At 45.2% G+C, this 144179-nt stretch overlaps 1 protein-coding gene and 1 long non-coding RNA gene across 6 annotated transcripts; both read right to left on the bottom strand.

The window, feature by feature from the left end:
• Nucleotides 1–4601: 4601 nt before the first annotated feature.
• LOC119802658 lies at nucleotides 4602–13889 on the bottom strand. 2 transcript variants are annotated; one of them, XR_005283617.1, is made up of 3 exons: nucleotides 13665–13889; nucleotides 11205–11271; nucleotides 4602–4885 (listed from the first exon to the last, which is right to left on the bottom strand). It is a non-coding gene; the product is annotated as an uncharacterized LOC119802658 (long non-coding RNA). The 2 variants fall into 2 exon arrangements; XR_005283514.1 differs by having other exon boundaries at nucleotides 13711–13889.
• Nucleotides 13890–49076: 35187 nt separating this feature from the next.
• Nucleotides 49077–102140, bottom strand: Wdr11 (WD repeat domain 11). 4 transcript variants are annotated; one of them, XM_038328999.1, is made up of 30 exons: nucleotides 101995–102140; nucleotides 100955–101066; nucleotides 98863–99016; nucleotides 96327–96500; nucleotides 92816–93002; nucleotides 90945–91110; nucleotides 90289–90403; nucleotides 89363–89558; nucleotides 88973–89076; nucleotides 85419–85595; nucleotides 84442–84526; nucleotides 78202–78308; nucleotides 75672–75747; nucleotides 74847–74955; nucleotides 73416–73540; nucleotides 72884–73031; nucleotides 68949–69055; nucleotides 68510–68624; nucleotides 68002–68173; nucleotides 64142–64250; nucleotides 62827–62889; nucleotides 61936–62001; nucleotides 61083–61260; nucleotides 60477–60572; nucleotides 59825–59990; nucleotides 59257–59354; nucleotides 58355–58500; nucleotides 57561–57679; nucleotides 49602–49813; nucleotides 49077–49097 (listed from the first exon to the last, which is right to left on the bottom strand). In XM_038328999.1, exons 1-30 carry the CDS (start codon nucleotides 102078–102080, stop codon nucleotides 49092–49094), a joined length of 3774 nt encoding a protein of 1257 aa, XP_038184927.1. In that variant the 5' UTR covers nucleotides 102081–102140; the 3' UTR covers nucleotides 49077–49091. The 4 variants fall into 4 exon arrangements, with proteins under 4 accessions (XP_038184927.1, XP_038184935.1, XP_038184942.1 ...); XM_038329007.1 differs by having other exon boundaries at nucleotides 88973–89073; XM_038329014.1 differs by lacking the exons at nucleotides 49077–49097; nucleotides 49602–49813 and adding an exon at nucleotides 55586–56478 and having other exon boundaries at nucleotides 57600–57679.
• Nucleotides 102141–144179: the final 42039 nt, after the last annotated feature.

Here is a 144179-nt window from a genome sequence, read left to right as displayed (position 1 = left end):
CCCTCTATCCACGGGAAACTCCCAGATAGGTTCTCTCTGTGGAGCACTCTGAGGCTAGTCCAAGATGCCAAGCATCTCCGTCCTCCAGGCCCTCCTTCAAACCCCCATTCGCATCTCCCTGTCTTCCAGAAGGTCCAGACAGCCTCTCCTCTGGTTTGTTTCACATCTCCTGCTTTCCTGTGTCTCCAAACCAAGTGGTCAGGATGGCCCATTGTCTTGATGCAGAGAATGGCTCATCAGGCAACTCTTTGCCTCTGACACTTGGTAAGTGGCTTTACATGTCTCTTTGAAGTACATTCGCTGTAGTTTGACACAAACCAGACACGGGGCTGAGGGCGAACTCCGCATCATTCTCTCACTGACCCTGGGCGATGAACTCTATTATTTCCCCAGCTTTACAGTTGGGAAATAGAAACTCTGGAAGGGTCCAGAACTTGCCTGAAGTCTTCTGGCTGATAAGGGCAGTGCTGGGATCAGGTTAGAGGTGCGCCTGGGTTCCAGGTCTGCTACCAACAACCAGTTTCAGTGCCACCTGCTGCAGCATCTTCTGGGGACTGGCTCGGGGCCTATGCAGTTTAAGGGAGGCACTCAACAGGGTGGGTGGTGGCTGAGAAGTCCTCAGGGAGCAGTGTTAGCCAGCAGCATGGCCAGGCTTATTCCTGGCTTCGAGGCAGAAGCTGAAGCAGAATTGCAGTGTGAATCTTGAAGCTACTACCACCACGTTGGGGGACTGTATGGACAGAGACTGGGAGGTTGCCAGGCCCCACAGGCAAGGACTCTATATAGAATCTGATGAGCAAGAGAAATAAGGAAGCATAGTTAGTCCCTCTGCCTCTGCTTGGCTGAGTTTCCAACCTGTTCAGGTATCTCCTCCTTCAGGAAGCCTCTCTTGATTGCTTCTCTGTCTCCTCAATGGCGTTAGGTGCTACCCTCTCATTTACCTACACATTATCTTCTTGGTACTTAACACAATGCATCTGATGGTCTGTACGTCCCTGCCTGCTCATGCTGCCCAACTTCCAACTAGGAAAGCTAGACACAGGAGATTTGTTGAACTACATGGGGTAGGGGGATGGTGAGCAGAGACATGGAGGGAAGAGAAGGGCAGAGTTGGGAGTGATGGCAGATTTACTTAGAGATTGAGACACCCCCACAGGTGGAAGGTAGCATGTGTCTCTGGAAAGGTGGCTTGTCCCCAGGAAAGTCCTCACAGATGAGAGCACTGTTTGTAGGAACTCTTGCTTTTCCCGCATTTCTCAAATAGGATTCAGACCTATTCTCAGAGAGGCTCTGGGAAACTCTGCTGTGCCAACGCAGAAGCCTTCAGAGTATTTGCTTCGCTACTTAGAGCTGACCCGAGAAAGAACCCTAATCCTGTGGGGCACAGCAAAGGAATCCTGTGTGCACAGAATGGGGTAAGCACACCCCAATATGGCAGTCAAGGCTGAGCTGTGGGCTCTAGCTCCTCGTTCCTTGCTCCCAAGGCTTTGAGATGTCAAGCGTGTACTGATTGGACTTGCTCAGAGGGGAAGCAGGAGCCTGCCCTCACTGTGGAAAGGGTTACGAATGCCAGTGAAGACTGAGGCTGAGTCCTCCAAGCCTGGGAGGTGGCAGCCATTGTGTGGAGTGGGAGAATGGATGATAAGTCTCTGCAATGCCAAGAAGAGATGGCTTTACCCAGGCCAGAGCATGAGATACTGGCCTGGAAATGGTCACCGTTGGAGAAGGCTATGTCCTTATCTGAAGGGAGGATCAGAAAATCAGTTACCCAAGGAGTAGCCAAAGGCAGAGGACATGGGGCCAGCCTGGAGGCAGCAGTTTCTCCACAACTAGTGTACCTGTGAGCACTTTGAACTTGTGGCTATTTGAGTTTGGTAGGCGGAAGAATGGCCACCAAAGATACCCACATTCCCACCTTGGAACCTATGGTGATGTTACCTTAGGCTACAAGGGATACTCTACAGACAGGATTCAGTGAAGTCCCTGGGATGGGGAGGTGACCAGATTGTCCAGGCTGGCTACCAGAATCTCATATGCCACTAAAATCAGAGACCCTTTCCCACTGGCTGTCTGAAGAACATGTGACAACTGAAGCTTGGGTTTGGCCAGCTACACCTCCAGGGCAGGTTCCGGTTTCCCACTGTGTTTGCCTTGCACTCAGGCCTCAGCTTCCTCCAGGATCGCCCGCACTTCTTCCTCTCCTGCTGCTGTGCAGCAGGAAAAGCTGCCTGCACCCAGGGCTCCATCCATGCTCTTCTCTGCCTGCGGTTTGCTTTCTTCATTCAGCTGGCCTCCATGGCCTGAAATGCTCTCTCCAGTCTATAAATTCTCAAGCTGGGCCTCTGTGTACCAGTCATTGCCACCTGATCCCAGACTAAAACCTTCTCCACGGGGTCTCGCTGTCTGATAGTTTCCTGGAATGTGAAGACCCGACTTGATCCTGCCATCTGCTCAGTGCTCCGTCTGTTCTAGCTTCCTCTGGTTCATGTGAACTCCTTCCAGGAGTGAAGTTGTCTAGTGTATCGTTCGTAAACATGCTGCATATTTCCTGGAGAAAGGGATTGGTGGCTTAGTCTGTGCAGGCCACTGTAACAATTTTCCTGAGACTCTGTGACTGCAACAAGCCGTACTTAGTTCTCCTGAGAGTTAGAAAGACCGTAAGCTGAATACCGAGACGGTGTAATGGCTGGGTGCTGGCGAGGACTGCCTCTTGCCTTGCAATGGTGGTTCTCAAGCAGAGAGAGCAAGCTTCCCTCTGTCTAAGGAGGGCATCTGTCCCACTCACGACTACCTTCTAAAAGTCCTTCCTCTTAAAACCTACACACTGGGGGGGGGGGGGTTGTTAGAATTCCAACATCTGAGCTTGAAGGGCAGACATCACAAGGCCTCAATAGCAGAGGGCAAGCTTAGGTGGCACATGGAAAGAGGCAGGGTGATGGGGGTGTCTGAGACCTTCACGTTTTATCCCAGTGTCTGCTTTCTACAATGCTTAAACATTTTCCGATCACGTACGAATCTCTGTGCATACTTGAGACTGTAGTAGCCGTGTTTAGCCAGAATCTTTAAATCCAACTGCTGACATTTACTAAGTAAGCACTTGGACCTTAACAATAACCCCAGGAGGCAAGAAGAATGCCAGAAGCTTCTATACAGCTCAGCTATTGCAGCAAGAAATGAATCCGAAAGCAACGCAGGAAGCGGCGGACCTCACACATGTCAGCTGGTGAAATGGCTGCACGTGAATGCTCCTTCCTGTCACCTGGCCCTGAAGATAGTATCATTAATTCTCACTCTCCTGTTACAGACCACAGAAGTGTGGCTTCCAGAAAAGGTGACCTTAAGCTGTTGTAGCTAGGGAACCACGGTGTCAGCTTCTCCTGTGCGCCCCTCACTCCCAGTAGAAGGAAGTGTCCCACGTCACCAGAGGTGATGGAGCTCATCCTAGGCCACAGGAACTATGGTGCTGTTTCCAATTTCCCCCACGTAAAAGCCTCCTATTCTGTATGGTTGGTCTAGAATGCATTCACTTTGCTCATTATGGCCTGAATTGTGCCCCCATCCTCTTGGAATTTGTGTGTTAAATCCCTCAGACCTCAGGAGGGGGCTGCATTTGCAGATAAAGTCTGAAAAGAGCCCATGAAGCTCACAGTTCTTTAAGGTGGTTCTTAGTCCAGCAAAACCTACATCCATAAATAAAAGAGAGAACCCGGACACATGGAGGAATGACCGAATCACACAGAGACACCCAAGTGAAGTCAGCCATTTTCACGGCAAGAGAAGAAACCTCAGAAGAGAAGGCTGCTAACACCGTGAGCTTGGACTTCAGAACTCCGAGACAGCAACCCTCTGAAGTGCAAGCCTCTTGATCCATGGCATATTATTATACAATCTTGCAAAACTGAGATTTTACCTTACTTTTCCCTCATCTTTAAGACAAGGCCTCACTAAGGAGTCTAAGTTGTCCTCAAACTGATAATCCTCCTGCCTCAGCCTCAGGAGTGCCAGTGTTGTAGCTATAGACAACCATGCCTAGCTTACATTGCCCTGGTCTTTTTTTATTTTTTTTCTGATCATGTTTTATTTCTGTCTGTTTGCTTGTTGTTTTGGAGACAGGGTCTTATTCCATAGCCCTGGTTGGTCTGGATTTGATTGCTCCAAAGGCAATCAATAGCTACGTGGACCAGTCAGGCCTCAAACTTGTGGCCCTCCTCCTACTTCATGTTTCCAGGTTCTGGGATTACAGGCATGTGCCATCATTCCATGCAGCTTATTCTTATGAAGAAACCCATATGCTTCTGCTGGAGTCTTAACAAGAAGAGTTGAAAAAGGACAAAGGACAATGCTAAGTGCTGGGACGGTACGGAACTTCTGGAACCCGTCCACCTTCCCAGTGGGAAGGCACACCATGACAGTCACTCCAGAAAAACACATTTGGAAGTTTGTTGGGTAGTGATATGTAGCTGATTGAAGCCTCCTCAACCGTACTGAGATGTTTAAATGAAACACGTCCACTCAAAGACAGTCACAACTTTATTCAAAAGACCTGAAAGTAATCAAGATCTCCTTCAGCCAGCGAGAATCTGGGTACTAAAATGGCGACAACAGCAATTTTGACAACTCAGAAATAAAGTGGAACCATTCCTGACTCATGCAGCAACCTGGGTGGATCTCAGACGTGTGGCACTAAGCAGAAGAAATCGGTCTTAGTGGGTCATCACCTGCATCCGTCCACTTACTGGGCACGCTGGAAAAGGTGAAATCCTCAGACTAGATCGGTGTTTGCAGAGGCAAGCTTGGCATCAGGTGGAAGCTTGGGGGAAAAGAACAGGCAGAGCTGCATGGCTGCTCTGGGTTTTGAGGGCACTCTGGTCATACCAATGATTGCCTAGAACCAGACCACAAAGAGTGGATTTAACTCTGTGGGAAATAAGACAACAATTTCAAAAACAAACCACAAGCCAGTTGTGACCTGCTGAGCTGCGGAAAGGCCCTCCCAGGCCCTCCTTCTAACAGTCTGCCCGGCTGTCCTCTGCATTATCCGCCATCGTTCCGTCAGGAGGACGCTGACTGGAGCCCTGTTTTCCTTTGTGTGTGTGTGTGTCTGTGTGTGTGTGTGTGTGTGTGTGTGTGTCTATGTCTGTGCCTGTATATATGTGCGCCTGTGCATGCCTGTATGTGCACATGTATATATAGGCCTATGTGTATAGACCTATGTGCACACAGGTGGCTTTAGGGCACTTTAGACTTAGGCAGAAACTAGTCACCAGCTCCTCTCAAATGGCTGGTGTGGCATCAGGGAACATTGTCACCAGTCACCAGCTTCAGCCCACCTACTCAGCCTGTCTGTGCCACAGAGGTTGCTGCTGAGACCATCATGGTGACAGAGCAGAGCTGGATTTGTTCTGGCCCTTCGGTTTCACTAGCTAGGATGGACAGCCATCACTGAGGAGCAAGAGTCTGTGCTGTGGTTTCTAAGGGGGCCAGCAGGCCTGCTGGGCTAAGCTGCGGCAAGATGGCCAAGTGGGAATTGCTTTCCTGGCTCTGGCTATATGTTTTGCCTAGCTGTCCAGTTCCATGGCTCTGAAGTGAGAGGGGCAAGGGAACAATGGCCTGAAGTCAGAAGAGGGGCTTTGAACTGGTGGCTCGGTTATGAAAGACCGCAGGCACACTGGGTACTTTTGTTCTCTGGGACTTGGTCCCTCTGGCATCAGCAAGTCCCCAAAGTGTGAAAAGTGCAGAATGAAAGGATATGTGAAATATGACAAGCACTGAACCGCCCCCCACCCCTCGGGGTTCTGGAGATTGAAGCCAGACCTGCACACAGCCTTGTTTATAGACTACTGGGGATTGAACCCAGGGCTCCACATATGCCAGGCAAGCGTTCCTCTTACTCACTGAGCTACACCCCCAGATGGAGTGAGGTTTTTAACCTCCTGCTTTTTCACTAACTAGCCACTTCACATTCTGTAAGTTACTTAATGTCCCTAACCTCCAGTACCCTCATTTCCAAAACAAGGATTATTGTTGAGATTAAATGAAGCCTGGAAGTGTACTCAGTGTTAGAGTTCTTGCCTGGCACTCATGAGACTTTGGGTTCCATTCCCAGCACCGTAAGAGCAGAAAGAGCAAAAAGACTAAATAAAATAACTGTATGTCATATTGAACACCATACTCTGGATGTAGCAAGAAGAATGGTAAACACTCAACTGCTCATCAAAACAAACAAATACTTGTCTCTGTGAGTTCCAGATAACTGCTCATTGAAATTGGGGAAAGATGTCAGCTGTCAACATCTCAAGAAGAACCCCTGCAAAGTTTATTAGACTTGTGGGAATGGGTAGGCCTGACCCTTGCAGCCTTGGCAACCAACAAGGTTTGAGCCATATGGTTTTATGGCAGACCTTGAAAACTATTCAAGCTGGGCACAACCTACAGCGTGAGTCCTCTCATTTAGGGAGCATAGTGAGGCCAAGGAATTAGCGTGCATGATGATGAGGCTTTGATCTGGTGGAGAGAGGCCTTAGCAGCCTTGTGTTCCAAGCAGCAAGAATTCCCAAGACTAAGCTGTCACATTCAATTTGCAGAGTCCCAAGTCTATGTTGGACTCAGACAAAAGGAAATGCTTTGTCTCAGTGCTGTGTAAGGCAGGTGTGTTGGTTTCGATGTTATTGTAAATACTATTAAAAGGATTATTAGTAAAGTTAAGTTATGAATTCAGTATCTAATAGATGTCTCACTAATTAGAGTGTGACAGAAAATAACGAGAGCAGAATAGGATTCAACAATGTAAGTGGGGTGACCAACTGGCTGATTTTGAGACAAGGGATATCATATAACAAGTAGAATATCTTTTTTGACCATTGACCAGTCTGGATTCGAGATAAGAAACTCTTTGCCTATTGTATGTAGTGTGTAAAGCCTTTGTTTTACACACACACACACACACACACATACACACACACACACGAAGAGAGAGAGACAGACAGAGAGAGAGAGAGAGAGAGAGAGAGAGAAGGAGAGGGGGGTAAGAAACCCACATGTCTCCTAAAGGTTGTTTGGAATTCAATAAGACCATGTTTTGAATAACATGAATGTCAAATTATGTTTGTAAGTTAGAGAACAGAATAGCCTTCTGTGAGCTGTGAGTCAGGCTTCTTGGGGGGCAGAAATGTCACCCCTCACTGTCATTTGTTAGACCCTTGATTTGGGCCTTTGCTGAGGATGCTGGGAAGGGCCTCTGGAAGGGTCTCGCAGACTGCATCGGAAATAAGGCCTTAGATGGGGCCTCATACTTGGTGGTGCCTGACACCCCAAAGAAGCCAGACTTATCCTGTTTGTTTTTGTTGTTGTGTCTGTTGGTGTTTGTCTTGTGCCCAAAGAGAAGCTGAAGTAGAACAGAGCAAGCAACTGAGCTCCAAGGCAAACGTCCCCTGGCCTGCCTTTTCGTATTGTAAGGCTCTCTTCACTACCCTGAGAGAGCAGTGCACCACCGGGGTCACTCTGCAGAGATGGGGAATGAAGAGGGCAATAAGGACCATAAAATAAAGATCCGAGCTGTGAAGGGACAGGCAGTGTGGCTGTCAAGAGAGAACATGGCTCTCTTTCCTCCCTCCCAAAGAGGGGGCCGTCCCATGAAGGGTGGTCGGATCTTTGAAAGTCATTCAGTAGCTGGACACTGGAAATATTCTGAAGACAAACGTGTACTATCTATAGCTGCTGGGGTCTGTCCCAGGAAAAAGGGGGGAAATGGATGCTTCTTGAGCCCAAGGAAGGAGCTCAAGTTTCTTCCAGACATCCTCCTGCCCTCTGGATCCCAGATGGGTGCTAGCACCAGGAGGATCTCAGCAGGCTTTGCATAAATTCCAGAGTGACCCCTGACTAGGCCGCCAGGGTTTCCTCTACCCTTCTCCCAGCTCCCCTGCAAGACCCTAACTTCCTGATCTTCTCTCCTGCTGTGGATTTCTCCCACAGGGAGGCAGAAAAGCTCAGCTGTGTGCGCTGGGCACCTTGGGACAGGCCCACTCCCTTCTGCTACAGAGTGTCTTTGTGGAGGTCACACCTGCTCATCCCCTACTTTCTGAACATACCAGGAACTCTAAGTGACAGATGCCACCATGGCCCGGCCTGCAAGATTACTGAAAATCAGGTGTACTTGAAGGTTTGTCTAGGCTTCTGCTTGAGCAGCTCCTCGGAGCCAGAGATGCATGCAGAATTGGATACCCTGTCACCTTGACCTAGGGGATTGGTTTGAGATACCACATCTTTATGATTTGTGTGAACCATCTTCAAGACAACTGTGATCTACCAGGACAGTTGTATGATGTTTCAAGCCATTTGTTTTGTTTTCTTTAATAATTTGAAAGAGGTATTGATGGAGATGGATGGGAAAATCTGTATCTGGATATTTTACATAAACACAGAGCACAATGTGTATTCTACAATAGGAACAAGTAATGAACCACACAGAGTCATGTGGGGGATTCACACAAGGCCAGCTTGAGTGGGAAGCTGGCATCGCCTAATTCTACTGTAATTGGCAAGGCATTAATAAGGTAAAACCAGTCTCTTTGGCTCAGAGTCGGGAGGGAGTCCTGGGTGGGGGGGGGGGGGCAGAGTAGGAGAGTAGTATGGGACAAAAGATACTGTTGTTTTGTTTTTAATTGAAAATGGCCTTTGGATTGGGTGCAGGCTTCCCAGGTTTCTCAGCCTGTAATAAACTCAGTTTAATGTCCAGTTAACAGTAGCTATGGTGATAAGCTACAATAACACACCCGCACGCGCACACACAAGCAGAAACACAGCAAACATTATTGCACTGTTCACTTCCACCTAGAACCCCTGGTTGGGACCTAAGCCTGTAGCCCTGATAAGACCAGGCTGCACCCAGGGCTTGATGCCTGCTGGCCCAGCTCTCAGCTCCTCCAGGTCTAATGGCCTGGAGGGCTGGAGAGGAAGTGGAGTTCTGCCCCGGCACTGCTGTTGTCTGTGGCTTGACTCTGGGAAAGCACAGCAGAAGACACCTCTCGGGGCTCAGGCGGAGAGCTGGGACTGCTATTCTTGGGATAACCGTGGTGCACGGGAACCACAGAGGGGAGCATCTCCCTGCCGGGGATTAGTCTGCTCCCATGCCCCGCCACAGTAGCTGTGGCACAGGTGAGGAACTGATTTTGAGGACTTTGCCAGGGTCTTCCTGTCACACCATCAAGTGTGCACTAGGCTTTGGGCTATCTGCTCTTCATGTCTAGCCTAGGAAGTGAACAGGTACTGTCACCATCGCGGGACAAAGGGAGCTGATGGGGAAGGCTAAGTAACACAGCTTGGTGTTACTTGGATGAAACCCACCACAGACACCTCCCATCTCCTCAGGCTTCAGCGGAAAGCCTTCTGTGTGACTTGATCCCACCCGACCCCCAGGGCATCCTCAGTACCAAAGGGCTGAGCAAGGAGCCCACAGCTGCCTTTTAAACTCTTTAACATTAAGCGTTAATGATTAAATGGGGTTCTTCCATTAACCCGGAGCACGGGCCTTTGTCTCCTGGCCAAGGAGGAGTCTCTTGCTTTGAAATGCCACATAAAAATGATAAATGTTCTTTTCCTCCCTCCCAGGGTCGCCAGGTCCCAGTATTCCTTTAAAGTTTGAGAGGGCAACACAGGGTGCGCCTTGTTTAAACACAAAAGCACTAGGCCAGTCCAGGCTGGGCGGTCAGGCCAGGGTTGCACCCCAGGGGGAGACAGGCATGGCAGCTACAGGGACTCGGGGACAATCAAGGAAAGAAAACCCGGCAGCCACTGCAGCGTGGGGGCTCAGAGTACTTGAATATCCACGGGCACGGATCTTTCAGAGGAATGAGTGAAGCCTGAAGCCGCCAAACTCCGCTGAGAAAAGACAGAAGAAAAGCTGAGGGTACCATTTGCGGGTTCCGGCAGGCAGCGAGCTCTGCACCTGTGCCACCAGTGTTGGATGGTCCCAGCACCCCAGCGTCACGTGAGAGACAGTGACGTCACGTGTCTCCTGGACTCTTTAGAAATGCAGAGCCCACTGCCTGGTGACATAGGCCTGGAATCCCAATTGCTAGGGAACTTGAGGCAGGAGGATTACACGTTAAGGGCCCACCTGAGCTACAGAGTGGGTTCAAGCCTTGGGCAACTTAATGAAACCTGTCTCAAAATAGAACTGATTGAGGGCAGGGAGTGACGTTAAGTATGTATCGCGGTGGCACACCAGGTTCCTGGCATGCTTGAGGTGTAGGGTCAGTCCCCAGGGAAGGAAAAGAAGGAAGGAGGGGGAAGGAAAGAGAATGAAAAGAAAGTAAAAGAGAAAGGAAGAAAAGGAAAATGATTGGGGGCAACAGGCAGATACAGGTGAGGGAAGGGGGGGAGAGAGAAAGAGGGAGAGAGAGAGGGAGAGAGAGGAAAGAAAGAGAGAAAGAAAGGAAGAAAGAAAGAAAGAAAGAAAGAAAATAGAAAAACTAGTGTGTAATGTAATTAATTCTTTTTTGTTTGTTTGGCTGTTTTTTTTTTTTTTTCAAGACAAAGTATCTCTGTAGCTCTGGAGCCTGCCCTGGAACTGCTGTCTGTAGACCAGGCTGGTCTCGAACTCATAGAGATCCGCCTGTCTTTGCCTCCCTAGTATGGGGATTAAAGGCGTGTGCCACCACCGTCCAGCATAATTTAATTCTTACAGCGTGCCATTTTGCAGATGAGAGGGTTCAGGCCCAGGAAAGCCTAGTGACTTTTCAGGGGATTTTAGAAACCCAGGATACAAGGGACACCCACACAAGTAGCCACAAAGAATCCTTTCTAGCACAGAGCCTTGGAATAACCAGAGCCAGGATCCTGAGGGCTGTACTACACCTGTTGAGATGGACCAGTAGGAAGCACCCTTGTCAGAGAAAATCATCTGCCACCACTGCCTCCCATTCCAGTCTCCTCCCTACTCCAGCCCCAGAAAGAGGAGGAGCTGAAGGTCCCCCAGCCCCCTCCACACCTACAGGCCTCAAGTCCTCTATGGCACCAGGAAAGGGTTAACAGTGGGCTTTGTCACTGCATAAATCTGTATTTATCTGCTGCAAAGTAAGCTATTTAGGTTCCTGATTTACAGTCCTCGGTTTTCATAAAAGTCAGTCATTCCCAGTAAAAGAATGTGGGTTAGATTTATAGGATCTGCGTTAGTCTTTAAAGCCCAAAGCTGCTCTATGACTCACCCTCCATAATGTTTTTGCTCTAGTCCAGAGATATTCGTGTGCAAAGAGAAAGATTCAGATCTCTGCCCTGAAAAATAAGACGTTGGGGGGGGGGAGGCTAATTATAATGGCGTCAATTGTACTACGCTTGTAAACTCGCCGTCAGCAGGCCCCCATGGAGCCTGTTTACCAAGGGTTTTATTCCACAATAAAATGTGCTCTGGTTTGCAGCTCGGCATATAAGACCTCCACTGGTATGAGCGAATGTTTTTTTCCTACCAAATTATTAGAAATAAACAGCCCAACAGTGGAAAGGCAGAAAAAAAATTATAAGCAAGGAAAATAAATCTTGGAATGTTTGCATTTAGTGATGTTAATAGAGTCTGTGACTTAGCTGCCCAGCCCAACTAGCTACATGGAGCCAGCCTGGTATTTTTATTTTAATTTCAGTTTGTATTTTGCCAGTGTGAAATGGGGTCAAGGAAAGACGGCATGGAAAAAGACTTTGATGTCCCTTTGAAAAAATATTTTGTACTGTGACTTCATGGTATTTAGTGTCCTTCTCCCCCTCCTGTCCCCAGCCTCTTGCTTGATGAACTGCCTGTCAGACCCATGACCATCACACATAATAAAATAGAGCCATCATCAACAAACCTCTTTCCAACGTCCCCCTCCCCCACCGACTACGTCAGAATTGGAGGCAGAATGGCTCACAACGAGAAGTGAAAATGCCGATTGAGATAATCAAACAAGATAAAGGAAAGCAGCTTTGTAAACTTTCTCCACAGCAAGGCAAAAAAAAAAAAAAAAAAAAAAAAAAAAAAAAAAAAGACCCAAGTGCAAGAGGAGGGGTGGGGTGGAGGTCCTATGGTTTGGGCTGTCGGCCAGGCCAAATAGCCTGGGTTATGAGGTGAAGGCTGCCAAGGGGTTGCGAAATAGAACAATGGAAGGGCCAGGTCAAGAAGAGTGGTCAAGAGAGTGTTGGTCCGAGAATAAATTTAGACTTCCCTTGCCAGTGCTCCCAAGCGTTTTCATTCTGACTTCCTGTGGGGAGGGGATGGATGCAGGTGGGCAGAGCCAGAAGGGTTGACTGCAGACCTACAGTGAGTGGGTCAGGAGAATGTGACCTGGCCAGGAAAGGTTGGAAAGCAGGTGAGATGACCGGATACAGAACAATCCAAGTTGGCTACATCTGGCCTGTTTGTAGTTTGCTCTGACTGGGACAGAAGATCACATTGGGCCTCTTCCTCGGTTTACCTCACTCCCACCTTCATGGGAGGCCTTGTGGTAGGTCCTTTTCAGTGATGGACAAAACACTGTGTCCATATCAGTGGGACAAAGAACACGGACACAGTCTACTCCAGTGCATCATCTAGAAACTGAGTAGAGCAACAGAGAGGGGTTATGTCTGAATCTGGAAGTCTCCAGGGAGGAGGTGGGATTCCCACAGGTCCTGAAGACACTGTAGGGTTTTGACAGGCAGAGGAAAGGAGCAAGGATTGGCCAAGGGAGAAGGAAGAATGAATGGAAATGTCTAGAAGCAGGCTGTCGGCCTGTTCTGGAAGAGGCCAGGACACTGTGGATTCTTTCTGGGAAGTGTGAGGAATGAACAGACCCGGCTGGGACTATGCTTGAGGGTGGATAAGACTACAAAATAACTGAGGATTCTAGACTTAATTCTGCCACTATGGGGGCCTTCCTTGACCCTCAGAACAGAATGGCAACCCCTGCCGAGGTTCTAGGCTGTGCCCCCTTTGTCTCCCATTTGTAGCCCTTCTTTTTCTAGAGTACAACGTCATACAGGCTTCCCTATGGGACACTAGTACCCGAGAGTTTCTGACACTAACAGTCTAAATCCAGAGCACAGTAGGTCTTCAAGGAAGAGTATGGGGAGGACAAATGGGGTTGTCAACATTTTTGTGGCAGCACGCTAAAGATCGAGAGCAGGTTCCAAAAGGCTCGGAGCCAGAGCTTGGCCTTCAGGTCTGAGGGTAGAGTGGGGAGGGCAATGTCAGACAGTGAGGGCTGGGTTTTGTTGGATGTGAATACCAAAACATGACAGGGAGGCTTCAGAGGCTGGGAGAGGGGCTGGAGGGGAAGATCGGTGACAGTGCCCTAGATAGGGATGCCAGGGACCCAAATAGTTCCCAGACGATGGTGACAAGATGCTCACAGAGAAGGGGTGAGGGGATTTGACTTGAGTTTGCTCCATTCAAGTGTGCTGTGCCTGTCTCAGTAGATCTGTAGTAGAAATCTAGCCCAGAATCACACTCATTGAGCAGAGAGTATGCACAGAAAATCAAGGTTAGAGCTGGGAAGTGGCCTGTTTGGGAAAGAGGAAACATCAGATGCTAAATCTAAACCCTTTTGTGTGATCTCCATCTTGACTACCTAGCTCAACAGAAATGTTTTAGGACTCACAGAGGGGCAGCCAATGCTCCCCTGACCTTGTTTCTAAAGCACCATAAATCGGGGACTCACTGGGGATGTCAAAGGTACATTGGGAAATAGCTCCATCATTAGAAACCTTGAGCTTTGTGTCCCTTGGTGACAAATGCCCATCCTTCCATGGCTCCATGAGTTAGCTCTCTTTTGCGGTGACACCCACCGTCCAGTTCAAGAGCATCGCATCAATCAAGGGTTTTCTGCTTGTAGGTTTTCTTGCTTGAGAGGATCCATGGGAGATGGAGCAGAGGAGCCGATCCTTATAGCTTCACAGAGGGCAAGGACACAGAAGATGACGGTCAGATGAGACAGGGAGCGGGGCTGGGATAGAGAGACAGGCAGAAGGCAGAAACTGTACAGGGAGAAGTTAGTCTCAACTTGAGTCTGAGAGGGGAGTGAGGCTAAGTGTGGGCATCATAAAGTAGGGTCAAAGCCCTGCTTAGGGTGCATCAGGCAGTTGCCAGGCCTTCCACCTCAAGATCTAGCCAAGAAGAACCTGATCTTCTCGATGGGCAGGTGGGGAGGGAGTGAAGGTCTTGGGTAAGATGCCCCAAATAACTTGGAAGGCAAGATAGAACTTCCTGTTCCACTGGGCTCTGGGATACCAGCTGTCTTCCAAACCTCCTGCCCAAGCACATCTCCAGAAAATGGCCTTTCCCTTGGGGAGAGTGTCTGAGTGATTTCGAGACCTGCGAGACCCATTTGGACTTGTGACATAAAGAACTAGAAGGTAATACATGGCTCAGGGACTTTGAGGGGCAGTCACAGCACACTTACGCAAGAAGAGAAAATGGGGGTTTCCTGGGACAGGGACTGGGGTTACCAGTATGGGAAGAACCCCAAGTCACCACGTTTAGCTTCTGTGGGGAGCCCAAGTGTCCAGGGTTCTTGGTTTGGTTTTTTGAGAAGGAAGGTACTATGACTGTTCTTCCTGACGGCATCTCTCAGGCTCAAGCCAAGAAGCGGACTCCATCTGAGTGGGGGCAAGCACAATAACTCTTTAGAAAGCAGGTCATATACCGTACCAGAAGGATGTCAAAAATGCCTTGCGAGCAGGCTGCCTCTATTCTTGAGCCTGGAGTTAATTTAGTTTGGCCAGAGAGGCAGGGAGGTGGGGGTTGGGATGGCAGCTGAATGAGAACGGAGAGCTAAGATGAACTGGCATGCACACGGACTGATGGGTGCCACAGCTGAAATCGCATCCAACACCGACAGCGTGAGCAGCATGCGGAAGGAGCTGTGCTCTCTGCCACAGAAACGTGAATTGTTGACCAGGAGAAGCTGAAGACCACACGCGGGGTGGGGTTGACACGGCTCTAAGTGTACCTCACATCCTAGCCTGCCGAGGTGGGACAGGGGAGCACAGACCACACCTGTGCGCTGCTAGGGCACCTTGCCAGCTGTGAGTGCACAAAACAGTTGTCAAGCTACTCCTGCCACATGCCACATGCCCTGCAGATACTTCCTGGTGTGAATCTCAACCAGGACCATACAGAAAAGGAAATTCTGGGCATCACAGTTGCGCCTAGGATTTCGGGTTCAGTGGTGTGTGTGCATGGGTGACCTTTGTTAATGCCTACTATGTACCAGTGACTCTGGCCTCATTGCTGCAGTCACTTGAATTGCCTTGTCAGTTACCTACATTTTACCCACAAGGACACTGAAGTTCCCATGGGGTTAAATGCTTTCTTAAACCATGTAGATACGCAGAGAAAGACACACAGGTGGCCAATGACTGCAGGACACTTGGTGTCAGCATCCATTAAAAAAGGTACATCAATCAAAACTGCAGAAAAAAATAGCTTTTCTCATCCACTCTGTGAGGAGAAGAAGAGGAAGAAGAAGAGAAAGAAGAAGAAGAAGAAGAAGAAGAAGAAGAAGAGGAAGAGGAAGAAGAGGAAGAGGAAGAGGAAGAGGAAGAGGAAGCGGAAGAGGAAGAGGAAGAGGAAGAGGAAAGGGAAGGGAAGAGGAAGAGGAAGAGGAAGAGGAAGAGGAAGAAGAGAAAGAAAAAGAAGCAGGTATTGTTAAGGATGCAAGGAAGTTCTCATCTCTACACACTGCTGGAGGCAATAGGAAGTAGTACCCTCCCTCCAAAAAACAACCCGTAGATTTCTCAGAATGCATCGGTAGGTCTATCGCAGAACCTAGCAGCTCTGTGTACAGGCACATACCCAAGAGAAATGTAAGCAAGAGTCCGCACAAAACACCATGCACAGATGCTCAGAGTGGCCTTATTCATAGTAATCCCATTATAGAAACAACCCAAATGTCCAATCAGCTAATGGGTTGCTTAAAAAGTGGTCCGTCCATCCAGCGTCATGTGATTCGACCGCTAGAATAAATGAAGCACTGATACATGTCAACACATAAGCATTGAGGACACTGTGTCATGTGTAAGAAGCCAGCCACAGATGACCACGTACTGCATGATTCAATTGATATGGAAATGTCCAGAAGAGGTAAATCCATGGAGACAGAAGGGTCGGCGGTTGCTTAGAGCTGGGAAGCAGCATAATGAGTGAATGAGGGAGTATGGTGGTTAATACAGATCGTCACTGATAGGATCTAAACTCACCAAGGGAGAAAGCTCTGAGCATGTCTGTCAGTTTCTAGTGGGTAACTGCGGTGGGAAGACCTCAAGATGGGCAGCGCGTTTCACCGCCCAGGGTCCCAGAGTGCATAAAAGGGGGAATGAGAGCCGAGCACAGCCCCCTCTGTTCCCTGAGTGTGGATGCAATGTGACCATCTGTCTTCTTTGTACTCCTGGCTACCACATGGATGGTACCCTCAAGCTGAGCCAAAATAACCACCCTTTTAAGTTGTTCCTTGCTAGATATCTCATCATACCAAGAAGGGAAGCTGATACAGCACTTCTTTGCGGTGGCAAAAAAAAAAAAAATGTTTACTACACTAACTGTAGAGATGGTTGCACAGTCCTATGAATGAACTGGAAACCTGGCACCTGTGCACAGAGCAAGAACAAATTTAACACTGTGTCTTGGCTTTCAAGAAAGCTGTGTTTAAAAGCATAATAACCCAGAGACCAAAAATCATAATTCAGCAAGATTTTTCCAACTCCAAATACATGCCACCCCCTCTGCCATACCGGACCCACAATGTCGAAAGACAGGAGACCCACCTGGGAGTGCGCAAGGCTTAGAGATTGAGTGGAGATAGGTGGGGTTCAAGGTTTACAGGCTTATCCAGCTCCCCAAGTGAGTAGGAAAGAGGTAGACTGAGGCATGGGTAGGAAAACATGGCTGCTCTGTACAGCTCTTGAACATCTAGAGTCCCAAACTGGGCATTCATGAGATCAGCGGAAGTAGCAGCTTTGGAGCCCTAGTGGTCTCTTTAGGGCATCTTACACTCCATGGTCCTCAACCTTCCTAACGCTGCCACCTTTTAACACAGTTCTTCATGTTATGATGACCCACGACCTTACAATTATTTTCGTTGCTACTTCATAACTGTAATTTTGCTCCTGTTATGAATTGCAATGTAAATATGTGTGTCAGATGGTCTTCCGCGACCCCGTGGAAGCATCATCCAACCTCCAAAGGGGCCGAGACCCACAAGTTGAGAAGGGCTTAAGAATGAGATGGTGGGGGTCGATTGCATCAGAGGGTGCTGTGGCGGAAAGCGGGCTGGAGACCATCCGGGGGAGAGCGTGGCAGGTGAGGAGATGCTGACTTCTCAGAAGAGAGTACACTAGCCCCGTCCACCTGCCCAGGGCTTCCGGAGCACCTTGCTTCATTGTCGAGTGTTAATCCTTGAGAGAAGGAGTACACCAGTGAACCCGAGGTCACGCCGGCTCTCTAGGCCTTCTTTAATCTCAACAAGCCTGGAATTTGCCCCGCACTGGAGATTAAGGTTCAATCTTTTTGTGCTGTTACATCTTTGTTCCCTTTACCTTCTCCTTGAAGTGGGAATGATTGATGCTTAAGTAACTTCGGCTGTTGAGTAATATTTATTCAGACTGCAGGAGAACAAGATAGGGCTTAAAACTGAGGTGGGAATTTTCCCTTTGAATGGCACGGGTTGAGCCTTTGAAAGTCAAGTGTAGTCCCAGTTGCGCAGTATAATAAAGATGGAGGAGCCAGCAGGCGAAAGGGCTCCCGCAGATGATCAATGTACACGAGTTAAGTGGGGGCTCAAACAGTCTCATGAAGCCACCTGAGCGGAAGCCCCCGGCTATAAATATTGACAGAGTGCTGGATTGTTCTGAGAATATCTCGTGTCTTTTGCTGAGCCTTTCAAGCCAGGAACTGGAGGGCTTGGTAAACAAGCTTCTAAAGCCCAGCATAAAGGTGCTCGGATTCTAAATTCTCTTCAGGCGACGCCAGACCTCCTCCCTCAGAGGGAAGTGAAAACCATCCAGGAAAATGAAGTATCCTCGACACCAGCGATGAAGTGACTGTCCCCTCACGCGGGTGTGGGATTGCCAGTTCAAGTTGCCTATGTGCTAGTGGCATAGGCCCAAACCACAAATTTAGCATGGGACAGCATCATTGCCTCTCAGAGTCTGTGTGTTTGCACAAGCACACACGTGTTTGGGTGCGGGGGAGGTAAGGGACAACTTGGATACCCGTCTGTCATCATCTACCCTTTATCCACCCCCCGCCCTCTTTTTTAGATTTCTCATTAATCCAGAGTTCACCAGTTAAACTGAACTGGCCAACTAGTGAGCCCCTGAGATCCACCTATATCTACAGTCCCCACCCTAGGATTATGTGTGTCACCATGCCCAGCTGTTTTAAGTGGATTCTGGAATCACATTCAGATCCTCATGCTTGCAAGGGAAGCACGATTCTGAGCCATCTCCCCCCATCTGATCTTAAGAGCTACAGTCTCCTGCCCAAGGCCACATTGGAGTAGTTCTTATCCCCTGCACTGTGCCAAGACACCCCAACAGTTGCTTGGGCGGTCGGTGAAGCTGAAAGCTGGAGATGAGGTGCAGGAAGGATGCAGGGAGAGTTGGGGTTTCCTAATGTCTTGGCTGCTGTGCTGTCACCAAGCATTTGTCTTGGGGAGAGGTGGTCCGCTCCTCTGATGGAGCGTGCAGTGTGGAAGGAAGACATGGAATCTTCATGTGTGCCCCAACTGTTCCTTCAACTGTGCCTTTTTTTCCTGGCCCACAGGGGAGGACAAGGCCACCCACCCCCTGCCATTTATTCTTACTGGGCTCTGGCCAGCTGTGGCTCAGGCCTGATGCAGAAGAGAGGGGGAAGGGAAGGTGGAAAAACTTGTTCAGCGCTTCCAAATGAAGAGTTGAGCACTTAGTGCTCTAGGCAGCGCTGAGTGCAGGACTTGGGGCCCACGATCATGAGATGCACTTTGCAGAACAACTTCAATCATGCACAGTTCCCCCCACTATACCCCTCTTCCTTTCTATGTCCTTAATAAAATGATCCTTGAAAAAAAAATCCCAACCATTTCCTTGGAGCTAAGCAACAAGGCATTTCTCTTTCCTTGGGCAGGCAGCATCAGCAGAAGAGACAGGACATTTGTTAGAAGATCAAAGCAAGATAAGAGGTAATCATGTTTTTCCACAAACCATCAGCTCCTGGTTGCTCATCCCGCAACAGCCCTTAGCCAGGTTTTCTCAATAGAGAGGCATAGCTCACATAGTCTGCAATCTACGCCAACTTGCGGACCTTTCATAAGGTAGTCAGCTGAGCCCATCGACGGCTTTTAGTAGACAGAAACAGCCGTGCAACCATTTCTGCTATCTAACTTCAAACATGTTCATCGCCCTCAGAGGAAGTCTGTGCCCACGAGACCTTGCTCCACAGTCTCATTTCAACCTCCATTTATCTACTCCCTGTCTCTCTGGACTAACATATTTGAGGCATTCAATACAACTGGAACCGTGCAGTATGAGCCGTTTTTGACTACATTTTTGCACTCATATTTTCAAGGTTCCTTCATGGTGTAACAGTATCAACATATCACTTATAGTATTTAATGTTGGATTGTTAATTCATTCATCAGTTAATCGACACACACGCCTTTTCTACTTTAGGGATGATTATAAATGTTACTATCGTTAATACCTGTGTACAGCTTTCTGAGGGTTTTTTTTTTTTTCTAGAATTTTCACTCTTCTCCTTACAGCATACAAGTTCAGAGCATACAAGATGTAAAAATGTGGGGCGGTGGTGGTGCACGCCTTTAATCCCAGCATTCAGGAGGCAGAGGCAGGTGAATCCCTGTGAGTTCAAGGCCAGCCTGCTCTACAAGAGCTAGTTCCAGGACAGCTAGAACTGTTACGCAGGGAAACCCTGCCTCAAAAAAGAGGGGGGGGGGACTAGAGAGATGGCTCAGAGGTTAAGAGCACTGGCTGCTCTTCCAGAGGTCCGCTCTTCCAGAGGTCCTGAGTTCAATTCTCAGCAACCACAAGGTGGCTCACAACCATCTGAAATGAAGTCTGGTGCCCTCTTCTGGCATGGAGGTGTACATGCAGTAGGAAAAGTATATACATAATAAATCTAGAAGACAAAGAAGAAGAAGAAGAAGAAGAAGAAGAAGAAGAAGAAGAAGAAGAAGAAGAAGAAGAAGAAGAAGAAGAAGAAGAAGAAGAGTACACCTCAAAGTTTCATCTGATGGAAACGTCTGACAAGAGCTGCAGAGATACGGCCCGTCAGGAAGACGATTGCTGTGTGAGCATGAGGACCTGAGTTTGATTCCCAGCACCCACACAGGAAGAAGGGTGAGGCGGCATACACTGGTAATCCTCGAGCTGGGGCAGCAGAGGCAGGCCGATCCCTGGGGCTCACTAGCCAACCTGCCCAGTTAATCCACAAGCCACAGATCCCAGTGAAAGACTGACTCTGTTTTAAGGGTGTGGCCAGCGAGATGGCTCAGCAGGTGAAGATGTTTTCTGCTAAGCCTGAGAACCTGAGTCCAACCCACCCCACCCCCAGGATTCTCATGGTATAAGGAGAAAACCAGTTTCTGCAAGCTGCCCTCCAAGCTCCACGTACACACCATGGCAGGCATACACTCACACATATGCCCCTCTAACTACAAATAAATATGATAAAATAAAGAAGGCATCCCTTCTAAGAAGTTACTGTTTTCTTTAAAAGGAAAAGGGAGAGTGAGCCATTGGAGAGAAGACTCAATTGTTAAGAGTGTGCTGTTCTTGTAGAGGACTCAAGTTTAGTTCCTAACACCCAAATCAGGAAGCTCACAATTGCCCATATCTCCAGCCCCAGGGTGATCCAATGCCTCCTGACCCTGTGGGTACCTGCATTCAAGTACACATAACCCCATACAGACACATAAACAAGCATATTGAAAATAAAATAATAATTTGAAAAAGATCCCACATCTTGCAGGGTCCTATCTGGAACCCTGTCTCCGTCAGGGAGGAAAGAAACTGAATGTGCCCTGAGATGCCTGGCAGTGATTTCTGTACTGGTCAGAACTTGCAAAGTTGAGGTGCAGTAACAAAAATCCCCAGTCTTATTTTCCTGTAACAACAGTTTCAATTTTGTTCACATTCAAAAGTGACTACATCCCTTTGTCCTTTCACTCTGAGACACATGTCAAAGAATCACCTTGTGCTTTCCTCAGGGTGATGGGGGGAGGTAGAAAACAAGAAGAGGAGCCCGATAGAGCTACTCTCAGAACTGTCCAGACACAGCTCCTGCTATATCCATTCTCATTCCATTGGCCTAAGCAAGTCACGTGGCCAAATACAAACAGGACAAAGAAATATGCTTGTCATCCCGTCTCCGTGAATGGGGACGTGTGGAAGGAAATCGAGGACAGCAGTAAGGCGTTCAGCTACAGCTTTGAGAATCTTGAGCCTTGAGTACGGTGGGGCTTCTTCTGTTTCATAATCCTCCAGACACTACTACAGCCACTCTGCAAGGCCCTGGTGAGGAGAAATGAGCACACTTCAGGCCTCATGGAGTTGAGAAGGAAAGACCGAGATTATTGACCAAAGAACATTAATGATGATAGCATTAAGACAATTACACAGAGGAGAAAAAGCTGCTCCTTATTTGTATGTGAGGGAAAAGATCTATTCAAGGACACTGGAGAAGCCAAGCATCGTGAGCACCAAAGTAGAGAGAGCTGAATGTGCCTGCCTTCCTTCCTGGAGCCGCTACAATGGCTGACTGATTCTATGTGAGTTCTTATGCAGTTGTCCAACGTAAGTGTATGGAATAACCACCTTTGTAGGGGCAGGAATCAGTCGTCTGCAGCTTCGTGGAGGGAGGGGAGAAGTCAGTGACTGCAAGAGACGGTGTCAGGTGCAGGGTGGCAAGGAGGCACAGGATTACACCTCTGCTGTCCAGGACCTGCCAGTCTCCAGCTAGGTCACCATGTTCTCACCTGTCAAGTGGATTCAGCGCTGCTCAATGGCTCTCATGACTCTTGTTAGGGTGTGGTGGATGAGGAAACGCCTTCCAAGGATGTCTACATGGAATTCTCACAAGCTATGACCTGCCATAGCACGAGGGACTCAGCAGATGGGATTAAGGGTCTTATTCTGGAAGGATATGCTGATGGGCACCATGTAATCACAGTTACTTCAGAAGAAGACATGGGATGCAGGAGTCAGAGTGAGAGGAAGGGACTGTGAGCCAAGGGAGGAGGCAGTCTCTCAATACTGGAGAAGAAAGGGGGATAGACACCCCCAGAACAGAAACGTGCTAACTCCCCTGCCCTCTCTCCCACCCAGAAGTAATACAGACCTGGCTACGATTTGACGTCAACACTTGTGACCCCCAGAACCACCAGACAGTAAACTATTGCTATCTTGGACACATGACACTTGCTGGGATTTGTATTACATCAGCACCAGAAACCTAATATCAGCTTGACATGAAGGTCAGGTCAGCACAGGACGCTAGAGAAAGGCAGTGTGCTGCTGGTAGAAATGAAACATGGACCACGTTCGGAGGCCAGTGGGGCAGTGGGTGTGTCTGAGCACAGCCCATGAAGTCCATGGATGCACCTCCCTGGATCCACCCCGGGCCATCAAAGGTCAGTGAAATCCATAGTTGGTTGCTGAGAGTCACTGCTCTAACCTGCAGTCAGTACTGGTCCTCAACACAGGATAAAAGCTACACTCTTCCCGCCTCCTCCATCTCTAAGCCTTTGGCTGTGCCTGGCTTTTCTTGAGCCTGGGGTCACACAAAACTCACCTAGCAAGCCTTTAACAATGTTTTCCCATGAGTGGCCCCATCCCTAAAGAGCCAGCTTGGACTGCAGCATAACCTGGGTTCTAGACTCTTTCAGCACCTGCCAGAAGCTTTCAAGTATCCCAGTAGCTTTTGGGGGTTGGGTACAGTGGCATGAGAGTCCCAGGGCCACACTGGTCTGTGGAGAGGTCTCTCCTCACCAACAGCTCTGCCGGTGTCTCCTTTCTTCCTGCCTCAGAGCCTGCCTGGCGTCAGCCTTGCCCACTAAGCCAGGTCCTCCCAGACAGGCAGCCTCAGACATCAATTTTGATTCAAATTCTTCTTTTTTTCTTTTTATTATTTTCAAATGTTCAAGGCCATGAATGTGAGGCAAAGATATTCTTATGCTGTGACATGCACATGACTAAGAGAGGAGAGCTCTTCTCTGTATCCTCATTCTGGAGACACTGTACCCACAGCAGCAGACTGGAACTGCCCCTTCCCTACACATGCAGATGCTGGCACACCCACCACGGCAGCATTCGGTATTCTTTGCCTATGTGGTTACTCTTCTAACCAAATCCAAGGCCAGTGACTTTGCTCTGCCGAACTCTTTGTGGGACCGCTCCTTCCTGGGACCAAGTGAAAAGCAAATCCAGATAATCTCAGGTAATGTAGGTGTGGGCAGGTACAGGCGTGTGACTCTCCAGTGTGGGCCACTTCCTCGGGGGCACCCACACAGCTTGCCACAGCATGACTTGCTCACCTACACTCTGGACTGTCCCGTTTCTCATCTGCTGCCGTGTGCCCGAGAGCCAAGAACCGCTGAGGCTGGCTGGCCTTCTGCCAGGAGGAATGTTAAGACGGCCCAAGCCGAAGGCTTGCTCAGAACCTAGAGTGGATTGGTTTGACTCCTCTAGGATCCTCCCAGGCCTGAGCCTGAGAACAATAGGGTGCCCCCTCAGGCAATGATACCCTGGCAGTGGTCCCTCAGTCCAGGGAACCTCATGACTTGACATCCTCCATGGCTCCTGCTCCAGTGGCCTGGGCACAGGGCCTGTGACCACATTTGTACTAAGTAGCTTTGTGCTGATAGTGTCGCCAGGCCCTGAACTGTGTCCTGAAGAACAAGGCCTGTGGGTTTCCAGCTGGCCCCAGGTCTTTATGAGAATAGGCCTGGCTTCTGGACAGAACAACCACAGAGGCTCTCTGGGCCAAGGTCACACCCCCCCGGCTGTGACTGGGAAGTGGGGATGACATTGCAGAAAAGCCATCATCAGAGAAGGCTCCCTTCTGGCCATTTCCCACGCTAGCCAGAAACCGCAAACTCCACTCACAGGCTTGCCCTGTGGCTCCCAGGTTTAACGAGGCAGTCTCCCCTCTTCTCAGGGTGGCCTTCAGGGCTACAATCCAGCTCTGAGCGTCTGTCCCCATCTCAGTCCCTGCCTCCTCTTCCAGGCAGGCCCTGGGGAGCACTGCATCTTTACAGAGACCCAGCAGGGCAATGAGCCCCTATTCCATCCGCCATCTTTAGCTAGAATCAATGGCAGTGTTTCTTGGGGGAGGGGTAGGTCTATGTTAAATGCTTTGTTGGCCTTGGATACCTATTTTCTTGGCAAGCCCAGCCTTGTTCTATCAAATGGGTTAAAACGCATTTCAGGATTAATAAGGAGGCTCAGCAGGTAAAGGCATCTGCTGCCAAGTCAGATACCCCAAGTTCAACCCCTGGGACCCACAGGGTGGAAGGAAAGAACTGAATCCCACAAACTGTCCTCTGACCTTCAACATGCAGGATATGGCACATTCATAATACACGATATAAATTACTAAATAAGTAATTAAAAAATTTAAATGCGGGGGCTGGAGAGATGGCTCAGAGGTTAAGAGCACTAGCTGCTCTTCCAGAGGTCCTGAGTTCAATTCCCAGCAACCACATGGTGGCTCACGACCATCTGTAAAGGGGTCTGCTGCCCTCTTCTGGTGTATATATGTTAACAGAACATTGTATACATAATAAATAAATAGATCTTTAAAAAAATTAAATGCAAGCCGGGCGGTGGTGGCGCACGCCTTTAATCCCAGCACTCGGGAGGCAGAGGCAGGCGGATCTCTGTGAGTTCGAGGCCAGCCTGGTCTACTAGAGCTAGTTCCAGGATAGGCTTCAAAGCTACAGAGAAACCCTGTTTCGAAAAACAAAACAAAAAAAAAAATTAAATGCATTCCAGCTAATATGGAAACACTCACTTTCCTTAGCTGACCTCAAACTTCCCCTGTAGCCAAAGATGACCTTGAGCTCCTGCTCATCTTGCCTATACCCTCCCGCCCCCCCCCCCACCCCTGCAAATGCTGGGATCACAGTCATACAGCACCACACCTGACTCTGTACTTCAATAACATGGATGAAGAAGTATGTGGATTGACCCTGGGGCAGAATACTGTGGTTTTAAAGACACTGAATTCAACATGAATTCCTGTCGTTAGGGGTTCTCACTACTTGTCTCCAAGCTGGCTGTGAAGGAGTGGGGTCCTCACAGGAAGGAAGCTCTTATACTTGCTCCTAGCATGGCCTTGGTTAAGTCAGGGGTGTGACCAGCTTATGGCCTCTCTTTTCAGCTTCCTCTCATTTTCCTCTTTTTCGGGTGAGAAGGGAGCAGGTTCACTTGTGGGTAGGGCAATAGACTTTAAGCCAGACATTCTCTGACCAGCCCACCTTTTAAGCCACCAGGAAGTCACGAGGTCCCAGAAGTCAACCCAGGAATTTGTTCCTTTCCTAGAGAGGGGCCCTGGGTGCAATTGTGTAATGTTGCCTCTAAGATTGCACAAGTCTAAAGCCCTTTCTAGGGCCCCATAGGCGCCCTTATCTCTCTGGATAATCCTCCTGTCTACTGCTACTGGCTATGGATGAGACGGCTCCGGTCCAGGTGCTTTCCACGCTGCCCCTCCCCCATCCTGCTGAGCACCCCTGGAAGTGCACCTGCAGCCCGCAGCCTTCTGGTGGGGGCTGTGCAGCAGGTGCTGCAGCCTCCAGCACCTACCAGGGATCCCCAGCATTCCTGGGCACCTCATCTCCCTGCTAGCCCAGACAGGCAGCACCCTGAGTGGGCTCCGAGTGAGCAGAAGCAAGGAGAGCAAGCCCAAGCCTCTCCTCCTGGGCTGGGCTTATGTGCATCCTCGTGTGACAGCCAGGAAAAAAAATGCGCATCATGTTGACAAGTACAACTGGCTGCAGCTCTGGATTCTTTGGCTGCCGGGCCCCTCGTACCCAGTGAGCATGAGGCAGCGGAGGCACTGAGACAGGGCTAGGAGACCATCTGATTAAGCTGTAAGAGTCCCAGAGCCCCAGCTGGGTTCTAAGAGTGTTCTCTGATCCCAGCATCGCCTTCAGCGCTGAGAGGAAGGAGGGGCAAGGGGAGGAGAACTGAGAACTTGATCACGGCTTCCTCAGTGAATCTTCACAGAACTCACATGTGCACCGTTTTTGGAGCATCAGCCTCCTTGAACTATGCTAAATTCTGCCCTGTGATTCTAGGAGCTCCAATGTCCTCCAGCCCAAAGGAAGCTAATCTTCTCTTAGTGCCTGAAGGGACACCCTGCCAAGTGTGATCTGGGGAGGCCAATCTTCCTATGTCCAAAGAGATGCTTTCCACTCTAGTCAAACTCATTGACTATTGCGATGCAGTGGTACTCCGGTCCTCTTTCTCTTCTTGAGTGTCGAAACATCCCAAGCATGGGCTTTGCCGTCAAAGGCTGTGGAAAGGGCTATGCTTTGATGTCCAACCTGGGACCTAAATGCTATGTCCTCACCTGCATTTGTGGTGTGTGTGTGTGTGTGTGTGTGTGTGTGTGTGTGTGTGTGTAGGTGCATGACTTTGTACAGGTGTGTGTATGTAGTGCGTGTGTCTTTGGAGGCCAGAGGACAACCTCAGCTGTGGCTTGACAGAAACCATCCTGTTTTGTGAGGTAGGCTCTCTCATTTTTCCCTGGAACCCACCAATTTGGCTAGGCTGACTGGCCAGTGAACCCCAGGGATCCACTATCCTTGCCTCTCTGGAGCTGAAATTACAAGTGTGCACCACCACGCTCAGCTATGTTTTCAAGTATAGGAATTGGGCACGGAACACGTGAACCATCTTCCAGTCCCGCAACCTGCGCTCTTTTAACCCAACAGATCTTAACTTTCAGATCCAGCCTTCTGATGAGACACATAGGCTTGAAAGGTTCAATTATGTAGCTGGTCACAAAGGCAGGTATGGCCCAGTGACCCCGGCACCCACAGCCTGTGCCTTCCACAGCAGGAAATCCAGTTTTCAAAGAGTTACACAGCATAGAAGAAAAAAGCCAAGCAGTCGAAGACTTGTCAAGCCTCACACTGCAGAAGCTGAGACCGGGGAATGACACTATTGGGAAAGGAGTGGAGCTTGAACTCGACGCCCATGCACACCCTGGATCATTATTTTTCAGTTTGTTTTTAACTATTAGAAAACACAGGTTGAGCACAGAACACTGCGCTGCTCTGGAGCAAAATGACAAGCAGCATGTCTCCTGCTTGTGAGCCGACATCTGCTAAGTTCATCCCACACAGCCCTGGGCCCAGCTGACCACAGACCAGGCTCTGGGCAAAGCCCATGCTCTCCCAGAGACCACGCTCTCCAGACAGCCACATCACCAAAGAGCAGCCAGGCATTTTTTGCTTAGGCACTGAAGAAAACCAGATAATATTAGGCTCAACCAGGCTTAGACAGAGGCTTATTTCTTTTAAAAACAGAGAAGGAGACAGACAAAATTCCTGCCCGGATCTGTTAGCCATGGCCTTGTGGCCAAATCCCAGGAATCCTGCCCTGGCTGGGAAGACCAAGACCTCAGCACTTCTGAGCAAGGGGGATTTGGGCCAGAGAGACTCCACCTCACATTCCTGGTCCCAGAATGGCAGCAAGATGTGTCAGAGGGAACTGGCCCTCCAGGGCATTCCGAGTCTATGGAAAGAAGTTAAGGACCTGAAGGTTTTTTTTTTTCTGTTTTTCTTATTACATAGTGTTTTACTAATTCAGTAGTTGGGCTGGCGATATAGGGATATGACCTGCAGAGTTTGATGCCAATGAGAGACCCCATCTCAAAGAAAGGTCGATGGTGTCTAGGGAAGGACACGGGTTGTCCTGTGACCACACACACACACACACACACACACACACACACACACATATACACACACACACACACAAACAAACACATACACACACAAACACACACCCATATGCATACACACACATACACATACACACACACAAACACACATACACACACACAAACACAAACACACACACGTTAGACTACTACCTGGCATACAGTCAGCATCCTGAAAATACTCATAAAAATAACGTTTCTCTAGTTATAAAAGGGGCTCTCACTAAAAACAAATTTTAAAAACAGTAACAAATAAAGGGGATGCTGCCGAATTCATCTGCCATTGCAACCTGTAGACATGGTACCTTATTAAAATACATCCAGTAGCTTTCTAGCCATAAACCAAGTGCATCTATCACATACCATAAATACGATTTTTTTATTTACAAAGTAATGCAACTGTGTTCTAACTTGCATATAATCTTCATACACTCTCCCATACACTGTAAATTATCTCTATATTGCTTAAAATGACTAATGTAATATAAGTGCTAGGGAGATATCACTAGGTATTGTTTAGAGAATAACAAGAAAATGATATGTGCATATGTTCAAGACGGAAGCAAGGTTTTTAATAAAAAAAATTATGGGCACATAATGTGTATGTATATGTGTGAGCATGTTGACATATGTGCCACCGTTCATGTGTGGTGGAGAGAGGACAATCTCAGGTTGAAACAATGTCTTGTTTGTTTTACATTTAGTGCATGCATGCATGCATGCATGTGTGTGTGTGTGTGTATACGTGTGTACATATCACACAGTATACATGTGGAGGTCAGAAGACAACTTGTGGAATTTGGTTCTCTCCTTCCACCATGTGGGTCCCAGGGATCGAATCCAGGTCATGACACCGGGCGCCTAGCAGCTTTACCCAAGGGCTCCTTCATTGTTCACTGCTACATATGCCAGGTTGACCAGCTCAAGAGCTCGCAGGGATTCTCCTGTCTCCACACCCTGTCTTACTTTGGTATTACAAATGCATGCTACTGTACCCAGCTTCATGGGGGTCTAGGGATTCGAACACTCAGGTCCTCAGACTTGTGTGGGAAATCCTCTACCTGCTGACGCACCTCCCCAGCTCTCAAATACTTTTGATCTGGAGTAGCTGAATACACAAATGCAGGGCCAGTGGGTGGATAATATTTTCATTTCGCAACGTTTTGTATGAGTAAATACTCATCAGTTCATCCTTCTGGTGGTTTCGTCACGCTTCTCAGTGCGTGTTCTTCTGTGCAATTATTAACTCACGTAGCTGCAAGTCACCATCCTTCCCTCCAGAAAGGAGGGACAGATGAGGTCTCTTCTGGGTTCCCAGATACCTATGTGGTTGATCCTCGCTGCTCGTGGCTTCCCCGTTGGGAAATTCATTTACCCCCTATGATTAATTTGCAATCTTAACATCAAGACTTCTTCATGTTTAACAGCACTGAGGGGCAAAGCGATGAGAACTCTGGGCATACCAACACAAACAAAGCCACCAGAGGGAGGTGACACGGGGCTGGTGTCACACTCCCGCTGCATTTTCATACTGTCCACGGAACCCTTCCATAGTCTAGCTAGCAGGAGACTTCCTCTGGCAAACCCACTGCTGAGAATGCCTGCCTGCACCCCCACCCGTTCCCACACTGCTGAAGGGCTTTCTCACGTTCCTAGGCGCGACAAGGCTCTGACGTGACTGACAGAGAAACCACCTGCAGATGAGCTTTGCTCAGACACACGTTACAGTACCGCTGGTCCTGAATTCAGCCTCAGTGAAAGTCCGTAGTAAATAAGGTGCCTTTCAACAGAGGTGTGTTTAAGCGAACCTGCGTATCCATCAGTGGGCAAAAGTGTATACATCATGAATGTATACAGACCGTGTGCCTCACTGTCCTGTGTATTCATCAGCGGAGAGCAGAGGCGCACAGGAACCCCTGGCCTCACACTTCTGCTAGGAGCACCGGCCCTAGCTAACAGCTCTCCATTCGACATAACTGCACCATCATGGGAGCTGCCCCTAGGGCCGAGACCATCTCTTCCTTGCTCCAAGTGTGGGTCAGGAATATAGACAGAGAATGAGCCTTTTGCGTTCTCTCTTCTTCACTCACCCAAACTCATACCCCAGAACCATGGTTCTCTGCCAGCCTGCTAGTGATCAAAGCCTTTTAACATTTACACTTTGCTGCCCCATCTCTCAATATAGGACTGGCCTTCTTTGGGGAGATTTCCTGGCTTCCTTCATTTGCTGCTAATAAAAGTGTTATGGTTTGATATTCGTTTTCAGAGTAGAGCCACTGAGTAAATAACTACAAAGTACAGCCGACAAAAACCTTGTTTCCTTCATTTGTCCTTGTTCTGAGCTTACAGGTGGGTACACTCACACGCCAATGGTTGCAGACTCACCTCAGGATACGCGTAAAATGTCTGCTGAGCTCATGGACACTCTCTGCATGCTCACGATGCTGAAATCACGGATAAACCCCAGAATAAACAATAATTACTAATATCGAGTACCTATTGTGTCCAAAGGAAATACCATTCATTGGCCATCGAGGGTCTATTTAGACCTAGAAGTCTATTTTCCCTAAAGCAGAAGAAAAGAGGAAATGCCTTCCTCCAGGGAGGCAGCATCTCACAGCTAAGCCACACGAAGGACATCCTGCAAAGATGGGACACCCAGCCTGCCGGTGCGAAAACACTGCCCATGGCTGAGCAGACTTCCTCAAGAATCAGGCCTGGCAGGGCTAACATCAATAACTGACACACCCTGAAGCCTCAGGGCCCCCACATAGCAAAGTCCCCCTAGGCAGACTCTTCACTTACTGAAAAATGGAGGGTAATGGCAGCTCCTGCATCTTAGAACTGAATTCTCTGGAATGTATAGCTCCCATGATTACCATGAAAGGGAGAGAGAGCACTTGGATATCTCACCCCACCCTAGAGTCACATTTCAACCTGGAAGTTAGACACATCACTTCCCCTCCTCCCAGCTTGTTGTCAGACCTAGTCAATATGGCCCCACATATCTTCCAAGAGCCCAGGAAATACGGGCATATCAAAGGGGATATGGATAAACAATAAGCATCCCCTCAGTCACATCAGCATCCATATGTACACAGTGGTGTGTCCTCCTGAAAAACACTCGGTCTTGGGTGGGGACAACTGAATTTTGAGGATTCAATTAAGAAGACACAGATGTATTCAGACTGTGCGCCTCGCTCTCCTAGTAACAAAATAGGTTAGGATCTTCAGAAACAGTTGATGGATCTGGGAAAACCTTGGAGTTAAGTCAATGATCCAAAGGAAATAACCCACTGGTCCACCTGTGCTGACTCGAGGTCACAGGGTCACAAAGGGTTCTGGCACTGTCCCTTGTAGTCCCCAGTTACCCTTGCTGCTCCGTGAGTCCCACCAGCAGGACACGAACAAACAGGTGCACTGACTTAAGAAGTTTGAGCAAGATAAGCACAAAAGCACATATTAACAGAAAGACACACTTTCATTTAGACTCAAAGTCCTCTACTCCACTCGAAACACATTGGAATTTTGTTTAGCAATTTTGAAGAGATGGGTTGACTTTTTTTTTTCAATGGTGGGCTAAGGAGGCGCCATCTTCCTCAGCGTGTACCCACTTATACGTTGATCTCCTTCAGATAAAGAACCTCTCACCCACGCTCATGCATGGTTCAATGGGTCACCTGAAAACAGAGGGACAGAAGCGGACAATGGGGGAGGGGAGATTTGATTGAAAAGCAGCACTCACGAAGGAAGGAAGCTGCTGTCAGCATTAACTCCCACCAGCAATGGATGAGAACGGAGATTTTGCAGAGATCTAATGGATGAACTGGATGCTCGTTTGTGCTTTTATTATGAGTTCAACGTGTCTACGTGTGTGTGTGTGTGTTGAGACAGGGTCTTTCTATGTAGCCCAGGCTGCCCTTGAACTCTCCATCCTCCCTGCTCAACCTCCCAAAGGGGAGAGCATGCATGAATTCTACTACACCTGGCTTGGATTTATTTTTTTTAATTAACAGATTTAAATGATTTTGTTATCACTCACGGTTTTCCTTATTACTCTCGTGCCAGCTCTTTCCTTGTTTTGTAATAGCCTTTCACATAAAAATAATATTGCTTACAATATTTTTAAAATAAAAAAACTATTAGTGCACGAGTGTAGAGGAGGAGTGCACCCCATTATGTGGGGGAGGGGTGCAGAGGACAACTTTGTGAAGTCATTTCTCCCTCCCAAACTCAGGTGGGCGGGCTTGCAAGGCAGGTGTCTTTAACCTTGCAGGCCCCCTTTCGTGGCGTTTATCACAGACACCTTCCTAGCATGACTGGTAACCTCAAAGTGTCAGTGTTTCTCCAGACAAACCCCAAAATCGTTTACCATTAGTCCCATTTCTAAGCATTTCTGTCTGAAAAGTCCTTGCCTCAAGAGCCGAGGCTTACCTGATGTAAGATGTGGAATTTATTCCCATATGTGGGGAAAGCTGGGGATCACCTCTAGTTTTTCCCACATGGCTGGTCCTCACATGGCTTATTGTCTAATCTCCTTTTCTCCATGGACTCCCCACACACTCGCTTCTTATCTCTGTCACCCCTGTCACCTCCGTGAGGACCTGTGTTTGAGACATTCGGTTCCATTGGCCCAACTGTTCGTGGTTTCTTTTGGCACCAAAGCTTTAATGATACCATGTCTTTCTCTTTTCCCCCAGTGAGAGAATACTTTCAACACACTCTCTCCAAATTTTCTGGGCTGGATCGAGCTACCAGAATTTTCTTAAAATGAACAGTCCAGGCTACTGCAGTCCTGCTCTGTACAGAATTCTTCTTGACCTGAGGCAGCCGGCTCGTCTTACCATGATAATAGGGTTACAGCCTACAGCGTGCCTTCCAGGAACTGTTCCTTTGATTTCTGCCCCTGCTCATCCTGGCCTTGGTGCTGCAAGATAGAGAGGGTGACAAGCAGAGTAATGGAAGAAGTTTAATCTTGCAAGGCCATCTTGGTCCAAAATTAATTTGAGCAGTTATCCTCGTTTAAGACAGGGGACCCTCTGGTGCTGGCCTGAAAGTGCTGGTTCTCAATTAGTCATCCTCACTGCGTTCAGGTAGGGGAATACCCGTATGTGAGGCTAGTAGCTGCTCATTAAAGACCTGGCCGCCACTTAGAACGGGGTTCCACTCATCGCTTCCTGTACACCTTCTGCAACATGAAGCTTCCATCCCGGGCACCTTCTAGCTCTAAGGCAGGTTTCAGGCAGCTCCATCAGAATCCTGAGCCCAAACTCCTCGAAGCCTGCCTTTGTCTCCCTTCCAAGCACGTTTGTCAGAGCTCTTCAATCGTGCCACACAGACACCTCTGCATTTGCTGAGCTTTCTCGCTTGGCGAACAGTCCTTTCAAGACAGGGATAAAAGGGTCCCCAAAGCATGAAGCAGATTAAAAGCAATGTCTGTACAAGACAAGAAGAAAGTTGGGGATTTCTTTTCTCCCTTCCTCTCATTAGTTTAACTTCCACTGATTGAACATGTGCTACACCTCCCCCTGAAAACTGGGGAGTTGGATTTGGAACGCTGTTGCCGGGTGAACATTCTGCTGAGTCTACGAGGCTTTGTGAACATGGCTGCTGATGAGCAGGACTGATTTCACCTAAGTGAGAGGAATTACAAACTTTGGGACAGAATGAGCAATTCTAGAATGTTTCCAGTTGCCCCGAATCCAGCTTGCTTTGGTTCCCTCAATTCAAGGGTGGCTCAAAAAGTTTCCTCATGAAAGCACAGAAAATATTCCTCTACACAGTTTTTTTCTGACCTGAGACAAACGGGTAGCAACAAATTTCCTAGACCAACCCTGGAAACTTCATGGTGATGGTAACTCTTGGTTCTTTCCTCTAGCAGAAGAAAAGAAAAGAAAAGAAAAGAAAAGAAAAGAAAAGAAACCAATTAAACCATGCCACAGAGAACAAATATCCTCCTCTTTTATTCAAATAGTAACAATAACCTCTGTGGTCTCTGTGGTTGCATTGTGCTTGTCTGTGTCTCTGGTGCAATTTGGGATAGCCCAGGAAAGACTACAGCACATCCTTGGTCCTCATTAGAAATTCCAATTTTACAGCATTAATTGGCATTTTTCAAACACTAAGAGCCCAGCTTGAAGTCTACAAATAAAAACAGGTCCAGATGCTGCGCTTTCACTAGCACGCATTTAACACTTCGTAAGCAGTTCATTAAACTGATAACACTTGAAACAGTAACACCGCTCTTTCAGATTTCCCTCAGCCTGCAACTGTCTCCAGACACCCAGGGAATTCTGCCTGGCTTGAGAACCTACCTTCATGGTGACCCCACCTCCCCCGCCATCTCACAGAGGCCTGCCTGAGGCCTCCACACCCCAGTGACCAGGGACCCTGGGACAAGTAAGCTAGAGAGCAGGTGCACCAGAGACATACATGATAGTGGGCCCGGACTTAGATGCAGGCTGAAGGAGTGGGGGGAGGGAGGGGCAGGACGGACACGAGACTGCCTCGGTGCTCTCTGAAAGCAGCAAGCATGGACAGCTGAGCAGTCCCAGTTTGAGGAGCCAGGATTTGCCTGGTATTACCAAGGGTCAGTTTGTCATTTTTAAGGGAATTAAGGGCGAATGCTCAACCGCGCTCCAAGTCTCTCTCTGTCTCTCTCTCTCTGTCTCTCTCTCTCTGTCTCTCTCTCTCTGTCTCTCTCTCTCTGTCTCTCTCTCTCTGTCTCTCTCTCTGTCTCTCTCTCTCTCTCTCTCTCTCTCTCTCTCTCTCTCTCTCTCTCTCTCTCTCTCTCTCTCTCTCTCTCTCTCTCTCTCTCTCTCTCTCTCTCTCTCTCTCTCTCGTTTCATTTAAAACACGAAGACGGCCCAACATGGGCCCCTCCCTCTGCCATAATCCTCTGAGACCTGGAACGGGGACCCAACTAGAGCGGTAGGAGGCGGCTGGGGCGGGGCCGTTAAACTGCGCGCTCTGGTCCCTCTACCGGAGAAACAGTACAAGGGTTGACCAGCATTTGGTTATTTGCATAGTGCTAGGCTGGGGACAGAAATGTGGGCGTTCATTCCACAACAATAATACGAACGAACGTTGTCCTTTCTGGGTGACAGTGAGGGTTGCATTACGGAAATCAGTACCACAGACAATGACTGGCCGGGAGCATAAGCGCTAACAAAAGTGTTCTTGCTCTGCGGAAGCACTGGCTCCTTCAAACCTGTGGGCTACCCGGAGCGTTTTTGCCCACCTTTTGCAAATGACGTCAGTAAGACATGGCTGAATCAGAATTTGAGTCTATCATCATCTGGCACACTAAACCCCAGCCAGTCTGAGGAAATGAGAAGTGTGTTGATGTTGAATTCGCGTCTCAAAGGGAGCAGTCCTGGGGCTTCACCCCAGCGCTCTCTAACCTCCAACCTGGCGATGATGGGTAACGGATGGGTAACCGGTGGATAACTGGCCAGCTGCTGATTAACCACAAAGGGGCTGCAGTGAGGCCCGAGGCCGTGACCCTACTGGCCACAGAGATAGAAACTGAACACTATCTCACGGGAGCCTGAAGCCGGAACCAGGTTCCCAGAGATGCAACCCTGTCGGCTGGGCGCTGCGAGGGTCTTCGACCGGGCGCACAGCGCCATCGCGTGTCCAGAACGGGCAGCGCAGTAGGGCCGAGCCTCCTATCTTCCCAGGGGACCAGGTGAGCCTGGGATCACCTAGACGTCCCGCAGAGAACGCCTCCAGTCTGTAGCACAAGGAGTTGGAAGCCTGAGTGGCTACATCAGTCAAGGAAATGGGCCACTTAGGTTTTGCTTAGCAGACAGTTTCAATCCGGCCCGGGCTCTTGGACTGAAGGGTTCTTCTCCACTTTGCACCTGGGTTCTCGTCCAGAACCCAAGAGACAGTAAAAGGAGGGGAGAATCTGCGGCTTCTTTGAAGATGCGTGGTCCCCTGACCCCAAACAAAGACAAGCTAAGGTACTAGCCTCCGTTCATTTATTCAGTCAACAAAGGGTCCCGGGCACCTACTGTACCAGGTCGGCAGGTAGGCGCTGACGACAGAAAAGAGAACAAGGAATAACTTGCCCTTAGAAGATCCCCCTCGCCAAGCTGGTAAGCCCGGAATTACTCAGAATGTTTGCAAAAAAAAAAAGGCATTTTAAAGACGGGAGAAATGCAAAAGCACGCCCACGACACTCAGTACAGTTTTCAAATGTTTCTAAATTGTGAAATAGTCATATATGTTCTTTTTTAGAATACGAGTTAACGAGATCTGAAGCTGTGTCTGTTAACTACAGTCGTCTCAAAATAGTGATGAGTCCAGATGATGTTTTGAGATAAGTATCTCAAGTGTAATGTGGCAGGAAAGTAGCTGTGATTTCTGTTGGAGGAAAGAAAACATCCCGGGCGCTTCTAATACTCCAGGGCACTCTGCCTAGATTTGTAATTGAATCAAATGTTAAACTTCAGTTAGAGGTGAATGAAAATAATGACGTCGTGTTTTTCTGTTCAAGTTCACAGAGCCTCCTCCCTTTCTCTGTCTCTGCAGGCTTCCTTGGTTAAGGAGTCTGGTGGATCCAGGCATGGTGGTGGGGGCTTGAAAGTCCAATCATCTGGGAGGCCGATACAGGAGGATTAGAAATTCAGGAAATACAGTGACTCTGTCACAAAATGAAAGTACAGGGCTGGAGAAATAGCTCAGAGTTTAAGAGCACTGGCTACTCTTCTAGAGGTCCTGAGTTCAATTCCCAGCAACTACATGGTGGCTCACAACCTTCTGTAACGAGATTGGTGCCCTCTTCTGGCCTGCAGGCATACATGCAGGCAGAACATTGTATACATAAATACATAAATAAATCTTTAAAAAAAAAAAACAACCCCCCCCCAAAAAAGTACAAAGGAGCCGTGATGGTATCTCAGTGATAGAATGCAGACCTAATGCAAGAAGCCCTGGAGTCAAATTCCAGAATTGTGAAGGATGGGGGGAGGAGACGGGGAGGAAAAAGAGAGGAAGAAGAGGTGAATAAGGAGGGGAGGAAGAGAGCGGAGGATGAGGAGAAGCAAAAAGGAGCAATGAGGAATCCTCGATGCTGCCACTACCTGGTGAATGAGCAGGCACTCACAGAAGGTAGGGGTGGACATCGAGCTAGACATTGGCAACAACTCCAACAGGCAGGGCTTATGTTTCTGTATTTGACTTGGAGAAGTCCCTCCAGGGTGCCACACGGCCACCCAGGAGGCCCCATTCAGCATAGGAGCCCTACAGTCTTGCTGCAAGCCTGAGTCCTGAGTTAAAGGTCCTAACCTGACACCGTGATAGGTGCCCCCCAATCAGGGAAGTTTGGGTCAGCCTCACTGCCATCCAGCTTGGGCCCTTACAGGCACCATGTGGCAACTTAGCCACCCAGACTTTCCAGGGCTCTACTTCTGGGGAGACCCACTGAAGTCCAGAGCAATGTGCCCTGTATCTCTGAGTTCTGCCCACCCAATCCCCAAGTCTAACCCTGCCAACAGGCTAGTGCCTAGCTCCTCGCGGGGACCAGGATCCTTCTAGTATGAAGTCCCTTTACCTTCCTGGTCCTCTGACCAGCTTTCCTATCAGCTGTGGCCCCTACAGGTCAGAGGCTGGGGAAGGGCCCTCTTGTCTCCTCCCCAGAGGAGTTCCAGCCACAGCGCCATACCACAGGCCTCGCTGAGGAGATTGGTGAGAGCAGGGAGCAATGAGAGGCAGCCTTTGTAGCTGGGTAGAAACCGGTGTGACAAGCTTGCAGGATGATGTCAGGGCTGGCACCAGTCAAGAACAACTCTGTTGACAAGAAGATTAATTAGACAAACGCCGTGCCCGTCAGCCTCTGCCGCCATCTCCCCCTCAGAGGTCAGCTCCACTCAGGCCCCAGCTTTTTTTCATCTTTTTAAAAGAAAACTTAATCTCTTAACAAGACAGCCCCAAAACAATTCATGGCGTGCCAGCAGAGCGTGTACATACAAGCAGGCTCTGCAGAGGTTCCGGGAACCCACCGGGGCCTCCCTCCTACCTGTCCAGACAGATGCTGTACCAGGAAGAATGCTCGGCTCCTCATGGGTCCTTCCTCATTTGAGCGATGGCTCCAGGTGGGAGAGCTCTGGCCCTCTTGCTGCTTTTCCTAGGGGCTTCTCTTCTCACAGACAGGGGTGGGCAGCCCACCATGCCAGCTCTTGGAGTTTGGAAGCTTCTATCGAGTGACTCCTTCCTCTCAATTGTCCTCTTTCTCCAAAAGCTCCCTGCCCCATTGTCCCACGGTAGGAAGAGAAAAATCAACCGTGGAGCGTGAGCGTGGCCTCTCACAATTCAATAAGCACTTGCTTAGCTTTTCACATCCCAGCAGCCCTGGGGATAAACAGGGGACCTCAGCAGCTCAGGCCTTGGTGGAGCTTCTATCCAGGAGGGGGGAGGGACATGGACAGGAGTAAACTAAATGTGTAGTACAATGACCCAGTGGTGGTGGCGCACACCTTTAATCCCAGCACTCGGGAGGCAGAGGCACACGGATCTCTGTGAGTTCGAGGCCAGTCTGGTCTACAAAGTGAGTTCCAGGACAGCCAAGACTGGGAAATCCTGTCTCAAAAAAAAATAAAATAAAAATAAAACAAAACAAAAACCTAAAAGTGCAATGAAGCTCATTTGTGTTTGTGGGAAAGGATCCGAGAAGGGATTGTGGTAGAGGCAACCTGAAGGTGGCAGTCATTTTGGGAAGGATGACTCCGAAGAAGGAAATGAGAGCAGAGTTGAGACCTGAGGAGGAATCCTGGGAAGCTGTCTCAGAGCCACAGCGTCACCAGGGGCAGGAATGGAACGGTGCCAAGGAAGGAAAGTGTTCTGTCCATCGCAAGAATAAAAGATTATATCTAAATTGTGTTTCTCACACATAGCATAACACTGGAAGTTACAAATGGGGCAGGGGTTGCTGAAATGTAGATTCCTGCTTTTACTGAGTCTAAAGGGTGGCACGGGGCCCAGAAAATGCCATTTGAGCAGATTTCCTATCCCATAAGCACACCCTTTGATAATGAGCTCCCTCTCATGCCCCATCTCCAAGCAGGGCAGCTGAACCCCAAACTGCTGCTGTCTGACTGGAAAGAGGCCACAGTCAGCACAGCTGGGTGGCTGATGAGCAACTCTGCCCAACCTGTACCCCTTCTAGATGTCTACCAAGGCCCCGGAGAACAGTCTCTGCACACGGTCTGTGCCCTTGGTGAAAGAGCGGAGACTCGGCCTGCAGGAGTCAGCTGGGGTCCCACCCTCCTGTGTTCCAGGTCTGCCACAGATGTGAGTCCCGGCTGGACAACAGTCACATGCACGGGAGTCCTTGGGGCCTGGAGGATCCTGCAAGGGTCACAGCTATCAATGCAGGGGCACCAGATCTTAGGACAGGTGGAGTCAGCAGCTGTAAGGACTGTGCCGTTTCCTGGGGCCTTGACTGACTGTGGGGACCCCACACCAGGATGTGTCCTTATATCCGGAGCTACATAACCTTAGGTCTGTGTGCCTCTCCCTGGCTCCCCTCAATACCCCACTGGTGACTGTCGGCCTATAGTAAGTGTGATGGTGGCGGCAGGTGGGAGGCTGCACAGAGCTGGAATAAGGTCACAAGGAGGAAATTTATGGAAAGACACGAAAAGTTTGCTTTGGCTCACAGTCTGAGGGGATCCAGTCCTTCCTGGTGGGAAAAGGCCTACAGCAGAGTAAGGGGACGGGGTGTCACATTGCCACAGCCAGGATACAGAGAGAGATGAATGCCTGTGCTCGGTGAGCCTTCTCTTCTTGACTCTGTCTGAGACATCAGCCCATGTGACCCTGCCAGCCCCTTTCAGAATGGATTTTCTGACCTCAGCTAAACCTCCATAGACCTACCCTCAGGGACATGCCCAAGGACTGTGCCTCACAAGTGATTTCAAATCCAGTTAACTGTGAAGATTAACCATCATAGGTGTATGCAGAACTTGGGCAGTAAGGTCTGATAGGCACACACAGGAGGACTACACTATCCTTGTATCTCAGCAGACTGTCATGTATAGTCCCAGGGCCACTGAAAGCAGCTATGGGGGAGGGGTGGGGACATGCAGGTGGCACCAGGGAAGCTGCATATTTTACCCATGTGACTTCAAAACTCAGAGGCAGGGAGCCCCTGACTCCAGGAGAGGTGCAGGAGCTTCATGGTCACGGACTTCAGGGTGTGAAGACCAGACAACCTGCCTGGGAATGGCCTGCTGTTTAGTTCTGTAAAGGGCTCTTTTTCTAGCTGCCCATGGAGAGAAAGCTGAATTCCTGAGACCCACATAGGAGTTCACTGTTGCCTTTCATATACCCGCAATTCTCCCGTGCCCCCAAATTCCCACAGAAGGGAGTCCTGCCTTCAGGCACTGGTCCCCTTCACGCTGACAGAAGAGGTGGTGAACTTAGAAAGGAGTAGTATAAGGAGTTCTCTGTCCTGTCCTGAGCCTGCCACCAGCATGTGCTCACACGCCGCATCTTCCCTCTCAGGGCCCTCATTAGGCAAAAAGGCTATGCAGTTGATTTTAAACAAATTCCAAGAAGCAAGACTCAGTGGGAGGCTACCCTAGTCACAGAAGAAAGCAAGTGCAGACTAGGGAATGCCTTGCTGGCTGCATAGTCGATAATGGTTCTGGAGTGTGGAGCTGCCCTGCTAGAGAGCTCAGTTGCCTTGAATTTTCTTTCTGGGAAGTGAGCTCTGAGTAAACTCCGTGTCCTGATCTCTGCTGCCCTCTGCTGCCCATGGCTGGCTGGGATACACGCTCCTTGCATCTGAGACAAAGCAGTACTGAGATGGAGAACTAGCTGCTCACAAGGGGCAGGGGCTTCCTTCAGGTGCAGAATCGGCCCTACTCCTGCCTCCTCCTCAGCTAGGAGTTAGTTACTGCTTCACTCCAGGACTTGACGTGTGCTGCTCTGGAACTCTAACCCAGGGGAGGGTGGGATCCACAGCAAATGACTGTAACGTGTGGCGAGGCTCTCTGGGTGCTCTGACACACAGAAGAGCATGGGTGGAGACTGGATTCCAGACAGCATGAGGACTCCCCCGTGTTCTCCCTTTCCAGTGCCTGTGAGGCACTGACAGAGACTGGGGACCTGGAAGAGGAGCATCTCATTGCAGGATGCTTTTATTGATAGACGATGCAGGTTTTAAGAGAGAGCTCAGTCAGTAAAAAGTGCTTTCTGTGCAAACAAGAAGACTGAGTTATAGTGGGAGCACACATGTGATGGAAGAGGAAGTAACAGTAGCTGTAGGAGTGGGAGCTGCAGTAATAATAGCTGTAGAAGTAGTGGGAGTGATAGCTGTAGTTGTAGTTGTAGTTAGGGGCAGGAACAGCACACCTAGAGGCTGAGCCCCAGTCAAAGAGAACAGACAGCCGTGGAGGTTGGAGGCAGGAAAGGAGCCACCGAGAGACACTGACCTGTTGGCCCTAGAACTGGAAGTGTTTCTCCTGCCTGGTTTGGCCGAGTGATTGGCAGAGCCATTAACTAGATAGTAAAAAGGGATAGGCAAGGAAGGGCAGAGGCTGCACTCTGGTATCTACATCTTTTCTCATCCTTTTGGGCTGTTCCAGGCCCTTAAGTGTCTTCTGTGGTCTAGATGATCCCGGGGAGGGACTTTTCTTAATAATAATATGGCTGCTTTAAGAAGACAGTAGCAAATTCTTAAACTTTATTTTGGCATTTTTGTCACTATGGAAAAAAAAAAATTCCTGACGTAAACAGGTTAAGGAAGAGTTTCTTCTGTCTCGCAGGGTCCACGGTTAGCTAGATCCATTGCTTAGGCAGGAGGTGAAGCAGAACATTAGGGCAGCAGAGACTATGGCAGGGGCTGCTCACCTCCTAGTGCTCAGGAAGCAGAGAGGATATGGTCCTAGAGCCTTCCTCTTTCCTTTTATTTCTTCTGGTCCCCTGCCTGCATGATGGTGCTGCCTACATTCAGGGCTCACCTTCCAGTCTCCATTAATCATCTAGAAACACCAATAGACACATCCAGGAACATATTTTATTAATACACAAGTGTCTCAGCCCAGTCAGTTGACATGAAGACTAACCATCACAGATTGTGCATTTGTGATGTCCCAAGGAACAGGATGGCATCACCTTGGAACTGGGACACTTAGGGCAGGAGGGAGACAAGGGTTCCTATGTGGGTAGAGACTGACCCAAGGCAAGCAAGGAAAATCCTGAGTGTGAACACTGGGTGAGCCAGAGCCAGCTGGAGCCCTGAAAGACAGCAGCGGGCCTGGGCTGTGGCTCTTGCTGCCTGTTGGACTAAATGCATAACAGGGGTTGACATCAACAGTAAAGACCAATTACTTTTTTTTTCAACAAAACAGTGTTCCACTCAATGGCCCAAGTTGGCCTGGAACTCACTCTAGGATGGCTTCAAATTCACAATAGTTCTCAGCCTCAGTCTTCCAAAGGAGTTGTTGGTATAAGCACCATACTGGGCTTCAGAGAATCCTCTCCACACACTATGGACACTATGGTAGTAAGCAGCCAGAGTTGCGTGTTAGCTCCATGTTCTACGATAAACCTAGACCCAGGGCTCAGCACTGGGGGTTAATGATGACATGGAGAAGGAAAAGAGGTAGAGAAAGAGCCTGCCCTAAGGCTGAGGGGTCTAGTGTCAGGGCTACCTGAATCAAATAGGGCCAATATTTCCTGGAGGAGCAAGAGATACCTTTAAGCACTCACAGAGATGTGGACACCAAGAATAAGCAGGAAGTGGTGTTTTATTAGTTATGTGGTGGCTAGCATCGATTGGCAGCTAGACAGGATCTAGAATCACTAGGAGAAAAATTTCTGGACATGTCTGTGAGGGCTAATTCAGATGGAGAGACCCAGACTATAAGCAACACCATTCCGTGGGGAGGGCTTCGGAACTGAATAAAAATATATGAGCTGAGCCCCAGGATTCATCTCTGCTCCTGGCTGCAGATGCAATGTGACCGGCTGTCTCAGGCTCCTGCTACTAAAACTTCCCACCATGATGGACAGTACCCTCAAAATGCCTGCCACGACAAACTTCCTTCCTCAAGTTGCTTTGGTCAGGTATCCTGTAACAAAAACCAAGACAATCTGCGTGTAGGATTTTGCTTTTCATTCTGTGAGGAGATGCAGAGGTACAGCTCAAGGTCAGCAAGGGACAGGAAGAAAACTTGATGCCAGATAGCTGTCCTACCTCTTGTCCCTGAGACGGGTCTAAGTGTGATTCTGGATGTCTGCAGACCTCTTGCGAGGAAGAAGGTCTTCTCTAAAGCACTGTGGCCTTTGACTACCGAGGCAGTCACCAGGACACACCAGCCCTTGGTCATCGTCATGCTGATGGGAATAAAGGGAAGTCACAAGAAAACAAACAAAACCTTCATCTTGGCAACATACGAAGATAACTTGATGAAGGAATTACATAAACCCCAGAAAACTAAGCTGTAGCCCTCATGATTTTAGCTGACCAAATAAAACCTGGTACAGCTCAGGTGGCCAGGAGTAGAAGCCCACATGTGCCCAGAATGTACAGGGACAGCAAGTTGCCGAGTGTTAGCATGCTTTGCTTCTCTGAGTCTAGCAGCATAGAGATGCAAGATGAAGCCTGGTGTCTTTGCTTTTTGACTTTTATGATCACAGAAGGCACAAATTGTCCACGCAAGGCTGATCTTGGCTCAGAGATGTATTTTGTTTGGCTTGCACCGGATTCTTTTTAGTCAAGCCAGTATTTAAAAATCTGATATGGTGCATCGTTCTTTGAACTTCCAACCCCCTTTGAAAGATCAAAAGATCTGACACCAGGGGTCTCCAATTTTTCTGTGCTGTCAGCTGGAGCAGAGTGGCTGGTGCCGACCTTCCTTCCAGAGCCCAGGAATTATTCTTCACTCAGGAAGGGAGAGGAGCCACACTTCTGCCATGGCCCACATACTAGGGCTGCTCTCCCTCTGCAAGCCCTTGGTTTTCTCATTGACTCTGGAACCTTCGGATAATCATTGTCTATAAAAGGAAGAGTTTGGATCCATTGGAACCTTGCACTCACCTTAATCAGGCAGCTGAAATCGAGTTCACAGTTCGGTGTGACGACAGAGGTATAAACCCCAGGCTTCAGAGAGAATGATTCCTGCCGTGAAATAATCCTCCCAAACACTGTATGACTCTACATTGCTATGACTGGTTTAATGAAGAAGCTGACTGGCCAAAAGCTGAACAGGATAAAGTTAGGCAGGAGAGCCAAACTGAGAATGATGGGATGAGGAAGGGCGGAGTCAGAGGAGTCACCAGCCAGACTGAGAACTAGTCGGACACACAAAATAGGATAGAGGTAAAAGCTACAAGCCTGGGGCACCACATAGATTGATAGGAATGGGTTAAGTTGTAAGAGCTAGCTAGTAGTAAGCCTGAGTTATTGGCTGAGTTTTTCCAATTAGTATTAAGACTCTGAGTAGTTATTTGTGAAGCGGCTGCTGGCACAGGAAAACTCCACCTACAGCTTCCAAGACAGGGAAGTCATGGATGTCACAGTCAGAACATAGCAGGGTATTTGCATACAACTCCTCTCCTTCCTCCCACAGATTTTCTTTTCTTTGCTTTTTTTCTTTCCTTTCTTTTTCTTTTTTTGTGTGTGCATGTGTATGTATGTGGAGGCCAGAGGAATAGGTATATGTGCACATATATGTGCATGCATGTGAGGCCAGAGGTGGATGCTAGGTATCTTCTTCAAACGATCCCCAGCATGTCTTCTTTTGCACAGTGTTCTCACTGAACTTGGAGCTTACGCATTCAGCTGGACTGGCTGGCTAGCATGCTGGAGATCCTCTTGTCTCCAACTTTCCAGTGCTTGGATTAAAGGTGTGCACTGTGCACCTGCTTTCTTAAAAGTGAAGATACTAGTGCCCTAACTCAGGTCCTCAAACTTGTCCCACAAATATTTTACACTGAGTCATTTCTGGATCCCACCCCTGCAGACTCTTAAATCACCTCTACAGTCCTTACAATACCCAATACACTGTGAATGAAGTGCAAGCATCCGCAGCCTGTGTTCTTTAGAGAACAGTACCCTGAACAAGAAAGTCTGCCCATGTTCAGCGTAGGCTCAGTCATCATGGGCCTGACTAAATCGGCACAAGCCAAGCAACAGCTATTTCCCTTCTGTGGTCAGTATCGCCAGATTCAGAATCAGCAGGTATGAGAGCTGATGATGCGCTCCTTCTATCCCGGGAGCCAGCCAAGCCACAGCAGCCACCCAGCTAAGCTACAGGAACACTGTATGCTTTGATTTTCACAGCCTCTCTAGCCATCAGACAGATCTAGAAAGATAAAACTAACTGCTGGCCACAACACCACTGTCTGTCTCCAAGTGTTCACTAGAGAAGTGTGAAAACCGCTGGTGTGCCTGTGGAAGCCTTGCTGTCTTTGCTCAGCTTGGAGGACGAGGCTCATTTGGCAGGTCCAAGGAGCACAGCACAGCCGTGGGCTGGCAGGTGAGCGCAGGGCCTCTGCTGTCTTGACTCCTGCAGCAGGAAGTGGTCAGGTGGTTTCCATTAGGTTTTAAAGTGATGGCAGAGAGGCTGGACCCTGAAGCGGACCCTTCCAAAGGCAATAGAGAGCTAGCGGTGGTCCAAAGCTGCTTAGGAAATATTAGTGTGGATCAATTGCTTTCTGTCGTGGCAAAAACGCCACAATGTAAGGAGTTTATTTGGGCTTAAGGCTCCAGAGGGAGAAGAGTCCACCATGGCAGGGGGCATAGCAGGCACGGTAGCAGGACCAGGGAACTGGAAGTTCATAGCTTCAAGGTCAAGCATGAAATGAAGTCCAAGTGGTCCCAGTCTTTCAAATCTGAAAGCCAGGGGATGGATGCAGGCACTGACTGACACAGGTGGGTTTGAATGGCTATTGGCAGCATGGCAGCTGTCCTCATAGAGGCTGAGAGAGGACATACATGGAAACAGTGCATAAACCAAAAGGGATAAACAGGGGTAGGATACTCTAAGGGTCTATCTGCTCTCTGGAAAATGGCCGAAGCACTAATTTACATTACAGTGTGACAAGTCAAGGACAAATGGGGTAAATTTACAGATAATGGGGACAGAGGTTGAAAAGGATACTATAAACAACATAATAAGGAGGGAATTTAGATAATAAAGATGTGAATCAAAAGGGATTGGAAAGGGGGGTGAAACAGAAAGCAAAGACTAAGTTACAGATCCAAACTGAACCACATATGGCACCAAAGCTTATAAGAGGTCTGAAGAGAAAACGGAGGGACCTAGCTAGATGGTAAGTAGAAGACACATAACCTCCACGAAGAAAAAGGAGGAGAAGCATAAACAACATAAGCAAACAGGAGAGGAAATATTCCCCGTGCTACTTAAAGCGAGCAGGAAGTCAGTGGTGCCCAGGCCCCGGAACCACGGCTCTGGATCAGTCTCAGGCTCTAGCTCATCCCAGTCTGGGCGTGGCCTGCACTCTAGGTCACAGAGTCAAGATGAGGTGCCTGAGGGGGGATGGGGGGAAGAGCCAGAGATGCTGCAGGGCTTGGAGCCAATTGGCTGGTCCCTTACTGTAGTTTTGGTCAACAGTGGGCTCCAGGTCTAGAAGCAGGGAGGACTTGGGGCTGTGAGGTGCTGGGGGCATAGGTGCCAGCTTCAGAACGCAGAGGGAAAGGTGTACCAGACAGCGAGAGCAATACGTGACTACTGCATACTTAGAACCACGGTGTTTCTGGATGACCCCATCATGGTGGGGGGGTGAAGGGGAAGGTATGCGAAAGCATCTAAGAGAGGACTGGCCTGGCCCTGGATTACAGAAGCCTTTTATGCCCCTACAGAGTAAACTTAAAAGGCTGGAGAGATGGCTCAGTGGTTAATTAAGAGCACTTGCTGTTCTCCCAGAGGACCTAGGTTCGATTCCCAGCACAGACACGGTGGTTCACAACCTTCTGCATAGCAAAGTCTGAAGACAACCCGGGATACAGGAGACCCTGCCTCAGAACAAAACAAACAAAAACCACTGGGCTTGCTGCAGGAGCTGATGCTGGCTGAGGAGGCTGCATCATTCCACTGAAAGAAGACAGACAGGAGGAGCAGGCGATTTTCCTAACACTTGGGAGAAAAGGAAGGAAAAGACTTTACTGAGGAAGTCCATACAATCACAGACAGAAGTAGAAAGAATGGGGAGGGGGTGCTAAAACCAAAAACTATCCAGTGGACCAAGAGTCTCAGCGTATCTAATATCTTGTGCTTTCTTTTTTGGGGGGTGGGGGCATCTGAATTTGCATGACAAAGGCACTGAGAGGGCCTGCCGGAAAGAAACTTACTAAATTCTACTTTGGCATTTCCTAACTTTATTTGGCCATGATACTTTTAGAATGTTTGCTAATACCTCACAGGAAGTCGTGATCCCAAGGAACACAGATTGGGATATACACATTGGCAAAAGGCATTCTTGGATCCAGAAGTTTGGAAAACATAAAAGCAGAGACTGGATTCTTCCCAGCCACGGTTATGGCTCCAGAGGTTTTGACAAACTGGACCCAGGGGTATGTCTGGAACAGTCGGTTCCGTGAGTCCCTGGTCAGCAGAGGCAGCAGGAGCACAGTGGGGCTGCTGCGAACAACAGCGGAAAAGGAAGGTGGAGAGTTGGGGGGCAGAGCCTGGTTCATCAAAGGGCCACCAGGAAGCCATTCTTTCCTTCTTATAAAAGTGTAGGTTGAAGCTTGATATATATAGAGTTCCAGGCCGGCCAGGAGACCCTGTCCCAAACCCAACCCCCACAAAAGGATGAGGCTGGGATTTCAGCTCCAGCTCAGCGGTAAACAGTTTGTATCCCATGTAAGAAGTCCTGAGTTGAAACCCCAGCACCTCAGAAACAACCAAGTTGGCTACTCGGCGGCTTCCTTAGTTCTTCCTGTTCTCCCTCCTGTCTGTCAGACAAATACAGACTACCAGAGGAGGGAGGAAGAAGGAAGGTGGGCATGTCTACAGAAGGTCTGAAGGGAGAAGCATCTAGAACTCTCTCCAGGTTTTGGTACAAGCTGATGCCACAGAGGTTCACCATGGGGTGAAAGCCACACATGGGTTGCCATGTTTGTAGGGAGCACACAGGCAGGCCATCCACCACAGGTGCTCACTCAAGCATGGCTCCTCTCCTGCAGCCTCTCTGCTGACAGTCAGCTCATTCCTCTTGACATCTCTGGGATGCTGAGCTCTGAATATCAGCTTTCCAGGCCACCTATCTCATTCTCAAAACAATGTTTCCTCCTGGGTAGCCCCGGAGGCACTCAGCCCTTAGGACGTTGAAGGAGATGAACTGCCCTGAGTTTGGAACCAGCCAGGGACATGCAGCAAAACTGTCTCAAATAACACACACAGGGGTTGGAAAGATGGTTTGGAGTTAAGAGCACTGCAGAAGTCCAGAGTTCAGCTCACAACACCTGCATCACATGATTCAAAACCACCCGTGACTCCAACTGGCCAGGGGTTCCAACATCCTCTTCTGGCCACCTGCACACATATGAACACACATACAATTTTCTTTTAATAGTGTACTTGGAACATTAATTCAGTGGTAGAGTCTTTATATGACATGCACAAGGCTCTGGGCTCTATCCTGGCACCCTCCCCCAACAACAACAACAAAAAAAGTGTGTCCTTACTGGAGAAATCCCACTGACCACAACAAGGGCAAGCAGAGGCCTCCTCTCATCCTCAGCCAGGAGAGGACAGAAGTATTACAACTGTCCCTCTTCCACCAAGGACAAGTGCATTCGAAGGTGCTGAGGAATTCCAGGTTGTCACTGTGGGTCAATGGAGGCAGACTGGTTTTCTAGTGTCCTCACGAAGGACCACCAGCGTCAGAGCACTGAACTTAGCTTGGTCATTCTGCGGGCAGACGTCTGAAGCTGGAGTGGACAGAACTTGGCTCCCGGTAGAGGCTTCTGGGGAGGGGGTTTCCTCATTTCTCACTGGATGCTTATGGTGTCCTTGGTGCTGCTTGGCTCGGGACAGCATACCATGAGTCCTGCTCTGTCACCGCATGGCCTTTGGTCACAATCTCCATGTTCTTGTCTCTCCTCATGAGGACACTATCCAATGGGATATGGTCATCTTTGCCGGTTAAGCTCTTGCTTGTGAGGCTAAGGCTGTCCACAGAACATGTATCTACCATTAGTCCCAAGTAGACCTACCCATGGAAGTTAACCCTGGGCCTGAGAACCTCTGAGACCAGGATTTGAATGACTGGCAGCCATTGTGGCCCCACCCAAGAGGAAAATGGTTCATGCTACCTCTTTGCCATCCTCCACCGACTTCGTAATTGAAAACAGAGGCGCTCGGCAGCAGCAGAGACAGAACTGAGGTTCCAAAACCCTTGACCAAGGAACAGAGCTGACCCTGAGGAGCAATACTGTGGTTTATAAACCAACAGGTAGTGTTTTCAGCTCTCCCTCAACATCTGGTCCTCATCTAAAAGAAAAATAAGGACCAAGATAGAGCGAGGGCATGTGGTGGTTTCTGCACAGGAGAACACCCAAACCACAGTGGTCTCAGTTGTTCCGCTTTGCAAATAGGTCTTGGAATGTCCAAACTGCCGCACAAAGGTTGGAGAAATGTTTTGCAAGCCCTTCTTTCCCGCCAGCAGCACATACCTGACCAGCAATCCTCCATCCTGGCCTAGCTAGCTTCAGACTGCATCCTCTTGCCTCCTCCACAACTGACTCTCCAAAGGAGGGCACCGATTCAGGTCCCCTAAACCTCCCCTGCTTTGGAGGATTAGCGAGAATGGAGATGGGGCTGGGTGTTGAGTGTACCAGGCCTTGCACTCCCTTTTGTTCATTACCAGTAGGGTGACCGTCCACTCCTGTTTGCAAGAGAATATTGGAATTTTAGGATTGGAAGCCTGGTGTCCCCAGAAACTCAACATGAGGATTTCAGGGCAGTATGTCACCTGCCTCTCGTCACTCAACAGTGCTGTGTGAGTCAGGTAGCACAGCAGGACAGGCTTTGCCTCTCAGAGGCTGAGGTTAGGGGTCAGGCAGGATGCGCTCACATATGCTTACCCCCTTTGCCTGTCCTGATATCCGGCCATGACCCTATACCTCATCTATTCTCTAGCTGCTTTGAGAGGGGCCCCGGGATCCTGGGCACATTCCTAGCAGGGTCCAGGTGCAATGTTACCTAGGAAACTAAGCCTGAAGATCAGGGCTGGACAAGGTGGATGCTACTCTGACATCTGCAGGGCTGTCTCAAACAAGAGGCACTGAGAATGTTCTGTGGGACTTCCTGGGCAGATTCGGGACTGGCTAGACTCTTGGGAAAAATAAAATGTAGTTGATGTTTTGTTCTGAATATGAAGTGAGCCTCATCAGCCTGTGTGTTGGGAAATGTGGTCCCTTGTTGTGGCTCAGGTAGCAGGAAGGTTTGTTGAAGTAGTTTTTACTCTTTTGGCTTGAGGGACACACCACCAAGCTCCCAAATAAATCACACACGGAGGCTTATTCATTGTTATGAACGCCCAGCCTTTGCTTGGCTTGTTTCTTGCCAGTTTTTCTTAAATTATCCCGACTATCTTTTACCTCTGGGCTTTTATCTTTCTTAATTCTGTATATCTTACTGTACTTCTTTCTCCAGGGCTTACTGTGTAGCTGGGTGGAGGCTGGCCCCTAGTGTCCTCTTCTCCTTGTTTTCTTGCTCCTTCTTCCTTGGCTCTCCTCCTGTTTATACCCTGCCTGCCAGCCCTGCCTATCCTTGCTATTGGCAGCTCAGCTCTTTATTAGACCAATCAGATGTTTTAGGTAGGCACAGTAACACAGCTTTACAGAGTTAAACAAATACAGCGTAAACAAAAGTCACACACCTGAAAATAATATTTCCCAACGAAGGTTGTGTAACTTTTAGGAGGTAGACACTCACGGGAGGAAGTAGGCCACTGGAGAAGTCCTTGAAATTTTAGAACCGGGTCCTATTTCCTGTCTACACTGAGATTTCCTACATCAGCAGTGTGACTTCCTGACTCATGCCTTTGTGTTCCTAAATAGTGAACTCAAACAAGCCCTCCCTCCCATAAGCTGTGTTTTGTCACAGAACTGAGACAAGAACATATATAGTGCTTGCCTATAGATCTCAGGAAAGCAAGCTGTGGTTGGTTATTTTTCTCTTTGGGGGCCCACCACCCAGCTCCCAACTAAATACATGAAGGCTTATTCTTATTGACTGCCAGGCCTTAGCTTGGCTTATTTCTAGCCAACTTTTCTTAAATTATCCCGTCTACCTTTGGCCTATGGGCTCTTACCTTTCTCTATTTCTGTGTATCTTTTCTTTCCTTCTTATTCTATGGCTGGCAGTGTGGCCAAGTGGCTGACCCCCGGCATCCTCTCCAACTCCTTTTCTCATTCCTCCCTCTTCTCTCTTCTCTTATTTATTCTCTGGGCCTGCTATCCCTGACTACGTCTAGCTCTTTATTAGACCAATCAGGTATTTTAGACAGGCACAGTGACACAGCTTCACAGAGTTAAACAAATGCAACATAAAAGAATGCAACACATCTTTGCATCATTAAACAAATATTCCACAGCATAAACAAATGTAACATATCTTAAAATAATAGTCCACAACAGCAAGCATGAAATGGCAGACCACTTCCTTGTGTTGAAAGTGCGCATCTATTCCTGCATTCATCAATGGTGCATTGCTAAACTTAGCAGCCCGGGCACTACATTTTCTGAGAACTGCACTGAGTTTCTGAGATATGCATAGAATACTGTGCACATCTGCTAAAAGGAGTGAAATGTGACGAGAAAGGCACAGTTACCAGTCGGGAGAAAAGGGAGCTTCTGGAATATGTGTATACATCTGTCAGTAAACTTTCTACAACATTCTGCGGAGACAGAGCACACCGACCGAAGTCCAGGCAAACAGAAAGGCTCTGCTACCTTGTGTAAAAACTGGTCCTGATGCTGGCTGGTCTCCGGTGTGCCCTGGCTTTTCTGATGCCCCACTTTCAGCACTATGCACAGCAGAGAGAAGTGCACAGCCCTATCAGTGGCCTCTCGCCTGTCGGTTGAGGGTGTTCCAATTCAAAGTTCAGCCCTACTCTGTCCTACTCCCCGCAAACGTAATCACAGCAAGTATGTGATGGGATCTAAGAGTCCTCAAAAGGGAAAGCACACAGGGTATGAATAATACCAGCTCCAGAAGGGCAGGACAGATGGTGGGGTCCATCTAGTTAGCCTTCTAGAATGTTCTAGAGACTCAGCTACTAGCCAGAGATCAGCTACCTAGTCTACTCCACACACTAGCCTCAATCAGCTACTCTCCATTCCCTCCTGGGGGTGGGGAGATGAAAAAGTAACTAACCGAGAACTGACAGCAGGGCTACTGGAACCTGAAGTGAGGGGACACATATGCACTGCCCTCTGTTCTGGGGGGGGGGGACAGCTCCAGCTGGTACTCCTTCCTGTCACATTCCCAGGCTAGGCCCTCTTTTATTGCAATCATCCCCGCATACACTGACCATTGTTTTCCCTGGGCTAGACCTTCCTCTGGGAGCTGAGGCCCCATGAAAGGACAAGGCAAAATAAGCTTCACCGTTGTGGAACTTATGATCTTGTCAGGAAACCAGGCAACAAGAACATGGACTGAGTGAGGTCAGGGGGTCTAAAGACCATCTGAAGTGGGGTACAGGAAAGGACTGGAGTGGAGGGGTGGGGTGTGTAAGAAACAAGTGACTCTGGAGAAGTAAGGGGGAGTGGAGCCACGTGAATGGCTGAGGGTGGGGCAGGGGCACATGCGCAAAGGCTGTGAGGTGGGGTCAGGATGTTCAAGGCTCACACAGGAGAAAGCGATCCATATGGATGGAGCCCAGGAACCAGAAGAGATCCTGCATCCTGTAGATGGGCCATGGCGACAATGGCTTTGGGTTGATTTCAGTGCGGTGGGAGCTGCTGGGGGGGATGTGGGGGCGGCTAGGGGGGTAAGCGAGGGCAGACCTGGAAGGGCGCCCTGCATCTGCACCTGCGCTGTCATTGGATGGGCTTGGGAAATGGTTTCCATGTTCCAGAGGCAGCCCCTCCCTAAGCCTCCTCACCAGCATTTCCCCTAGTCTTGGGGCCAGGCTCACCAAGTTCACACTGGCTCCACAGGCCTTCCATCTTGCCTGGAAGGCTCTGGTTTCTCTCTCAGGACCACTCCCTACCACCCTCTTCCACTTCCCCATGCGGTTTATGCGAGGCAGCCAGGGACTGTCTGGAAACTTTCCACGGTGTGGAGCTCTGGACAGTGTATTGGGCTCAGTAAACACGTGAAGCTTGCTAGTTCCCAAGAACTGGTGGGGGATGGAGGTGGGCGGTGGTCAGGGCTGCGGTGGCCAAAGCCTTGGGATGAGTCTGAATCTCAAGTGAAACAGGCTGCTGGGCATGGGGGATGTCAGGGGTAAAGGTTAGAAGTACAGGAGTCTGTCTCTGGGGAGATGGTTACCTACCAGGCCCCAGATGAAGTTCATGGGGGAGCGGGGGTCTGGATTCCAGGAGCCCATCTTCCCCTACCCCAAGTCACACCCAACCCTGAGGAACTCCTGCTTGTCCACACCACTCCAGGAAGCCTCTGTAACAAGGGGGCAGTTCTTCCCATATTCCCCATCAGCCAGGCTTACAGACAGCACACACCCTTAATAACTGTGGTGACCGGAGCACTCTCTATATTGATCACCACGGTTCGCAGCTGTCTGCCCTCTCTACCACCTAGGGAGAGCTTACTACCAGCACTTGCAAAAGAGGCCCAGATGACAACTGGCCAGGCAGTTCAAGCTCGGCACTGGTACTTAGAACTGTTCCTGAGGTCTGCTCGTGACAAAAAAAAAAAAAAAATCAACCCCCAAGGTGCAGCCCGCAGTGGCCACGAGACAGAGGCTCTGCACACTCTACAAGTTGAACTGGCTTCTTCTTCACAAAGCACATGCCAGGTAGGCCGAGCTTCTCACCATCATTTCAACACACCTAGATGGGGGTGTTTCTAGGATGCTATCCAAGCTGCCCAATGTGATAGAGTATATGGTCCCTAGAACCCTGGCAAAGATCAGCAACTTCAGACAAGCCAAGGACTGCCATTCAATTACACTGGGTGGAGGAACATCCCTAAAGGGCATTGGGAAGGAGAAATCAACAGGCCTCAAGTTCTGTTGAACAGTTAGCCTCCTTTTCTGTGTGTTGAGAGGTAGTTAGACATAGTTTTTCTAGTCTCATGTCAGCTTGACACACAAACTGAAGTTATCTGGAAGAAGCAAACCTTAATTGAGAAAAATCCCTTCCTAAGATCTGGCTGTAAGACATTTTCTTAATTAGTTATTGACGTGGGAAGGCCCAACCTATCGTTGGGCTGGTGGTCCTAAGTTCTATAAGAAAGCAGACTGAGCAAGCCATGAGAAGTAAGAAAGTTAACAGCTCCCCTGCATGGCCTCTGCATCAGCTCCTGCCTCCAGGATCCTGCCATTTTGAGTTCCTGTCCTGACTTCCTTCACTGACTTCCTGACTTTCCACTGATACAGAAGTGTCAGTCAAACAGATCCTTTCCTCCCAGCTGGCTGTGTGGTCATGGTGTTTCAGCACAGAAACAAGCCCTAAGACAGAGCACTAATAACATAAAAAAATAAATAACATGATGGGAGAGTGACAAGGGACTGGAACAAAGGCAGGGCCTTGAGGCAGACTGTGTCCGGAATGAGACAGGTGTGCTTCAAATGCTCCAAGTGCTCTTAACTCCGCTCCTAAAACCTGAGCCTGTTTCCATCATCTGACGCCTTCTGCCCCAGAATGGTCACAAGTGACGTACAAGTCAGTCTGAAGCCTCTCTCTCGAGAGAGAACCTGAGGCTGGGAAGGACCAGATGGGATAAACTTTTTGGTGTTCTTCTTAGCCTAGGGAGTAAGGGAAGAGTCTACACTCACAGTTAAGAGTACCAGGGGACCTCATGCCAATCTGTGACCAGTGAGACTTCATGAGGCAACAATTTGACCCCTGAATGGGAGTCATAAAACTGTTCTGTCAAGGGTAGGGCAGTAACATTTTAGGTCTTTCAAGTCACCTGCCTTTGGTCACACGTACCCCCATCAGCCTTCCAACAAGAACAACCAAAGGCAGTGACTACCCAGCAGCATGACAGTGACCAGCAGGTGTGGGTGTGGAAATGCGGCACCGTTTCACCTGCTAGTAACACTGCCCCAGCAGCAGGTCCTCCAGCTACAGCCCTCCTCCCCAGTCTCTCTCCCAGCCAACCAGTGGCTTCACTTCTTCAAATGCTGGAGCTGTAGGAAGAAAACTGGCGCCTCCGGGGACAGGTATGTCATTTTATCTCAGCTCAGATGTATGGTCATTGGTCAGATCCAGTCTTTTCACCAAAGTGCCATACCAGTCTGGAATAAGCCATCTTCCTCAAGTACCCCTGATGTCTCTAACTTCAAAAATGGAAGACAGGGGTCTGGAAACTGCCCCCATGTGCTGGGAACCAGGGACTGTAACTTTAACCTGAAGTTGTGTTTCTCAATGTCCCTGGAAAAATAAAGTAGGGGTGAAGGTGTTGTTCATCTGGCTATTGGGGCCAAAGAACCCATCTCAAAAAGAGAAAACTCAAAACAACAAAGTCTTGGCTGGGATTTTCCTTTATTTATGATTTTAATAGTCACAGATGTTTAAATTCTGAGCAATAATTTATAATAATTACATCTATTTGAAGAAAACAAAGGCAGAAAAATGTACAAAAGAGGTTTTAGAAATGAGGTTACTGGAATGCATCCTCAGAGTTAAAATTTAGACCATCCAAGACCACTAACACTAAATGTGAAGCTCAGACATGCTCCATGAAGACTGAGTCCCAAATACAAAACTCATCAATGCCTAAAGCAAGGAATCCACTGTGTTCTCAAGGTGTCTTCAAATGCTCTGCCCTGCTGTGTCCTAAACAGCTGCCTATCAACACAGGCACACACAGCACGTGTCTGAGAATCCATCAGTTGCACAATCTCTTGTTATAGATTTCTTAAACATCTTTAAATTAACAAATGAGAAAGGAAAGCAATCCATTCTCTTGAGTTTTTAAGTTACAAATACTGAAAAGTAGTCACAGGGATCTTAAAAGCACTATCCAAAAGTATGAACACTATACACTTTCCCACTGTGGGTCCCCACTGTTCTGAGCTCACCGGGACACAGACCTGGCTCCAGTGCTGCTGAGACCTGCAGCCTGAAGAAGGTGGTGACACAGCGAACAGGGGCCAGGTCTTCACATGGGTCTGACTGACCTTGACTGCGAGCGTGAGCAGTCAGGCCACTGCCCCTCACACCTTGCTTCCAACATCGGATTTCCTGCACAGAACATGTCACCCTTCTGTTAGTTCTTCCTTGGGGGATCCAAGCTCATTCAGTAACTCTCTGCCAGCTACTCCAGCTTTTGAAGCAAAATGCAGCGCTCCCTGTTTAAAGCCGAGGCTCTTCAGGCTCCGGGCATAGTCTGCATAGATGGCAGTGATGAGCTTCTGTAGACCTCAGTTAAGGAAGCCAAGGGCACAAATGCCAAAGTAGAAGGGCAGCTCTGCCCAGGTGCTGGGGGTGGGGGAGACCACTGGTGGCCATGGGGAGCAGCACGTCACGAGTGTAGGCACTTCTTTACGAGGGGGAAGCGCCTCGGTCTAACCATGCTGCGCTCTGCACCAGCTGAGTCCAGTGTTCCTTGCAGAAGACCCCAGCCAGCGTCCCCAGATGCTCCTACCCCCGTACTCCACTGAGGACTGGAGAATGGCAGAGGACAGGAGAGAACCTCACATACCCCCCACTCCATGTGCAAGTTTCTCAGAGACTTAGGGAAGAGGCTCTAAACAGCTGGGCAGCGGGTTTTGCGATAGACAGCCCTGTTCTGTTGTGTTCTGAGAAACTTGACACCAGACCAAGTGCACCAGTGACTGGGGCCATGGCTTTGCCTGACCTTAGGCTTTAGTTACTTTTCCAAAACTTTGCTTTAGTTTAGCTTTAAAAAATTGAGCATATACAGGGCTAAATAACCAACACAGAGAAATGAGGCCACATGCAGACGCTCAAGAAAAGTATAAGAGAAAAGGTAGTTTTGCAAACACGAGGACCTGGGAGCTATAGTCACAAGCCCATTCTTTTCAAAAGAAGAAAGCACCCCAGGAGATGGTTAGAAGAAATAGTGTCCCTGGTGTGGGCAGCTCCCAGCAGCCTGCCTGCATGGCACAACTCAAACGTTCTATCCTATTAAATATCAGAGGCTTACTTGGGTACAGTGGGAGGTTTTCAATTTTTTTAATCTCTTTTTCCTGGGTAAACATACAAAACATGTTCCACAAAACACGTCATTTTGAATACTATTTTAGAGTACTAGTACCACATGCTTTTCTAAATTATTCACTTTCCCTTTGTTTAAGTTCAAGCACACAGTAGAGAGCTCAGGCCCTTCAACTGTGCAGTCCTTGCCTCTCCTCTAACCAGCCTGCAGTGCAGCAAGCCATTCTGATTCTTTTCCTCCCTTTCTCCTCTGGGTTTGCTGACTCACAACGTGGCCCTTTCTCAATATAATATAGTTGTAAATCCCACTCATGTTACCTTCTCTCCTCTTAGCACAAACATCCTTGCAAAGGATATCTGTGTCCTCGCTGACTTCAAATGCACCATACTTGAGACAGGCTTCCACAAACAAGGCAGCTCTATCGAAGTACCTCATGCTGGTCAGTGGAACAAAAATAAGTTAGTTCTCAAGATCTGTCATAGGTGGGCAGAGCCACCCAAGCATCTGACGATTTGCAAACATTTCCCGTGGAAATGGAATGTTCTCCAAGTCACACCAACACACTTCTAGGCCTGATTTATGAAGGAGAGAGCACATGTCTCCAAGTGCAGGCTTCATGGTGGACACTGCAGACCACTATGCTTAGCAGTTTAAACCACTGTAATCCAGGACCACAAATTCTTCTAAATGCTGTACCCGTTGCCCAGTAATCGCTCAAGTTTGTCTCAATCTATTGCCTCTAGTTTTCAATAAGTCAATGTCCTATCAGAGTGAGACACTCATGGGAACACCCTGCCGTACTCTCCCACCTCTTACAGTTCTTGGGGCTTCTGAGCTATTCTCTCAAGCCTGAACCCTCCCCAGCTGTCCAAAGACTTCTATAGTCTTAAAATGTGTCATTTAGGCTTGGCAAACATGTTGCTGGAAAATATTACAGGCTCTAGAACAAATAACTAATGAACACAGATGCCCTATCCCCATTAGGTGCCACACAACCTTAGCTGTACCATTCTCCTTTCACATCACAGCCAAGAACTAGCTCCACCATATGAACCTGAGAACACGGAGAAGTCGCCACCCAGTCTGAGTGGCCAGGGCTCACCAGTCATACCTGTGAAGTGTCTCTGCCACATTGACAAAGCAACCCAGAGAAAGAAGAACCAGAAGGGCCTTGGATTTCTGATTGACTTGTGGAGAACACAGGTGGTCAACCCACCGCTTCAGAACGTCTGCACATTCCTCAGAATTTAACCGCACCTGAGAAAAAGGTCCACGTTAGAACAGAAACATCCTTCCGCTATGTGAGAAGGCCTTGCTGGTGAGAGGCCATAGTCTATCATGGCCTGGCAGCTTTTCCCAAAGCTCAGCGACACAGGGACTCCCTCCCAGTGAAACTTCCTGCTCTCTACCTGTCCTCAGCTGGAGAATGTCCCTGGGCCAGGAGGACTGACCTTATCTGAAAGCTGTCTCTAAGCCTGGATGCCCAATTTATCTTTAACATGACCCTTGACACAGCTCCCTGCTAGAAGCCACCCCTGCCACACAGATGGTAACTAAGACTTGTACTAGGAGCTTTGCTATGCGATCTGCGGCCACTAACCCAGCCTTATATGAAAGGAATAGAACACAATCCCCAATCCTATGTATTCCTATACTCTAGAATCAAGATGAGCTGATTTACTGACGTCATCTCCCAAGGAAGAAGCAGAACCACAACACTGCGGAGAAGCGAACTGTGCTTCACTGAAACAAACAACCTAACTATTACATCGCCCAAATGCTGCTGTTTATCACAAACTGCAGGGTTCAGTGCTGGGGGCCTGGCTGCATGAGATGCCAGCAGGCAGGAATCAGCTGTTTCACCTGACTGCTGTCAATGCAAGGTGTTTTCAATAAAAGCAGCAGCTAATACTCAACCAGAGGTGGACCAGCAAGCAGCCATGAGAGCAGCTTCGCAGCAAAAGAGCTGAGTTCTCTATCTCACCTCTCAGGACACCTACTGGGAATGCCTACCTTTGCAAGCCATGCAGCTCGATTCCACTCGCCATACGTCTGCAGGTAGCGGCAGGCGTCTGCAGCCTTGTCTATCAGGCAGAGTAACTGAACACCCTCTGGAAGACAGAAGAACAGTCCCCTCATCTGACCCTGCAGCGCTTTAACAAATTATTAAAAAGCAAAACCACATTTGACTTAAGTCTTGTACATTTTATACAGGGTGAGCACACTTAATTGTTTCAGATAAGAAGTATTCAACCTGGGAATAATGGAAAGTCGCCAAACTGAATTTTAAAATAAACTATTAGTACAGAGTTACCTCTACAATGTTACCTCTCAAGCACCCAGGGTGGTAAGCATGAACACATTCTAAAGCATGAACTGGGGTGAAGCACCAAGCCCAGGGTCGTGGGACCCTTCCTTACTGTCACTGCAATCATTAATACTCCTTGTTTTACACTTAAAATAAGCTCGGCTCATGTGACTGCAGTCGTCCTATACACAGCACTAGTTTTCTGTAGCATCTATAGAGATGTCTTCAGCAGCCCAACCCAGCACCGACAGATGCAGTAAAAGTGTGCCTTACCTGCCAGCTTGCCATTGGCGATCATATTGGTTGCCACCAGCTTAATGGTGCTCTGAGAAGGGCCCGAGGAGGTGACAGTGGTGACCAAGCAAGCTTTCAGCGAGTCACAGTAATAGTGCTGGTTATCTGCACTCGTTTCCAACAGCAGCTGCACAGCTCTGTCTGTCTAGTAAGAGAAACACCTCCTCTAGTTACGGGGACATTCTCTTCCAACAGAGCCTATTAAGACCATAAGGTGGAACGTCTAAGTCTGCAGCACAGAGGTAATGTTCACTTGCAAACACTCCTGGATGCCTTAGCAACACGTACAAGGCTAGTGAAAGTCCTGCACTTTGGCTCTAAGGCAAGCATAAAGCCCGGCCTGGGGCAGAGCTGCTAGGAGCATCCACTTCAGCTGTGCACCACTAGCTGCAGCAAAGCAAGCAGCCACTGTCTGTTACAGAAGCTAAAGCTGCAGCGGGCTAACCACACGGCTCTGCGGCCTCACGATGTGTGCTGGTGGGACTGCGAAAGAAAGCCTAAGTGTGTACAGAGAAGGACACCATTCAAGTGGCTATATGCAAATGGATGCACAAGTGAGAATATGCATGCACAACAGTGCTCTGAAATGTCCATCAACCAGCAACTCCATGAAGCATCAGAACTGACATACCTGACCCAAGAGTAGCAGCTGGTCTGTGCATTTCCTTGTGTGATCATAAGTTGACCGTTTTCCTTCCTGGAGATTAACTCTTTCTAGTTGAAACTTCTAAAGTAGGAAAGAAGGAGGAGGAGGAGCAAGAGAGGGCGAATAAGAAAAATGAGAGATAGGGACAGAGGGAAGAAGAAAAAGGAAGGAAGGAAGGAAGGAAGGAAGGAAAGAAGGAAGAAGAAAGATAGAGGAAGGAAAGACGGAAGAAAGGAAGTTACTTTAGTTTGGGCTATCAAACTTTTTAAGTCAAGTAAATACTGAGGTTTATTGAAAATTGAAGTGAGCAAATTAAAATAAACTTTCCAAGTTAAAAAATTTAAGACAAAAATCAACCATATGTGTGTGTGTGTGTGTGTGTGTGTGTGTGTGTGCACGCGCACACATTAAAACTTAGTGTTTATAAGCTTTCAGAGAACCAGGCTTTTCATACAACATGCCAAAACACTTATTTCTAGGAAGGGGACTTTAATTGGGCTCGAAAGTTCCCCAAGTTTAGGAAACTCAGGAAAAGGTCAACAATGACGAAGGTATCTATGGCTAAGGCTTTGCTCAGGGCAGCGGCAGCACCTGAAAGTAGGCGTTCTCACAGAGCACGTCGTAGCAGATGTCCAGGGGGTTGTTCAGCCTGTCCTGAGGAGCGCCTTCCTTGGTTAGCACTGCGTCCGCAGACTTGGCTTGGGACAAGCTGTGCAGGTAGTGGGCTGCCACGGTCCAAAAGTGCAGCTCTGACTCATCCCCGTAGAGCCTGCAAGGAGGAAAGCGAGGCCTCCGTGAAGTCACACTCCAGGGTCGGATCAGGTTCCCTTGAGTGCCCTCAAGTCCTGAGTCCACCAGGGAAAGCGCTAAGCAGTGGGTCCTCGAGCCTGGTTACTGGATTCCCAACAGCACAAGGCCTGACCACACAGAGCCCTTCATATCCAACAGCTCCGCAGGCCTGCTCTCCCAGTGTCTCTGTGTTTGGGCATCAGCTTCACAGGAAACAAACAAACCTATGTCAACAAATGTGGGCCATTAACTTCTGGATAAAGTGTCAAAACAATCTGCCACTCGTTCTCTGGAACACGGAGGGAAATGCCCTCATTGTAAGTGACTCTACTAAACACTAGGAAAGTGCAGGTAACTGCTTTTGATAGTAACTCATCGGTATGTTTATCAATACACTTAGATGCACAGTTTGTAGCGGACATTTTCTAAGCTGCCTATAGGTGGAAGTCCTTCAGCACAGCAAGCCCAGATCTCACTGAAGATGTCCCGGACTTCAGGTTTGTGTCCGCACTCCTAAATGAATTGTAAGTCAAATCTAAAGGAGGAGCTTGGATTTTGAAAACATGTCCGAGTTTGGTTGTAACATACAAAGCCTCAATAAAAGAAATAAGTTAACTTGAAATTATCCCTTATGCAACACACCAGAGAGCATTACCTGGAAACAAGGAGGCACCTCTGCAAGAGAGTGAATTCAGGATCAAGCAGGAGTTTCTTTATGTCGCTGCAACAGGAATCCAGAGAGAGGTAGAACAAACGTTTCCAACCAAACAAAAAGCAAAGAGATGTATCAACACATGTTCAGGATTTCTAAGAGCAGTTACTGTCTTGGCTCCCAACTTACACAAGTGGAAGGATGCTGTCAATCACCCAGCGCACTAGGGGCCAGGACTCTGCTTTGTAGTCTTGAGACGGTTTACTTGACTACAAGAACAAGGATGTTACTGCTGACACTATTCTTAAAGTCTACAGTTTCCCAATTAAACACAAATGTTAATCTTAGGAAACTGAAGACAAGTGAGTAATTATTTTGAAACTGCCATTAATCAAGTACTTGTTAAAGATTATTATTACATATGGCAGATTCTGGACTGCAAAAACATGCTCTATTTTACCAAGAACTTCATGTGGACTCCTATTTTGTCTCCTCCTTTTGCAAAATAATTCTCAATACTTATTTTTAATTTTTCATGGCTCTAAGGAGCACCAGTTTCTTAGCCCGAACTGTGCACTCACAGCACCCGGCACAGACTGTCTCAGAGTCACCTGCCCGCAGTCTCTAACACAGTTCCATGAGGCATTCATGGACACAGAACTCCTGATAGAGGACAGCCGTTTGAGAGCTGGGAACTAGGAGAGACAGATACTCTGTCCCTGTAGTTACTAAGTCAGTCCTTCTAGCAAACAAAGCTACAAAGAGGAACAAACCTATGTCAACAAATGTGGGCCATTAACACTTAGGGAAAAAAAACCTGCTTGGGTTTTAAAAAGTCAAATTAACATGTGTCACTTTCCAGTGTTCTTATCTGTTATGAAATACAGTGCTTACTTAGACAACGCATTCAACTGTTCTTGAAGGAGAGTCTTTATTTCTTCATTTTCTGGATAATCACTGTGCAGAAAAAAAGTTTGAATCATTCATTATCTCTGCATTTACTACCATGTATTTCTTTACAAAAAAAAGTTGTATTAACATAGAAATATCCTTTTCACAACCTCTTGTTAAAAACTTGGCTACAGGTCAAAGTAGTAACAAAGGGCCTAGGACTCACTGACCATTTTTATGGCTGTCTCTGTCTTTCTGAATAGAAGAAACAAGGAAATGAATAAAGACAACTACAGGTTTCCAAAGAGGAGAAAACTGGTTGGCTGACACACAGAACGACCAGGTCTAGATTCCTTTCAGTAAAGAACCTACAATGAACGATAACTAACGTGATTTGCTCCCTCTGCCCTGTAGGATGACTTTTGTTTCTCTAAGAAGATAGTTCTTAGGCAACAGATACTCATTGCCTTAAAAACAACAAAACCAGCACACCGCACCACCCTGTGCATCCACATACGATAAGTTCAGTAAACTGTAGTAAATAATTTCTGGTTTGTTTCTATGAAGACTGTTTTGCAGTGAGGCAGACACTGATTTATAAACACCTTCCGATTCTGCTTTATAAAAAATTAGGCCTGGCCTCAAACCCAGCAACTCTGGACCCTGTTCACAGTCATCTTCCCCTCCATCCTGATGCAGCTCTATGTAACAATCGCCCAGCCCTGAGGGCATCCTATGCACCAGCAGCTCCTCTCCGCACTGACCCACTCTTCTGCCAAGGCCCCACAGTGGTGAATTGGTAGAAGAGGAATCTGTGTAGTGATGTGGGATTTCCCTCTGTTTGCTGTGATTACCATTAATGAATAAAGAAACTGCTTTGGATCTACAGCAGGGCAGAACTTAGCTAGGCAGGGAAAACTAAACTGAATGCTGGGAGAAGGAAGGTGAAGTAGAGAGAAGCCATGGAGCCGCTGCTGGAGACAGACGTGCTGAAACTTTGCTGGTAGGCCACGACCTCATGCACAGATTAACTGAGATGGGTTAAATTAAGATGTAAGAGTTAGCAATAAGAAGCTAGAGCTAGTGGGTGGGCCAAGCAGTGATTTAAATAATATGGTTTCTGTTGATTATTTCAGTTCTGGGCAGCCGGGACAAGCAAGCGGCCTCCTCACAACATGTGTAGTCTCTCTGCCTTTGCTTGGATTGGTGCTAAGGCTTCATCCCTTCTAAGCTCTGGACTGTAAGCCATGGCTATTTTTCATGAGTGACCCTCAACACCAAGTAAATTATGCACAGAAAACAAAAGGAAATAACTTACATGTGAGAAATGTCCAAAGAATATCGGCCATTCCAAGGTTGGTGTAGTAAGAAGGCTTTCAAGGCAAGGGCGGCCCTTGGAACAAGGAGGTATGGGCACCACACAGGCTCTAGGCAGCAAAAGAGTGCTTCTCAATGAAATGAGCTTTTATCCCTCAAATGAGTCTCAGCTATGGACCATTTACAGGGCAGTCAGAAGACCAATGCCTACACCTGGTGCATCTGGGACTTTATTCCAGAGGAGAGGTTCTCTGCATAAGTTTGATTAGTACATTCTTGTCCTCCGTTTTAAAGTTTCAATATCTGGAATGATACAAAGCTCTGTACTACTGAAAAAAAAAGACTCAATGTAATAACTCAATTCATACCAATAAAACTCATTTTAAAAAACATTAAAAACAGCTACATTTACCTGCATTCTCTGGACCACCAGATAGGTTGGGTTTTTTTCTGAGACTATTACACTAACATGGTCTACCCATCCATCAGGAGTTTGTTGCTAAGGAACTGGGTGACCTCTGATCTCTGTCATTCCCATGAGTCCTTTATGAAGTCTTTTGCACACAGGGATAATTTTCTACAGCCCCCAACATGCAGCAGTTACTTATTAGGACAATACAAAGCAAATAAGAGCTGGCTGTTTTCAGCACATTCCAATGGAAAGAAACTTAGCAGCTACACACAGCATCTCCCTCCATTGGGCTCCCCACCTTTGACCCACTGCCCAGGGGCCCACAGGCTTTCACTACCCAGTCTCCTCCAGCTCCCGTGGGAGCCTTTCTTCCTTGGTCTCTTAAACAGATACAATTAGTTAAAATGGCCAAATGTATGACAGACTTTGCCATCTAATATGAAAGAAAACTACTCGCTACACGTATAGCTACCGAGCACCTGAAAGATGGCATGCATGATGAAGAGAACAAATAATTTAATAAATCCTGATACACCTGACTCAGTCATTATGTAACTTCTAAGTAGATTTGAAGTGACTCGAATATGTAGCTACTTACAAGAAATGTTATAAAATCTAAACAGGACTCAATTATTTCTGCTGAAAATTTGTCCTCAGAGTTACATAACTATCCCAATTTACTTGGCAATACAGATAAAATATCAACAAGATCTTGAATACTTAGTGCTTTAAAAAGATAAAATATCATAAGTAATTATTAATAAAGATTATACTTAAAATGATAATTTATATATATATTTAAGTTAATAAAATCTTTATTAAGATCAACCTTATCTCTTTCTTTTTAGTTCTTAAGGAAAATTTCAAGCAACCCATCTGACTCATGGTTCTAGGAAGCAATGCTGCTTTAGCAAACATTCTATATGCCAAATCAAAATTAAACTGGTGATGGATACCGTGCACAGGCTTTCCAACTCGAGATTCAGAAAAGGTAAGAAATGTTCTCACACCTGAGAGTTTTACTGCTGATTCTATAAAAAGCATCTAAAATACTATCCACATTCAAAGGTTGTTAGTTACTCCCCAAATATCTTGATATATATATATATATATTTAAACCTACAGTCTGGGAGTTAGGGACACAACAGTGTACACACGCTTAGCAAGTCCAAGGCTCTGGAGTCGACCCTTAGAACCAGGGGAAAGAAAAGACAAAGGAACTTGGAGCCCAATAAAGGCTGCTTTTGTACCCTCCCTAGGAAGCTAGTTCCCAGCAGTGACCCTTCCCCATCATTATGTTAAAATCCACCTTTCTGGCTGAGGCTATACCACTAGAGACTGAATGGGAGTAATATTTTTCTTTTTAATTTAGTCAAATTTAGGGTATGATGATGTAAACCCTGGTTCCCAGCCAGATGTTTACAGACAGCACACACGGTTACTGTGATTGACTCCAGTTCTGTAGCGCACATTCAAGTCCAGATGTTTACAGACAGCACACACGGTTACTGTGATTGACTCCAGTTGTCCAGATGTTTACAGACAGCACACACGGTTACTGTGATTGACTCCAGTTGTCCAGATGTTTACAGACAGCACACACGGTTACTGTGATTGACTCCAGTTGTCCAGATGTTTACAGACAGCACACACGGTTACTGTGATTGACTCCAGTTGTCCAGATGTTTACAGACAGCACACACGGTTACTGTGATTGACTCCAGTTGTCCAGATGTTTACAGACAGCACACACGGTTACTGTGATTGACTCCAGTTGTCCAGATGTTTACAGACAGCACACACGGTTACTGTGATTGACTCCAGTTGTCCAGATGTTTACAGACAGCACACACGGTTACTGTGATTGACTCCAGTTGTCCAGATGTTTACAGACAGCACACACGGTTACTGTGATTGACTCCAGTTGTCCAGATGTTTACAGACAGCACACACGGTTACTGTGATTGAGTCCAGTTGTCCAGATGTTTACAGACAGCACACACGGTTACTGTGATTGACTCCAGTTGTCCAGATGTTTACAGACAGCACACACGGTTACTGTGATTGACTCCAGTTGTCCAGATGTTTACAGACAGCACACACGGTTACTGTGATTGACTCCAGTTGTCCAGATGTTTACAGACAGCACACACGGTTACTGTGATTGACTCCAGTTGTCCAGATGTTTACAGACAGCACACACGGTTACTGTGATTGACTCCAGTTGTCCAGATGTTTACAGACAGCACACACGGTTACTGTGATTGAGTCCAGTTGTCCAGATGTTTACAGACAGCACACATGGTTACTGTGATTGACTCCAGTTCTGTAGCGCACACTCAAGTGATGATGCAGCCTTCAGATTTAAATTTTAAATAAAATAAAGTTTCTAAATATTTAGATTTTATTTACCTACTTCTCAGCTTAGAACTAGCAACTGTTTTTGTTTTGTTTTTTAAACATCACCCTTGGTGTTCCCTCAATTTCCTTGGTTCTTCAGGTGTGAAGTGTTCGCTTCTGTTCGTCTCCCTTGGCAAGGAGGCCCTCACACCTCTGCGGAGCTGACAAATGACTCAAGATCAAGCATGGAAATGCAACAAGCGGTTTTTCCTTTACCTGATGGCAGTCACAGCTACAAAGAAAGAAGAGCTAGTGTCCCAGTACAGCGGGCAGGGGTCGGGGGTGACAAGCAATGCACAGCAATGTCAGTGACACCACGAGCACTGTGGCAGGGACTCCGGCACTGTCACAAAGCCTCAGTCTCCCGACTACCAAAAGTAGCTGGCTCTCCAAAGCACAGGCAATTCTGAGTTGAGTCGGTAAACGAATGACCAAGGCTCTAAGAAATCTCTATAAAACAGACAGCCGGGATGTACCTGGAGGATGACAAGAGGACACTTGGAGCTGGAAGTCCCTGGCTGCCCCAGTTAGGACCAGAAACACTGTTGCCCTCCGCAAGTGCATTCTAAAGAGGATTCTACTCTGAAAGCCAAAAGCCGCCTTTTAAACAGTTGGGTAGATATGCTTGCAACTTTCTTATCTTTTCTTTAGGAAAAACAAGTCTCAAATGCAGTTTGTGTTATGTTTAGTCTTTTACTACCCTTTTAATTTTTGTAAAAGAACAAACTCAAAACAACCACACAAAAAAGGAGCAAGATAGTGCAGTCATCTAGTTTAGCTTTAGTTGATCACAGACAGGACAGAAACATCATGACACACAGAACCATGCACCGGAGTGGATCTGCACTGATACAGAAGGCGGGACACATAAAGCTCACTCCTGAAGTCATCAGAGTCACACTGATACAGAACGCGGGACACATAAAGCTTACTCCTGAAGTATCAGAGTCACAGTTGCCCAAGAGCTCTCTGAAATGAGGCAGCAGGTGCCCTTGGTCTAGACAGCCATAGCCTGTGGCAGCAAGCACCCTCTCAGGAGTGCGCCTTACCTATTAACTCCTGCTCATCCATTCTAAAACACGTAGACTTCATTGACATCTCCAGGACTCTGATGCACCCGTCATCAGATGCCAAGATCACCTTATCTGATGTACACCAGTCCACATCCAAAATCCGAAAGGTCACATTTTTTCCACTTCTTAAACTGCTCACCATCTGCACCTGTAAGAGTGATTGACAGAAAATAAAGCTGTTTACCACTCTGGATTAAATGGTCAGAGCTGTGTGGCAGAGGCCAGAATATGTCTGCGAATCAAGAGCCTCTGGCAGCCACCTCCCACCCGCAGTCTGCACTTCCCAGGCCTCAGTCACCGCCATGGCACGAAAAAGCCCATCAATCAATCGGTCCTGCTGTCTCACTTCTCTAACAAATAATTTCTTATAAGAAGCTGGACATACTTATTGAATATTCCATTCTCAGAAAAAGTGGAAAACAGAACCAGTTCCCATACCGATAGCTTCCCTGGCTTCACCAGCAGACTGTAGGGCTGGGCCTACCTCTTTAGTGTCCCACACTTCAGCACCATCATTATACATTGCTATCAGCTTCTGGTTTCCTTTGCCAGGGGCAAAACGAATCTTCCTCACCCAACTTCTATGTGTGGGTATTCCTCTAAGGACAAAGAAATAAAAACACCAACATAATACGAAATTCAACACTGTCAGTCGGGGTGTCCACTATTCTGATCAGGAGTGAGAGAATGGGAAACACACTGGACAGGTAGGTCTGCCCATTAATATTGTTGGAACGAGGACCCAGGGCTTCTGCATGGCTGCCTGAAGATCAGGGTCTACCGTGCTGATCAGAGCCTGGCTCAAGACCACTCTTCTTCCAAAGTTTAGACAGTACAGGATTCAAAACTCCAATTTACACTCAAGTTTATCGGTCCTATTATCAGTAAGTTTCCGTTTGAACACAGATTTCCTTGGCTCCTACCTGGATACTCTGCCTTTCAAATCCCAGAAGTTTAGATTTCCATCCATATCTCCAAGCACTAAGGTATCCCCTTTCCAAGCGATGCAGGTAATGCTGCCCATACTACCCTAGAAGCAAGACCAATAAAACCACACATGAACTTCTCTACTGAGTCACCATCAGAATAAACTATTTCCCTGTAGCGATCACAATGAAATAATAAATGCATTACTTATAAAGCATTTACTTACTATGAATGCCATCAAATCCTAAAACTTTGAACACTGAAAGAGTCACTGCATACCAACTTCAACTGTGCTGAAACAGGACACTACAATCTGATGAACATTCAAATGAACACTGGATATAGTTATCTAAACTTCATCTATAGAGAAGAGTGTCTTTTAGGAAGAAATACTTTAGGGGAAAAAAAATTCAAGAAGAAAAACCATAAATTACAGTCTAGGGAGCCACCCCTAATTTGTCTCATTAAGAAAGATTATCCAAATGTACTCAAGGGAAACTTAGCCACTCTCTGTGTAGTACACTGGAAGAGAAGACTTGGTACTTTGCTGACACATTACTGTAAGAGGTGAGTGTAACGGGAGACCCAGCAGAGGCACAGGGTAGAACGGAGGCCCCAGCACTAGTGCTCTGGCATCAGACTGCCCTGCCAGGCCCCTGGCTTTACCTCTTAATATGCCACGGGGTTGGGGAGTGTTTATTTAACCTTGCCATGCCTTGGGCCTATTTTTGTTGGTGGAGTCAGGAGCTGCTAGTAAATCTGTAAAGTTAAAGCCCTGAAGCAATGTCTGCCACACTGGAAATACGCAGTTCAGTACGAGTTAGTAGTAAACAATGTTGTTACTCACTGCTTCTCCACTCATTAAAAGAAAACTCACTTTGCACTTACAGAACAATAAAAGCATTCAGAGGGCCTCTATGGTTAGGTTAGAAACATGTCAATGCTTGGCAAATTGACCAAATGCCTCCCTAAATATTACATAAATTCTAGTGATAACCCAGAAATTAAAAATCAGTTTTACACTTAGTAACAAAAACAACTTACATTAAGTATATGAGATTCTGTGTAACATGAAGCTATGTTCTCAGATCTTATTTCCATTTCTCTGGAATCTGAATGGAATGCTTGCCTTAAGTTTACTTTGTCTTGAATACTTTCACATTTTAAATATTACTTTCCTTTTCATATTTAAAAACAAGATTATAGATTAAATTAGCCCACAAATTAGCGTAGCTGTGTTAATTCAACTGTGCAGCAGGTGGACCCCCTCCTGAGGTGCTGAGGGGAGCAACAGAGGTGCTTCTGGAGGACCTGCTGTGCATCCCCATGGCTCTCAGTGCCCTGTGCAGAGCTCACTGCCCTGCTGCTGCCCTGCCCACATGCCAGGCAGATGCACAACGAGCAGATTCACTGTCTCATTTTTTCCATTTTCAAGATAAAGCACGTCATTGAGGATTACACATACGTACAGTTGAAAATATGCCAGGCTTTCTCTTCCTTTTACCATTTATGTACGTCATAGTTCTGGGGCCAAAGTCCATAGGGAAAATTTCAATTCAAAATCAATGCTTAGAACTTTACATTTGAAAGAACAATAAAGAAAATCTTTTTCTACATACTACATTATAGTGACTTGAAAAAAATCCAGCTTCAGAAAAAATAATAAACCAAAACCAATTCCCATATAGTATATAGATTATTAATTCTTTTCCTAACATAATGTGCTCTGAAATGCATGCCAATCTCACTGGAGGCTCCATGCTTACAGTTATTCCTTCAGAGAATCGCATTCATTTGAAATAAAAGGATTCAGCAGAATAAAGAGATCACAAAATAGAGGTGACCCCTTGTAAGCTGTGTGGCATGACTACCTTGAAAAAGGCATTTACAGGACCAGAGCTGGCCAGTGCTTAGATGGTAGTTGAGGCCTGGAATCTATATGGTAGGAAGACAGGACTGACTGCTACAAGTTGTCCTGTGACTGCCATGAGTACACTGTAAATAATAATGCAATAAATTAAAAAATAAACACTCATGTCCAAAGTTCATGGCTTTTTCTCTGGATTAGTCAGAAGGACTGGTATTTTGAGTTTCTGGCCTCATTACACGCTAACCTTCATGTGAAGCAACTGCAAAGTGGAGACTTTCGCAGGGATTGGTGGGAGCTCTGTAAAAGCCCACATGACGTCTTTCCTGGGCTTCTGAAAAGGACCTCTGTGGAGGCTAAAAGAGCACAGTGCACTCTCCCACATTCTAGCAGCGTTAGCTACAACAGCTTTTCTCTGCGAACATTTAATTACTTTCCTATTATAATCACCAAATGTCAACTCTTCACATTCATATCACCACACCACCTTTCCAAAATCCTAAAAATGTGACAATATCAGATGTACTTAGAAACAGATACTATTAAGTCTTATATATGACTTCCTCTATGTAATAATCAAATGTATGCTATGATATGAAAAGATTCTTACATTAACTTTAATTTTGAAATAATGGTTTTAGGGCAATGCCTTCAATTCTTTGACGATTAACAGAGGAGACTTGGTAGCTAGCCTCTAGAGGACTCCATCCATTCAAGGGCCTCAGCAGTTACTCCCTACAATAAGTAGGACTGATCCAAGGACAAACAGCAGGCTGCAAAAGCAACATCAGGTCACTTCTGAAATAGAACATATAACTTGGTTCTCTTGACTCGTTCGCTTGAGGAGAAGCCAGCTATCAGGATGTGTAGTGACAAAGGAGTTCTGGAGACCCTGGGAAGCACTTGGCTGTCACCCCCAGCAGCTTTAACTTTGAAAGCTATGTGATGGCACCATTTTGGAGTGGATACCCATGTTGGCTGGTTTTTATGTCAGCTTTACACAGGAGGGTCATCTGGGAAAAGGAAAACTCAACTGAGAACATGGCTCCAGCAGATTGGCCTATGAGGCATTTTCTTGATTGGTGATTGATATGGTATGGCCCAGCTCACTGTGGGCAATGCCATCCCTGGGCAGATAGTCCTGGGTTGTGTAAGAAAGCAGGTAGAGCAAGTCATGGCAAGCAAGCCAATAAGCAGATTTCCTCCACAGCCTGTTTCAGTTCCTGCCTTGACTCCCCTCAGTGACAGCATGTGACCTGAGAGACGCAGGATGAAATGAGCCCTTTTCCCATAGCTGTAGCCACAGTGTTCATCACAGCAACAGAGACCCTAACTGGTGTGTCCCTTCGCCTCATTTAACTTTAATGACTGCGGCTAGTCAAGATCCTCACTGAGCCACTTTAAATATGAGAGTCAGCTCTCTGCGAGGACATCTATTCTTAGACAAGAATTTTAATTAAATGCACATTGTATGAAACCCTCCTTATGCCTCCATTTAATTCTAATCTGTACTGGTTAACAGTTTATTAACTCTTCTATTAAAAGAGATCTGTAAGATGTACGCTGATGCCAATTATTCACTATAATTGATTCCACAAGGCCAAAAAAGATAGCTACAAATGAGTAAATAAATATTAATGCCACAAAATTCACAATCTGAGTATAATTATCCCAAACTAACCAAATGTTTCATGAAAATCTAGGATGGAAACAGGATGGCTGCTGATGTCAGACAGGGATGAGCTCCAAACATGGCTCTGTCATGACTCGGCCATGAACCCTACAAAGTTCCTTCCTGTCCTCAGCTTCATAAGCAAACAGAGACAGTTCCTGTGGACCACCATCATGGAACATGGTACATGATAATGTGATCTAGGATCACGAGGCTATGTTACTTTGCAGAGGTATGGACCAAGTTCAACCAGAGATGACTTCTCAAATAGCAACATTTATTTTATCAGGCTTTTCTCAGGATGTTTTCCTTAACTATGTCTTCACTGAATATGGATAAATGAGACCCCTGACCACACTCCTCACAGAGATGTACTCGAGGATGACACTCACGTCTGGCGGAATCCGAGCACTGTCCTTCACAGAGTTCCCTTCAACAGTGAGATGATAAACTTGGCCATCGTTGTCAGTAAACACAAAATGCTCCCGAGCTGAGATGTTCTGACTGAGTTCAGACTTACTTTCTGCCTCCTGTAATAAGCTTTAAGATAGAGGAAAAAGATAATGTTTTCTTCCTAAAGTGATACCCACAGATACCCACTGTATAGATACATTTACAAACCTCTGGAGTTTAGTACAGCAATCGAGGAGCCCCAGGACACTTTCTGAGATGGTGACTCTGTAGGCTTATCAGTGTTCATTTGCATTTTTGACTTTCGAGGGATAGAAAGGTGCTGACAGGTTAGCAGCACTGCGTGCTGCTGACAACACTGAGAACAAGAGCTAAAACTCAACTTCAGTCAGTCACTTGGGTCTGACTGAACGAATGCTCAGTGAGTCTATCATGCTACACAGATGCCCTGTATGGTGTCTGCCAGGACATGGGCAGTACAAAGGTACACCGACAGGAAACAGCACATAGTACCTGATCACAGACGACTCCACGGCGCCCAGCTCTGCGTCCGAGACAACAGTCTGGCGGGCCATGGCCTCCCGGGTGGCAAGTTGTTTCTTTCTTAGGCTCTTCAGGTTGTGAGATGGTGACCACTCCTGTATTGCAGAGACGACAGACATGCCAGCCTCCCTTCTGTCAAAGACTGCTTAGCGCAGCCAGGCAGGGCTACTTTCTATCAGCACACACTGGTTTCCAGGTAAAGACATCATTTAATGGCAAACTTCTAGAAGTAGGTTTTCATGCTTTCTTTTTCACAAGATGAAATGAATTCCACTGAAGTCCTGTGCATTCCCGTCATTCAGAACTAGAGAACTATGGTCTCCCATCAGGCCGCCCTCAGGTATAGGTGCTCATACAGCTGCTCATTTACATGTTTATGCTACGCCTCTACCTACTCTAAAGAGCTTAGTCCAGTATCACCCCATGTAAAAGTTCCTGTGACTGCTCCACAGGACCAACGTTAAAAAAAAGTTTATTTTATAGGTGTGTGTGTGTTTTGTTCATATATATATATATATATATATATATATATATATATGTACCACATGCATATCGACAATTGTGAGCCACCACATGGGTGCTGGAAATTGAACCCAGTCTTCTGAAAAGGCAGTGAGTGCTCTTAACCACAAATTGTCTCCGGCCCTGTTATACAGTTCTTAACGTGTAGTTATTGTACACATGTGTATGTGTGTTTGTAAGACAGTCTTCCTTCCTTCTGCTTCCAGCTCAGGCTGTACGAAATGAGCTGCCCTCCCTCTTCTGCCTCTCCAGTGCTGGGATTTCAGGGTGTGCTCCCATGGCCAATTCTCACATGCATGAGAATCTAATTTACATACGTAGTGCTGTGTTAATACCATCCTGTTTCTTACTCTTTTTTATTTTCTTCCATTAAAGTGGAAAAGTTTTTGTCTAGAGGGACAAAGGGTACCTGTGAGCGGTCTGAGAGTGGAGAAAAGGGAGAGTTGAGGGTACTTAAAATACAATGTATACTTGCATGACAACTTAAAAATAAAAGAGGGACTCTTTTCTTACACTGCCAAACAGTCTGACTACCCTCTCTGAATTGCATATGGCTATACTGTGTATTTGGACCCCAAATACCCACGGGGTTGTTTCTGAACTCTTCCTGATGTTGATCCATTTTCTCTTCTTATGTCAATAAGGCACTGGTTTTATTTCTATGGCTTTTAAAAAGTACTAATACCAGATATCAGGGCCAACTTTATATGTATTTATGTCAAGAATGACAACCATTTAAGGGCCATCTTTAATAACTATGTTTACTATGTTCCTCAAGATATTCAAATGTTAACATATTTGATGTGAACTCAAGCTACAGAAAAGTAGCTACCACACAGGTCTGTACCCAGGAAACTCAGCCATCAGGCTGTGACTTACCAATGCAGTTATGGCAGGAAAGCTTTTAGACATTTCTCTAAGAAGGGTGCAAGTTCTAATATCCCATAATTCCAGGGGCTTATCTTTGAAAATGACTGCTAAATACTGCCTAAAATAAACAACAGAAAATAAAATTTATCAAAAGATCCCTTTCTATGATAACAACAACAAAACATCATGAATTAGTTAATACGCCAAGAAAGAAAAAAACTCAGATGGCATGTCCCATGCACAGGCAATGAAACTGACACTCAGACCCCACAAGAAATCACATTCAAAGTTACACTGAGTATCAATCACTGAGAAGCTGAGTCACAGTGGGCAGAGAGAAGATTAGCACTGACTGGTCCACACAAGAGAAAACATAACTAAGACACAGACTTGGATGCGGTTTTAGTGAAAATGATCAGAAGTGCAACCAATACAGGAAACTGCCAACACTACTGAAATAGCAAAATCATTTTCAGGGAAGGAGAAATTACAATGAAGGGCATTTTCAGAGAGTCTGCAGAAGAGACGAAGGCAGGAGAGTTGAGTGGTTGAAATATAAACAGGATGCTAGAGGATCCCATACACCATGAGCAGACACGGCTTTGCTAAAACAAAGAAAGGGAGGTGGGAGGAAAGCAGGAGGGACAGAGCATCATCTCAAGGCTGTCTCCACACCTGTGGTCAAATATGCTTTTGATGTGGCCACACATAACTATTTGCTATTGCTGACAAATTCTAGAAATATTAACATATCCCTACTTTCTTAAAAGTTACAACCAATTGTGAGGTTCCACCACTAAGACAGAACTGTAGATGCTGCAGGTTGACACTTACTTCAGATGAGACACTTTGATCATCTCAATGGGTGATTCATCATTGCCTCGGTCACCACGAAAAGCAGTGCTCCTCCCTTTAATTGAAAACAAAAAGGTGAACAGCACGCACCATGTGAAAACATGACACCATGCTGCCTGATGTGGTCGGCTATGCAGCCACGCCCTCTGCCTCCTGTTCGTTCATTACTTTGCTTCAAAGCCAGGTCTAATAGCTAAATTTAAAAATACTCCTAAAATGTCAAAAGGAAACAAAACTATATTTCTTTCATGTAAATATTTATTTTATAAAAAATATCTTAATGTTGTACAGCTTTTTAAATTTAATTTTAGAAACTTGGAGATACCTACCACTGTCTAAAAGTTTAGGGTTATCTGTGGACTGGCGGCAATCACTGTGCACTTAAAGTCATAAAAGACATACTCGTGTGTTCAAGTACCGATTAGTTGGGAGGAAAAAAAAATCTCCTGAAATGAGTATTTAAGATTTTTATGCTATGTGCAATGTATTAGGTGAAATATCTGAGCATATTCCTACCAAAATGCCTCTCTAAGTGAAATTTGGGACTTATAACTATACGCTGAATTAGTGCCAAAAAAAGATAGACTTTTTATAAATGAAAATATAAGTTCTACTTTTTTTATCTGAACAAATATATTTTAATATTTTCTTGAGAGATTTTTATTTACATTGAATTAAAGAATGTAACATGTGAAAAAAACTGAACACACCTACTGTCCCTGCTCCTATAGGCAGCAAGTGCAGTCTATGCTTCCCAAACAGGCCGTTCTAGAATCTGCTAGTCTACTAACCTCTAGAACAGGGGTTCTCAACCTGTGGGTCATGATGCCCAAAACAGGTTGAATGACCATTTCACAGGGGCCACCTAAGACCACTGGAAAACACGGGTATTTACATTATGATTCAGAATAGTAGCAAAATTATAGTTATGAAGTAACAACAAAAACAATTTCATGGTTGGGGTCACCAAAGCATGAGGAACTGTGTTAAAGGGTCACAGCACTAAGAAGAGTGAGAACCACTGCTCTAGAGCTTCCAGCTACAAAAATCTACACTGAGTGCTCGTGTTCCCCTTTTTAGAATATCAGTAACTGCTGACTATTACAGACCAGAGAAATCTGCAACAACAGACTCTAAATTAGCCAACAGTTCTGCTGAAGAAAACAAATGGGGACTTTGAAACAGTGAATGACTAATAACAGTCTTGCCCAAACTCTGGGACATGACACTGCTTAAGAGAAAGCAGAGCCAGTATGCTAGCAAAGCAGGAACCCAGGACCTTAAGTGCCCAGCCAGGTCACTTCCTGACACTACAGCAACACCGGAATATGGGCATGCTGATTCTTTAAGTTAACACCAACTGTATACAGAAAAACAACCGAACACCTACACGTCACTACTGTTTAAAATCATCTGTATATACTGACTTTACTATTGCTTGTTTGTTTTTGTTTTGTTTTTATGAGAGAAGGTCTCACCATGTAGCTCTGGCTAGCCTGGAACTCAATGAAATCTGGCAGCTACTGCATTATTTTGAGGAAACTCACTTAGATCGTGGTCTTTAAAACTCATGTGCTACTACAGTCTAAAGTTCTCCATTCCTTAAATTCACTGGGCTACACGTTGTAAATAATCCCCAACAAGTTAGTCTCCTGGGATTCTTCCTTTCTACACATTTAGCTGTCTACTGAGTGTGCACAGGCAGAAGTCAGAAGAACACTTGTGGGGTCAGTTCTCTCTTTCCACTGTGTGGTTACCTGATGAGCCATCTCCCAAATTAAGAAACACTTTTTGAAAATTATGAGACAGGGCTCACATGTCCTAGGCTGGCCCTGAACTCACGCAGCTGAGGATAATGTTCCTCCTAACTTCTGCGGTCACTCCTGGTTATGTGGTGCTGAGCAAGAACTTAGGTCCCACATGCTAGGCAAGCACTGAAGAGTGGGGCTACATCCCTAGCCCTGAAATGTATTCTATTGCAAAGACTTCCTAAATTCAAGTTTCCATAATCCAGTCAGCCTGTAGCTATCAAAGTTTTAAATTTGAGCATTTAAAAACCATTACTAACCTATAAAACTTTTGAGTCCAAACTCAAAGCAGAGGCCAGTGGAAGGCTCAGTGGCTTAGTGAGTAAAATCACTACAATTGAGTTCAACCCCAGGAGCCACCAGGTTAGAGAGAACTGACTCGCACAGGCTGTCCTCTGACCTCTACATCAATGCTGTCACACATCAAGCACCGTGTGCAAACGAAGACTGAGTCCATCTTTTGTTAGGATCTGTGAGTTCAGGCTGAAGGTTTTCTACTTACCTTGGGCTACATTACTAGTATGTACACGGAAGGAATGCTGTGGCTTTTCTAGGGCAGTCACTACTGACCCAAAGAATGGTCAAGGAAACAGGATATAAGAACACACACCAGGTGAGAGAAAATGTTCTGAGCATGTTTTACACAGTGTCTTCCATCGGCGGGATAGACCACCCCAGGCTTTCTGTCGGCCGACACAGACCTGTTGGGAGATCAACCAGCTGGAGCTCATTTCTCACTAATCCCATGTTGTTTGGGGTTGAAGCAGCAAAAGAAAGGAAACTGGTCAAGCTCGTCCATTCAATACCCCTAGAAAGCAAACAAATTTCAGTCTTGTACCTTTTTTTTTCATTTGAAATGTTTATTTGAAAAATAAGGTTTTCCTAAGACCTCATTGTATTAATAATGTAATTAAAATGTTATTTTTACCCTTTTCCGCAATATCACTGAATACTATGACATATATGAAATTTTTCAAATTAAAATTTTATCTCCAAGTGTAATGACAAGATAGTTACTGGAATCTAAACCATCATTAAAATGGATACTAAAATTCAGCTGGGGAGAAACACTTCAGAGCAATTTTCAAGAACCTAAGTGTTTAAAACAAGCAGCGCAGAAACACTCAGAGGAGAATCCTTAAAGTGACTCCAAGGGATGCTATCAAAACTCCCAGCTGCAAAACAAGAGCAAAGCTTGATGGGGCAAATCATCTGCCTCCAGCTTTGAGAAAGAGAAGGAGGAGACACAAGTCCCAAGAGTTCCACCACACAGAGAAAGCAAGATCTCAGCAGGGCCGTCCTGACAGGACAGCAGTGGGGCTGACAGGCAATGGTGACTCAGTTTCTTCCCTGTAGTAAGGCTGCTTAGGACAAAAGTCTCGATCTGGGTCCCATTTACAGTTGTTCATCAGGATTCGGAGGTCAGCCATTGGTGCCTAAGGCTGCTCTCATAATACAATGGTGGACTTGAGCAGTTGTGAGAGGCTTCAGGACCTAAACTCTTCAGCCTCAACACTTTATTATTGATCCTTTCAAAGAAATGTTTATTGACCTCTGATCTATAGCAACCTGAATGCAATCACTAGATTTGCATGAGATAGGTTTTTTTTTTTTTCCATTTTGCTTTTTTGCCCAAGCAGTACAGGTGCCTCTGTTTGTAGCTTTTGAGACCATCAGACATTGCCTCGTCTAAGCTTACCGCTCTATCTTCAGAACCTTAGTTGCTACCATTTATTTTCTTTGAGACAGTCTTGCTCTGTGCCCCAGGTTGAACTCAAGCACACTGTGAGGTCCATGGTAATACTCCTGCCTCAACCTCTCCACTGTGAGATTACTGGAGTAAGACACCCCAGTCAACTCTGTATCTGCTATGTTAACTACAAGCATTTTCCTCATTTGTTCCTGTAACTTGTCTTTTGGTGGAAGGACACCATAATCCACAGAAAGCTAAAAATAGCAGTTAAAGCAGTAGCAATAGCTGTGATAGCTAGGATTACAACCATTTCAGAGCAAAGGTGTACTGACACACTCAGACTAATGGTTGCTTGAAATGAGTACAGTTTGAACTTCCACCCGAGAAGAACTTCCTTCTTTAGAGACAACTGGAACACAATGACTCTAGTGCTTGCTTACTTGGGTCTCTGCGTCTCAGCTTTATTGGTTACAGCACTGGAAACACTACTGACCACACACGGAAGGGCTGGCCATAACAAACTCACGGTTAGCACAGTGATTCAGGAACTAACTAAAGCTGTCTGTCTTCATCAGGCCCGTCTTAAATAAATATACCCACAGAGATTATCATCTAACTGGGTTAACCACTAGAAAAGTCCTCTAGTCTCTTCTTCCTGTTTTTGTCCCCCTAGCAGAGAAGCCTTCAGCTTTTCTAGAGTAAATGGAAGGAATCACTGTATTTGAACTACTGGCTATAAGCCTGGCAGTGTTCAAGCAGATGTTCGTCTACAGATTCCCTAAGAGCATTTTCCAAGTCCTGTTGCTGATAGTATCAACTCACTAGTTTGTTACTACACTTGGTATAGTGGTGTCAGTAGCTCTGGGCACTGGCAACCCGCCCTCCCACTTCTCATGCACTGGGTTAAAATGAATCCATTAAGTAGCTAATACGTGCCAGTGGCTGTGTGAGGCGCTGTGAATGAGACAGACACTGCTACTGCCCATCTGGAGCTTCTATCCTAGCAGAAAAGGGACAGTATGCAAGTGTATTTTGTAATATCTATTACAGAAGAGATGATGCTGGGAAGTAGAAAAAGACAAGATCTCCTGAGTAAATTGGGAGCATGGGGACCTTGGGGACCTTGGGGGAGGGCTGAAGGGGGGAAGGGAGAGGCAGGGAGGGGAGCAGAGAAAAATGTAGAGCTCAATAAAAATCAATAGAAAAAGACAACTTTGCATCAGTTAAAGTGTGTGGAGAACTAAGTTATCAGTTTAAGACAATCAAGGAGTATTGCGGGGATGTGTCCTCTCACTGGTACTTTTTAATATATTCCTGGAATTAATAATAGCAACAGCCCTGGAGGATACGTATGAATGCAAACATATGTTCTTTTTCTCCTGTTTGATTAATAGTTCTAAATGGACAATAATATTCATTTAAAATGTTTAACATTTAAATTTTTTGTGCATGCATTAAATAAAATTCTTTTTAGAGCCTGGAGCAATGGCTCAGAGGTTAAGAAAAAAAAGAGATGATGCAGAACTCAGCAAGAATGGCTTGAGCCACACACACTGTGACCTCAGGGCCAGGCCAGTTTCCCAAGAGGACTGTGAAACTGTGCCATTTGTCTAAGGCTGACCAACCAAGGCAACAGTGTAAGAGGCGTAAGCTAGTTGTGAGTCTTGCTGGGGACTGAACCCAGGGCCTCACCTGTGCTAGGCAAACACTCTACCACGGACCTACACTCCTAGCACCCTGGACTGTCTTTTGCATCTCGCCCAGCACCCCTCTTCTGTTAAGCGGCATGACACAGATTCATGACGTGTTCCCCTGTTCACGAGCAGTCCCAGCCCAGGAGCTGTAGCGGAACCTGCAGGGGCTGCTCATTTGTAATCTGGCAGTGTGACCAAGTTGCCTTTGAAGAGAATACAACAGCAGCTTATTCCTTCTTAAGTAAAATAAAATCAAACTGGATTTCAAAGTGGATTAGATATGGAAGGGGCTATCTGTTGGAAGAGAAGAACTCCTGTCAGACACAGCTGAGCTTCCTGCTGCCGCTGGGATTAGAACAGTTATCCAGGCTTCCCTCTACACTGAGGAGCTGAAGGACTAAGAACAGCAGCTCATTCCTGATCCAGGAGCTCTCTAATCTTTTTTGGTAGGATCCCTGGCCACTGAACAACTGTCATCTTAGGATTTATCATGGTTGTCATGGGTTCACAAGCTGAGCATGCTGGGCATCTATCTAAGGGGAACACAGAAGCTACTTCTCAACAGGGGTTGAGAGCACATAATGCTGAAGACGACCATCCTAAAAGTCTCCTGTGAATCTCTAGGTAATTAAGAGAGACCATTCACTTTCCACAAACAATTTAATGTAATCAAAGCAATATTGAGTCAAGCCATGTCTATATAAGTTATTGTTTATAAGTTCTTCAGAGTACCAGACTGCTGTTTTAAACTCGGGCTACCGGACAATGATAGAAACTCATGATCTAACAGAGTCAACCATTCCACTTTGTAACTTCTGTATCTGTACTGGTTGTAAGCACCAACTTCTCCCATTATAGTTTTACAGAAAATGTTCAATAGGTATCTGTGAACCATCCCTTGTAAAACATTGAAACATATGTTCCCTATTTCAACCTTGCACCCCCACAACTATGTCATTATATAGTCCCTGGCCACATGTTTACATTAAGATTCAAGTACAAAAGTTAGTCTTAATGTGCATGTGAAAAATCAAGAATACTTTGGGTTTACTGCTAACTGGTTCAGATTTTTCTAGTACATCTGTGAAATTTTCATGACGGTTTTAATTGTAATACTAAACTCAACACAAAGACAGCAGGATTTTAGCATCCTCTAGGGCAACATCTCTGACTATAAAGTGAATTACCTTCAAAATGTCAGCAAAGAGGGAAAGTCGTATGAAAAGTGGGTATCTGCACATGATCATCCCTGAGTTCCTCTGTGTGAGTCACACCTCCCCCATGGTATTCGCTGTCCAGACAACAGTGTCAGGATGACTCAGCCGTAAATACCACAAGATGTGCAAGTACGTGGCAATATGCACACTCTGACTGATCCAGGTCAGAACTTCGCAAGAAGCCAGTTACTGAGGTTCAGCATTCACAAACTAATGACAACGTGCTCGATCTTCTAGAAGCTCATGTCAAATTCTCAGTAAGATTCTTGGCTCAGTTAACATTTATTTTTATTGCCATCCCCGAGTCCCAATCCACGGACGTCCTTAGCAGGAGACCTGGCACAGACCATGCACAGATACAAGTACAGAGCTCAGGCTCCCACCCACTGCTCCCCAGGTGTTGCGTTACTCAGTTTCTCTGTCTGTCAGTTGGAAAGGAGACAGCACCTACTCTTTATGGTTGGGGTGGGGTCAGTGAAATGATGGGCACAACAAACTCACAAAAACAGAATCTTAGAACAGTGCCAGTTAGCAATGCAGAGTTCTGACTGGTTGGTGTCAGCCATAAAAGGAACTTCTATGTACAAAAGATAAGGGCAAAGGGAAACGTAGACAGGAAAGGAAGAGACAGAGAGATACAAAGGACAGTGCACGCCTTTAATCCCAGCACTCGGGAGGCAGAGGCAGGCGGATCTCTGTGAGTTCAAGACCAGCCTGGTCTACAAGAGCTAGTTCCAGGACAGGCTCCAAAGCCACAGAGAAACCCTGTCTCGAAAAACCAAAAAAAAAAAAAAAAAAAAAAAACACAAAGGACAGTGCCAGCAGAGACCACTGGAAGAAGTGTCAGAATGGTCAGAGCCTGAGACCAAAGAGGTTCAGTGCTGCTGTACCTTAAGTTCAGTGTCTTGAAGACACTACTATTCCATGTAAACGTATTTGCAGACACGGAGGGGCACAACGTAAGATGGTAAAAAACAGCAACCTGGGCAGTGCCCTTAAAAGAGATTTCTATTATAACCTCAAGTTGTGATAATCAAAAGGTTAACCTTGCTCCATCGAGAACACAGATTTATACTGAAATATGTCCATTAGATTCACTAAAGCTTTCAATGTACACAAGAAACTAAATTATAAACCATACAAAAACCAGAACCTTTCTTATATTTAATTACAGTTCACTAAAGCACTGGTCATTTTACACACACACACACACACACACACACACACATATTTTCATAGTGTATCACTCATGCAAAAAAACAGTTCTGCATTCAGCAAATTAAAGCTGTAGGGTATGTCTAAAGCAGCACACTAAAGCAGATGCAGAAGCATGTCTGAGACAGCACACTACAGCATTGCAGGAGCAGGTCTGAGACTTCACACTACAGCATTGCAGGAGCAGGTCTGAGACAGCGCACTACACCACTGCAGGAGCAGGTCTGAGACAGCACACTATAGCATTGCAGGAGCAGGTCTGAGACAGCACACTATAGCATTGCAGGAGCAGGTCTGAGACAGCACACTATAGCATTGCAGGAGCAGGTCTGAGACAGCGCACTACAGCATTGCAGGAGCAGGTCTGAGACAGCACACTACACCATTGCAGGAGCAGGTCTGAGACAGCACACTACACCACTGCAGGAGCAGGTCTGAGACAGCACACTATAGCATTGCAGGAGCAGGTCTGAGACAGCGCACTATAGCATTGCAGGAGCAGGTCTGAGACAGCACACTACAGCATTGCAGGAGCAGGTCTGAGACAGCACACTACAGCATTGCAGGAGCAGGTCTGAGACAGCGCACTATAGCATTGCAGGAGCAGGTCTGAGACAGCGCACTATAGCATTGCAGGAGCAGGTCTGAGACAGCGCACTGTAGCATTGCAGGAGCAGGTCTGAGGCAGCACACTACAGCAGATGCAGAGGCTGTCTGCTCCCAATTTAGCCTTCTTTAAGAAGCCTCTGCACTCACATGCAGACTGTATCTCAAAATAAACAGATGCTTCTCAGTTTGTATCTCTCCTGGTGATATTCAAACTAACAACTAAAAATGACTATTCAAATTTGCCATGAGCAGTCTTGACAGATCTTAATCAAACTGAGAAATAAACTGTACAAACCTGGCAACATGGTGATTTCCAGTGAGACAATAACCTGGAATGAGGAGAAATCCTCAAGCACAATGTCCTGAACAAAGCAGACAATGAATGCCCATTTCTGATGAACCACTGCACACACCACAGACCACTCAATGCAGAAAAGTCTACGAGACTCAATGAGGAGAACTGTTTGGATATCATATATGTCTGTAATCTCAATGACACAAAGCCATACTCACTTGACTTCACACGAGTGGACACTCAACTCCTTGTGTAGCAGACCGCTGGTGAGGTGGTACACCAGGACAGAACCGTTGCTTGTACCTATCAAAACGACAGGAGAGACGAGTGCTAATTTAGCAGGAGAGTCAGTTCCACCAAAGTCTTTTGTTAAATTTACCTTCTACAAAAGGATCCAAACTATATACTTAAAAAACAAGTGAACAGGAAGGAAAATCTATTTCCTTTCATGTCAAAACGGGGTCTAATCGCATACACTTTGAAACCTTACTTAACTTCAGGGACATATTTTCTCTGAAAGATTTTTTAAATATAAATCAATATTTATAATAATTTAATTTAAACTTTTCTATACATGAAAGTTTATATTTTTGAGACTCAACGGTTTTTATAAATGCAGCTAACCTGAGCTCATTAACTGGATTGTTCTTTAAAACAAGTCATGACAAGATAATGTATTATGATTGTTAAATGTGATTTCTGAAGTTAAAGAAACTTTGATTCACGCCTTCGATGAACTGCTTACCCAACACCAAACCTACATTTTTACCTCTTAGACTAGGAAAACAGAAAATCTAACTTTTAGAGATTAGATGGAAAAATGTACATAAAGAATGGAGCACAGCCTTGGTCACTGGTGTTAGCTTGGTTAATCAGCATTTCCACTACCACTGAACAACAGCTCATAGCCATTGCCTCTCCTAAAGCTCGCTGTCTGTCCCAGAGAGCTCCAGATAGTTCAGAAATGCACTGATAGAGATCATCTCACACTCATGAGCTCAGTGCAATTAAAATAAAAGCAGGAAACAGGATAGAAAAAATAAGAAAAATATTTCAAGGGAAATATTTATATATTTTTCCCCAACCTGTTTCTTCTTTTAAAACATCCCCAAAGAGAATAAAAAACTTTCTAGAAATTCAGAAACCTAAGCATCTTATAAAATGAGTTTAACAAAAGAACAGGCCAAGTACCCACCAACAGCAAGGAGTGGCTGATACATCTTTATGTTTTTCGTGGTCAGTGGTGGGCACATCCGAATGGCAAACTGAGGAGATGGGAGTCCTGAGAGCAGTCCTGTCAGCAGGAATTTGAGGTGCACTTCCTGCAGAACGGAGCCTTTGGGATGTTCTTCCCCAGCAATTGCACTTTGCCCTGATATGTAAGAAAAAGTATAAATGATTAATTATAAATATGCTGACCTTAAAAACCTACATATGCTCACCAGGCCTAGAAACAAAGGTGTCAGGGATCTCTCTAGGGCAGCAGTTCTCAACCTGTGGGTTACAACCCCTTTTGGGGGTTGAACGACCCTTTCAAAGGGGTCACCTAAGACCACAGGAACACAGACATTTATATTATGACTATAACAGTAGCAAAATTACAGTTATGAAGTAGCAACAAAAATAATCTTATGGTTGGGTGGCACCACAGCACGAGGGACTGCATTAAGGGGACGCAGCACTAGGAAGGCTGAAAACCACTGCTCTAGGGGCGGTGCTAGCAAGCTCACGACAGCCTGGAACAACTTAAGGACTTATGTCACTGATTCAAAAATAGATTACTCTAGGTCTTGCTACCCAGAATTCAGGGACCTGTATCTTCAGAGAAACACTGCTTCAGACAGGGCTCCTGGGAGAAGGGCACTGAGAAGAGGCCGCAGGAGGAGAGCGGGAGGCCTGGCTGAGAGCTCCGTCTGTGGAGCGCGGTGAGTCACCACCTTTCTTTCCTGCAGGGCTGCTTTTTAGTCAGAGGGGCTTTGTGAGACACATTAAACTAGTAAGCACAAATACTCAAAGGACTCGTGATTTCTAATAAGAAGCTATAATAATAATATAATAAATAATAATTATATATAATTATAATTATAATAAAATAAGAAGCTATATATCACAGCTACAAAACTATAGTTTATTATTAAATACTTCATATTTAAGTATGTAAAATAAATAAACATATTAATAAAGAATATATGCCACATACAAAGGACCATTGTAGATAGTTATCGTTTCCCTTTTGAGACTATACTCTGACTGACTTGACTCGTATAGCCCAGGACGACCTTGAACTGATTCTGTGACCCAACCTCTAGGACATTATATGCTTGACATGTCTGAAATTACAGACTTGACAGGTTAAGTATCAAGTTACATTATTTACATATGCATTGTATGTACAAATTAAACAATAACTCCACTTAAAAACTATTCTAACAGAATGTAAGTACAATAAGTACAATAAAATCAAGACTGTCTGCTAAAAAGGCACAAACTTCCTTTTTTTTTTTTTTTTTTTTTTTTTTTTTTTGAGACAGGGTTTCTCTGTGGCTTTGGAGCCTGTCCTGGAACTAGCTCTTGTAGACCAGGCTGGTCTCGAACTCACAGAGATCCGCCTGCCTCTGCCTCCCGAGTGCTGGGATTAAAGGCGTGCGCCACCACCGCCCGCCTACAAACTTCCTTCTGTAAACCACTACTGAACACTGGATTTGCCAAAAGCACACAACAAAGAATACACACGTATACTGTGAGGTTAAATTACTGACAGTGGGTGAGTATAATCTACTGAAGTTATAATCTTTTTTAGTACTGCCATTCTGAAATCTACAGAAGTCATAGAAAAAAATTCATTAGCTTAATCCAGTTAAAACAATTCCTTGGGACTGGCCACACAACTGATACCAACCAATGGGATACTGGGAAACAGGTCTGAGAGGTATACCATGGACACCAGACTCCTGGGAACTGTCGCGTTTCTTGCATTTTCCCTAAGAAAATGAGCTGAGGCCTCAATGAGCAGCGGCCTTTACTTAGTAAATATAAGCCACTCTCCATATCTCACAGAACTGCTTTCCATTATAGCCAAGTACACAGTGAGTTTCAAATTATAAGTTTAATTAAAAGTTTTAATTAAAATGCTTGCAAGTGACAAAGCTTCATTTATTTAACATTTAAACTCCATTGTAAGGAACTGCTTGACAGTCTCTATCTTTCATTTTAAATCCGGTAATTTATATCACTTAGACACCTAAACAACATAAAAATTCACCTGAGTGTGGGCTTCATGGTGCTGATTAGTTTTGTTCATTTGTATACATAATTCTTTTTACTTTAATATTTTATGCTAAAAATAAATTCAATTAACTCAGAAAATTGTTAATGACTAAATAATTCTGCAAAACTTGTCAGTGTGTTCAAACTTCCTCATAAGGATTTGTCTGGAAGAACAGACCGAAGTAAAAGATGGTGTAACTGAACAAGGGCCTCTACAACAGGATGGACCAGGACACAATTAAGGTCTTCAAGGTTGGGGTCTTGCCCCAGATAACCATGGCACACATAGGACTGGAGACCACTTTTAAGTGCCTTCTCTGGAGCCAGGAAGATAGGGTTTACATGTGGTGTTTTCCATCTACTGCTGTGCGGTTGAGGTCATGTTTGCAAACTTCTCTGGGACTCATTCTCTACATACATGGAGGCATATTAACTATGCTGCAGGGCTGAAAGATGCACTGTGCATCTGGCACAGCACTAGTGCAGTAGTAAGCACACAGAAAGTATCACTTGATTACTATGATCAATAAGGGAATGTTCTTTGTAGCATGTTACCTGGCATATAAACAAAACAAGTAATATCCATTCTCATTACCTTATGTAAAATTCAATGCAGAAAATCCTTTATAAACCACGTTGATAATTTGGAAAAAATTAAATGTCAACATTGCTGGCATATTAAAGTCTGACAATTCCAAATGCCATAACGTTTGACACTGCTAAGTCCCTATACTTCCTTTCATATCCTAGCCCCTGGACCATGCAATGACTGAATATTCTATTTATAAGTATCTGCTGAAGTAAGAATCTTCAGAAGAGAAACATCAAAAAGTGTTCTCTTTTCTAATACTGCTCAGCTAATTTATTCTTTCAGTGAATCTTCATTGCACATCTACAAAGCACAGTCCTGAGGATATAGAACTGAATCACTGAACTGTTCCTGTAGAATTAAGGCCTACTAGAAGAAAGAGAGAGAACCCACAGTCAACAGCACTGTGGGTCATTATTAGGGACTATAAAGAAAGAGCACCTAAATGAGCTAGATCAAGAACAACACTGGCTGAATTTTGAATTACAAGCAACAGAAAAAGGGGAGAGAGGCAAGCAATTAATGCTAAGCTGTGGCTCAGGGAGCATGCAGGCCCCGATGAGGGAAGGCCTGCAAAGCAGGGCTCTCCAAACAGAATCCAGCCATCTGTGATCCCGTCTTTCAGTCTCTTTCATCTAGATCAGAAGCTCTCAAGGATCCGACTTTCTGATTCCAACAACTGCGGAGCCCAACCAAGCCACCTCAGATATCCTCATGCTTAAATAGTTTAGACTCCACTGGTTTACTTACGAAAAACATAAAAACATCTCCACATTTTTAGTTTTCCTGAATATTAACTTTGACTTTACAATACTTGCCAAGTCAGTTACACTATTAATTTTGCACTTCAAAAGAACATCTTATGTGCAAGTTAGAGGAGTAAACAAGCTTACCAATCATATTATCCAGGGAGAGGTCTGGGAGCTTATTCTGCAGCACTCCGACCGGAATCCCACAGAAGGACACTGGCGAGTACAAAGGAGACACACCGGAACTGCTGCAGAGACACCGTGATCAGAGGGTCACACACATTTAAGCCATCATTACACATCAGGTCCTCAAATACCAATCCCAGGCCACGGCATTTTTCTTTTACAGTGGCAGTTATTAATCCTGGCCACAGGTGAAGCAACTGTCGGAACATAACCCTAGCGAGCCAGTGCATATGTTCTTTAAAATGGTTTTATAAAAACCAAACTCTTTGTATATGATTCTGGCAATTAAAAAACAGAAACAGAAAACAACAATTAAAGCCCAAGCCACAAGCCTATGCGTTCACTCACCTGTTCCGTGCATTTCGACTGCACACGGCAGACTTCAGTTCCCATATCATAACCCTGCCGTCACTCACTATGAGGGCAGCTGCATTCTCATTAACAGGACAGCACACCATACTGAAGGGGCGGACAGTTTTCGTCACCCTGATTGCATCACACTGGCTTCTCAAGTCATAGGTAAGCTCCTGAACGGGATCTGGGTCTTAAGGGAAAATGGTCTCTTTCAGATGCCAGTGAGGAAGCACAGACAAAACACCACCTGTTTTGGTGTAAACAACCTCAACCAGAAGGACATCATTCTGTCACTAGTGCAAACTGCCCAAACCAGTGTCATAGCTCACTATTACTAATTCCTTCAGACTACAGATATTGCACATAAGAAGTACAAGTGTAATCCCTAGGATAGCAACGATCACCACTCTTGTGTCTAAGAACGTTAAAGAATACTTTGAAAAGCACCAGCAAATGACGCACTGCAGACCACACCTGGCAGTAGTCTCTGAAGTCTGGAAACACCCACGCTCCATACAATTTCCTCCATCTATGTGTACACATCATTCCACAAAAACATTATATTCCCCGAAAGATCGGACAACAGGGTGCCTTGGAGACTAACTAACCTTCGCTGTTTACAGTGAACGCTATCCTAGAGCAAAAATCAGGGTGCAAGGCTAGAGGCATCACAGCAGAGGACACAGTCACAGAAGGTTACATCTATCTGGCCTGTGCACATGTCAAGAAGGAATGACAACTGCTGTCTCTGCTGCACAAAGGAGGCACTGCTGTGATGTCCAGAGATCAGCTGGGCGTTTGTACCGTTCTGTGTCACACTTTCTCAAGACAAGGATGTCATCAGCACTATTCCATGCGATGCTTTCTAAGACTATTTTGAAGAAAAATATCATTAATATCAGTGTGAGATGTGCGCTCACCTGGCTCATCGTTTGAAGTAGCAAAGACGCTATTATAAGACCTCCGGACACGCAAGGTTATGCAGCCATTTTCATGTAGGCAAAACAGGCCATCGCGCTGAGAGCAGGGTATAACCTTTAGAGAGAGACAGGTTGGTTTGTAAAACCCAGCAGAGCATTAAATATATGTCAGGAAACTCAACTCATATTTGAAAAATAGGAGACACACACAAATATATTCTTTAAGATTTAATGAAATAAACATTTCAAAAATCCACTTGCAAACCTAAAATTCACTTGTCCTTGACATCTGTATAAACTGAATTACAGTTTTGTGTGCGTATATATTTTTGAGACAGAGTCTTGCTAGGTCTCTTTGGCTGGCCTGGAACTCACTATGGAGCCCAGACTGGCCTTGAATTCAGGGTGACCCTCCTGTCTCAGTCTCCTGAGACATGAGATTACAAGCACACACCACCCTTCTCAGCTCTTACCTAGTTTAGTAAATATTCCAGCACCAATAAGAACAATTTTTAGGTAACCAACCAATTAGAAGTGCAGGAAATAAGGGGCACTGAGTAATACCACTGCTATCTCAATAGAAGACAGAAGGGATACACATAGCTTTGGCAAGGTCATGGGCTTGCTAAATAACATTCCTAGTAATTGATAGATACCTGCAGAAAGGGAACTCCAGTTCTTTCTATCGCAATCACACCCACGGTTTGATTCACTTCAAGGTCAAGGATTAAAATCTCCCGGGGGTAGAGCAACAGCATGTGGTTCCTTTTGGAAGGCAGATAGGCCAGCTGGAGGCAGTCGTTGAGAGCTACAAATTCAGCACTGAGAAAAGCAAGAAAGAGGAACCATCAGCAAGGTCGGCATCAGGACTCCATCACATAGAAACTGTCAAGAACGGACTATTTCCTGAAGTGACCAAAATGGATGACCATCTGAGCTGCAGACCTCTGCTAACTGCCAGAACTCAAATGGGCTGGGCAGACACAAGTGTTTTTAAATCTTTGTGACATATGAAGTAAGCAGTACAGAATTCTGATTATAATGAGATGGTGGCAGTACTGGCACTCACAAGACAGTTTTATTTTTCCTTTGCAATTAGAAATACTAGACTGCTGAAATACAGACTTGGGTTTAAAACATAAAACATTCAGAGTGACAAGAACCACCAAATTGGGAGTACTGTTGCCGTCTATGTGGACGGGGCTGGCACCTCCTCTCCTCTGTCCTCATACTTTAATGCTATCCTAAACAAACTAGGGTGGTTTATTCTCTTCCATTTTCTTCTGTGCAGATAGAAAATGAAACTTGTTAAAAAAAAAAAAAAGAAAAAATCTCGTCTCAGACTCAGTTTAGTATCTAGTTCAATATCTTTTATTAAACATTCAATGTTCTGACATAATTACATTGAAAGTTTTGGAAGTTCAGATCAGAGTTAATGTGGGTGACTAGAAGAGAGGATTCTGTACTGCACCAATTTCCCGGCTGCCAGCCCCAGCTGTGTGAGCGTGAGTGACCCTGGGGTCCACTTTCCTTCTGCTGTACAGTGAGAAAGGCACAAATGCCTAGGACTGGAGTAGACTGCATGGGTCTGTGGATGTGAAAGCATCCAGTCCAGTTCACTTAATGGACACAAAGCTCTTTCCAAAGCGCAAGATCACATGATAGAAAACAAAGCAAGCATGACAAAACTATTTAGTCTGCTAAACAATTACATTATTTGCTTGTGACAATGAATCCACAAAAATATAAAGTGCTATTAGGGCACTTAAAAGGCAATCTTAAGCCGGGAGGTGGTGGCGCACGCCTTTGATCCCAGCACTCGGGAGGCAGAGGCAGGCAGATCTCTGAGTTTGAGGCCAGCCTGGTCTACAAGAGCTAGATCCAGGACAGGCTCTAAAGCTGCAGAGAAACCCTGTCTCGAAAAAACAAAAAAAAAAGGCAATCTTAAATCATCTCAGCAAAGGCTAGGAGATACATTACCAGTAAATTGAATCAATATGGCTCAATATACAAAAGCAATATCAATCTACAAATTCACAATGTTATTTATAGCACAATCTTTTAGCAGATTAATTCAATTAATTATTCACAATATAAGCAGAATAATTCTAGCATATTAAAGATGATTTTGAAACAAATACCAAGAAAACTTCCAAAGCTATAAGAAAATATAAAATTGTAGTTCTGGCAAAACACCAGTAATCTATTTGTATCAATGTGAAAATCCAACTTCCTCCATGTGACAGGACCTCTTAATGAGCTGCACCTCCAGTCTTCACGTGGCCAATGACCACAACTTTAAAATTATTTCCTATTTTCACAAGTAAAACTAAGACGTGATAAATTTTAACCCACAAAATCAGTGAGGAGGTCCTAGCACAACCAGTGGACTGAAGAGGACAGTGAATGCTGAGTCTCTCCAGGGGAGATGAAAGAGAAAGTTTATCATAATGTAGCTTCAAAGTCAACGCTCTCAGAAGAGATGGGCAGAGCTGCGAGCTCATGGCAGTCTTTGCCCTGCACTCACCTAGGTTTCTCCTGAGTGATTAAAATCTTTACTTTATGAAGAGCCTTCTTGGCTCCCGTGGCCGTGGCCAGCTTGTTATGAGCTGGGCTGGAGTGTGGGCTGGAGATGTACACTTTCTTCCCAGGGCCTGAGGGAGGCTTGGATGGAGAGAAGTCCGAGATAAAAACAATGCCCTCGCTGGTGAGTACTGTATCGAGAGAAGCAGAACTCTGAGTAAGGGTCAATCCAGGTTAGCACACAGCTCTACTCCAGCCCATGAAAGCAAGATAATGGTACCTTAATGGCCTGAGTAGGCAATACTGTACTCCGACCACTTGGAATGCTGTCCCACAGAAACAGGTGTCTACCAAGACAGTTCACCAGAAGCCTCCAAGCTGAGATTCTGAATTACGTTTTATTTATTTTTTTTTTGTTTGTTTTTTTATTTTTTTGTTTTCTGGGGTTTTTTGTTTGTTTTTTGAGACAGGGTTTCTCTGTAGCTTTGGAGCCTGTCCTGGAACTAGCTCTTGTAGACCAGGCTGGTCTTGAACCCACAGAGATCTGCCTGCCTCTGCCTCCCGAGTGCTGGGATTAAAGGCATGCGCCACCACTGCCTGGCTCTGATTACATTTTATATTAAAAAGATTTTGCAAGATTATTGGCATCAAGAACATTGATTCTTTCAGAAAAAAAAAAAATCTATGCATAGACTTCCACTCCCATTTTATCCTATAATCCAAGCATTTTTTAGAATATACAAGCCATACATGAAGACTATCACATGTAAGAAACCTCATGTTGGCCGGGTGGTGGTGGCGCCTGCCTTTAATCCCAGCACTCAGGAGGCAGAGGCAGGCGGATCTCTGAGTTTGAGGCCAGCCTGGTATACAAGAACTAGTTCCAGGACAGGTACCAAAGCTACAGAGAAACCTTGTCTCAAAAAAACCATAAAAAAAAAAGAAACTTTGTGTTACCTTCAGCCAAGCACAAATATTTGATTTGATGACACTAAACTTTTATGACCATTGTGAGCTACTAATAAGTATCCTTTTCCTTTAAAAAAGAACAGCCTAAACCTTAGGATAAAAGTATTTGTTTGTATCTGTATGTCCACATATAACACATACACACACACACACACACACACACACACACACACACACACGCACACAAAGCAGAATGCCAACCGATATACTTCCTATCCATGAGACAAAAGTATCTCAGCACCACACTTAGTAATACAACTTAAGCCTTCTTGTGACTTAGAAAAATCATCTCCCTCAAACCCTGGCTGATACTAGGTATACGGCAGGGAACCACACATGTGCTAGGTTCTGACATCAGTGAAGCCGCTATAGGCACAGCGATCCAGGCAATGTTACGACAAGTTCAGCACATTCTGTGCAAGTGTAAACCCAAAGTGGCAGCTGACATGTGAAAAGTAGAGAAGGCGCGCGCGCGTGTGCGCGCACACACACACACACACACACACACACACACACTCACACAGTGTCTCCACAAGCCAAATAAGAGACACGGGGTTAACACAATGAACTCAGCCTAGTCCTTGCCACATTTCAAGTTCTGAAAGGCATGCTCCCAGGTCTCACTGGCTTCCTTCTTTCAGGCCATTGTACTACACTGACTATAATGAACCTATTGTTCTTTTTACTGAATTTTTTCAGCAAACCAATAAGTGAGTATATACGTATAAGTACATACATAGACAGGCCTGAACACAATGTACTGATCTTATTTTTATAGGCAAGTTTTTCTCTTTACTTTTCTTTCTCTTTCAACATAGACACACTAAAACACACTGCCTCTCTCAATAAATTCTGATAGATAAAATCAGAATTTTGAATCACTGAAATCCAGGGAACACACTACAGTCCACAGCCAATTCTTCTGCCTCCTTCAAGCCTCTGGTCATTACTAAAATAAAGCTTGTTCTGGCCATTAATCTAATGTAACTTTACAGCTCTTTGTCCCCATTCCTCCCCCAGCTCCTTCATTGGATTTTATTTTCTTTATACCATTTATCACCTTTTAAAGACTTATTATTTTTTAGTGTGTGTGGGGAGAGGTGCCACATACATGTGGTTGTTGAATTCTATGAAGTTGGATTTACAGGAGGTTGTGAACCATCCAACATTAACATGGGTGCCAGGAACCACACGAGGGTCCTCTGCTAGAATGGTACAACCTCTTAACCGCCGAGTCATTCCTACAGCCCCCACTTAACATCTCTTAATACACTAGAACTTACGAACTCACCATTCACAGTTCAGAGTCTGACTCTCTCTTACTAGAACAGTAACTCCATGAAGTTGGGAAACTCCATCTTGGTTCCCAGAATAGGAATACTAGCTAAAGCAGTATCTGTTGAATCACTGAATAAAGAGTATTTTTAAACAATAAAACTACACAAATATCTAAAACAATTCTTATCTTTAATTTAATCTACAAAACACAAAATGTTAGCAAAAAATTTCTACAAAAAAATTTCTACAAAAAAATTCTCATGAGCTTGTCTTTTACACAAAATAGCATCAACTGCCATCATGTTTTTAAAAGCAAGAACTTTGACTACAGATGAAACGAAATTCCTGACTCAAGTTCTTTAAACCAAGTCTACTTAAGTCTGATCTAAGATCATAGCAGCCCTCTGTCCCAAGGTAGTCCAATACTATTTAGCCACAAATTCAACATGTGTATTGAGGGGACACTAGCCCACTTGAGCATGTGGCTTTAGCAGGCCTTGCCCTTCCACCCCATTCCCTCTGTCTTGCTAAAAAACATTAGATTACATTCCTAAAGCTAGCCACCAAGGTCTATTCCCTCATTTGGCTACTTTTTCCTCCTCAGGCTGACTACCAAAGTCCAGCTATCAGAAGCCCCCTTTGGCTCACCTAATTAACATGACCAATTAAAATTAAACACCTCATCCTAACACAGGGTTCCCCCTTTACCTTTATAAACCACTAATTGCCTATGTCCACATCTGTCTTCTCTCTATCCAGAGCAGTCCTTTGTCCCTCTGGGACAAATACCCCTTCCCCCTTTTCCTCGTCCCCTTTCACCTTCGTCCCCTATCTCCTTTACCACCACAGTCTAGCCCACTCTAACACAGATCTCCTCTTCTCCTCTTCTTAAGTTACACTTGCAAAATCCTTTGCTGCTGTTTGCTGCCTGAGCCAGAAAGCAGCTACTTTTAACTTTTCTTCCCTGCTTAAAACAGGTGTTTGGGTGTGGTTTGTATCTAATCTGGGGTCTGGGAGGAAGCCCCTACTGTGCAGTAGTTCCCCTTCATGTATGGCTTGCCAGCATAAGTATCTAACAATAAAAGTACCTGCAAATGGGGTGGGGTTACAATTCACTACGTACATCAGGAACTGCAGCTAAGTGGAGGTGTGTTTCTCCAGTGCTCACTTTAAAGTCACTGAGGACATATAATGCATGCCATGTATATAATACTAATTTCATTTTTACGCTTCCTAAAACTAACTTTCTACAAATAATTATTACTTACACGTTAAGTGTGAGGGATCGAAAGGGTCAAAGGAAAACGAAAGGATGTTATCTGCATAGCTCTTCTTCCACAGCTTGGTGCCAGTGTCTGCATTCCAGAGCACGATGTAATTTGGTGGGTGGATAGCAAGCAGCAAGTCTCGGGAGGCATCTTGATTCCACAGCCACTGCACATCTGCCCCAGAAAGATGAGAGAAAAACCTCAAAATGTCTGGTCACCTTGTCCTTGATACTTTTCCAAACATATAACCCTTAAAATCCAACACCTGTCCCCCAAATGTGATCTATATGCATTATCAGGCTAATTTTATATAAAAATAAATTGTTTGGTTCACATCTCAATTAACCTGAGACATTACTCTTAAAGAAAATGTGCAGTAACCATTACCTGAAACTATCAACTCAGGGTCTGAGATTGTCACAGGCACGATGCCATACTTCACAGTGCTTTTGTGGAATTATCTCATAACCCTGAAGCTTTTCATGATTTTTCAAAACAATAAATATCTTAGAAAAAGAATGTTGCTTAGTACTTAGTACATAATAAATACTCAATAAATATTTTAAAAATCACCATTTAAAAATTACTACATACCCCCAAAGACGCTCTATCCTACCATAAGGATAGTTGCTCAACTATGTTCATAGTGGCTTTATTCATAAGAAACAACCTAGATGTCCCTCAACTGAAGAATGGATAAAGAAAATGTATATTTACATAATCAACTATTACTCAGTTAGAAAAAAAAAGACATCATGAAATTTGCAGGTAAAGGGATGAAACTAGAAAACATCATTCTGAGCCAAGCAACCCAGACCCAGAAAGACAAATATGACATGCACTCACTTATAAGTGGTTATTAGCTGTTAAGTAAAGAAAAATCACACTACAATCTACAGGCTAGGAGAAGTCAGATAAAAAGGAGAGGGCTGGGGGGATGCATGGATCTCCCCAGGAAGAGGAAATAGCGGTGGACTGGAGATGGGTGGGGATGGGAACAGAAGGAGGGATCAGGTGAGGAGGAGTACGGGGACAGACGACTGGAATAGGGGACATTTAAGGGGTGATGTGGAAACCTAATGCAGTGGACTAGTGAACTTCCTAGAACCTGGGAGGGTGACCCTATAGAAGACTCCTAGCAATGAGGACACAGAGCCTGAATTGGCTATCCTTTGTAATCAGGCTAGGTGCCACCGGTGGGACTGAGCCATGAACCCATCACAAAACCTATGGCCCACAACCCATCCTGCCTGCAAGATGTGCTGGGGCAATAGTGGCTCAGAGCATGTGGGAGTGACCAACCGATGGCTGGTCTAACTTGAGGCCCCAGCCATGAGGGGAGCCCATGCCTGACTCTGCCTGTATGGCCAAAATCTGGAAGCTGATGGCTCCGAGACCTAGGATAGAACCAAACACAACTAACAAAAAACCACCAGTCAGTGAAATGATTCAATGGTACTCTGCTAGACTAATAGAGTGGTGCCTAGCCCAATCGACATCAGAGTCATCAGAGAGGCTTCCTCCTGCAGCTAATGGGAACTCATACAGACACTGACAGCCAAACACTGGGCGGGGCTCAGATAACGTTGAAGAAGGGTCAGGGAAGGGAGGATTATAGTAGCCTGAGGAGTCAGGACACCAGAACACAGCCTACAGAATCAACTAAACAAAGCTCACAGGGGTTCACAGAGACTAAAATGACAATCAGGGAGCCTGTATGGGTCTAGGCCCTTGGCATGCAAGCTGTGGTTGTTTAGTTTGGGGGTTTTGTGGGACTCCTAAAAGTGAAAGTGGAGGTATCACTGACTCTTTTGCCTCTTCACTGGACCCTTTTCCTCCTACTGGGTTGTCTCCTGTAGCCTTGATATGAGGGTTTGTGTCTAGTCTTTATTGCAACTTGTTAAGCCGTGTATTGTTGATATCCTGGGGAGGGGAAGCTACAGTCAGGATGTATTGTATGAGAGAAGAATAAAGAAAAAGAAAGAAAAAAAAGTATGCAGGGCTGGGGAGATGTCTCAGTAACTGAAGTGCATGACCTGCATGCTTGGGGACCTGAGTTCTGATCACTAGAGTCCATGTAAAAAGCCGGGCACAGTTGCACATACCTGTAATTGCAGCATTGCTATGGCTAGATGGGGGCAGACAGGATGATTCCTGGAAGCTCACTGGCCAGCTAACCTCAAAACTAAGCAACTCTGCTGTGAGCATGAGAATAAGTCTGTTGACCTCTAAGACTTTCTCGTCAGTACTGAAAGCTGTCTCACTGCAGTCATCAGACAGTTTGTGCTTCCACAGCTCAGGAGTCTCATCAACAGAGCTGAGTCCGTTTTACTATATCATGAATCAGTTAAAATTTAAGGAAATAGGGCCCAAAAGTAGACTGATAGGAGAAAGAAATGTGAAATTCCTATCAGAAGATAGGCTAAATACCTCCAAGAGTTAGACTGGAAATAAAAAAATCAATCAAATGGAGAGACCTAAAGACAAGATCCTCTAAGAGCGTGCATCACCAAGCTCCGCAAAGCTGGGGACTCACCTTGGATGGGCTTGGCATGCTCTTGGATCTCACACTGAGCAACGCCTGCTGCTACATCCCACACGATGATCTTGCCGTTGACATCGGCAGAAGCCAGGCGCAGGCAATATGGTGAGCCGATGTGATGGTGGTAGTTCTCCCGGGCCCACTTAACCTGGTTTAGAGGAGAAATCAGACCAAGCACACTGTGCCAGATGACATCAGACACCATCTCACAAAACATCAACCATTCAGGCGATAAAAATAGTTTCGTATAACAGAGTAGGAAATTAGTATTAATTTTGAAAGGAAGACATCTTTATTATTTATTTTTAAGCAGTGTATTTGATTAAAAGTTTCACAATGCCTTTGAAATGTGAAAAATGATGATGGATAGCCGAAATATTTTGTTAACGTCAAGTATGAAAACAAAAAATAATTGGTAAAATTCCAAGCCATCTTGGAACTTAGTTTTCCAAAAATCTAATTTTGGCAGAACATCTAAAATCATGAATAACTAAGAATATTTTCTATATTTTATTATCCTAATTAGAAAAACACAACTTAGAGACAATGTGTGTGCTTAAAGGCTCATCAGATTCTGACTGCTTAGAAGAAACAAGGTTTTGGTAGTCCCTAACTCAGTGTCTGAAGTGACTTCATGGAATATAATGACTTTGAATAACAAGAAATGTGTGCGCATGTTTACAGGTGTGGTGCTGCAGGCTATTTCCACAATCCCAAGAAGGTTATAAACTTCTGAAAACTCCATTATGCATCCTGAGCTCCTAAAACAGAGAAAACACAGGAAGGTACACTGGTTTTCACTTGTGATTAGTGAGCTCGAAGACAGGGACGTGATGCTCTAGAATTACTACTAGAAAATAAAACTACCAATGCGGCAGTCTACAGCCTGTGAGAATATTTTTTTAAATAAAAATTACTTACAATAATTTCTTCAGGCAAAATAAATAGACTATCAAATTGAAGCTTGAATCTACACATAAGTGAAACTCTAGAGAGGACAAAAGGGGAAAGGGAAGGAGTGGAGATGACAATACTGAAAGACTCCAACCAAACGCCTCTCTACAGTTCACAATACTTAATGATGAAGGACCGGTGCCTTCCCCTAAGCTAAGGAAGGAGATAAAAGGACCAGTTCGTATCCTGATTCATTTAAGTTAGAGTCCTGGCCAATACAATACGGAAAGAAAAAACTGAAGCAAGTATAGACTATCAAATTAAACTCTTATCCTTAGCAGATACCATGAATCAATGCATAAAAATCCAGCTCAAAATTACTAGTTTTAAGAGGTGATGAGTTTATCAACATCACAGGACATAAGTGAAAATACAAAACCAATCCACATTTGTTTCCTCAACATCATATCCTAGAAAAATTCACTTTAAATGTATCGAGGACCTGAATAAAGAGCTAAAAACAAAATTGTAAGTTATCCTGATGATGGAGAAAGCCATGGTTTCTTGAAGTAAAAGGAAGAATAAATTATATAAAAACTAAAACAATTTCTTCTTGAAAAGGCACCATCTAAAGAAGTGGAAAGAAGATCCAATAATGAGAGAAAATGTCTGCAGATCACGGGTTTGTCTGATGAGGGTCTCATCCTTAAAACATACCGCTACGGCTTATAACTTAGTAACAGAAAGACAATCCATGTCAAAGCAGGAAAAGAATCTGAGTAGACAATTTTACAAAGACACACAAATAGCCGACAAGCCTATGAAAAGATGCTCGTGATTATCCACCGGGAAAACACTAAGCAAAACCACAGTGAGACTCACTTCCACCCACAAAGATGGCTCATGTTTATCCGCTCAGCACACGATAGTCGGTGTTCAAAACTAACGGACGAGTCAGTGGGACGGTAAGTGACAGAACAGGTATTTTCACTCACCTCTTCAAAATGCCCTAGAATGAGCACTTGACAATGCATTCTGGATGGACATTAAGTCATGTATGTGTAAACGCTAGGCAGCCCTACAATCTGTACTTAAAGACGGTTTGACATTTATACCTATGACTTAATGAGAACCTGATGATGTAATAAACTTAAGGCGGACTGTTATGGGATTAACGTGTGACTGAACTTACCTTAACAATATCAGCTTTATGTTTTTCTAGAACTTGCAGAGTTTGGGCAGTATTGGAATCGATCACTACCACAAGCGAATGACATCCGTAAGCAATTAAACCTTGCCAGCCCCTGACAAAACAGCAACGTTAAAACGTAATTATAAAACAAAGCAACTGAACTTTCCTCTTGCCTATCATAAATGTCTCTAATTCATATGTACCATCGTTAATAGTATTAGTTAAAGTCAAAGGTTTATGATATCATTCCATTTACATAAGGCCTTAGCTAAGTTTACAAATAATTTGACTTGTTTTCACTTAACAGAACGGTTCTAAAAAATGTATACACTGAGTGTTGATGTGTAAGCCAATCTGTGCTGGCTCTGTATGTACACAGTTTATCTTATTCGGTGTCCAATAATGTTTATTTTTATAACAACATAGAATCCGCAATTAAGTGACTCGTCTTAGTCCTTCCAACCAGATTTTAAAAATTAATAGAAGACATTTCAGCCTCCATAGCAACATTTCCAGCATCACTGCCACGAAATGTTGATTTACACTATCATTAGTTCTCAGAGCGTCGGTGTTATTTACTGTGGAAAGAGAACCGACTGTGGAGAGAGGGCTGTGCCTTACAGAAGCCAGCAAGATGAAGGTGGGACAGGTGCACAGGACAGAGTCTGGGGCACTGCTGAATGGATGTAAGTGAAAAGGAGGAGCATGAGCGGCTAAGAAAAAGACAGGACCGGGAAGAGATAAGGTGACAGGGAGTGGAGGGGGTGAAGCCCTGGCAGGTCCAGGTGGGCAAAGAGGAAACGGGTGCAGCAAAGGAATAAGAAGCGGAGAAAAGAACACAGGAATGAAACCGTGTTTGCACCTAGGAATTGCCCCCTCGGGACATTTGCGACTTATATGACAACAAAAGCATCTCAGCTAAATCTGGGAGCTGTGGGAGGCCGGCGGCGGTCCAGGAGGGGAAGACCGGAAGCCCCGTGTTCTTCCCCGTCCCCTCGCGAACTGCGACCGTGGCCGACGGCCGGAAGCACTGCCCTCACCAGTCTACCGCCGCCTTGTTGTGCGCGTTGAGCACCCCGGTGAGGGTGCGCGCCGACACCTTGAAGTTCACGGTGTAGGGTAACATCGCGGCGGCACTGCGGCCCTCCCCACCGGCAGGCAGGAAGCGACACGCGCAGCCCTTCCGTTCCGAAGTCCGGGTAGCCGCGTCAGCGCTGCTGTCTGGTTCCGTGGGATCCAAGGTTCCTCCTTCCAAGAGTCCGTGTCTGTCTAGGATCCACTCTTCAAGTTCCTCCCTCTCCAGAGTTCCGAGACTCGAGTGAGTCCCATGCATTGTGCCCTTTGGAGCTACTCATGGAAGAAGGGTTCTGCTGCCAGTCGCACCGGTTTCTTCCTTTTGGGAGACAAGATTGCTGGAAATCGTGAAAACAAAACAATAAGAGACCCAGTTTGCCTTTCTGACTTGGGTTTGCTAATGTAGAGCAACTGCCATTGCCAGGCTCTGTTTGTTGTAGACCTGTAAGGATGTGCAAATGAAGACAGTGCCTTTGCGCTCCTAAAGTGTATGGAGAATAATAATCAAGGTATTTTCGATTTGCAGTTACAGGATTCTCGGAGAACCCTGAAAGTATTAGCAGAAAAAAAAAAAAAAAACAAAAAAAAACAAAAGAACACCAGCAAGGGAAAGCAGGGGCAGAAGCGGTGACCAATTGCAAGAGGACAATTAAGAGCCAAAAGTTTCGCTGGCTTTACCAGCTAAAATTGGTAATATTTGAGAAAGCAGTTTCCCAAGAATGATAAAATAGCAGGGTGACATTACCAATATGCCCTACTTAGCATCCGAAGCCTATAGCTGATTTCCTTACCTTGCTCTAACCTGCCTACCTGATTTTTTTCCACCTATGTGTTTGAAAAATACAGTAAATGTCTGGGTGCATTTTGATCCTAGAGTTGGGGGAGTCAAGCACCAGGAGAAAGTTCTGAGTATAGACAAGGCCGAAGAAGTGCAGCTGAGTGAGGGCCTAGGAGGAGATAGAGTCCACAACGCGCTGAATTTTGTACTAGTGATCACTTACTGTCCCTCGCCTCTCAGAATTTGCAGCTAGCGTAAGAAATTCCTTAGCAGCTCCTGCTGGAGTCAGCAGGAAGTTACTGCCAGAGTGACTATCCCAGCCCAGGGTTTCAGCAGGGTCGTTCATAGGTGGGACCTCTCTGGCAGTTCAAGTTCCAACCAGTACATTTCTTGCCTGTGTGAGGACTGCCTGACCTTTAGAAAAGACCATTAGCAACTGGCTATAGGAGTCATTGCTTGTAATCCCAGCACTTGCACTTAGAAGGAGGCTGCTGCAGGAAGACTGAGGTGAGGTAAATTATAGACCAGCCTGGAGCTATGTAGTGAGTTTTGAGCCAGCCTGGGGCGGCAGAGGAAGTGAAGGAGAAGAAGGAGCCTGAGAGAGGGAGAGGAGAGAAAGAATACCATTGTCCGCTGTAGGCCAAGAAGTTCCTAAACACTGCCTCTATGTTCACTGTAAGGACCTGGAAACCCTCATTTTAAAGCTGGTTGCAGTGGTGTTTGTGTCTTGGTGACTCACAAGCAAATTTAACGCCATTTTTACTCAAATCTTAAAATATATGTTGTCCATATTCCTTACCATGTTTAAACATTTTACGTATTATAGGTAAAAAACAAATTATCCCAAGAACCTACATATATTGAATTAATATAGTAAACAAGCAAGGTATTCTTCTCAGCCAGGTCTCGTTCCCTGACTTTTAAAAGTTCCTCATCAAATGTGTAGTTACACCCAGATCACGGGGTCCCTCAAAAACCTCCACAGAGTTTGAAATCATATGTAAAGGCAAAGAGCCTTTATTCAAGCTTAAGGTTGGACTCTCTGTCTGTCCAACACAGCAGTGGAGATCAGAGTGCCAAGCCCAGTCAGGGTGGGTTCTCTCTCCCTCTCTCTCTCTCTCTCTCTCTCTCTCTCTCTCTCTCTCTCTCTCTCTCTCTCTCTCTCATCATAGTAGAGGTTGGGGTGAGGGTATTTCCAGGGCTCAGGACCCTGATTGGCTGACATTTGTCTAGGGGCCTTGGCTCAGGGAGTCTGGTGGTCTTATCTAATCTTATCTAATGGTTCGAACTTCAGCACTTCCCTTTAGATGTTGGCCTTCCCTAGGTGGTATCAGTTTATGGCCTTCCTGGAACCCAGTGTTGCCTGCCATGGGAGCTGTGTGGCCAGGTTGACCTGGATTCCACATGGCCTGGGCCCAATTATTTGTGGCCAGTTTGCCCTGGACCCCACATGTGCCTTTCCAAAACTTGGGTTTTAGAAACTTGTCTTCTTGGGTTTTTCACCTGAAAGCTATTCGACAAAATGTCTTATTCTAACTAAGCTATTTTCAAAGCTTTGTTTTAGTTCCGATGCACTCTGAAACCTGTGAACACATTCCCCAACATTCAGGTTAAAAGAATTTAAACTACCTGGGCTACTGGGACTCAATTAATGATCCACAGGTTAAAAAAAAAATGTTTCCATGAGATAAACACACTACATTACAGGCAGTGGGGATCTCCCCACACCCATTCACACCGTGTCAGATACCAGAGAAAGATGGCAGCGGCAAACATGTGGAGGCTCAGCAGAAGCAAAGGACACTCTGCGGTCAGTGGTCTCAGGGCCTTGCCTATCTGAGATTCACCCATCAGGGAGTTTCCTCCTGGTGGGCCGACACCTGAACTTCAGTTGCCATCCACTGCTCCTCTGACATGGCCACCTGCAATATATCTTGTTGATCTTTTTCTTTCAACATTCACTCATAAACATATTCATCTTAAGTCATCATTGGGATGATTTAATAATTTTCAAGATTCGTTTTATTTTTGCGTGTATGTGTGCCTGCAATGGCCTCATGGGCCAGAAGATGGCATTGGACCCCTGATACTAGAATCACAGACAGTTGTGAGCTGCTATGTGGGCGCCGAGAAGTGAACCCGGGTCCTCTGAAGGAGCAGCCAGTCCCCTTAACCACTGGTTCATAGCTCTCCAGTCCACAATTAGTTTTTTTTAACAGTCAAATTTTAATAAATTTAAGGTAACTAAATGTTTATTATTAAAAAACAACACAGAGTCTTGGAAATGCTTAAAAGTCAGTTGATGGTGGTGCACACCTTTAATCCCAGCACTCGGGAGGCAGAGGCAGGCAGATCTCTGTGAATTTGAAGTCAGCCTGGTTTACAGAGCTAGTTCCAGGACAGGCTCCAAAACTACAGAGAAACCCTGTCTCGAAAAACCAAAAAAAAATTTGCTTAAAAACACAAAGTTGTTAAGTGTGTGTGTGTCTCTAGAAAGCAAAGTTGTTAAGTGTATGTATGTCTTTAGAAAGATGCTCTCACAGCGTTTTCAGGCAATCAAGTTGATACTTAACATATCTTTACTCTTTCCCTTTGCAATTTGATATAATCATTCTGAGTCTTCCTCTATTAGTCATCCTCCACCTTTTGGGTTACAGCGATAAATGTTTTTCATGGGAAGACACAGGGCTCTCACTGGTGCGAGGTCAGGCAACTGCTCCATTCCACAGGGCTCTGCGTGACAAACACCTGAAAGCAGGACAGGTGCCAATGACAGGGAAACTAGGAAAGTTGGCCTTTCTGGAGGCCTGTGCAATTCCCAGCCTGGAGCAGAGGCAGGCACTAGCTTCCGGAGGTATGATCCATCTTCTTCCTAACCCTGTTCTCACTTCCTTTTTATACCGTTTGGGACTCTAACCCCTAGAAAGGTAATGCCAACATTCATGGAGGGCTTCTCAGCTCAGTTAAACTTCTCAAGAAACATCTTCACAGATACACCCAGAGATTTGTCTCCTAGGTGATCAAAGCCAGGGGTTGCTATGGAGATGCAGATAATCAGAAAGCAGCCAACTAAAAAGCCACAAAGCAAATGAGAACTGATCAAGCCAGCCCCTAGTCTCTTGGCATTATTCACATATATGCGCGCGCGCGTGTGTGTGTGTGTGTGTGTGTGTGTGTGTTGGAGGAGGAAAGATGGCTTGGGGACAGCTTTCACGAGTCAGTCATTAAGGCTCAGCACTTTATATCTGTTGTCCCTCCTTGAATTCTCATGGTCCATAGTGAAGGGTTAATGGCCTAAAGCCTCAGGAGAACTGAGAAGCAGTGGACAGGAATGTTGACTTGACCTACAACACCCGTGGAAGCTTCTGATCAGGAGATCCACAAACCAAACACAGTCCCCACTCTGAGGAGAGACTGCGACCCTTCAGTCGTTCTGATTAAAGAACAATTCTGCCTGTCTGCTTTCTTTTATTTCCACATGACCTCCCATCAGTTTAACCCAATCTAACCCAGAGAGAGAAACAGTGTATCTATTTTCTTCACAGAGTTGCTAAATTTAGCTCATGTCACCTTAAGGAAAAACTGACAGCCCTAATAAGATAGCCTGTTTTCCAATTTCCCATCCTCCAAAGTAGCCATATAGATTCGTGACCTGAAATTCTTCTTACAAAAACAAAAAACAAACAACAACAACAACAGCAAAAAAAATCACTTAGAATATTTGTGTTTGCTTTCTCTTACTGTGATAAAGACTGGGACTAAGCAATTTGTCGGGGGCAGGGTTTATTTGGCTTATATGTCTATTTCATAGCCCATCACTAAAGGAAGCCAAGGCAGGAACTCAAGCGGGAAAGGAACCTGGAGGCAGGCACTGAAGCCGGGGTTATAGAAGAGTGTGACTCATGGCTAGCTTTTCCTGGGCTTGCTTTCTTACACAACCCAGGATCCTCTGCCCCCTGAGGGGCAGGTACCACCCACAATGGGTTGAACCCTCCCACATCAATCATTGATCAAGGAAGTTCCCCACAGACTTGCCTACAGGCAATCTGGTGAAGGCAATTTCTTTATCAACATTTCTTCTTCCCAGAGGACTCTAGCTTGTGACAAGCTGACGAAAAGAGAGGCAGCACTGTGCTTTTGAGAACTGGATCCTGAAGACGGATTTGTGCTCTGAGTGTCAAATCCAATCTGTGCGCTTTCAGCTATCATCCGTGTGTTCTCAAGCATGACACATACCAGCAGCATGGCCATGTGACCTAAAGTGACTTGGAGCAGCCAGGACAGAAACAAGAAAAAGGGCTCTGGGATCCTAGGACTTAAAGACAGCCTCTGTGTCACGGAGATGGTGACCAAGCGTCCCTAGAGAAGGCACACGTGCAGACTGAACATCCTTCTAAGGCTCTTATATGGCTCATCCCCCTTCTGCATAGTTCTAGACACTGTTTAGAACCACAAATGGCTGGAGTTTATGCTTAGGAGATAGCCAGTCTGGCTGGGATGATAGTTTTACACTAGCAACATTAGAGAAAGTATTGCGATTATTATTATTGTTGCTTCAAATTCTTGTGTAAGAATTGCAGAAGGTTTCAGAGTCACTTTACACAGAAAAAAACAAGAGCTGTCTTGATAACAAGCATTCAAAATTCCTGACTTGGAACCAAAGGAAGATTCATTCTGATGAGGAAGTAAGCAACCAAAGTAAAGTAACTAACGTAAACCAAGGCTAATTATAGAAATCTAGGGAGAACTGCTGCTGCCCAACGTGGTATTTAGCACCGCACAGGCCTCACTATGTCCCAAGTGTTATGGCTTTGGTCCCTGGTCCCTTTAAGAGACAAGCCACGCCCACTCCCTCCCCATCCGCTGAGGCAGGCTGATCTTCAGCTTCCGGCCTGAGCTCGCTCTCTTTTCCATCTTCCTCTCAGAGGGGTAGCTTTGCTTCTGCCTCTCTCCCCACTTCTCCGCTTCCCCCTGTCTCTTTCTCTTCCTCCTCTCTCTCCCTCCCCTGCCTTCCCTTTCCCCTTTCATAACCCCCTGAATAAATATTCAACCTCACTCTGCATGTCGTGTCCATCCATGTCTCTGTCTCCTGCCCGCCCGCCATGTGTCTCCCTGCCTGGGACCAGCCACTGCTCGGCGATGGGCAGCCGTCTCTGCCTGGGACCGGCTGCTCATAGGGCCCACTGCCTGCCACCACATGGCCTGCCACCACCGCTCAGGCCACCGCTCTGAGACCGGCACCTGTCTCTGCCTTGGGACTGGCTGCTGAGTCTGCCGCCTGCCTACAGCTGCCGCGGGGACTTTATAGCATTTTTTAAAGAACAACACCAAGTGGTTTATATAATAACTCACTTCAGCATTAGCAACCTGAAAAGACAGGGCCCACTGTTCTATTCTATTCACAGGTGAAGAAACCAAAGTACAGAAGCCACTCAAGGTCACACGGCTAGCTGTGCATCCTCAATTGTCTTTGGCCTTGGGAATATCCCTGTCTACTTTTGGTAAGAACGCCCCTTGTATCTTGGGGGAACTGCTCATCCTGGGGATTATATTGTCCCTATTTTCTTGAGGCTTCGAAGTCCCTACCTCCCACTTACAGATTTCCATGTGTGGATGTGTGACTCAGACCTAGGTTAATCAGTGATGGTTTACACAGATTGTGGACAACACAGGATCTAGGATCACTGGGGAGACACTTCTCAGGGTGTGTCTGTAAGGGATTGGCTATACTTTGCAAACTGAAGTGGGAAGACGCACCTGCATGTCCGTGGCACTAATTCATGGGCTGGGTTCACAGACTGAGCCGCCAACTGAATGCTGGCATTCTTTGCTCTCTGTTTCCTGACCATGGACACAATGTGATCAGCTACTTCCCACTCCCACCAGAACTTGCCTGCCATGATGGACGACGACACCCTCAAACAGTGAAGCCAAATAGATAGACACTGCCTCCTGAAGTGGTTTTTGTCACGCATTTTCTCACAGCAACAAGGAAAGAAAAGTAACTATTGCACACACCGACCCTGGCTGCAATGGCTAGTCGGCATGGCCGCAGACAGTTAAGCTAAATTTTTACATAAACTGTTTAAAGGGATTTCTTTAGGGCTTTGCTCAAAGCTGGATGAATGCAAGTCTGGTAGAAAAAGCAGCCTGAAGGTGGTCACCTCAGAGGAGAGGAGAGCTACAGACAGTTCGGTCATTGAAGCCTTCACCCAATCACTTCCAAACACTACCCTGGGCTTGTTACACTTAAAAAATAAATCTGGTGAGTTTATGTTGTATATTTTTTGCAAGCCTATACCATAATCCATGCTAGCTAAGTTTTGAAGTTCTAACACTCTGAAAGAAACCCTGAACTCACTAGCATCCCTTTCTCACTAGCCCTTGATGAACACTAATCTGATTTGATCTCCCCTGTACCCGACATGGACTCACATGGTGTGTGACTTCTGTGGTTGACTTCTTTTATTTAGCATGTTTGTGAAGGGTTTATCCATATTGAAATTACCTGGCACGAGTGAGAAGGAAACACGGAACATGCAACAAACCCACTTAGGAGTTTATTGGGGGGGGGGGAGTGTACAGGCCTAGTGAAGGTCGGTGTGCAGAGAGAGAAAGAGAGAGCTGAAGATGGTGCATCCAGCTCCTAAAGGCCGCCTAGCGCATGCACACAAGGAGATGATGTGGCTGCATCAAATGCAGATAACGGAGCTCACACACGGGTGAAAGGGCTCATGCAGCTGCGTCATTCATAGATGATGCAACCATGCTGCACATGGGTCACGTGGGCTCATTTAAGATTCCCGGGGCCATTATGCACTTCTGCCTGAGGGTTTATCCACACATGCGTGACCCTGGAACCAAGAAGTGTCAGCCATATTCTGGCTGAAATCATAACACATATAGCATATGTCAATAGCTCATTTATCCTTTTGTGTTCAAACTGCAGTGCCCTGAATGGCAGCCCCACATTTTGCTTTTCTCTCTATTCTTTTATTTTGTAAAGGTCTACTTTATTTATCCGTGTATAAACACACACACACACATATGCACGTGCCACAGGACTTATGGAAGTCAGAGGAGAACTTTTAGGAATCCCTTCTCTTTTTCCACTGTGAGTCCTGGTGATTGAATTTAGACCCTCAGACATACATGACAGGTGCTTTAACCCACGGAACCATCTAGACGGCCTTTGATTTATTGACAAAGACTTTGAAGACAGACTTTTCAGATTCTTTTTCAAAACTGGTTACAGCATGACACCTTTTAGGTGTTATCTTTCAGTCTTGTTGGAATTTAACTCATCTGGTTTCGTTTGGTTTCTTATGTGCTAAGCCAACTTCAGATTTTCAGGGTAAATTGAACTTAGTCATGGCACATAATTCTATTACTTGTTACTGAATTCAATTTGCTAAATTTCTGTTGTTAAAGGAGTTCACATTCAAGTGCATGACATATATTGGTTAGTAGTTTTCTCTTATATTGCCATGTTTTAATAGTAGGGGAATACTGGCCCCTGGCGATGAATCAAGAAGTGTTATGACCTTTTCAATTTTTTTTAATATTTGGAAAAGCTTGCTTTTAATTCTTTTATTTACATTTATTTATTTATTCTTTGTGTCTTTCACACCATGCCTCCCGATTACACCTGTCTTCCTCCTACCTCAAAAAATAAATTAATAAAACAAGATAAAATGTAAGAGAAAAAAAGGAAAATAAAAAGGAAGAAGGGGGAAATCTCACCACAGGAGCTGCAGTGTGACATAGTGAGTTACACAGTAAACCCCCTTTATCCATCCACTTTTACATGCAGGCATTTATCACAAAGAATTATTGCTCTGGTTCAAGGCCCCTGATTTCTGCTGCACCATCAACACTGGACCCTCACTGGGAAACTTCCCGGACATCCCATTGCTGCTCTGTCTTGGAGGTCCTGCAACCCTGGGTCCACAGGATTGACCCCCCCAACACTACCATACTCCATCAGATCACAGATGGTGGGCCAACACATAACCCTGGTTCTGGGCCTGGGTAGTTGCTGGGTTGGTCAATCCCCCAGTTCTCCCCTGACTTCACCACCAGGGTGAGTTTTGCACTGCCCTGTCTAGGATTTCACATCCTCAAGGTCGGCTCTCCCACACCTACCCAGATGTAGGGGCCACTCTCCTGAGTGCTGAAGCTGACAGGGGCAGGGACAGCTCTCCCACTCTTATGACCTCAGGGCCAGCTCTTTCACCTGCCTCAGGCCTTGATGGGCATGGGTGTGTGTGTGTGTGTGTGTGTATCCCCTGCCCATGCTGCCACGTGACAGATGATTAATGGAGACCGTACAGGTCACAATTGCAGGGCTGGCTCACCCGCACCTCCATCAACAGGATCAGCTCTACTTTGCTGCCCAGGCAAGGTACAGGGCCTGCTCTTCCAAGTGTTGCAGCTGTTGGCGGGCAGGGATAGCTCTCCTGCTCTTATGACCCTAGGGCCAGTTTTCCCACCTGCTTCAGGCATTGATGGGGAAGGGGAAGAGAACCTTCCCCCTGGCACCTCCTCCCACATTCTTGCTGCCACTAGACAGATGAGTGGTAGGGACAGCTCTGCCATGCTCACAACCTCAGGGCTGGCTTACCCACACCTCCACCAACAGGGTTGTCTCTATTGTACTGCAGGGCCTGCACTCCTGAGTATTACAGCTGCTAGGGTTAGGGACAGCTCTTTGGCTCTTTTGACCTCAGGGCCAACTCTCCCACCTACCACATTGATGGGTGTGGAGGTTGGGCTTTAATTCTTTAAATGTTTAATAAATTCTTCAGCCTTGAGTCTTCCTTCTGGGAAGGTTTTGTATGTAAACAATCTTGTGCTTATTATTGATCTATTTAGATTTTCTATTTCTTCTTGAGACAGTGTTGCTCATTTGTGGTTTAGGAAGTTGTCCATTTCATCCAGGCTGTGTAATTTGTTGTCATGAGATTGTTCATTTTATCCCTTTCCATCCCTTTTATTTCTGGAAGTAATAATGTCTCCGCCTTCCTTCCTAATATTAGTAACTGGAGCCTTCTCTCTTCTTCTTTCTCTTCATCTTCTTTCCCCACCTCTTCCTCTTTCTCTCCTCTCTTTCTCCCCCCTTCCTTCCCTCCTTCCCTTCTTCCCTTTCATTTTAGCTAAAGGTTTGCCAGTTGTAGTCTTCTCTTTAGCTAGTGACTTTTAGGCCCAGCTGTTATCCCTTGCCTTGGGCAGCTACAAAGTTAAGGACCTGCCCAGAACTGTTTTCAACAAAAACACCCTGGGGACAAGGACTTTTACACTGGGAAAATACCAAACCAGGTTAAATCCAGATGGTGCAAAGTGAGGTCTTTCAAAGAGCCAGCACACAGGTTGGGGAATGACAAGAACTTAAATAAGAGAGCTGCATCTCGGCTATGGTCTGCGTACATGTTGTACCCCCAGTTTCACATGGTAGAAACTTGATTTCTAACGCAATGGTGTTCAGAGATGTTTAGGTCATGAGAGCTGCAACACGCAAGTGGACCAATGGTGCTACAAGAGGGCTTGTGGACGTGGCTCATCGTCTCCTGTCCTTCTCCCATGGAAGGACACAACTATAAACCACTTACCCCACACTAACATCTTCATCTTGTACTTTTCAGCTTCTAGAAGAATGAGAAATGTTCTTCATAAATTGTCTAGACTCAGACATTCTGCTACAGCAGCTCCAACAGAGCAAGACAATGCCCACTGTGCTCTCTCAGGTGGTTTCCATCTATGACAGGAGTATACTCTTGCTTGTCCAGAGTGCTGCGGGGCTAGATGGTGGGGAAGTGGTTAGAACAAGCCGAATGCCATGAAGCCCACTGTCCTTAATGAGTTCAGCTGTATTTCTTCAGTAAGCATTCTAGGGTGCGGAGAGACATTGTTTAATCCCCAGGAAGCTAAAGAGGCGCCAGTTTTGCTTCTCACTATTGTTACCAAGAGCAAACAGAAGCCTGATTTTACCTACAGGATTTTTTGTTTGTTGTTTTGTCTTGTTTTTAACTAACACTCCCCTTTTGTATATTTAAAACATTCCTGAAATTGAATGCATCGTGATTGATAGTTTGATGTAATTTCATAGGCAACACCTTAGTGATGTAAAATGATGGCGCATGTTAGCTTACATGTTATTTGAGTTCACAGATTGACTTTTGAATCATTTGTCTTGAGATAGACGTTCTTCCTTTTTAAAGGAATAAATGTCATATAGCTGTCCAGAGAGAGAGAGAGAGAGAGAGAGAGAGAGAGAGAGAGAGAGAGAGAGAGACACTGAAGGATCTGAATTGAAAGACATTGGGACTCTGAGTCAGGCTAATGACCAGCAAATGTCATCAGGGACTGTCACTGTCCCTCCTTCCCCTTATATGAGGCAAACACTGGGCTTATCCCAGGCTGCCTGAATTCCAAACCTTGCTGTTTCCCTCATCAGCAGGATCTTCCCCTATCACAGAAACCAGTTACTGCAGAATTAGGATCAAAATAACAATACCAGTCCAGGAAAGATGAAGTAAGATGGTCTTTCAGAAAACATGGCACGTTTAGCTGAGATTATTCTAATGGTCACAAGTGCGCTACCAAGCGACATTTCATTGCAGTAAGAAGGTAAAGTTTTCAGTTCCCTCTAATTGTTTTCAAAGGATTCCCAGAGGAAGTTTCCATTTCATATAAGCAGCTCCTCTGAATCTATTAATGTCCTGGATGGGAGAGCAGGGGAGGAAATTGTTTACTGAGACAGCAAAACACAGCTTGGTACCAGAAGCTGACCCTAAAGTAAACGAAGAGTCTCAGTGGGTAGTGAGACCAGTTATCTTACCTCTCAAACCAGACATGATGGAAGGAGATGCCATTTAAAATTACTCTATGACAACAGGCATCACCTGGGCACATCCTGCCCCGCCCTCATCCCCATGGTCCAGAACAGCAGAAGTAACCAAATGCTACAGCAAGTGTCTCAGCAATGTGTCCTATCCCCCTGCCTACAGGCACCCTGACTTTGTGAACTGGCCAACAGAGGCAATCCCAAAGGCTGGTGCTAGCTTACTTGTTCTGCCCTCCATGCAGGTGACCTTAGCTAGCTCTGCCATCTGTTGGTGGCAGCTCACCTGGAGGCTTTTGCTCCACAGTCAGCTTTGCTGCTGCATTGGGAAACTCACCATGTGGACTTGGCAATTCAGAGCCCCCTGCCATTACCGCTGCTAGCAGCCGGAAAGGTCAGCTATGTGTCCCGATCATTTTTCCCCCTCAAGTGTAAATTGAAGTATAGGGAGACTGGGACTTCTGGGTAGCAAAGAAGGTGACAAGGCATGACACCTGGGTTTCCATGTGTGCCAATTACAGTGATTCTTTCTGTCACAGTCATAAGACAGGTGGCAGTCTGCTCCACCCAGGATATACCTAGATTGCAAGAACATGAAAGAAGTGTTTGCTTCAAATATTTCTAAGTAGCAAAATTGTATCAAGATGACCAATGTGAGTGCATTCATACCCCATTTCCTTCCACTCACATCTAAATGTAAATGAGTAGAAAGTTTTTATTGTAAAGCCTTCCTTGGATACTCTCACCTTCAATTAGAAAGAGATTTATTCACAGACTTTAATTAGTAGTAGTAATTGCCTGTGACCCAGCTTCCACTCCACCACAACCCATTAGGGAGGGCATGGAACCCTATGTCTGGAAAGGGGGTTCTCCTTCACAGTGCTCTGTCTCTGGAGAAATAAAAAAAAAAAACAGCCCACAAATATCAAGCAATAAATAAAACCACTATTTGGTCTTGTGTTTTTTTTAAGGTTTATTTATTAATTATGTATACAGCACCTGCCTGCATGTATCCCTGAAGGCCAGAAGTGTACACCAGATCTTAATACAGATGGTTGTGAGCCACCATGTGGATGCTGGGAATTGGACTCAGGACCTCTGGAAGAACAGTCAGTGCTCTCAACCCCTGAGCCATCTCTTAGCCCCTTATGTTTTGTTTTTTAATTTCTTGTTGGAACTCAAATCAAATCTAGTTAAGCCCGTGAGCTTTGGGGAGATAACAGAAGCTAACTGGGTCAGTAGCAGTAAGCGATCTAGAAGTCGAGCTACCTGTGGAGCAAAGGCATGAGCATCAAAGAGGTTACTTACAGAGAGACTGATGTCTTTAGAAAGGAATTGACTTCCTCTCGATTTAGAGGTTGTTACTCTGATAAACGGTTACAAGGGGGGGTTGAAGTGGGGCATTATCGCCCATCCCATCCCTCTAATTCGTCAATTAAACTGAGAATGACTGTACCATGGGTCCCTCCAGCCTTCAGAGACGTGGTGGCAGCTGTGAGCGTGGAGCAGCAACCTCTGACAACCAAGGAGAAGGATGAACGATCCTCTCTCCTCTGAGAGCTTGTAATGGGGTTTTCTCCTCCACTGACTTGCATTTTTCCTTGCCATGGTCCTAAATTCTCTGTCTCACCGACAGAAACACACTCCCTTCTCGCTACACACAGCAGGTCTGACTGACAGTATACAGGCTGCTTTCCAGTCTGGCAGGGATTCTGGGCTGGGAGGGGAGAAAGCCGGAACGCGCCAGGTCTTAGTTCTGAACCATAGAGTTGAAGAGGCTTCGGAGTGAAAGGGAAGCCCGGAGGCCTGCGATTTGTGAGTTAGCCCTCAGGCAGCCTCTCTAGCCTCCCATCTCGGTTTGTCATTCCTCCCTCCCACGCCACCCTCCTCTTCCCACACCACCCACAATTCATATATGTGCTTGTGGAACCCCCTAAAGGCTGGACTTCAGTCTGGGCAGTTTGAGAAGAAGTGTGCCTTTGCACAGAATCTGCTTGTCAGGTAAAGGCAGAAAGCTGAGGGAGGACTCAGCATGCCCAGAGGCCCGGCACGCCCCTCTTCTGGTCTCAGAAAGCTGAGGGAGGACTCAGCATGCCCAGAGGACCAGCATGCCCCTCTTCTGGTCTCCCTACCTTGTTTGCTGCTTGCTCTGATTCAGGAGAGAAGCATTGTTTCTAACAATTCTCCCACAAACTGAAAACAACCAATATAGAATGTCCAGAAATTGGCATTTAAACTATTCTGAAAACACAGGCTTTATAATTTGGACACATGTCTCCATGCAGGACTAATGGTGGTGAAGACAGCAGGGTGCTGAATTTGGAGAGGTAGCTCAGTCTTGGAAGAGGGGCCTCCTGCTTGGAGAAGGCCCTCATCCGCACTGTGACCAGCTATGGCTGCCATAGAGAACTTGTGTTTTAGGAAGCTTTTGCCAACAAGTTCTAGAGGATCCCTCTGTTAGTTGCATGACCTTGATATAATCCACCTCTAATCAATTCACTTCATTACTGATCCAGCTAATAGAGAAATAAAAAAAAAAAACCTCCCCAAAGCCATGGCTGTGCTGTGTTAAAAATGTATGCAGAGAACTGATTTCAGAAAAAAAAAAGCAGCAAGTTTTGACTAATTATAGCAGCTTCTATTAGTAGATAAGCAATCTTGTTTCCTAAGGCCAGCACTGTGCCATTGCTCAGCTGAGGAAAGCTGGTTAAAGAAGCTTATTTTCCAGCTTAGAGTCAGGTGATAATTACTCTAGCAATGATTCCATATAGAGCAGGATACGTGGGCAGTCCAAGTTCTTTAAAAGAGGTTCTTCTCCAGCACCAGAAATAGCTGTTCTTGTCCATACTGCTATCAACCCAGCCCTAAAACAGTTCCCTTTAAATCAGACCTGGTCCACGGTGATGATGAATACTGTTTCACAGATGGAGAGACAAAGGTGCTCAGCATCTTACAGAAGTGGGATTTGAAAACTAGAGGGAAGCAGAGCCATCTCTAACTCAACCTCAGAGCTGCAGGCTCTCCGGCCCCATCTGTCCATTGATACATCTACAGGTCTAAGGCTCACCCCTCAGCTAATGGCCTCTGTCCCTGGGATGTTCAGCCTGACCATCCATTCCTTTCTGATGAGTGATTATCAGGGAACGTTTGGCTCTGTGTTCTTTGATTTGAAATTACAACAGCATGCTTTTTTCTCTAATTAGCAATCATCACCTGATGTTAGGAGTCAACCCAGAGGGTCTGGCTGGTATTCTGTCTCCATGCCACGTTCCACGAAGCAGAAATACCTTCTTATCGCTAAAAGTTTCAAGAGACAACCCCATCCCTCCCTTCTTCATCACTGCATCTCTTTCATGCAGCAAGCCACAGAGAGGACTCTGGGGAAGCCCAGAGCCAAGATCCTCCTGGTGAGAAAAATCAGTTGGGACTTGGAGGTCCTTGGCTACTTTGGTTTTGCTGAATGAGTCATTTGAGCCTGGACTTTTCTAATTATCTGTTATCTAGTATTTATTTATTACCTATCTATCATCTCTCTATCATCTATCTATCTATCATTCTATCTTTTTTTCTGTTGCTATAAAAGTAACATTACGAAATTCATCCCTTGAATTGTAGAATTCCATGTATTTTATGGAGTTAGAAATCATTGCTTCTGAATTCCAGAACATGTTCATGGTCCTCAAAAGGCCTGCTGTACTTAAGAGCAATCACTCCCCATTTATTTCTGTTTGTCCATCTCTCAGCCCCTGACAATAGCTGATCCACTTCCTGTCTTTGTGGGTTTGGGTACTTCCTTTCTAAAGCTCTGCTAAGAGGTTCAGTTGCCACTTTCCCATTAAACAGTCATGAAAAAGGAGAAACGAAAGCCCAGGGAAAGGAGGGAAGGCAAAGAAAGCTGGGCAGTGCACTATGCAAGACTCTTAGTGGATAGAGAAGTGATGTAATCACATGGTCATGTGCCATCTAGTAACCAGGATACTATGTGAAGCCTGCAGCATCATTGTGTGATTTTTGTCATCATTGTGTGCATAGCAGAGTGTATTGACATAAATTAAAATGGCTACAATTGTCAGAGACCAGCTTCGACAAAAATATCACTTACCAGGCTAGGGGCATAGGGATTAGAAAAACAGTAAAGAGAACAAAGATGTAAGTGAAAATAACAAAACAGAAAACACAGGAGAGCACCAGGAAGGGGATGCAGTGAATACTGCAATCCACTTGCATTTAATTTTCAATACATTTTTATACACCAATACAACAGGGGGAAGGAGACAAAAGACTGCTTTAACATAGTACATAGGACAACCAGAACAGTTATTTGCTTCAATACTTTGAGACATCAAGCCATTAATCCATGAGAAAAAAATGTTGTTTAGACAGTGACTCACCCTAGATGAAGTTTCCTGAAGGCAGCCACTCCCAAGGTTAAACCTCCTATTTCAAAAGAAGGAACAGAAGTATGCTTGAATATGCTGACCATTGGTCAGGATGGAGTGGATCTACCTGTATGGGCCATCTTATGTCAGAAGAACCAGGTAACCCCACTCTAGGTCAGGATGTATAGCCATACTTGTCAACAATTTTGAGCAACCTCAAACTCTCTGACCTCGAGATGAGGTGGAAATAGGCTCACAGTTTTGGGCCTCCACATACAACGTCATCTTAGTTGAAACAAAGTTATTGGACGACAGTCTATTATTTGACTATTTAGCTTCCCTTGAAGAGAGATTGTAATAGAAGCTTGGCATGGTGGTACATGATTTAGAGGACATGCTGGGCTCTGTATCAAGGTCTTTCCAAAACAAACACTGCCAGAAGTCATAAGGAAATCCTACTGTTAGAGATGGGCTACCTCCCTGTGTATTGTTGGCAAGGGAGGCCTCTAAGAATTCCCAAACAATAGAGGCTATTGCTGCTGCTGTTGACTACCGGCTAGAACTAGATGTTAAGTCCCTGTTGACGAAGACACCATACACTTTGGTTACAAGACATAGAGAAACTAAGATGGAACTAAATTTGGACACCTTCTTCCTACTGGCTAGCATTTACAATGCTACAAAGTGCTATAGAAACTATTTGGGAAGAACTGTCACCAGCAGTCTTACTCAGAGGTGGACCCTGCAGGCTACACTATCTTCTGGCAAGGCAGGATGTGCCCATTGGAAGAATACACGGCTGTTTTGGAGGTAATTAATCACTTGCTGATTGGACTTGAAGACCACTCCACAGGAGGGGATTCAAACCCATGGCTGGAAAGACATAGACTCTAGTGAGGTAGCAACAGACAACACACTAGACACACATGCTATGCCTGTCAAATGGCTTTCTTCATGTTTGTGCATGTTTGGTCCAGGAAGCTTTTTATTGCAGTGGGTAGCTGCCATTGAAGGGACATAATTGATTAAAGCGTTGAGGATAAGTGACTGTTGAATGATTATCCCCAAAGGGAACTGCTTTATTGTACCCTCTAGAGCTCAAGGACATACATGGCAGAAGAAGCAGTAAGAATGAAGAGTCAGAAGAAGGAGTGGCATGCTGCAGAGAGCTGGCATCTAGGCAGGACATGACCATCATGTTCTTGAAGAATCCACAGCTCTAGCTAACTCCACAAGACTTGCAGGAGGTTGTATCCACCAGAACTCTGTCAGAGAGTGGGAAGGGGCTATTGAGGATTGGTAAGTAGTTAACTGTTACTGGGGGAGGGAGAGAGATGTTTCCTATACCAGCGTAGACACGGGTAAATTATCATGGTCCTGTAAACACCCACCAGCCACGCTCCTATACAGAACTCTAATTGAATTTATTGACAACCAAAAAAAAAAGTGGAAGTGAAAGAGGACTATTGCAGAAGATGAAGGAGGTTGGGGGAGTAGGGAGGCGCAGGAGGAGGGGTATGAGCAAAATACAGATATGTGTGAAAATGTCTCCGTGAAACCATTGTTATGTATAATTAAGATATGCCAATACAAATTCTAAAACAGACATTTAAAGAACTTTTAAATACATTTTAAAGTATGTTTTAAAGTACTTTTAAAGACATTTAAAATACATGAAAATAGGATTATCTTATACGTATGCAGTCTACTTGGATTGAGTCTAGAGAATATGCTGATTTTTAGATTTAAAGCTTTAATTGTGTGTGTGTGTGTGTGTGTGTGTGTGTGTGTGTGTGTGTGCAAGTGCCAGATGGTTGGGGTTCCCTGGAGCTGGAGTTGTAGGTGGTTGTGAGGTGCTGAGGATTGAATTCTGGTCCTCTGTAAGAACAACACATGTTCTCAACCACTGAGCCATCTCTCCAGCTCTTTGTTTTAAAATATAGGTATTGTTTACTTTGGCATGGATTAGGCTTAAAACGGTTTGAAAATGAATCAACAAATACTTTAAAATATGTTTTAACTTTAACACACACACACACACACACACACACACACACATACACACGAACCAAACTAAAGCTCATTGTAGTCTTTAGGCTCTGTGCCTAGAGTCTAGGGGATACAGGAGTGCTGCTGACACCAAGTGTGAGTGAGAACTGTGTGACTTCAATAAGAATTCTACCACCTATTAGGGGTCAGATACTGATTTCAGAGTCTATTTTCTAGGTACACCCTGCTGATATCAAGGTCAACTAGAACACAGTCTCTTTCAAAATTCAACATTCATTTAGTCTGTGTAAAACAGTAATCGAAGAGTAGGAAGGAGAATCATCATCTCAAATTTCCTAACTGAAACGGACAGAAAAATTAACCAAAGAGCTGGGGTATTGGACAAGTTCATTTTGGAGTTGGGGCTCAAACTTACATTGCTTCTATATACCCTCTATTAAGTCCATGCAGTAAAATAAGTAAAAAGAAATTAAGTGAATTGCGAAGACAGAAATGAAAAAAAAAACCATTATTTACAGTCAAATTTCTGCTGGTACAAAAATTTGGAGAGAATCAGAAAATACAAAGTGGGGACAGGGAGGAGACAGAACAGTTGTAAATAATTGATGGACAGAGGATCAATATAGAAACTAATGCTATTCTTGTGTTCTAGGAACTATTAGAAAATGTAATTAAAAACTAGACTTTGGAGCTGGGGAAATGTCTGTGTGAGTAAGGGTGTTGCTGTGTGAGCCTGAAGACCTGAGTTCAGGTCTCCAACACCAAGATTCGAAAACAATTGAACATGGTGTAGCTGTAACCCCGAGCTGCGTAAGGGGAGTGCAGAGACAGGAGGATTAATGGGGCTGGCTGGCCAGACATTCTAGCAATAAACCAGTGACTTTCAGATTTAACAAGAGACCCTGTTCTAAAGGAATAAGGCAGAGAGGGTTAGAGCATACCTAATAGCCTTCTTTGACATCCATCCATAAGTGTGCATAGGTTAGCACCCAAACAACTGTGCACACACGTGTATGTACCACACACACACATGTACCCCCACATATACCATATGCATATGCACTACACATACACACATGTACCACACACATACATACACGTGATAAACATATATACACACAGGTAACACACACACACACACACACTGAAAAACCATACTAAACTTCATATAAGCATCACTGAAAGGTGTCAAAAGAGATCTAAACTTCTGCTGGTCACAGACATTCTGAAGAAGACACCTTTCTTAGATTACCTCAGTGCTAGTCTAACAATATGAAGTGTAACTACTCTTCACAGAATTTGACAAGCTGTTCCCAAAGCCATGTGTTATTGGCGGAGGCTGCTTGTTTGTTCCCAGCTGCTCAGACCCAAAATAATCACACAGAATCTATATTATTTGCAATACTGTTTGGCCAATAGCTTAAGCATAGTTCTAGCTAGCTCTTATATCCTAAACTAACCCATCTCCATTAATCTGTGCATCACCACAAGGTTGTGGCCTACCAGCAAAGTTTTGGTGGGCTCAAGGTGTCTGTCTCCTGTGGCGGCTACATGGCTTCTCTTTGACTCTGCCTACTCTCTACTCTCTCTATATCTTTTCCAGCCTGAATATGTTCTAGTAAGAGATTGGCCAAAAGCAGCTTCTTTATTCACTAACCAATAAAAGCAACACATATACAGAAGGACATCCCACATCAACATGTAAGAGGGAAGGATAGAAACATGTCAAGACAGACATGAAATAAGTTTCCCAATAGGAGAATGTTGAGATGGCAGATGGAATTTGGCTTCTTTTATTTAAAGATTTATTTTTAGTTTGTGTGTGTGTGTGTGTGTGTAACATGTATGCAGATACCTGTGGAGACCAGTAGAACACATCAGAAGCCGGCGTTATAGGTAGTGGTGGACCATCCTACATGGATGCTAGGAATCGAACCTGGATCCTCTGCAAGAGCAGTGGATTAATCACTGAGCCACCTCTCCATCCCCTAAAGGTTCTTTCTTCACATCAAAGACCACAACACACCTTAAATAGAACAGTACAGCTTCAACTGTAGGCTTTCAAAAAGGCCCATGCAATGAACCAGGCAGCCTGGATACAGAACCTCAGTCTGTGTGCAAGCTTGGTACTTAACAGAGGCAGTTTTAAATCAGGAGGGAGACACTAGACCCTAATACAATAGTGAATCATTACTCTGGAAGAAGGTAGCCTTATATCACACCACTGTTGCTATCCTATAGGATATTAATAGTAGCCTTCCATCATGCTAAAGATAATTTGCATAGTGCAAAAGATTTAACATCAAACACAAGATTGAAATTATCAGAAGTTGACAGGTGTCTTTATGAAAATGGTATAGACAGATTTGTACAGTTTCTTTTTTTCCAGTTTATTTTTTATTAAAAATTGCCATCTCCTCCCCTCCTCCTCCCCCTCCCCTCCCCTCCCCTCCACCCATACCCCCACTCCCTCCCTCTCCAGGCCAAAGAGCATCAGGGTTCTCTACACTATGTTGAGTCCAAGGTCCTCCCAACTCCCTCCAGGTCCAGGAAGGTGAGCACCCAAACTGACAAGGCTCACACAGAGCCCGTCCTTGTCGTAGAGACCAAGCCCATCACCATTGTCCTTGGCTTCTCGGTCAGTCTCCACCATCAGCCACTTTCAGAGAGTCCGATTTGGTCGGATGTTCCATCAATCCCATTCCAACTGGACTTGGTGATCTCCCGTTAGTTCTGTCCTGCCGTCTCAGTGGGTGAACGCATCCCTCACGGTTCTGACTTTCTTTCTCATGATCTCTGTCCTTCTGCTCCTCATCAGGACCTTGGGAGCTCAGTCCGGTGCTCCAGCAACTTTGAGATACCATCTTACACCTTTCAGATTGGCTAAAATCAAAAACACCAATGATAGCCTTTGCTGGAGAGGTTGTGGGATAAGGGGTACACTCATCCATTGCTGGTGGGAATGCACACTTGTGCAACCACTTTGGAAAACAGTGTGGTGGTTTCTCAGGAAATTCGGGATCAACCTACCCCAGGACCCAGCAATTCCACTCTTGGGAATTTACCCAAGAGATGCCCAATCATACTACAAAAGCATTTGTTCAACTATGTTCATAGCAGCATTATTTGTAATAGCCAGAGCCTGGAAACAACCTAGATGCCCTTCAGTGGAAGAATGGATGAAGAAACTGTGGAATATATACATATTAGAATACTACTCAGCGGTAAAAAACAATGACATCTTGAATTTTGCAGGCAAATGGATGGAAATAGAAAACACTATTCTAAGTGAGGTAACCCAGACCCAAAAAGATGAACATGGGATGTACTCACTCACAATCAGTTTCTAGCCATAATTAAAGGACATCGAGCCTATAATTCATGATCCTTGAGAAGACAATAAGAAGATGAACCCAAATAAATGTACAGTTTCTTTTTAGTGATAGAAAAAGCATGGTTCACAGATAAAAGTGATAAAGTTGTACATTCAAAGTTATTAACTCCTGTGCAAAGAGGCAGCAAAAGTGTGAAAATATAAAAGAGCTTTTGAGATCTATGTGACATACACAAATATCAATAGGCAAAATTTATGAAGAATTTATATTTTAGGGTCCAGAGAGATGTCTCAGTGGTTAAGAGCACTTGTTGCTCTTCCAAGGGACCTGTGTTCGGTTCCTAGCACCTACACGGCAGATTGTAACTGTCCATGTTACAGGGAATCTGACACCTCTTCTGACCTTCAAGGGCACCAGGAATGCACATGGTACATAAACATATATGCAGGCAAAACATTCACATACATAAAATTTAAAAAAATTGGTAGAGTACCTGCCTGGCGTACGAAAAACCTTAGGTTTGAGACCCAGCCCTGCACAGAGTGGGTGTGGTAGTGCCCATCTCTAATTCCAGAATTCAGGAATTTAGAGGCAAGGTCAAGATCTTCAGCCGCAGAGTGAGTTGGAGGCCGGCATGGATGATGTGACACCCTGATTTGAAAGAAAAATAAAAGGCAAATCCAATAGAAATATGAGGAAAATAAGATGAATGGCCGTTCTCCAAGGAGAAAACCTTAATAGCCAAGAGACCTGTAAAATATTCTTAAACCATCACACACAAGAGTTTAGGGTGATTGACAAAGCACTGGCAAGAATGCATGGGAATGAGGACTCTGTCATTGCTGGAGAGACTGATGGGCTCAAGGGACCACTTATTTCAGAGACCTACATCCCCGGGTACTCAGTGCTCTGTTGTTCCATGGCAGGTTAACAGATACCACACACGAGAGGGGGAATGGAAAACTCAAGGTCTTGGAATTTCATGGAAGCCTCGACTATGTAATGCTAAGGAGTGTAATTTGAGATGAACACTATTGTATTATTTATATAAAATTTAAAACACACAAAACCAATAGTAGATCTGCTGTTGTATGGACAGAAACCACATACTTGTGGTTACATACCCGTCAGCCTCAGAACAACAGACGCTCTGAAGGGGAACGAGAAGGGAAGAAACCACAGGTCGACAGGATGTAGCATTTTCAAGGTTCTCTTTCTCAGGATACTGAGAGGCCTTCAAATACATGCTGCAATGTATTGTCTTCCCATTTAGGTAAAAGGAATTACTTTTTGTTCCTTCTTATGTACTGTACATATTCCATTATTAATCAAGTAATTTTTTTTTGGTTTTTCAAGACAGGGTTTCTCTGCAGCTTTTAGAGCCTCTCCTGGAGCTAGCTCTTGTAGACCAGGCTGGTCTCGAACTCACAGAGATCCGCCTGCCTCTGCCTCCCGAGTGCTGGGATTAAAGGCGTGCGCCACCACTGCCCCGCTAATGAAGTAATTTTAAAGATAAATGCGAATAGCTTTTGCCTGGGGTGCCAACAATGTGTCTTCCCCAAGGATATCCAGGCCCTGACTGCCAAATCCTGTTCTCCAAGGATATCCATGCCCTGATTGCCAAATCCTGTCAACCTTTAACTGCAAGAGGAATCTTGCAGATGAGATGAAGGATGATGAAATGAAAATATCACCCAGAATTAACTGGGTGAGATCAATAGAGCCTTGAGTTGCAGGAAAGCAGCCCATTCCTTGAGTACGAAAAGTCTCACCGGGGGTCACCAGAGTAAGCGCAGCAGGGTGTGGCCTGGACTTTAGCCCCTATAAGCTCCTACCGGATTCTGACCTCCAGACAGCAGGAGTGAAACTGTGCGGTGCTAAGCTACCAGACTCAGTACTTCCCAAAGCAGGGACCAAAAACTAACACAAAACCGCGTCCTGGCTTCTGTTTTCAAGATGAGAAGGTCTGAAGCTGCCAGGTGTACAGATTGAGCTGCTACTGTAACATAACACAGGCTGGATAATTTACAACAATACAAACTTACCTTCAATAGTTCTGGAAGCTGACAGCCCCAAATCGTGGTGCTGGAGTTTGGTGTCTGGTGGGGGTCTTCTTGTCTCATCTTCATGTAGCAGAAGGGGGGGACGCTGTGTGGATATCAGAGGGTAGGAGGAAAGACACCTTCTGTCTGTTACCATAGGGCTCTTTCAAAAGGGCCCGAATCCTGTTCCTGCGGTTAGAGCTGCAGTGGCTTCCTTGTCTCTGAGAGGCACCACCTCTTCTTAGCAAATGAGGACTCAGGCCGGGCGGTGGTGGCGCACGCCTTTAATCCCAGCACTCGGGAGGCAGAGGCAGGCGGATCTCTGTGAGTTCGAGGCCAGCCTGGTCTACAAGAGCTAGATCCAGGACAGGCTCCAAAGCTACAGAGAAACCCTGTCTCGAAAAACCAAAAAAAAAAAAAAAAAAAAAACAAAAAACAAAAAAAAAAAAACAAAAGCAAATGAGGACTCAGAAGGGTACCATTTTCACTGACACCTGCCATGAGGGGAACATCCCAAGCTGAGGAGCTACACTAAGAGGGTTTATGTCATCAACAGCTATTTAGGGGACACCTTCTACACATTTAGGAAAGGGATGTAAAAAGAGATAGAAGGATTCTTGCTCTCAGAGGGAGTAAGTGGATGGAGGAAAGAAAGACAAGATAAAGTTAGAAAGCTATGTAGAATTAAACAGGCCGGGTGCAGGGGCTCGGGTATGTGGGGGATGTGATGGTATGAGAAGGAAGTAGGTGCCCTGAAGTCCTCATCAGGCGAGCTAATGCCTGAGCAGGGTGAAGTCAATCTGGTCACGTGGCTGTGCACAGAGGGAATGACCCCTGCAGAGACCCAGGCTCAAGAATGCTCAGAGCATTTGCGGGATGACCAAGAGGCCAATGGGGCTGGCGTGGGGGCAATCATGGGATAGTTACAGTGGAGAAGGGGGAAGAAGTGGGGCAAAGATATCCCCCATGATTGTGGCTGCATTTGGTATAAATGCAATCCTAAAAGAACAGTGTGAATCTAAGGCTGCTTACAAAAGTACACAAATGCTAGAGCCTGTCATGATAATTACGCATATGCCATGAAGATGGCCCAGCATATGGGCCTGTTGAGTGAACCTGCTTCTGAGACAGGAAGACAGGGAGACAGGAAGTTGAGGCCTGGGTAAAATTGTTGATCAGCCTGGGGCTCATCTAGTGGTCTGGGGCAAGGCTCCAGGAATGCCAGAAGCAGTTGGATGCTTTGCCTTTCATTTACCGATGTTAAGATCATTCTGTGGAATTTACTTTCTTGGTATCAAGACTACAAGTGTCCAGACAGGCTATAATTAGCAACATGCCGCTTTATATTCCCTGAGTTCTATCCATAATATCCAGTGCTATTAGAAGGGCCATGATCATAAGGAGTTGAGAAAGAATAATAGACCTCCTTGAACCTCAGTTTCCTTTACAGTCAAAGGGGTATTCTGACTTCTCAGAGTCTGCAGTAAGTGGAAGAGGGAAGGGTGTTGGTGAACCTCGGTCTACAGCCCCTGCTCCATGGATAATGAAAATAAGGGTTGCCTGCCTCTCTCTTCCCTTTCCTAATAAATTGTGATGTTGTGTGAGAAGATGTGCTGTAGACAGATTTACCTAGAATATAATCAAAATGTGACTTTAGAAATGCCCAGATGGAGCGTGGGGACACAAGGTGAAGAAGGACGTCCTTCCATCTGGGGAAGTCAGGGAGGCTCCCGGGGCAGCTGCTGAGCTGGCTAGGATCCAGCTGGGGAAGTGGGGGGAAGATTTCTGCAGAAAAGGAAAAATAAGAACAGCTAGAGAGAGAAACAGAGAGGCAGAGAGAGAGAGAGAGACAGGGAGAGGCAGAGAGAGAGACAGAGAGACAGACAGAGACAGAGACAGAGATACAGAGAGAGGCAGAGAGACAGACAGACAGACAGACAGAGAGAGAGAGAGAGAGAGAGAGAGAGAGAGAGAGAGAGGGAGAGAGGGGGGGCAGAGAAGAAATTTTGTACAAAAGTCGGTGAAGAGACAAAGGGACGGGGTGTCTGGAAACGGCACATGGAAGGTCCGAACACCTGCTGTCTGTGGAGTTCTGCTGATTTGCGGTTTGAGTGTACCACAGGAGAGGCTAGATGCAGATATGAGCACGGGAGGGGTGAGCTAGCCAAATGAAATTATGCCATCAAAGCTATTCTTTTGTGCATTCTGCTTGCCTGAAAAAAGTCATTTTTCCTTTTGAGCTGGGACGATAGTCCAGCCAGTATAGTGCTTTCTGTACAAACACAAGGACCTGAGCTCACTCCCCATAACCCACGTTACAAATGTCAAGGGTATGCTTGGAAACTCGCCTCTGAGGAGGTGGAGACAGACTCCTGGAGCTTGTAGTCCAATTAGCTTAGCTGAATTGATGGGTTCCTGGCAAAAGTGAGAATTACCTGTCTCAAAAAGTCAGACGGAGAAAACTGAGAAAGACACCCCACTTGAGCTCTGGCTTACACACACATGCAACATACATGCACACACAGAGCTACATGGATACACACATGCACATACCGTTTGTCCTATTTCCATGCCTTAAGCTATTCAATAAGGCTTTGTTTTAGCAAAATACATTCCTTTTATTTTATTATTGTATGAGATGAGTTCATGCAATAGAACGCTCGAACCAAGTTCATGCAACAGAACATATGAACTGAGTTCATACAACAGAACCCATAGAGAAGAATGCTCTCCCATGATTCATGAAGTAAATATTTCTTTCCTTCTCATTGGGTTTCCTGAATTGAAGATGGCTTTATATGCTTTTCTGTCTCCTCATATCTATTTCTGTTTGTTCTGGTCTCATTTAGAACTTATTGAGTTGGTTTTTCATCTCTTAGCTGTGCAGCATTGGTAATCGAGACAGTTCCAGATGCAATACCATCGTCCACTTCCTGGATTTTAGCAAGAGCATCTAATTCATGTAATTTTGCTTGATTAGAAAAAGTGGCTAAGTCTTGGATTGAATTGACTCAGGCATAACTATTTTAGGTCTTGTTATTAAGCATTTAAACATTATTGGGCAATTTCCTATGGCCGTTTGAGGTGTCTATTTTCTCTTACAATAATAGATGTCCTAGTAAAAGCTTCTTCCAGATAGCATGCTATATTTAATAAGAGGCCAATGTGCTTTACTAGATATCATTACCTTAATGTCCCAAATATTTTTCTATTATTTCCATAGTAAAGCATGAGGCTTAAAAGACCTGCCCACAGCCATAATGTTAATTGTGGATGTCACTGCTGCTTGAGAATCCACTTGTCTTAAGGTTGAAGAGCAAGTTTGTTATGCTAATGCTAAGATCACACATTATCCCAGAATTTCCAGAGTCCCAGAAGTACACTCTTGTTGTGCAAGAATATCTGCTCAAAATGACCAGGGCTAGGAAAGTTTACTACAATGATGATAACCCTGGCATTGTCTTTAAGTAATGAACTATTATAATCCATTCCAAAGTTTCGATATTACTGCATGCAGACACCAAGATCAAGCTATTATTGTGAAGTATTTTCTGGGTCATGAAACCACTATTTACTTTCTTATTACTATTTGCCTTTTGTTGGTACAGTTATAAATTGGAATTTCTTAGCCTAGGTACTACTGATACATCAAAACGTTATGGAGTAATTTATCTTATTTTATGTGTATGGGCATTTTGTCTGTATGCATGTGTACCCTGTGTGTGTACCATGTGTGTACTTGCTGCCCTTGGCGTTCAGAAGAGGGTGTTGGATTCCCTAGAACTGGAGTTACCAATTGTCATGATCCACCATGTGGGTGCTGAGAACTGAACCTGGGTCCTCTCTAAGAACAACATGTGCTCCTCACCACTGAGCCATCTCTCCAGCCCCAAGACTGGTGTTTTGAACCCAGTCATTATTTTGTGAGGACTGACGTGATGGTTAAATTGGATTATGGACTTGGTAACTAGGGTAACCATGAAAAACACCCTTGGGCCGATCTCATTTTCCAGATGAGGTTAGCTGATGCTGGGAGACCCACTCTCAATGTGGGCAGCGCCATTCCATTGACTGGGGTCCTGGCCTGCATGGAAAGGAAAGGATGCTAAACACCAGCATTCACCTCTCTCTGCTTCTGGATTGTACCATGTGACCAGCGCTCTCAACAAGCCTTCCCCACCTGCCACCATGTTTCTTCCACCTTGATGGGATGATTTCCTCAACCTGTAAGCCAGAATAAACCCCTTCTCCCTAAAATACCCTTTGTTAGGTGTATAATGGCAATGAGGACAGTAACGAATAAAAATTGTATTGAGCACTGTACGGTGCTAAGGAGCAACCCTGGGCTCTTGGTTTCTTTGTCCTAGCTGAGACCATCAGCCTAGGCATTGCCCAATATCCTTGAGGAGCAAAGTCATTCTCCATTGAGAATGACTGATATTAATGATACAGGCAGTGAAAGTATTTTATTATCCTGCATTATTGAGTCCCCTAAACAAGCATTATTTATTACTTGGGACCACATTTACCTGTTGATCATCCCACCATCAATAGAAACAATTGAGAAAGTATCCAGTAAAGAAAGGACCAACTCGTCTAACAGAACCCCTGGGACCAGGTAATTAAAGATGTTTTCAACTGCCCGTCTTACTAAAATCAATACAAACTACGGTTTCATCCTCATAACCACAAAGCACATTTTCCTCTAACAATGCTCTGCCTTGGAATTGAGAAGGTGAACCAGGGTTTGTATCTTTTCCTGCACAATAAATGTGTTTGGCACACATCAACCTGATTATTTGGCAAACGTGAAGACCCTTCCACTAATTTTTCTTTGTATAATTGGGAAGAAAGCTTGTAGCAGAGGAAAAGAAGAATGGTGTCAATGAGAATGTGAGGTCACAGCAACTCTTGAAGAAGCCTATCCAAAGGCAGTATCCCTAAACTCTGCATTCATGGACAAGGCGCAGAAGGAAGTAGTTGTTAAAGGTGTGTGGTCTGGTGCTGACTGTCCAGTTCAAACCCCGGTTCTACCCAACAGCCACTCAGAGCTCTGCCTCAGTTTCTTCATCTGTCAGAGCTGCTGTAAGCGCTGGGTAAGCTGCTACAGGTACTGTACTCAGCAGAGAATCTGCACACAACAGTTGGGGGCTAATTGTCATTAGCAAGTTCACGTGATTGAAGTGACCTTAGTAACCGATTGCTTGTGTGACAGGATGAGCTCCCTGAGGGAAAGGTCACCAGAAGCGTAGGTTTTTGCTTTCTTTCAGTGAATGGTAGTTCTGCCCCCACTGGTGAAGTCAGAGATGCTCTGGGGATACTCAGGGGTCCTGTGCAGACATTGAAGCATCTGCAACAGGGTTTGGAGCATAGTGAGTGTACCCAGAATTCCTTGGCCAAATAAAGAAGAACTTGGAATGCTAGGTACATTCTGACCCAGCAAGCATCCTCCAGCACACTGCAAAAAATCTAATTCTATTGTGGGTGTCTTTGGGCTTTGTTGATCAATTATCTCCCCTCTACCCTCTCTGGCACCCATCTCCCCAGAAAACAATGAAGCAATATGAGATAGGAGTCAAATTACATTTTCAATTTTCTTTTAGTAGAGTGCATTAAAAAAAGAGCGCAGTGGTGGCAATTGGCAAAAGGAGAGGCTGAAACCAATTAGTGGGATGACATGAAGTAAGATGGAAAGAAATAGAGATTTAATTGAAGAAAGCTGTAATATAAAATCAAGCTGTCAGGCTTTAACATTGTAATTAATTCTGGGGCAAGAGAGGTTCATTGACTCTTTTTTGTAGCTTCCCTTGGAGAGTGCTTGCACAACTGCCCACCTTGTGTGAGCTTTCCCTCTTCCTGGAATTCTCTGGATGCTTCTCATCTGTGACAAGTTGTTCTTCGGCTGGTGGCTTTGGGACTCCTTAGCCAAGGAAGAGTTAGCACTTCCCTTGAGAGGATTTCTTAAGCTTTCTGTTTGAACACTGGCACACGTGTTAATTCTGCCTAAGGACATGAAGTGTGATAGTAGACACCAGTAGGTGGCTAGTGTTCTAGGTCTGTCTTGAGTCAGAAATAATTGCCCTCTCAGGTATGATGAAAAAGGAAACTGCCTGACAGGAAACTGATGACAGCCAGTTTGTAGGCAAGGGCAGAGGCTAACCCACCTGCTTATGAGATTCATGACCTTCCACAGAATCACCTGAACAGTGAAAGAGGGAGGGAAGGAGGGAGAGAGGGAGGGAGGGAGAGAGGGAGGGAGGGAGGGAGACAGAAAAAGAGAGAGAAGGGTTCATCAAAATCTGAAAACTATCTTTACAGGACCTCAAATCTTGCAACCCAGACTTGCCAGAGACTGAAATCCTGTCACTACAATCTCAGGCAGACTCTGAGAAGGCACCTCTCTATTCTATGCTGATTTTTTTCATTTTACCAACAAGGAACATAGAGGCAAATGGGAAGATTAGGTAGAAGTCTTTGATCAGGCCCTTGCTCGCCTAATTCATGATGGACTTCAACACATGCTGAGTTGCATGAGTAATGTCATAATGAAGATATAATTCTGCAGGCTCTGTTCTCCTTTCATAGACAGACAAGGAAGAAACTCAATTACAGGCCCTTTCTCATGATTACTATCTGCAAAAAAAAATCTCATCATGGTGAAGAATTTTGGGCCATAAATTCCTGATGACAAGAATAAAAAAGAATGGGTATTTTGAGGGCATGATGGAGCTGGAACATGTACAAAGAACAATGTCTCTGAACAAAAAAAAATGCATCCCATGGTTGCTTGCAATTCAAATTGGAGGCATGGTGAACAAATCAATTTTCTTTCTTATAACTTTATCCTTATCTCTCATGGATCCCAATCCTGGTCAAGGTGTTTTGCAGCTGGAGACATATGCACCAGGACTTCATGGAGGATACTGATGTTGGCTGCTCAGAGGTGGTCAAAGGCACAGTGTTATTATTTGTGATTCTTCCCTGCATTGCATCTGGTTCTCTAGAGTTCTCCTGTGTCCTTGGGTTCTCCAATTAAAGGTCCAGGTTAGTTTCTGACTGATAACTTCGTAGGCCCCAGACACTAAAACAATGATGTTGTGGTTTGAATGAAAATGGCCCCCTAGGCTCTTATGTTTAAAAGCTTGGTCCCCAGTTAGTGGAACTGTTTGGGAAGGATTAGGAGGTGTGGTCTTGTTTTGATTTGAGATTTTAAAAGCTCATGCCAGGCCCCTCTCAGCTTGCAACTTGCAGATCAGATGTGAGCTCTTAGCTGCTGCTCCAGCACCATTTTTCCTGTCTGTTGCAGTGCTTGCTGTCATGATATTCACGGATTAACCCTCTAAAATGCTAAGCAATCCCCCAATTAATTTCTTTAATTTATAAGTTGCCTTGATTATGGTGTTCTGTCGTAGCAATAGTAACCCTAATTATGACAAATGGCTTCATTCAATTGTTTAGCCACATCCTTCCATTGGAGGTCAAGAACCTGTGATAAATCCATATTTTCTCTTCATACTGGTCCAATTTTTATAATCACCTTTCAAGCAAGAAACAGCTATTGACATGGCTCAGTAGGTACGTGTGCTTGCTCCTCTTGAAGAAGAACAGACTTCAGTTCCTAGAGCCCATGTCAGGAAGCTCACAACTCCCTGTAACTCCAGCTCCAGGGAATCCAAAGCCTTCTTCTGACCATTGTGGTCAATGGCACACACATGTGCACACACACACATACACACCATATTTTTAAGTCAAATTAGTCTTACTGAGAGATTATTAGTGTTGCCATCTTATGCAAAGAGCTATTCTCTCTCTCTGCTATATTTTCTATTATTTGAATATTTTCTGTTTCTTCAATTTCTGTTAATTTTTTTCCATCTTTATATTTTCATTCATTCATTAATTCATTCATATTTTCTTTCTTGTATTCATGTTTTCCTAATTTGACTCTTTCCTTTGTGTTGCTTTTGAAGGTCACATATGCTTAGCATTGTTACATGATCTGATAAACTGACCCTTCAATCAACATAAAATATATGTCTCTATTAATTATTCTTGCCTTGAAATGTATTTATTTATTTATTTTGATTCATTAAGAGACCCTTACCATATCTTTATTATGCTCACACTGTGTTTGGTCTATCTTTTCCCATTTGCTTTTATTTCTAGCCTCTCTGGGTCTTTAGGAAACCTGTGTACATGTGCATAGCTGCATGCATGTTCACTTACTTGAACGTGGGCGTGCACATGCTATCATACACCAGTGGAAGTCAGAAGACGACCTGTGTACCAGTCTTTGCCTTATGCCTTTTCACAGGGAGGGTCACTTGTTGTTCACTGCTGTCTAGGCCAAAATCGCTGGCCCACGAGGTCCCAGCATTCCTTTGTCCTCACCTCTCCTCCCACAACAGGAGTGGATCATCTGGATTTATGTAGATCCTGGGAATTCAAATTCAGCTCATTATGCCTACACCATAAGCACTTTTACCCATTGAGCCATCTTCCCAGCCCCTGAGGCACATTTGTTTATACTCTCCTCTTTTTTTTTCTTTTTTTAAAAAAGCCAAATCATTAAAAAAAATCATAAAGATTACCAGGTGCCTTGTGACACAAAAAGAGTTTCTTAACGGTGTCATGTCTAGGTAACCATAGCCAGATATTAGTTTTCATGGCTTTAGGCAGATGATTGATTAAGAACATAATTTCCCTGTAATGCGTCAGTTGTTCAGCTCACAAAGATCCTTCAGCAGATGGTTCCTAAATGAGAGAAATATGAGAGACATCAGAGCAGTTGGGGATGCTGGTGTTTCATCTCTACTAATAACATCATTGGAATGAAATGAGATTATAACTGTTTACTGCGAGTGGCGAATGCACACCATTATCCTGCAGCATCTCTGAGGATCTGCCCCTGTGGCTTGATGCCTCTGATGGAGGCGTTTATTGTATGAATTGAGGTAGAAGGAAAGAGAGAGGAGAACAAAGCAATTACTGCTCATCAACAGAAGATGCCTTAAAGTTAAACAATCTTTGCAGCTAAATGGCCTTATGTACCCATGCTTTTTCTATCTGTCACTGACTTGTATATTCCTGTCTTTCAACTGGCTGAACTGTTCAAACATTTTAGAGTCAGGAAAATGTGAAAATTAAATGACACTGTTGTGTTGTTGTTGATGATGATGGCAAAGATGATGATGATGCCCATGATGGTGGTGATCAGCTATATATACTTCAATTTGTTCTTCTACGTTGCAACCAAGCTTCCCGTGTTTAGTATAATGATCATTTAGGCCAATCTTAAATCTAAAAATAGATTTGAAAGACTGACTTCTGACATAATACGTAAATATTTTTAGTAAAGTTGTTTGAGAGGCATTTAAAAGCATCAAATATATACTGCATTGAGCAAAGAACCTTCCATGTAACCCCACTGAAAACACAGACATCTCCCCAGGAGAGGATTTTAGCACAACATCCTACAAAACTGGACTGGGTTCCTTACAGAGGTCAGAGCGAGGCAGCATGTGAAGTCGAGGAGCCCTTTGAGGATGAGCCCTTTGAGGTCAAGGTTAAAGAGACACATGATAAACTAAATGTGGTGCAGTTCTAGACTGGATTACAAGAGGGAAGTAGTTTAATAGGCTGGTGTAGGGACAATGGAAGAACTCGGAGCACAGAGTGTGGCCAGATCCCAATACTGAGTTGTGGTTACAGTTTCTGAGTTTTAGCACTGAGTGGTTAAGTCAGAGAATATCTGGTTTTAGGACACAACAGCATCAGTATTTAGGGTGCATAGACATGGTGTCTACAGTTTATTCTCAATATATTGGGAAAAGTTCTTTCTTATCTTCCCATAGATAGTTCAATCTGGGCAGAATATATTAGAGTTCCATGTGCTATTATGAAATTTCAATTTGGAATTATACCAAAACAAAATGTCACCCTAAACCCCATAATAATTTAGTTTCTTCACTTATTCCCAATATCTATTAGACACTGAACAAGCCTTGACTGATTTGAATTGAGACTTGGATGAATAATGTCTCTTATCTTATGTTTCTTCCCTGGTGACACAGATACAAATCTTATCAGATAGCTATCATGAAAATGATGAAATTCTGGATATGAATAGTTTCTTTTGGAGCTGGACACATGTCATCCTGTAACAAGCTGGAATCCTGATGTTTGAGTGGTTTTCAGGTCCAATGGAACCTGCTTTGCTCTGGCATGCCCACTGCATTCCCTTTGGCCACTTGCAATGTTAATCAATGATGTGTTGGTGTGACTGCCTAGAAGAGAGACTTGTATCTTCTCAAATAGAGGTTAAAAGTATGAAAATCAGCCAGTCCACCAAATGAAGAGCGAATAAGTTATGGTCTGTCCACAACGTAAGATATTTTCTTGCTGTAACAAGGAGTGAAGTATGGATAGAAGCCAGAATGATATGTGCCTCTTGGAAACATCCTGTTAAGAAGTCAGACACAAAAGAACAGGTTTTTGTTTTTGTTTTTTTTAATTTAGCTGACAAACAATATCCAGAATAGGTAAATTCCTAGGGAGAAAATAGATTACTGTTTGTCAAGGTCTGGAAGTAACAGGAAATGGGAAGCGACTACTAATGTGTTTGGGATGTCTTTTAGAGGCCATGGAAATGTCCTAGAATAAGAAATGTAGTGGTTACATAATGCTATCAATATACTTAGCCCAGTGAATTATATGTCTTAAAAGTCATTGGATTGGGGATGTAGTTCGTTTGGTATGGTGTTTGACAAGCATTCCCCAAATCCTGGAATCTGTCTAAAGCATCATATAAGCTTTAATTGATGGTGCACGTCTATAAGCTCAGCATTAGGAAGGTGGAGGCAGGAGGGACCCAAGTTCAAGGTCATCTTTCACTTCATAGCGAGTGAGAGGGTGCTGATAGAGATTTCTGTCCCACTGGGTCCTGCAATCATTCAGTCCCAAAGAAACACACAGAGGCTTACATTAATTATAAACTGATTGGCCCATTAGCTCAGGCTTCTTATTAACTAACTCTTATATTTTAAACTAACCCAGAATTTTTGTCTATGTTAGCCATGTGGCTTGGTACCTTTTATAAGTGAGGCATTCTCATCTTGTGTCCTCTGTGTCTGAGTGACAGCTGCAGACTAAGCCTTTCCTTTTCCCAGAATTCTCCTGTTCTGGTTGCCCTGCCTATATTTTCTTCCTGGCTACTGGCCAATTAGCATTTTATTAAACCAGTACAAGTGACAAATCTTTAAAGGGTAAAAGACCATTGTTCCACGGCACTCTCCCTCCCCTTTTTGTCTTTTTAGAACAAGAACTCTGAATCTAATCTCTGTTGGTTAGCTTTTTTCCTGACCATTATCCATAACAACTTGTAACCAACATTCTAAACAAAAACAAACATTCATAATCCATTTTGGGGACTATGGATGTAGTTTTCTACATTACTTCCTGTTGAATGGGGAGGGGCTGATAATCTTATGGAGACCTAAAGAAAATTTAGGATTATGGTCAAGTCCTGACTGAAATATTTTGTGAGGTTTGATCATCTCAGCCAGCAGTCTTGAGGCGGTTCTGGATGTAGAACTCAGAGGAAACTCCAACAGAGGTCCTCTGAAATGTTGGGTCATCTGGACCATCCACTCCTATTGGAGATTTTTTCAGGGGGTCTTCCTTAATCAAACATGATTTTTCTTAACCCAGAATGAATCCATAGCCTCTCACCTCCTTTGGAAACAAAAGCAAAATCTCTTCTCCAAAGTAACATATCTTGTGATTTAGATTTTGAAGTCAAGGCATTTCTAAAATATATAGGTTGGATTAATCCAGAAGCATTAATAAATGTCTTTTAGCATCTGTTGCTTTTTCCTCAGCTGTCAAATAATTCAAAGCAACAAAAAACATACAGTATCCAGATGCTCTGTGTATTTTCCATCTTTACATGGAAGTTAAGCTGGGGCAGATGGTAGCTGGGAGTGTTAGTTTTTCTCCTGAACCCAGGTAGCTAGGTTAGGGTTCTGATTCCTTGAGCTAGAATTTCAATCCCAGCCCTGGCCTGGGCTGGTGCCTAAAAAGCCTCAGGCAAATAGATTTTTGGAAATTCGTGCCGCAAAAAGTTGGGCACCAATTGATGCATGATTAATAAAATCTCAGGGTCAGAAATTGGGGTTCAACCTGAAGATCTAAAAAGCAAAACAGCTAGCCACTGGCTTTTACCTTGACCTCTGTCTGAAATGGTGATCCTGCCTCCAAGAATCTCAGAATGAGACTGTGTTGAGAGCTGTTTCCTCCCATTTTATAATCCTCTTTAGGACTGGGATTAAAGGTGTGTACCACCGTGATTAAAGGCATGCACTGCCCAATTTCTATGGCAATTAGTGTGGCATCTGGGATTAAAGGTGTGTGTTACCATTACCTGGTCTGTAAGGCTGACCAGTGGGGCTGTTTTACTCTCAGATCTTCAGGCAGTCTTTATTTGTTAAAACACAATTGAAATGTCACTACAAGAGGGAGGACAGCTGTGACTACATAAGGCCCTGTCTCTAAATTTGAAAATAAACCAAAATAAATCCAATTAAAAATATAATTATGAGTTTTATGAAACACGACTTGTAACGTAAGAAATAATCTAACAATAAGAATCAAGCTAAAGCAGCCAGCTGAGAGCAGTTCCCACTCCAGCAGAGGGCACTCCTCAGGTGTGTCACCAAGAGGCTGCAGCGGCTCTCACTGTTGTCTGGGGTGTGAGTCTCCTAGGCACACTTCTATTTCATACAAGTGGCTGGATGTCAGAAGAGGAGATAGATGCATTGTTCCTACTCAGCCATGGCTTGGCCCTGCTTCCTGTACCAGCTGAGAAGTAGTTAGAGGAGCCACCTAAGGGAGACGGTGCAACAACTCCCAAGTGGAAGACAGAGACTGCCCCCTTGAAGCCCAGAGTTCTGTGGGATGGATATGAGCCAGTAATGCTTTGAAAATGGGAGGACTTGGTCAAAAAACACAGCTCAGTCTATCCTGAAGTTTCTTCTCCTAAAAATTCAAAAGACCCCAAGTGAAAACCATCCAATCCTACCTCCAGAACAGTCCAGATAAGGCCTTCATCCTTGCCTGTCTGGATCTCTTCTCCTCCAGTCTCATACTGGACACCTCCTCTCCTCTCCAAAATGCACAAGGGAACATCAGATAAATGTCTAACAGTGCCCACTGGAAGACAGACATTACATCTAATATCACTAACCCACATTCTGTAAGAGAATAATAGGCCCACAGAAGTTAATTCCATTATAATAGATTATCTTAGGAAATGCCTCTTTAAAAAAAACCTCATAGTGACAAAATTTAGATAATTGGATATAAGAATATTTCCTTTATGGAAAAATTGGGACAGTATTGGGAAGAACAGGACAGAGGTATTTGCTGTGCATGATCATTGCCAAGAGACACAGTAATTTTACATTCTGACAGGTGTTGATGCTGTTGCCCCATAAAACATCTCCAAAAGCAAAACGCTCATGCCAGCACAGCTCCATGATGAAGGATGCTTCAGATAGAGAAGTGTGCCACCAGTAGAAGGAACTCAGTGCAGATGGAAAGGACGGCCCAGGTGAGTGCCAGGCTTGTTCCCATTGATCACTAACTTATTCTACCTCTGATGGCAGTGGTTGGTTATCTGGGTAGTGGGACAGGACCCCGGACTCGTCTTGGCACTGCGTTCTTTGTGGGGCTGAGGGGAAGGTGTATAGCAGGTACACAGGCCTGCTAATCACTTGATTGATTGAGTTCAGGCTGGGTTAAAGCTGGTTGGTCCACTAACAGCAGCATCTAATATTTCAATCTTCTCTGATAAGACTATCAATAGTCAGCAGTGAGTGCAGAGTAAATAAACCCAAGCGTGATGAGCTGGGGATGCATTTGATTGAATTTTCTTTCTTTAATGATAAACACAAGATGCATAATTCATTTCTTTGGGAAATAAGGAGGAAGAGAGGAGAGAGGGGAAATAATAGAAATGAAAAGTAAAGCCACATCCTGCCTTGCAGCTCTGAGAATGATTCTCAAACAAGGAGGAGTTGCTTGGTAGCACTCTATGATGTCAGGAGTGGGGGTGTACATGCATGACGCCTCATCTTGTCTCTGTTCTCTTGAGCCTCTTCAATTCATCTCAGCAGTTCCAGTGGGATGCAACTATTATTTCTATGGGTGCAGTAATGTTAAATACTGGTTCATCCTCCATGTCCAGGCTGGACACATGTGTGAGACATAGACGTGGTACCCAGGGTGTCAGACATGATCATTTTAAGCATAATTTTATTGTGTATGTGTGTGTGTGTCTATGTGCACGTGCATGCACGTGTGCACACACAAACACACACACACACACGTTGGCTAATACACTTATGTGTGGAAATCTTTTTTCTGTTGCTCTATTCTCCTGAGATAGGATTTCTAACTGAACCAGTAGCTCACAGTAGATTTTTTTTTGTTATTGTTTTGTTTGTCTGTTTGAGACTAGGCATGTGGCTGCCAAGCCTAAGTGATCCTCCTGTCTTAACCTCATATCAGCACTGGGGTTACAAGAATGGACCCATACTAGGTTCATTACATGCATCCTGCGGCCCTGACTTCAGGCCCTCATGTTTGCACAGATAGTGCTCTTACCCACTGAGCTAGCACCCCAGCCCTCATTTTATCTGGTTTTCATTCCTTTGAATAATTTTGTGACAATCCAAGGTAAAACCCCATCAAACACTGAATTCCAACACAGGCCAAAATCCTGTGCAGCAATACAAAAACACTCTTTAAAAACAAACAGCCCTAAGCCAACAAAATGCTACCCACCATGGTAAGGAGGGACTTCATGTGTCTGGGGACTGGTATTTTGATGTTATCTTAGTTACTTCCTATTGCCATGACAAAACACCACAGCCAAGGCAACTTACAGAAGAAAGAGTTTATTGGGGCTTCCAGTTTCAGAGGGTGAGTCTATGACCATCATGACCGGGTGGAAGGCAGCAGGCAAGCATGGTGCTGGAGCAGTAGCTGAGAGTCTCTATCTTTGTCCTATAAGTAGGAGGCAGAGAGAGCTAACTAGGAAGAAATGGTGAGGGCTTTTGAAACCTCAAAGCCCTCCCCCAGGGACACACCTCCTCCAACAAGGCACCACCTCCTAGTCCTTCCCAAACTGTTCCACCAGCCGGGGACCAAGCATTCAAACATGTGAGTATATGGGGCCCTTCTCATTCAAACCACTACAGGGGTCTATAATGTAATACTTCAAAAAAATGGTTTATTCTCAAGTTTCTGGTTATACTCTGACTATTCTAGTTAGGTTTCTATTGCTGTGATAAGAACACACCATGAGCCGGGCAGTGGTGGCACATGCCTTTAATCCCAGTACTCAGGAGGCAGAGGCAGGCGGATCTCTGTGAGTTTGAGGCTAGCCTGGTCTACAAGAGCTAGTTCCAGGACAGGCCCCCAAAGCTACAGAGAAACCCTGTCTCGAAAAACAAAAACCAAAACAAAAAACAACAAAAAGAACACACCATGACCAAAACATATCCATGTCATTGTTTATCACGGAGACGACAGGGTGGGAACTCAAGGCAGGAACTGAAGCAGAAAGCTTAGAAAATAGTACTTACTGGCATGTTCTTCATGGATTTCTTAGCCTGGTTTCTTACGTAATTCAGAATCACCTGCCTAGGGGTGGCAACACCCACAATGGGTTGGGACTTCCTATGTCAATCATCAACCAAGAAAATAACCCACGGACTTGCCCACAGGCCAACCTGATGGAGGAATTTTCTCTATTGTGGTTCCCTCTACCCAGATAACTTTCGTTTGTGTCAAGTTGATAAAAAGAAACTATCCACTTGCACACTGCCTGCGGAGATACCACCAGCCATAGAAACTGCCTCTCGTGGTGGATGGGGCTTGTTCTCTAGAGCATGAAACGCCATAGCCTCCAACTGAGAGTTTTGAGCTTCTGCCCTGATGAGTTTATGTATGTTACAGCCTAACTGTCAGTGCATGGGGCATTTCTAGGGTATAAGAAGGGCGAAACCATTTGAGTTGGATTAACAGAAGCCTGTGGTGCTATCACCTAGACGGTTTGCTGGGACTGAAGGCAGCCCTTAGGGCCACACCACAGAAACCCAGGGACAGGTCAGCTTCAGCCTTCTTTAACACTATCACTCAAATGAAGGGAGATGCTTTCTCCAGTCCTTGTTTGTTAATGACACCCAGTGAATAGTGAGATTAACAGTTAAGTATATATACAAGCAAGACCTCCTTTCAAGCTTCACCTGATGCTATAGATCACTGACTATGTGCAGAAATCCTTTGCAGACTCCTTACATGGACTGAAGTGTTAGCACCTTAAGTTCTCAGGACCCATAGACTTGGTCCTGTTGTTACTGTCACAAAATAAGGAAGACACGGAGACCTGAAGTGCTGTGAATCATAGATTAGCAGGGTGAGGAGAACCTGGCAAGGTCATGGTGCTTCTTGTCTTTGCACCGGCTCTGTTGACTTTTCAGCTGTGGCCTTGGGCCTCATAGTGACACTTCTCAGATATTCATTACGTCTGTTAAATGGGGCATCATTGAGTAAGAACACCTACTTCATTAGGCTGTGATGAAGATGAAAATTAATAGCATCTGTTGGTGCTTGGCCTGTGGTATCTGTGATAAATGACATCGTTATAATTAGACTTAAGTTTGGAAATTAGAGACACTTGAGTCCAATTTTTATGAAATTTAATTTCCTTTGTATAAAGCTGGTTTGATTAATTAAAATATAAATATGCTTATAGTGACTTTCCTTTAAAAATAATTTTATGAGGTGGACATCACAGAACTATTTTTTGTGACACATAATTTACAGGATAACTTTGGGTTTCAATAACCATTATTTTATTAATTTTTTTATTTATTAATAACATATTAAAACCAATGTTTTAATATGTGCATATTTCATAGACATGGGAGGTTAATAGAGAACTTCATATTAATTAACAGTAAGTGGGGTAGGGGACTGCTGTAACACAAGGGAAAAATAATCAAATGCACTTCCTTCCCTATAAAAGGAAATTTCACTTGATCACCCTGTATTCAGACCAGCTTGGTGTCTATAGCATTTCTTGCACACACACCTAGCTGTATAAACACATTTATGTATGTTCATATGCATGGGTGCATGTGTGTGTGTGGGGGTGCACATGCATCTATGTGGGATGCATGTGTGTGTGTGTGCATATGCATGTATGTCTACCTGTCTCTTCCCCAGTGTTAAGGTTATAAGTGTATATTACTATGCCCAACATTGTTTTGAATTTGGGGAGTCTGGGGATTGAACTCAGATCCTCATGCTTACATGAAAACCGCTTTCCCCACTAAGCTATTCCCCCAGCTATCCTGCTTATAGTTCTGTATAATTTATTCATTCCACACCACAGAGTGGGATCCTGAATCTCCATGAGCTTCCAGCTCCAGTTCAAAGTCCCAGAGATATCAGTGGTAGGACCAGGATCCCAGCTCCCCTCACTGGCATGGGTTCTGTACAGTCTACCAGACTTTAGAACATCTTAATCTTTAAAAAGATTGCAAAATTTTAACATTGAAATCATTTCTTGACTTAAAGTCTTAGAAAGTTGAAAACTACACACTTTCCCCTGGTAATGTAAATATGAACAACCCCTTTCCATTTAAGATAAGTAAGAATGTCAATCATTAGATGAAGTTGGGAGGGTAGGGAGGTGGAGGCAGATCTCGAAGGATTAGGGGTGAATATGATTTAAATGTATTGTATAATACACTCGAAGAATTAATTAAGATATTAAAAAAGATTGCACATCATGAGGTGGGAAGAGGGAAGGAGAAGGATATATGGGATGAATTCACTCAAAATACCTAGCTGATAAACTTGGAAGAAATTGTCTTTATGAAACCCATCACTATGCACATTGAATGTGTCAATAAAAATTTAACTAAAAGAATCCATCATATCTTACCATGTGGAGACCAGAAATATTCCCCTACTGTGAATATTCATTTACTATTACTTTGAATACATTTGCTCTTATTTCCCAAAACTCGCTGAATTATTGATGCAAATTATGAACTATGACCCATCAATCATAAAACTTCAGTAGGTGTCATTAAAAAATAGGGAAATGTTCCCATATAACCACACTGCCAAGCTCACACTCACACTATGGATGGATGGCTTCTGATTGCACATCTATATCCTCTTGAAATTCTGGTCCACAGAGGAAAGTAGCTGCACATGTATGGAAAGTAATACTGGAGGCCTTGTCCCCAGACAGAGAGCCAGGAGCTCGTGACTGTAATACAGGCTCATTCCTAAAACACAGTAAATCGAAACCTCAGCACTGAATCTGACACAGCAATGCCTGAGCTATGTTTGGGGCAGGCTGGATGCTACAACCAAGCAAATTTAATACATAAGTCCAGATGGCAGGTTCTCTACTGGGCTTGCAATCTGTTTGCAGCTGGTATTGACATATCTAACTGTTCCTGTTGCTCCAGATCCTAGGAAAGTGTCAATCAGGAACAGACAGTCTGTTCCTGGCTCTGACAACCCGAGGGAAGAAGTTTGAGGGCTTCCAGCTTTGTGAGTGGTGAAAGCAGGGGATGCAGCTGCCACACGTGCACAGTGCACACCCATTCTCAGGGGCGTGTCAAATATCCTGGTTTGCCCGACACTTTCAGATTTGAGACCAGGATGAACTGGTTACCATG

The sequence above is a fragment of the Arvicola amphibius genome, chromosome 1 (genome assembly GCF_903992535.2).
Source record: "Arvicola amphibius chromosome 1, mArvAmp1.2, whole genome shotgun sequence".
Taxonomy (NCBI): domain Eukaryota; kingdom Metazoa; phylum Chordata; class Mammalia; order Rodentia; family Cricetidae; genus Arvicola; species Arvicola amphibius.
Note: the sequence above shows the minus strand (reverse complement) of the source record. Positions and strands in the feature narration are given on the sequence as shown.

Excerpts from the sequence above, each read along its gene's own strand:
- Wdr11 (XM_038328999.1), bottom strand. The coding sequence starts at position 102,080 with ATGTTACCCTACACCGTGAACTTCAAGGTGTCGGCGCGCACCCTCACC. Across the intron at positions 91,111-92,815 it reads ATCACTCAGGAGAAACCTAG|TGCTGAATTTGTAGCTCTCA; the intron begins GTGAGTGCAGGG and ends TGCTTTTCTCAG. Across the intron at positions 89,077-89,362 it reads AGTCGAAATGCACGGAACAG|CAGTTCCGGTGTGTCTCCTT; the intron begins GTGAGTGAACGC and ends GTGTCTCTGCAG.